General features: G+C 42.1%; 2 protein-coding genes and 2 pseudogenes across 2 annotated transcripts; all 4 read left to right on the top strand.

Annotated features, from left to right (window-relative positions):
• Window positions 1-29,424: 29,424 nt before the first annotated feature.
• On the top strand, window positions 29,425-132,521 carry LOC149227234 (WD repeat-containing protein ATCSA-1-like). Its single transcript, XM_089380436.1, has 3 exons — window positions 29,425-29,647; window positions 29,734-29,931; window positions 131,827-132,521. The coding sequence occupies exons 1-3, from the start codon at window positions 29,425-29,427 to the stop codon at window positions 132,519-132,521; spliced, it is 1,116 nt and encodes a 371-aa protein (XP_089236562.1).
• Window positions 132,522-132,617: 96 nt separating this feature from the next.
• On the top strand, window positions 132,618-133,550 carry LOC149227233 (uncharacterized; annotated as a pseudogene).
• Window positions 133,551-133,889: 339 nt separating this feature from the next.
• LOC149227232 (WD repeat-containing protein ATCSA-1 pseudogene) lies at window positions 133,890-136,812 on the top strand (annotated as a pseudogene).
• Window positions 136,813-136,816: 4 nt separating this feature from the next.
• Window positions 136,817-137,842, top strand: LOC149227231 (uncharacterized). Its single transcript, XM_089380435.1, has one exon. It carries the CDS (start codon window positions 136,817-136,819, stop codon window positions 137,840-137,842), a length of 1,026 nt encoding a protein of 341 aa, XP_089236561.1.
• Window positions 137,843-144,179: the final 6,337 nt, after the last annotated feature.

The following is a 144,179-nucleotide window of genomic DNA, read 5'->3' as shown; positions in this document are numbered from 1 at the left end:
GTAAATGCTGATGAAATCAAGACTTCCTAGTTGAGCTCAAGAGGAGAGATCACACATCTTTTTGGCTTCATTGGGGAGTGAGTGAAACTTGTCAAAGTAGAGGAGACTTCTTGTTGGACCCTGGGAGGAGCTTGTATAGCGTCAAGGCAAAGGTTGTAAAGTTCTTCCTCTTTTGAATTAATACAATCAAAATCATTTTTCTCAACAAGTATCTTATGTTATTTGTTTCATGGACTCCTTGACTTTCATGTTAAATATGTTTTATGCAATTGGCTTTTCAGGTGCTATTTAATTTGTTTGCCTTGTTTGTGTTTGCAGATTCGAGAAAAGGAGCTCATTTGGATCAAAGGAGCGAGGGCATCCACAAACTTGCGTTGGACCTAAGGTAGGCCCTAAAAACACTTGTTTGCTATTGTTTATTAAAGCATATTTAGAGAAAGATAGTGTCTGGTTGGTTTGCTTGTCATTAGGTCTTCTTTAGATTCTAGGAAGGTCTATCTTGTCCGCAAGATCGACTTATTCCGTGTGACAGTTCATATCAAGCTGGTTCATCTGGTTACCATCCTATATATCTGCTCAACACTGGAATACCCCCATACCGAGAACAATATGCATATTCTCCTTATCCTCCAATTTCTGGGGGCCAACCATATGTCGGTATGTTGTCATCTTTAGGTCAGCCTTGAATGACTGTTTGTTAGTGGCAGCCAACCATGCTCATTCAACCTAGGCTTGTGTATCCATCACAACCTATGAAATCTGTCTCATCTATACCTACAACGCCTATTGTTATAGCTATACCATAGTCACAAGCTCAAATTGTTATATCTCAACTTGTGCAAGCTGGCCCTTCAACCTCAGACCCCCAAGTTTTAGGTATACAGATCCAACCTTCTCAGGCAATTTTACAACAACCACTTGTGTCTGAAGTCCAAAAACTTCTGGCTAGTTTACCTTTTATTGGAATTACTCAGACTTACATTGGTTTAGTGTATTCACAACCTAGTCAACCTTACATTGGTGGGCAACAACAATTGTTAAATCAGCAACCGTTGTATCAAAAACAACAACTGTTGATTCAACAGCCTTGGCAGCCCCAATATCAATAGCAACAATTCCAGCAATACCAACCTCAACATGGACTTGGAAAACAAGCTTATGCTGGATTTGGTCAGCAACAAGTTTATCCAGGTCCTGGTCAGCAAGCCTATGCTAGGTTTGGACAACAACAAATGTATCCCAGTGCTCAACAACAACCTTATGCTGGATTTTCTCAACAAACTTACCCTTATCAAGGTTACTAGCAGTAGATGCCTTATTGTTGGCTTGTTGGGGCATATCCCAGGATTAGAAGTGTTTTAGCTAAAAAAATCCCACACTATCGGCCCTTTCAGCAATAATCCACAGAGAGCGGACTGAAGTCTCACCCGAAGTGTTATGGGAGGATGTTGGAACTAGGTTTCCGCACACTAGGGATGTCTTGATGTGACTTGGAAGGATCACAAACCATCTGCGCACTTGCGCTACTCTGCACAATTACTTGTCCTTCGCGTAGATCCATGCTAGTTACTTCCCAAATCTTATTATTTATATGAATTTATTATATATCTGATCTTCTTCTTACAATCTTTAACCAAACATTTAATAATAAAACCCAATGCGCACATTCATAATTCTTAAAGACAGTGCATAAATTTAGAACATAAGAAACAAATAGATTCGTGATAAAGCACACAATGATTTAGAAATTCTTATCTTTATTTATCATCTGTCAATACAACCAGATCCACCTTGCGCATTCAGCTGCAGGGGTCTGTGCACATAGCTGCGGACCCTACCAGGCCTCTATGCACACAGCTGCAGAACCTCTATCTATCTACCAACACCCTTGACTCGGACTTATAGATGTAGAGAGAATTTCGCCTTCATAAACCCATAACCTTCAAGATCAAAACTAAAAACTAACTTATAACCATAGAGCCTTGCTCTATTTATACATTTCCATGGTTTGCAGACCATGGGTAGGCCGACACACTTTCTATTTTCTTACATTATTTTCGAATAGACAACCCTTTGACTTGATTCATTACAATTTGCGCTCCGTGCACCTCGAGGAGCCTTTACCATACTTTTACCCAAAATTGTGGGCTCTAAGCCCCAAAACTGTTACGCGGGGCCTCCGCTACCCAACAGGCCCCTAACACAATCATCGTGACTCATCCCGAGTCACTTTGCTAGTGCAGAAATCTTCGCGCGGAGGTCATTTAGCAACTTCTACGCTTTGCTTACACTTGCGACAAAATCTTTCCCCATATGTTGTACCTGTTCTACGCGAGCCGTCGATGCATGAATATCAGTGTCAGTTGCTTGTCCAGGTTCATATATTTCCTGCAAGTGTGCCATCTTTCACTCAATGGTGGTGGAAACCATGAATGCCTCATCAAGCCAAGGCTGGATACGTTCTTTAATCACTGCTTCCTTTTATCGAGCGGTGTCAGCTTGTATCTTAAGAGCCTAAGCCTCCCTCATCTTGGCCAAGCGCTATGTAATAGCAACCATCTGTGCGGTCCCCCTGACATTATCATAGGCTTGTTGTAACTCCCTTGCCTCTGTTTCCAACTGTTGTAAGGTTGGGTCTTCCTGTAGTGAAGTGAGCATAATAAGTGACTGATCCAACAAGTTGGCACACTCCTACATGGCACATGCTATTGTTTCCTGCCTAGATTGAATGATGCCTCTCCGCTGCTTTGTGACCTCTGGTGGTGTAGAGGGCTGTGATTTTAGTTTCAGTTCTGCGATCTGCAAGTTGAGGGCCAACTGGATCCTTGTGGCTTCTTCCTTTGCTTCACGGAACCCACTGGCCAACTTGTGGATTTGTATGCCGACAGGTAAATCTGCCACAATCTCAAGCTCAGGGGCACGACAACATGCTTCCCCCACAATTTTCTCCAACTACCGATTTTGTGCTACTGCTTCATCACGTTGGAGGCTCAACTATTCTATGTTAATTCATTGCTCACTAAGTACCTATACCACACATCCTTCCCTAGCATGGAGCTCCATCGTTGCGCTGTCCTGGAGCTGGTATAAGCTCTCGCATGGGAGGGCAGCCAAATTTAATCCAAGCCCCGTAAGCCAGCCTACCATAGCTCTATGCAATGCATTCTTTGTTGTCAATGCTCCTGCCAGGAATGTGATAGTATTAGCCATTTTGGCCTATAGTATCCACTCAGTTGCTGACATACCCGTAGCTCCATGGGTAGTGACGATTCCCAGTTGTGAGGCCTGTGCTCTAAATTCCTACAGTTGTGCACAAAGTGCCCCCAAAATAGCTTGCTGCTCCATCATGGCCTCATCGAACACCTCCTGGGTGACTTCATGAACTGTATCCCCAATGTCGCCCAGGTCTCCTTCGGTCAATGTGAGAAGTTCAACGTCCAACTTAGATGCCTTGGTCTTCTTCCGAGACTTTGACCATTTTGTCGGCTGTAGTCATTTTAAGGGCGAACCAATTTTGGTTGGCACCACACCTTCCATCCCTATATCCATGTCTGACTCTATGGTCACCTTCAGGTAGTTTTCACCCTCTGTCGTGGTAGCCCCTCCTGCTGTCGCCTTGCTTGTAGAATCTTGTGCTACCTCTCGGGACGCCCGTACTTCCACAACGTGCTATTCATTCTACTTTTGTTGTGCTAAGCACTTGGCCTCAACCTTTTGTTTTTGGATGGTGGTCTCATCACACCCTATCGCATCTGCTCCATGCCACTCCGGTGGCCATGTAACCAGTACCAAAAAAATAGCCTTGTTGATGGCAATGAAGGGAAGTGTGGTCCACGTCTGCTCTAGATCCTTGCACGCCCAGATGTATACATGGTGCATATCCACCCTAAAGTCAGCTACGTTCTTCACACTATCATATACCTCGGTAGATAGATGGAGTTGTTGGTTGATCCACTAGCGGATGTTCGCGTCCATCAATATCTAGAAAATCTTGACTTTGCAGATTCTTGTAGCATCCTTCATCGCCCATAGCGATGCGTATTTTGCGGCCTCTAGCCAATCCTATTCTAGGGAAGGAACCTAACTATCTTCATTTAATTCACTCGTAACCAATAGGATGGATAATAGTGACCATGCATAGTGAAAGATCTTACCCTCCTCCTGGGCCTCCCTGTAGTTGGTCAGGAATTTGTCATAGAGGAACTGCACCCAATTGAACCGTTCCCCTTCTGCACATTGCTCAGCTAATACGATGACTATTGTTAGGACTTCATTGCCTTGACATTTTCTCATCACTTTTCCTACCAGCAACTAGGTAGCAATGTGGACCCCTTTGTCCAGAATACTATCAATAGCATACCCTCTTTGCTTTTTCTCCAATTTGTATTTCTTTTCTAGGGCTTCTGTCATCGTCACATCACCACTCATATCAACAATTTTCGCAGGGTCTCGACCTTCACAGGGAAACTGAGAGATCTTATGAATGATCTCCGCCGTGATGGGGACTGGTTTGTCTATCCATAAGTACCCATTTTGTACTAGGCAGAGCAGTTTCTTGATGAGCAGTATTGTAATGCGGGGCCATTGAAAATGTGGAATTGACAGGAGATAGAGTAGCACAGCCTCTTCTACCTTTCGCAACCATTCCTATGGCTGTAGTGTCATAACAGCCCCCTCCAAGCTTTGCTCCATCAGTTCCCTAGTTTTCAAATGGGGAAGCTTCTCAGTATCCGCAAGGTCCCAGTCTTCAGATTTCATAGTAGGGATGCGGATGATCATCGTGCCTTCGAACGAAACCCCTTTAGGGAGAGACGGGGTGATGAGTATGCTGTCAACGACATCCAAATATTTAGGTACCTTGGCCTTCGTTGTCCTTGGGGCAACATACTTGGGTCGCTTTACTGGATGGATATCTTCTTCCGTTTCTTCTTCTAGTTCTATTTCTTCGACAAAGGTAAGAGGATCCTCTTCCTCTTCATTGCTCTCAATAGTAATGGTTTTTCCTTTTTCCTCCATTGACAATTTTATTAATTGTGTATTTTGCGGAGACATCTGGACCGGTCCTGCTACCTGTGGATTCTTCTTGTTCTGTGGTGTTCTGGGTGATTTAGGGACCTAGGTTTAGAAGTGTTTTAGCCGAACAAATCCCACACTACCAGCCCTTTCGGCAACAATCCACGGAGCGTGGATTGAATTCTCACCCGAGGTAGTATGGGAGGTGCTAGAACCAGGTTTCTGCAACCTAGGGATGTCTTGATGCAACCTGGAAGGATTGCGAATCGTCCGCGCACCTGCACTATTCTTCATAGTTACCTGTCCTTCGCGTAGATCCACGCTAGTTACTTCCCAAATCTTATTATTTATATGAATTTATTACAGATTTGATCTTCTTCTTACAGTCTTTAAGAAAACATTTAATAATAAAACCCAGTGTGTGCATTCATAATTCTTAAAGACAGTGCATAAATTTAGAACATAAGCAACAGATAGATTCACGATAAAGCACACAATGATTTAGAAATTCTTATCTTTATTTATCTTCTATCAATACAACTAGATCCGCCCTGCGCACTCAGCTGCAAGGGTCTGCGCACACAGCTGCGGACTCTACCAAGCCTCTGTGTACATAGTTGCAGAGCCTCTATCTATCTACCAACACCCTTGACTCAGAGCTACAGATTCAAAGAGAATTTTTCCTTCATAAACCCCTAACCATCAAGATCAAAACTAAAAACTGACTTCTAACCATAGAGCCTTGCTCTATTTATACATTTCCATGGTCTGCGGACCATGGGCAGGTCGACTCACTTTCTATTTTCTTACATTATTTTCGGGCGGACAACCCTTTGACTTGACTCATTACAATTTGTGCTCCACGCACCTCGTGGAGCCTTTACCATACTTTTACCCAAAATTGTGGGCTTTGAGCCCCAAAACCATTACGTGGGGCCTTCGCTACCCAACACTTATGTTGGTCTGCGAATGCCTATTGCCCAAGCAATCTGATCTTACCCGAGATATGCTTAACCTGACCTCAATAGATAGTTTCCTTTCGTTGCAACACTTGAATTATCAGATCTAAACTATCTCACCAATGACACAATTCATTATGCACCTTGGTGGCTGGTGATTCCTCATAAGTTACCTTCCGATATTCTGAAATTCAATGGAAACCTTGGAGAAGATCCGTCCAACCATGTCATGACTTTTCATTTATGGTGTTCATCAAACTCCTTGAATGGTGATTATGTTAGACTACATCTTTTCCAGATAATGCTGACTGGTCCGGCTACGAAATGGTACATAGAGTTACCACAAACTTCTTTTGATAACTTCACTACCTTATCTACCACGTTTTAAGCCCACTTCTAGTTACCAATATGATATGAGACTGGAATGAAACTATTAACCAACTTTAAAGAGACTACTACTACTCATATCTCTGATCATATTCATGAGTGGTGTCGTCGTCATCGAATGGTTAAAACTTATGTACCTGATCAGCTTTTGGCTTAGCGGTTTATAAAATTCTTGCTACCATCTATCACTAAGGATGTGGCGAAAGGTGGATTTGTCACATACGATCAAGTAATTGCTCATGCCCAATATTTGGACTTGATTTATACACAGTCTGGAACACTCTACGACAGGATCTCGACTGTACCCCAACCATCTTTCACTATTCCTCCTCCACCATCGAGTAAGGAATCTCATGCTGGCGACAGTGTGATTGGTTCTTCGAGCACAAAGATGGAAGGTAGATCATCTCGTCAAACACTTTCCATTTCCAATCAAACTACAAATGCACCTGATAAAACTCTTACTCCTGAAATCAATGTCGTGTCATCTAACAATGGCAAGAATGAAAAGCAACTAGGAAGTAAGAAGAAGGGGAAGAACAAGAAGAGACAAAATAATTCCCCTAAAGAGAAATCATCTGATTCCTCTCCTTCGACTAGGAAACCTCGTTACCTGTGTTTGATCTGTAACGATGAGAATTTTATGCGAGAATGTCCTCACTGCTCTGAAGTCTCAAATCTTTTGAAGACTTCTAATACATTTGTAGTATTGATTGATCCCTTTCCATAACTGGAGACAAATATGGTTGCTACAAACCATGCTTCCACTTCCCAAGTGCTTATGCTATCCACCTCTAAACCGAAAGATGATATTTTGATGTCAACATGAAGTAAATATTATGGAAATCAACCGTCATCATCGAATAATTAGGCTGATCAACCTAACCCTTTGACTTCAACTTCGAATGATCCTATTCCACCACCTATTGCACTAGAGTTAACAATAAAACCGCCTAAGGGAGTTGTACATAAATCGACATTTAACCCTCGAGCTCGAGTTGCACAGAATTATAATATAGTAGAATATTTGGCTCAGTCATCTCTTGCTATGTCTACGATTGAGGTACTTCAGAATTGTCCCTTTGAAAAGTAGGTTTTTTTGTCAGCAATTGGTGGAATTGATCAAACTGATTCCAATATTGTGGTTTTCAACCATGCGGGTTATACGCCATAGTTACTAGTGCAATTAGCATTCTTGATTCAAGTAAATGCCTTGAATAAACTTGTTCATCGAACCATTATTGACGAGGGGGCATATACTTGTATAATGTCTATGAGTTGCTGGAAAACACTTGGCTCACCACCTTTGTCACGTTCACCAACAACATTAAAAGCTTTAGACTGTCCCACATATACGCCTTGTGGGATATTGAGCAATCTGCAAATCGAACTAGGAGGAAAAATAGTAATTGTTGAAGTTGAGGTTGTTGACGAAACCCTTGACTACAACATTTTACTAGGAAGACTGTGGGTTTATGCTATGGCTGCTGTGGTTTCAACATACTTTCGTATGATTGCATTCCCTCATAAGGGTGGAATCATAGTTATCGACCAACTCACCTTCTTCGCCTCTAGTTCATAGGCTACTGGAAGCATTCCGTTGGTACACAAACCCCCACTATCTCTTCAAAGCATTCGTGTAGGTCTCTTTAAAGATTCTTCCTTAATGGGTACTTTTTCACTACCACCACCATCAAATTTGGTGGAAGTGGCAAAAGTTGAGACTTGTAACATGATATCTTCCACTTCATCTGACTTAAGGAAGATTACCAATAGTTTTGAAGTTGATAATAGTAATGAAATCATGTCGCTAAGCCCTATTGAGCTAGCATAGCAATCAATATTTCTTGCTTGTGCGACAAATCCAAATCCATTTTTCTTAATTGTATGGGTAGATCGTTCATTAGAATATGGTACTTCCTCTGATCCTTTTTCACGTATATTTTCTACTGATGAAGGAATCGTCCAATCAATGATGATGGAAGGAGAACCATGGGAATATTATCATCATCATTCCCATATTCTAGATCACACATAATATTATTCAAACGAACTTAATCACCCTTCAGTTGTCAATTTCCTTTCGAATTCTGTTTTCAATGATACAGTAGATTCCAAGTGAAACCTGTCAAATATCGAAGAAACTATTTCTATCAATATTTTGACCAAACCTAACATTGTAGAAAAATTCATATTGGCAAATCCTGTTCTCCATTAGAACTTGATATTTACCATGCTCTCTTTCATGAATTTCGAGATATATTTGCATGGTCATATGAGGAGATGCTAAGAATTGACTCTAGTGTAGTTGAATATGAAATCAAAATGTATCCTGATGTCAAACCAGTGCGACAATGCCTCCGTCCTGTTCATCCGAAGAAGGCCGTTGCTATTAAAATAGAATTTGAAAAACTTTTGCATGCTGGTTTCATTTACCCTGTTCCTCTTACTAATTGGGTTTCCAATATTGTTCCTATCATGAAGAAACAAGGGATAATACAAGTGTATGTCAATTATAGGGATGTTAATTAGGCTTGTCCAAAAGACAATTATCATACTCCCTTTATCGACCAGATTATTGATGAATGTGCCAGATGTGAAATATTCTCATTTATGGATGGTTTTTCTGGCTATAATCAGATCAATATCCACCCAGAGGACCAATCTAAAACTGTATTTATTTATCCATGGGGCACATTCACTTATAGAAAACACTTGTTTGGTTTGAAGAATGCAGGGGCAACATTTCAGAGTCCAATGAATTATGCCTTACATGACATCAAACATATTGTTCAACCATACCTTGACGATTTACATGCTCATTCACAAAAGCGGTCTGATCACCCACAACATTTGAGAGCTATATTTTTACGGTGTTGACACTACAAAATATGACTCAATCCACACAAATGTGTGTTTTGTGTTGGTTTTGGTCTTGCTTGGATTCATAGTGCCTAAGGAGGGAATTTGAATCAATCCACTTAAGGTTCAGGAAATCCTTTATTTGCCTCCACCTTCCAATCTACTACAGTTACAGAGACTCCAGGGGAAGGCTAACTTTCTGAGGAGGTTCATTCCCAATTATGCTAAAATGGCTAAAGGATTTACTCATTTATTGAAAAAGGGGATACCCATCCATTAGGATCAGGTTGCGCAAGCTTCCTTTGATGCTCTTAAAGATACCTTGATTAGAGCCTCATTAATGTATTCCTCGAATTATCAAAACGACTACTTCTTGTTTCTCACCACTATAGACACAACCATTGGAATTGTTTTAGGACAAGAAGAATATGGGATTGAACATCCGATATATTATTTGAGTCACAATCTCAATGATACAGAAGTTAAGTACTCTTATGTTGAAAAGTTAGCTCTGGCTTATGTTCAAGATGTACAGATATTTTGCCACTATATCCTGCTCCAAAAGGCCACTGTAATTTCGCATTGCAACCCTATGACATATATTTTGTCACATCAATTGTTGGGGGAAAAATACTAAAAATTGATCATCATTTTGTAGGAGTTTGATTTGGAATTCATCAAATCCAAATCAAAGAAATCTTTAGTCTTCGCCGAGCTTCTTTGTGGCTGATGAGCCCCAAATTTGGTAACATTTTGGGCTCATTTGGCCTAACTACCCTTGCTTAATCCTTCATTTTTCATAACTTATGCATCATTTTTTAGTATGTTTATGTCATTTGTACGAATAAGGGCAGTCACTATTCCTAGGTGGCTAACACGTGCTCATTTCAGGTTTTTTGACACATGTTGGAGCAAAACCAAGCAGATAAGGGCTAGGAGACAGCCAATATGGGGTTGAGGATTCGTAGGAGGGTTGTCCACGGCAATGGCCTTCCTCGGGATCTTCACCCCCAACTCCGAGCTCCAACAGCCACCACAACCAGATCTAGAAGGCAGCCAAACGGATTTTGAGGAAGCAGTTGTTCACTCCCAGTTTGGTCAGCCAAGTCCCATAGATTTAGGAGGCCAGCTTGGGGCCTCGTGATGTATAAATGATAAGGCTTCAGCCTTCGAAAAGGACTTTTGGAACACTGTTGCACATTCTGCACTATGAGCTGCCAGCTCTGTTTTTGCTCTTTTGTAGCCATCATTGGCAGACCTTTTGACTTATGATTATTATTTTTTAATGGGAAGCAGTCATATTTGATCTCAGTTTTGAGTTTCTAAAGGAGCCATAGCTCTCGGGGTTGGGCCCAACCTGAGAGCCTAGGGCCTCCTTCTTTTGTATTGATATCTTTTCTTTCAGCAGTATGGTTTTCTTTACATGCATTTGAAACGCAGTTTGTTGAGTTAGATTTCATGGTGTGGTTAAGTAGGTCATTGTTAGAAGATAGAGTTGCTCCATATGTTTAGAATAGAGTAAAGAGATTAGAATTGATAAAAGTTCCAGAAAAGGGTTGCCTGCACTCTCATTTTCACCTCTTTCTAGGGGCTGGAATTGCAGACAGTGCTTCCCAACCAAAAACATTGGTTTGCGTATTCATGCAGTCTTTGGTGCAATATTTTCATTTGTAGAAGTTATCCATGCGCTCAGACCTCTTTGAATGTTTCTTTGCTTCAGTACCATACATGGTTCTCTTTAGAAATAACGTTGTTGTTCATTGGTTTCATTAAACAGTTAGGATAGATTAGTAATATTTTGATATTGTGCAGGACGTGGATGATTTGGTTCAGTTTATATTGTGCAGTGCATCTCCAGCATTCTCTTGTCCTCCTAAGCTTCGTCCAGGCCAACTGCTCATCTCCAAATTAGACCCCTCGTCTCACAACTACTCTACTGCCCACGTCATCCTACCTTTTTGGCCTTCCATTTCCTCTGCCCTCTTTAAGACAAACTAGCTTTACACACCCTCTCATCACCTCATCTCTCTGTCACTAAGCCATTACAAACCCCTCTCCTACCTCCCTATCCATCCATGCAGCCTCTTCCACTCACCCATCACCCAAAATCCAATCGTAGAACATCCTGTAGAAATTACTGAACATCCTGTAGAAATTCTGAAACATCCTGTAGAACCCCTGCAGACTTCCTGTAGAAGCTCATAAACGCGGTCTCTTGGCAGCCAAACTTTGTGAAACTCTCTGGGAGGATGTTAGGGACTCCTTAGACCCTCTCTGAGCCTTCCCGACTTCTTCCAAGCATTTCTCCTCCATGATCCGCCTCTGCACAGTAAGAAGCCAGTTAAAAGCACATGCATGATAATTATACATAACTTATTCAAAAATACAAAAAGATGTTTTCTTCAGGTAGAAGTAGTCTAGACACATGCATCTTACCTTCATAGAAGTAATGGCATCTCTTTCAGTAGTTTTCATTCCCATCTTTGCATCAGTAGGACTAGCTGGTAGAATTAGGGTTTGCTAGGGTTTGCGTTTCTTGTTGGCTTTCAGTTCCTTTCTGCAAGTAGATTAGCTTCCTTTGAGTTAGCTTTCATCCATCAGTTAAAAAGCTTCTTCTAAGAGCTCATAGAAGTTGGCTTAAGCCCCTAGCGGACTTGTGCCAGCTAACCAAGTGACAGTTGCGGCAAGAGCTAGTACTTGTGCATACAGCACCGTCGCTTCCAAGTTTGTTACGAACTACCGGGTTGATAAAATTAAAGAAGGAAGCTCCAGGAGTTGTAGCATTATTGCTACAATACTGGAGCCCACCAGTGACCTTCCCTTGAATACCATTAATTCAAAATTAGAACCATGATTTGGATGAGTCTTTGTTCCTGATTTCGTCATCTGATGCGTGGTATGGAGATATACTGACTTATATCCAGACCAATACTTTCTGGATTGATACCTCTCGCTCGTAGTAGTGACATATCTAATACCAAGCCAAAGATTATCTAATCATTGGTGACACTCTTTATCGTTGTGATATCGATACGATTTTACCAAGGTGCCTCACTCATGAGGAAGCCGAGAAAGTTTTGAATGATTGCCATTCAGGTGCTTGTGGTGGACACTTATCTAGTTATGCTACCACGTAGAGAATTCTCCGTGCTGGTTACTGATGGCCTTCCATATTAAAATATTGCATAATTTCTGTCAGAATCTATCATGCATGCCATATCTATGACTGTAAAGCTAGATTACCACCTACACCATTTGTTATGCTCTTAACCTGCAAAATGATACCCAAATACAGAATATGCAAAGAAAAGATACCCAGAACACAGAATAGCAATGATTTTATTATTCAGAGAGTAATGTTCACTTCCCTCTTTGAGGGGGCAACCTCCAATAGAGCAGAGCTCGACTACAAAATAAGACACAATGCTCCTCGCAGGGAGTCTCTATCCTTTATATATGACTCATACATGCAATACCACAGGCCAATACCGTGGGTTTTATTAATACCATCTATCTAATACTACGGCCCATTTGCAACTAACTATGGTCCCGTCATTAATTGCGGGTTAACCACTTACAAATATTAATATGGGCTTTATTGACTCTTGACTATGACGTGATCCCATGACATAAATAAGGGGGTTAGGGTGGGACCCTAACATGCCCTCCCCCTTAAGACTAGCCTTGTCCTCAAGGCTGAAGCTGCGGAAACTGCTGAAGAATAGTGGCTGGTTCCCAAGTTGCATCTTTCGGAGAGGTGTCTTTCCATTTGACGAGGACTTCCTTAATCATGCGGCCGCGCAGGTGCTTGTCTCGTGTGTCTAGAACCTGTTCGGGTTGAAGCCAGATTGACCCTTCTTCGTCCAATTCCGATAGACTGGTTTGAACTCAGCAATTGTTCCCAATCACTTTCTTGAGGCACGATACATGGAAAACTGGATGAATTTTTTCCGTAGGTGGCAAAGCCAACTTGTAAGCCACTTCTCCAATGCGCTGAAGTACTTGGTATGGTCCGTAGAATTTTGGAGAGAGCTTTTGACAACCCTTGTCTTTGAGTGATGTTTGCTTATATGGTTGCAGCCTCAAAAAGACCTAATCCCCTTCTTGAAATTGGCGCTCTGAGCGATGCTGGTCGACCTGTTGCTTCATGCGATTCTGAGCTTGATGAAGATTTTCTCTAAGATGGGTGAGCATGGTTGCACGGTGTTGTAGGAATTGATCCACTGCTTGTACTTTGGAGCACCCCTTGAGATAAGAAGTAGGGGAAGGCGGAAGTTGACCGTATACTGCTTCATAGGGAGTCATTTTGGTGGTGGCATGATAGTTGGTGTTATACCACCATTCAGCCAGAGGTAACCACTGTACCCAAAGGTGTTGCTTTTCTGAAGTGAAACACCTAAGGTAGGTTTCTAGACATTTGTTGACTGCTTCGGTTTGACCATCTGTTTGCGGATGATATGAAGTACTGAGTTTGAGTTGAGTGCCTTGTATTCTGAAGAGTTCCTGCCAAAAATTACTGGTGAAGATCGGGTCGCGGTCGGACACAATAGAAGTGGGCATGCCATGCAATTTGAAGATCTGATCCATGAAAGATTGAGCAACCAAAGTTGGTGTAAACGGGTGGGGTAGGGCGCAGAAATGAGCATACTTCGACAGTCGGTCCACCACCACCATGATGACTGACTTTTTCCCTGACTTTGGAAGACCTGTAATGAAATCCATAGAAACCTCCATCCAAATTGATGTCGGAATGGGCAATGGTTGTAATGTGCCTGGTGTGTTGACAGTTTCCCCTTTGTGGCATTGACAGACATCACATTCTGCTACGAAGGTGAGGATGTCCTTTTTCATGCCTGTCCAAAAAAATGATCTCCTGGTGCGAGCATACGTCTTCTGAAAGCCCGAATGTCCTGCAATGGGAAATGAGTGCAATTCTGCCAAAATGCGACTTTTGAGGGTGGATGTTGGTGAGATTACTACTCTGTCCTTGTAGCGAAGAATATCATTCTGCCACGAGTAGCCCTTGGTGGAATTAGGATATACCTGCAATTGAGAAATGAGTTGGGAGAGCCCTGGGTGTGAAAACCATTCCCTGCGAGCCTCTTCAATCCAGTCTGGAATGGGGAGGGAAATTGCGAGCAGAGTCTCCTCAAATTGGCGAGATAATGCATCTGCTACACTATTGTCTTTCCATTTCTTGTAAATGATCTCATAATCATATCCCAGCATTTTGGTTAACCATTTATTTTGTTGTGGGGAGGATAGGCGTTGCTCCAAAAAATATTTAAGACTGTGATGATCTGTGCGGATTTGGAAACGTCGCCCCAATAAGTAAGGTCGCCAGGTCTCGACTGCATGTAATATGGCCATCATTTCCTTCTCGTAGGTAGATTGGCCCAGATTCCTCCCACTGAGTTGTTGGCTTGTGAAGGCCAACGGTTGCCCTTCCTGCATTAAGACTGCCCCAATACCTGTACCTGAAGCATCACATTCAATGACAAAGGATTTGGTGAAGTCAGGTAGTGCTAATACTGGAGTGGAACACATGGCGTTTTTGAGAGCGGTAAATGCCTGTTGTGCTTCCTTGTTCTAGAAGAAGGAATTTTTCTTTAGGAGTTGAGTGAGGGGTTTCGCTATGCAGCCATAGTTGCGGACAAATATACGATAATAGCCTGTGAGACCCAAAAATCCTCTCAAGCTCTTCAAGGTCTTAGGTTGAGGCCATTCTTGCATTGCCTAGATATTTTTGGGGTCCACCTTGACACCTTCACGCCCAACAATGTGGCCCAAATACTCAACTTCTTCCATGCCAAACGAACACTTGGACATCTTGACAAATAATTTATGCTTGCGGAGCAGTTGCAAGAGTAGATCTACATGCTGAAGATGTGCAGCCCAAGTGCCACTATAAATGAGGATGTCATCGAAGAAGAGAAGGACAAATTTTCTGAGATATGGTTTGAGAATGTGATTCATAAGGCTCTGAAAAGTAGAGGGGGCATTACAAAGACCAAATGGCATGACCAGGAACTCATAATGGCCTTCATGAGTTCTGAAAGCCGTCTTGGGAATGTTAACTTCCTTCATGCGAATTTGGTGGTAGCCTGAGTGAAGATCCAACTTAGTGAAGAATTGAGCCCCATTGAGTTCGTCCAGCAAATCGTCAACCACCGGGATGGGAAATTTATCTTTGACTGTCAACTTATTGAGGGCCCTGAAGTCGAGACAAATCTGCCACTCCCCATCTTTCTTGAGCACCATGACCACTGGGGATGAATAAGGACTAATGCTGGCACGAATGACACCTGCTTCCAATAGTTCCTTGATGATTTTTTCTATTTCATTATTTTGGGTGAACAGATATCTGTATGGCCGCACATTTGGGGGTTGGGCCCCTGGAACCAAGGTGATGCTATGATCATGTTCCCCTCGCGAGGGTGGAAGCTCATTAGGCTTGTCAAAGACCGTCCGATGGTTATTTAAAATCTATTGCATCTCATGATGAATTGGCAGAGACATGGTTTCGACTACCTGGATGGAATTAAATTGAGCTACTACTCCATGATGGCCCTTTTTTAACAATTTTTCTATCCTATGCGAGCTGATGATAGAGGGAGCTCCCGCCTGGAGTCCACGGAGGGTATGTGTGGAGTTGTTCTGCTTAAAACTCATATATAACTCTTGGAAATCCATTGTGATTGGCCCAAGAGTGCGGAGCCATTCAGCGCCGAGGACAATGTCGCAACCCCCCATGTGTATGGAAAACATGTGGGTTTTCAACTGATAATCCCCCATTTGAAGTTTGACATTTTCACAGTGGCCTTCACGTTTCATTGTGCCCCCATCCGCAATTTGGACTTGGAAGTTAGAAACTGCTCGTACAAAACAATGCGCTACTTCTGCGATTTTTTGATGGATGAAATTATGGGTACTTCCACTATCAATCAAGACTACTACTGGGCGATGTTTAAGAAAACCCCAGATTTTGAGAGTTTGAGGGGAAGAAATCCCTTCCAACGCATGCAGCGAAATAACTAGTTCGTCAGAGACATTCTCCTTTGGGTTGTCTTCTTCGAGCGCCTCATGTTCCTCAAGTGATGGATCTTCCTCTGTTGAGCTGTAGTCAATGGCATCTATTTGAAAAAATTTGGGCTCCTTGCATTTATGACCTGGGGAGTATTTTTCATCACAGTAGTAACATAGTCCTTGCTTCCTTCTTTCGGCCATTTCCGCAGGTGACACCTTTTGGACCTTAAGTGTTTGAGTCATGTTGTGAGCTTGTGGGGGACGACCTTTAGCGGGGAAATTTGGGCGACTGTATTGGGCTGCTAATGCACGTTCCACCTTACGAGCTACCTGGAAAGCCTCTGTCCACGTGGGAGGGTGGTGAAGTAGAACTTGAGCTTTGATGGCTTCTTTAAGACCACTGATAAAACATTCCGTGTAGAACTCATCTGTGAGACCCCTAGTGCGGAAGGGTAAGGCTTCAAAAGCGGTAATATATTCATCCACTGTACCAGTCTGTCGGAGCTTAGTGAGACGACCCAAAAAAGAGTCCTCCTGTTCAAAGCGATCTCGAAGAGCTTTGGTAAATTGGGTCCAGGTCTTAAAAGGTCCATTGCAACGCTGATGCCATTCCAACCATTGCCACCGTTCATTGTCCAAGTACATGCTCCCCAACATAATCTTATTCGCATCATCTGGGATATGATTCAATTTGAAATACTGCTCCAATTGTGCTAGCCATGCGGACGGGTGAGAACCGTCAAATTTATGCACATCCAACTTGGGAGGTCGCTGACTGGGTGGTGGATGGGTGTGCCAGACGTGAGGAGAGTGGCTAGACTCACCCTCATGGTATTCATGGCCATTATACGCCTCCTCGTGGGCTTGCTTCTTGCCGTTCAGGAGGAATTGCTGTATCTAGAGACTTAGTCCGCGAATCTCAGTTTGGAGGGAGTTCATCTCAGTTTGGATGGAGTTCACAGAGTCTTCAAGTTTGTCCATCCTTTCATTGGCCATCGCTTGAGCTCTAGTTTCTACCATACACCAACCTGATGAAAAATTGGGACCGCCTAAAATTTTTTTTACTAATAAATTGAATGGTACCACCTTGCTCAGCTCGTCGTCCTGATTCTGATGGGCTAGATCACCAATAAGCGCCCCAGAAGATCTCAGACTTTTTTTTTTTTTTTGGAAAACTCCTAATGGAGTTTTACTCCTTCTTGATCAATACTGCAGTCGCCAAATCCTCAAAATGTCAATGTTGCCAAAAGTCCTGCGAAAAGTATACCCCGGTATAGGAACCCTTCACAGCAACTCCGATCTGGTTGGTCTGAGAGATCTGAATGGCAGAACAACTGCTGCGGCAGATCTGATGGATTTGCGGGACTGATGTCTGCTGCTGCTGCACCTCTTTGCACACGCGGATCGGGAATAGATGATGTGTTATCCCCTGATAGAAAAGGAAACTATGGTCGTGAGGAGTGTCAGGTGCTACAGATCGCAATATACATAAGGGTCTGGCAGTAGTACTCAGCCCAATGTTTCATGGCTCTAACTAAGGAGGATCGACCGTACCCTTAGCCGTACAACCCGACTTCCCTATCGTACGGGCAAGTAATCTCTCCGAGTGTTGTTCTCGGTGTACTGTAGCCACAAGACGGCCGACGGTTTATCTATGGCGAGGTTTCAAGGGAGCCTAGGGGGCTTCCGATATACCCAGAGGGTACGTGGAAGACAGTCCATGCGCGGTTCTGTCTAATGCGCTACTACTCGAAGGGGTACCCATAGGGGTTACAAGGGAGTCCAACAGACATGACCACCTCTTGCATCTCCTGTGTGCATGCCTCCCCAAATCCGTAGGTTTATGTGCTTAACGACAGATCACGTGGTATAAAGACGTCGGAACACGTCTCTAGCCGAATTTTTTTTTTTTTGCTAAGAATTGGAGATCCCACCGGCCCTGGAAAGTGCTCTGATACCACTTGTTATGCTCTTAACCTGCAAAATGATACCCAAATACAGAAAATGCGAAGAAAAGATACCCAGAACACAGAATAGCAATGATTTTATTATTCAGAGAGTAATGTTCACTTGCCTCTTCGAGGGGGCAACCTCCAATAGAGCAGAGCTCGACTACAAAATAAGACACAATGCTCCTCGCAGGGAGTCTCTATCCTTTATATATGACTCATACATGCAATACCACGGGCCAATACTGTGGGTTTTATTAATACCATCTATCTAATACTACGGCCCATTTGCAACTAACTGTGGTCCCATCATTAATTGCGGGTTAACCACTTACAAATATTAATATGGGCTTTATTGACTCTTGACTATGACGTGATCCCATGACATAAATAAGGGGGTTAGGGTGGGACCCTAACACCATTGCATCATGTCATCGCTGTTGGACCATTCGCCAAATGGGGCATTGACTTCATGACATGTAACCCCACCTCAGCTGGGGGCATGGGTACATTATAGTCACCATTGACTATTTTACCAAATGGGTCAAGGCGATGCCAACATCAAACAACAGTGGCAAAACAGCTGCTCTTTTCTTTTTCAACCACGTGGTTACCTGGTTTGGTGTACCACAGGCTATAGTCACAAATCATGGATCGCATTTTTGCAATCAAATGATGGCTGAGTTAACTGTTAAGTAGGACTTTCACATGATAGTTCTACTCCTTATTATCTCCAAGAAAATGGACAAGTTGAAGCCATCAACAAAGTCCTGAAGCAAATGCTTCAAATAATGATAGGGGTTCATAAACAAAACTGGCATTTAATCCTATACTCTGCCTTGTGGGCATATCGAACCTCGGTGAGAAATGCAACTGGATTCACACCCTTTCAATTGGTGTATGGTCTGGAGGCAATCTTGCTGATACAATGCGAAATTTCATCTCTCAAACTCATGATTGACCTATTACCCGACACTTCTGAAGAAGAAGTGCATTTCTTGGAACTTATCCATCTGGATGAAACCCGTCGTAAAGACACATTGGCTAACAAAGCACATAAGAAACGAATGAAGGCGCAATATGACAAAAATGTCAAGCCTCGTATTTTCTCAGAAGGAGACCTAGTATTGCTTTATGATCAGGAGGTTGATAAATTAGGAGCAGGAAAATTTGAACCGCTTTGGATGGGTCCTTATATTGTCAAGCGTGTTTTTCTAAAAGGTGCCTATGAATTGGTGGATTATGATGGAGTTCCATTGTCACAGCCTTGAAATGGGCTATATCTCAAACGTTACTATGCTTAATTGAGTGTAGTAAAAAACACTGTATATGCTTTAATTGCATGTGTGTGTCAGTGTGTCTTTTAAAAGTTTTATGTGGTTAAGTAATCCACTTTGCATTTGTTGCAGATGTCAGAACCTTTGGAACCATTTGTTGGTTACGTCAATGGTACTAGTTGTAGTACTCAGAACTTATCTTCTGCAACATGGGCCATTTTCGCTCCAAGTGGTGAGTTAGTGAGTTTTCAAGGGATTTGTATCAGTCGATTGATGAACAATATCACTGAGTATAGCGCGTTGGTCAAACTTCTATCTGATGCCATTTCACTTGGCATTCGTCGAATCATCGTTAGGCTGGACTCACAACTCATCGTACTACAACTAACAAACATTTATACCATCTGAAATCAACAATTCTTCATATGTTCCTTAGAGTTAGTATTTTGGAAAGACATTTTGAGTACATTTAATATCAACGCATTTCCAGAAACTTTAACACATTAACTGACTCATTAGCAAACTGTGTTAAATAGACATTTACGACGCATGTAAAAGTAAATTTTTAGTTCACATCATTAGTTGAATATGATAGATGTTTTAAATTTTTTTACAAAATTTGTGTCCAAGACATGTTTGGTCATCTGACCTAAAAACTTGAAATGCATGCAAAAACATCCTAAGTAGACCCAGTGATGCTCATGATAATAGGTCATAGCCTAAGCTATTATGCGTAAAAGATGCATTCAACAGCCTGGAACACCAATAGTATGGCACTACAGCCTCATAGGTAACTCCTCAATCCAGACATCCAGAATACCGAGGGTTAATCCCTCTACATGATCCTGCAACTCAACCAGTGTCTCAGCCAAATCCAAATCCTGGAGAACTGCTTTCCCAATGTTTCTTCATGTTGACGCACTTGCCTCCTGTTGGTGCCTTATAGGTTGAAGAGTGCCCACATCTGCATGCATGAGAACAATTTTAGTTTAGTCTTGGAACATCAAAACACAAAACACGTAGAAACTTAAAAATCAAAAAATATTTTGGTCAAAAACAATTTACTTATAGCACCCCATTGAGCACCCATTGGTAGACTCAACTCTGGATCTCCATGAAAATCCATCTCTGAATATGGATGCTCCTCAATGACAATGTGTTGTCAATCGAGCCAACTGAATAATGTAGTGGTAAATGTAATTAATGACTGTCCAGCATGCCTAGCCATCAATTCAACCCACCATTGCATCCATGGATCTCTAGGACTAGCTACACCTAGTGTTACATGCTAGGGTTGCATCAATGGAATTTTTTCTAAGGTAAAAGCAATTAAGAGTGATCCATAGCTAAAGTTCTTTGTCTTACCACTCTCTACCTTTGTCAGTTATTCGTTCAGTGAAGAAAGTAATGCCTCACACCAGTTGAATAAAGTTGGCTCAAGACACACAAGGGCATACTGAACATATGATTTGTTCGCTAGATGAAGTGTTTGTTGGAAATAATACTGAGAGGGGAGGTGAATCAGTATTATCAAATTCTTTTCAATATATTTATACTTTGAATTGTTCTTTAGATATTGTATGTCATAAAATAATGAGCATAAACAAGAAAAATAGATAGTCACACCAAAGAACACCATATATAAGGTGGAAACCCAATGTGGGTGAAAACCACTTGCTGCAATATGTCTCTATCTTATTTCAATTAGAAACTCTTTTTACAATGATTTTTACTGGTACAGTCCTTTACCAGTACGCAGGCTGCAACCTGTAGAGAGCTACAACTCTCTCTCATTTTCCAGTCTCTCCTGGAAGGGAGCTACAACCCCCTACTTCTTTTCTTTCGAGGACCACTTCTTATTAATTTTCAGACTGGATCCAAGAACATCAAATAAACATCAAGTACATGTGAATCAACCAATCCCCTTATGCAATCAAACCAATGAGCCACCCCAAACTTCTCAGAATGCTGTAAACAAAAAATCAACACCAGTAACCTAAATCCAAAACACAGTAGCAAATAGATAACAGGCAGCCAACAAATATTTCAAAACAAGTCTGCAACTTCACCAGAAATAAGCCTGCGGATACCCGCACTTCACCTTCAGCTACGCTGCGTATACGCGCACTTCATCTTCTTCTATACTGTGTACCCCGCACTGTGCCTTCAGCTACGCTGCGTATACCCGCACTGCGCCCTTTTCTGAACGGGTAACCTGCGAGTATGACTGCACTTCATGGATGACGAACCTGCGGGTCTGCACCTTTTGAACCATTCACCTGTGAACCTCGTAATTTTCATCATTTTGAGAGCCTGAACAGAGTTTTGCCACTTGAGTGAGTTGCCATCAAGTACAACACTTGTACCATAGAGCCAAACCAGAATCATAATGCCAACAGTGTCACAATTCTTGCCAACTTTGCGATGGTGAAAAGGATTGTTCTCAAAGGAAAATCATAGATATCCTTGATGATTACTTTTCCCTCCTTGCTAGGCTGTGTACCTGGCTGACAAAATTGTCGAACATAGTCCCTCACTAACTCCCCTCCACAGGAAGCACCTGAAAGAGATATGGGGGCACCACATCTTGACAAGCCTGTAAGGAAGTAAAATCATCGATCACAATAGGGACAACTTTGTCTCTTATGTGAAAATCCTGATCTCTCGGATCCCATGCATGAACTAGGAACTACAATAGTTCTGATTCTTGCCTAATTCCAGACAACTTAAAGTATTTGAGCAACCCATAGTCTTTTAGGGCCTCTACTGTACCTGCATCATTTAGGGAAACCATGTCTTGTTCTTCATGCTCTCTTTCTCACCAAGTAATAGACATTGTGATCCAATGAAAGCCTGAATTCAAACCATAAGCTTAGTTAGGATCCTTTTCATGCAAAAAATTGAAGAAATTTTGGGCCAATATGGTGAAACAAGTTTGGGAAACTCACCCAGCGCAACCCAGGCAAAGAGACACTACATTGCAGTGCAGAATCTCTTTTATCTAGGTGCTCCCCAATGTAGTTTTTGACATGCAAGCCTGCACTGGTCCCAGGGTGAAAAATTCAAACCCTAGGGCCCTAAAAACCCTAAAAACTTGCATGAAATATCAAAATAATGACATGAAAAGAAAGAGGAGGGGTAGATCTCCTACCTGGTCCAGACGGCATGGGAAATTATCCGCAGAATCGCTCGTAATCAGCTGATGAAGATCAAGGTAAAAAACAGGGTCAGAGCACAAACTAAATGGTAAATATCAAATGGTGAAAATATCATGGTAAATTCTTGTTTCTATGTTTATTTCATGAGAATTAAATGAATAAAATTTATTATTTACCTATTTTTACCAATGAAATAGGTATGTTTGATCCATTTGGTGTTTCTTTGAACAAATTTACAGCTGACTTATAGAATTTGACGTGCATGATCATGAATTGTACTTTGACTACAAAGCATAATTTTATCTCTTTTTTGAGCTCTGTTAAACATCAAAAAAGGAATCCCCTTGGAGTCCTCTTTAAGCTCTTTTTAGACTCTCAAAATATGAAAAGATTGTCGAGTGCTTGACCTTTTTAGCTTGTTAACGGATTGGAAATGACATCTACTCATATAATTTTAACCCTTTTTCAAGTCGAGATAGATTATTTACGAAAAAGGAATATGTTGATTGAACATGGTCAATAGGTTCTCCCTTGTATTGTTTTACGCTTTTTCAAACTTGAGAGACAAATCTACAAAGAAGAACTTGTGGAGTTTTCTTTTTTTCCCTTTTCAAACTCTCTAAACATTAAAAGGACTGAGTTATCATTGTCGTGAAACTCATTAAAACATCAAATAGTGACAAACTTGTCCATCATGACAAGACCAAGTTTCACCTTCGCTAGACTCGTTAAAACATCACATAGTGATGGATTCACCTGAAGGGTGGAATTATACAACAAGCATATGTTGTCCTCCTCAAGCTTGATAAAAATAAAGAAGTACTAGTCAACAATGACTACGAAAAATGGGAAAAGGGGTAAACCACTTTATGGCAGCAGGTCACTCTTGAACATGACACTTTCACTTCATCATTGTGACTATTTGGGTTGGGTTATCTGCGTGATGGTCATCATACTTTGGTCTATCATACCATCCATTACTTTTTTTTTGGGTCAATGCTGCCAATCCATTTAGTGTCACCTACATGTTCAAGAGAAGTCACTCAGTTTAAAATTCATCCTTTGCAATACTCATAAACCTTCATTTTCATAACCATCATTCCTGAACCTTGTGTCGTTAGTCAAATTCCATCTCCAAAATATTTACACTCATTTCATGTCATTGATGTGGGATACATCAAGGCCCTCCTGCAACGAGTTGCTTCTTGTCGACATCAAGACATTATCCAAGAAGTTGACTTAGAAACACCCCTCCAGTACCTTGAGGCTTGCATACATCACTGGCTAGTTTCTCACTTCTGACGATAGGTTGACATCATTGGCCTTCAACCAAAAGACTTTGTATGCTGTTCAACATCAAAACATCCATTCACACCATGCAGAATGTATTGAAGTACCTTGAGGATCATTATCATTATCGATGATTTCTCTCGCATCCGTTAATGACTTACATCATTGGCTGGTAATCAGATGGTGTCTTCCCATGTTTGACTTTAGATCACATATTCGCATGGTTAGACTCATACTTGAGTGAATGATTGAATGAGATAGAAGACCCTAGATCTAGTTTTGTCCATCCGGGCTGCGATTTCAAAAAAGTAACAAATCATCCATACAATGGCTTTACATTGATGGTCATCCTATCATGGGTCTATATCTATAGACGACTGTCTATGTACTTGTAATGAACATTTATATGCTGAGCATGGGTATGCCTTCCCTCAGAAATTCATGAGAAAAAATCAAAATATCATGATATTATGTATTGTAATCGATGCAAGTCACCGACCACTTCAGAACCTCCACATCACATCGTAAAGCATATCACTCGACATCATTATTTTTGAATTCATGCTTTTGGGGGCAGTTGTTACATATCCATTTGGGCACATCACTCCCATCATTCAAATCAGTACCATTAGGTCTCATCAAACCCTAATTTAGTTGCTACATGCCCTAAACAAGTCATCATTTTGAATGCCTCCTTCCCTTAGAGTTATTTGGCCTAAAACCCCCCAGAATTGCCTCCTTGAGGGACCAGCATAGCCTTAGATAGGGGTAGGTGCACTTCAGTGCAGGTAGGCCCATGTCAGGGTGTTCTGCAAAGCACCTAGGCCCACTTTGACCTACGCTGGGTGAGATTGAATGAAATTCACATAGGGTTTTGGGAAAATTCTTATCTTTTGGATCCATCTAGAAGATTCCCACACTTACCATCTCCTATGAGCTCGAAATTGGATATGGAATGAGTTAAGTAACCTCTTATCCTCTCATCCCTTCCTCCAAGGAAACTAATTCTAAGTTTGGAAGGCCATTCAATACCCTTGTTTATGAATAAACCTCCTCCATTTGCCTATAAATTGAGCACTCATCTAAGTGATAAAGAGCTGGAATTTGAGAATTTGTAAGGAGATATTGTCGATGTGAGAATTGAGAGTATAAGAAAGTGTTGTTATGCTACCGGAGTGTTGTGCTATTGATGTGATGTTGGTTGGAACCGATGTTGGAAGAGTGACAATGGATTGGACTTCATGGTTGTAATTATTCCTTCTAATTAATAAAGTTGTTTACACCTTTTTCCATATGCTTATCTTGATATATGATGTTTATATGTGTGAATGTATCTAATTACATTTACTTGTATTCGATATATATCTTGCTTTGATTGGTTCTCTGTCTTCTTTTTATGCTTGTAGGTACTTTTTGAGTGAGTTAAGTTCGAGAAGGAGTGACGTGAGTCAAACAAAGGAGACAAGAGGAAAGAGAAAGAATAAGTAGGTCCTTTGAATCCCTTTCTCTTTGTTGGAGAGGTAAATCCCCTCTACGGATAGAGGCGATCCCTACTAGCCCAATAGGGGTCTAGCAACAATCACACAATGCTGCCACGCATGTTCCTAGTTACACTTAAACAAGAAGTAAAGAGCACCTACTTGGATTCCTGCGCTGTCGTTGGACGAAGAGATGTCTCCTTCGCCTCTTCGCTTCGGCTGGTCACAGTCCTCCGCGATCCCCGCGAACGGACACCTGCACACACGAAGAGAAGGCAAACGCAAGCGTGAAATCTAGTAAAAGTAACTATATGCCAGTCAGAAAAGACATAATTCACATTTATCCATTGCATAAACAAACGAGAATGGAACAATAATAGCAGTCATCTATTATTAATCAGAATAGAGGAGAGTACAACCAAATGTTTTGACGTCGATAAACTTCTCAGGAGGGATCAGTCAGCATGTATCTCAAGCATTCACCTTTGAGGATGGTTCTCCCAAGACAAACAACTCTCTCTCTCTCACACAAATGTCACAAACAAACTTCCCCAAGCAATGAATCACTTCCACTCCTAACACACCAAACCTATAGCAGCAATCTGAGCACTACAAGCTCTGTACAATCCAAGCTAAGTCTAGCTAGTTCCCACTAGTTTCTAACTAGCTGCTCATGGTAATGGTGGAAGTTTATATAGGAGAAGGAGTCTCCTAAAAAGGTGGAAGGATGAGCTTATCTTCAAGGGGAGTAGTTGCAAAGGGTCGAACAGACATGCCATAGAAGGGAGTCGATATTCACAAAGCTAACAACCAAGCCTGGAGAGATCTGGAAGGCTGGTTGTTTGAACAAATTCGCCCAAACTGGATCAGCGCGGATTATATGGAGACTGCCGCGCTGTCAGCACATAACAATAACTGAACAAGTCATGTCAGCACGGAAGAACACGGGAAAGCCGCGCTGTGTGTCATCGCGGGAAAGTGATGTTCTTCCGCGATGGCAGCGCACGAAATACACTGTGAGGCGCTGGTCATCGCGGTTATTTTAGGAACAGACGCGCTGATGCACAAAACTTTGGAAAAATGGGTTTTTAAGCCAGTTCAGGGATCAAACACTTAGTGATTGTGACTTCTGGACACAGCAGGGTGACTGACAGGAAGGCAGTGATAAATTACTGTGTAACAGATGCCCCCTAAAGCATGAAGACCGAGAGAGTGGGAGGGGTGAAATGCTTTACAACACACGCCGAACTGAAATACCGCCAGGAAGTACCGAAAAATCTTTGACAATCATATACATGCAGTCTAGGCATGGGCGCAGCCATCCAAAAGACATGCGAGATTGGTCTATGGTATGGACGCAGCCACCCAGCTAAAGAGACCATAATAATGATAAGGTATGGTCGCAGCCATCCATGAAGACTCAGGTATGGGCGCAGCCATCCATCAATGAGTCATGTAATGATTATCCACAAAATCGCAACCTGGACCACAGTGAGCAAGGATCCAGGGTCTTGCGCTCCATCTCGACCCGAACAGAGTACAAGTCCACACATGTGAATACAGGGGTTGGAGTCGAACATGCATGAACATCGTCTGATTACCGGCCAATGATGAGAACCGTTAACAGACGCGAGAGGTACCACCAATAATGACAATGGCCCTCAAGGTACTATAGGTACAATCCGTGGCGTGTGAATCAATGAGCTGGTGTCGAACACCCACGGAATCATTCGATCGTAGGTCAATGATGTAAACCTTGCGTCGAACACGAGGAACCTGCCATTGAGGCATGCAGGCTCCAAGGCACCTGGAAGGAGTCTCTAAGTCACTTTCTCGGATAATGAGTTGAAGTCGACGAGAAGTGGCCTTGATCGAAGGTGGGCCATGATGATTCCCACATCATCGACATGAGACAGAGGTATAATAATTTGTGATGAGATAGCGAACAAGGTTGCATTGTGGCAGAGGACAACTTCTCTTGAACATATAACGGCACTGTAACGGATTTGGCAGTACTTGACATCAAATGAGAAGCGGATAGGATGATGACGGCAATGACAGATGAGAGGTCAAATAGGATATCCCAAACCCATGGAGGCTAGTGAAAACGAGATGAGATGACCCCACCCAGACACGAAACAGCGGAGTGCCATGTTCAAGAGTGACGTACTGCCGAGACGACTGTAATCAAAGTTCCATTTTCCCCACCTTTGCAGGCAGGTACCCCGATTATTTTTGGACGACAAGCTTGACGGGGGTAACATATGCTTGATGTGTGTCATGTTGACAATATCCGATGTCATTGAGTGTTTAACGAGCCTGACAAAGGAAAAACTCGGCTTCTTTTCTTGTTTCGAGAGTCTGAAAAGAATGCGGAAAAGGAGACTCCAGGGGGGTCCTTTTTCGTACAGTTGTGTCTCTCGAGCCCGAAAAAGTATAAAACTGTGCTCGAAAGAACCGCCCGGTCATTACAACCGAGGAGTACTTTTCATGAATAGTGTCTCCGACCGGAAAAAGTAAAAAAGTGGTCGAAGACACGTCGTTTTAGAGCCAATATCGAGTGCGAAACGACAAACACCCGGCGATCTTTTTGGTTTAACGGTCGGAAAAAGATCTTAAAAACGACCGCCTTTCGTTCCCTTCAACGAGCTGAAAGGGAGCTCGGCCATCTTCTCTTGTTTAACGTCGGAAAAGAGCTTAGAGACGACACTTTGGGAATCACATGAATCGTGGACTGTCATGACCAAGCTGCGATACCTGTACCTGCACAAGGGCACTACCCGCATAAATCCATTCGATATACGTAAAAAACATATTGAAACATGCTTGAAAACAGAACCAAGGTTAGTTTTATGGCTAAAAATGGTAAAAACCCAAAAAATATGGTAATTTAGGAGTTTTTACTATAAATAGGGGGGGTAATAAGTCATTTTTACCATTTTACTATTTGGAGTGCGAAGAACGTGGAGAAGCCAAAAAGTTGACGGAGCGATTTCCAGCCCATCCGGAGACCATTTTCAGATCTGCTTCTTCCAGGTAGGTTCTCATTCTTTTGCCCTGCATTCTGGTTCATTTTAGGAGTTTTTTAACGGTTGAATTGGCCCAATCGGGCATTTTTTATTTGCATGGGTGCGCCCTCGGTCAGCGCGGAAATTGCCCACGGGGTCGCGCTGACCGAAAAATAGCCAATGTAACCAACTTCGGGTCAGCGCGGAAAAGGCGTGTTCTTCCGCGCTGACCTCGCATTTTTTACACAGAGCCGCCATTGTCATCGCGGCTGTCCCTAAAACAGCCGCGATGGCGCGGAAAAGTTTTGTTTTTTAATAAATGAACGTAAATTTCTCCATGAAAACAATTCTGATTGGTTTTGATTGTTCATGCAGGACATCATGGCCTTTCAATGGCAAGAGAGAGTTCACGATGTAGAGGATGTGGCTGCTTGGGGAGACGTGAATTGCTGCAACGCCATGCGGGCGTGCGGATTCATGAAATTCTTCCTTACGCCGCGTCTGAGGGCCCAACATGATCTGCTGGAGCTGCTGATTAGGGCATGGAACCCGGTGGACCAAAAATTCACCATCCGTGGTCACGACATTGAGTTTGACCACATGGATATCTTTTTCTTGACTGGGTTGTCGCGCCGAGGTGCGAGGCCCATCTTGGAGGGGCAACGACCTAGCGGCGGTACTCCGGATGACCTGATGGCTGAGGCTTGCCCGGGGGCGGTGAAAACGCGGAGTGGGAAGTGCTCGATCCCCACAGTGAGAGACATAGTGCTGCGCACCATCCTGTTCATGGTGACCCGGGCGGCAGGTAGCATGGCGAATCACGAGGCGTCCAAGACCCATCTCCTACTAGCTCTCGAGTGCCTCGAGCCTACCGTGTTTGATTGGTGCACGGCAGTGGCCAACAACATGAAGAGGCAATTGAGCAACTGCCGTCGTGGGGAGACGAAGCAGTTCGGCTATGGATCGATCCTGGTCCCGCTCATTCTGGAGCGAGTACCAGCCATGCGACTGCAGTCTATGGCTGTGGATGCCCCCAGAGATCCTCGAGAGACGAGGGCCTCACGATGGGCTCGGATTATGCCACGTAGGGGTGGCGGCCGACCACATAGCTGGGGGGCATTTTTCAGAGACTGGTTGGACCAGCAGGAGATCTTCGTACAGGATTGGCCATATGCGGGGATGGATTTCCGCAATGATCCTGACTTGGTGCTGCCTCCGGGTGAACAGTGGGATGATGCAGGTATGACACTTTTTGTCTTTTGAGTTTTGTATTGTTTTTATTTTTATTTTTTATGTACATGTCCTAATAAATGTCTTGTCATGCAGATGTGGGGCCTACTAGACCGATTGGCCTGGCTGCCACGGCACGGAGAGAGGGCCCGGGAGCCGGAGCTTTGGCCTTAGCCCCTCCAGGGGCCAACACACCAGAGATTGTGGCTCGCAACCTTGAGGGGTTGCTGGAGGGGGTGCCGGACTTCCAGGGGGTTGAGGAGGTTCCCGTGGAGCATCAGATCCACACAGTGGGTGTGGAACCCAGAGTGCACCGCCTTCTGAGGCGGGTGGCACGAGCGGCTGTGTACTACAGAGAGCACCATCCAGCTGATTAGTCACCTAGGTTTTATTTCCACTGTTTATTTTGAGACATTATGACTCAGATGTATTGAGATTTTGGGACATGTACTTCTATTTTTGAGCGCCTCAGTGCGCCGCACGATATATATATATATATACATACCGATTTTTGGATGAGTCGTTGTTACATGTGATGATGTGTTATCTTGTGTTATGCGTTTGTTCAGTACAATTTGTGATCTTATGTATGAATTTGCACGACACTCGACTCATGGATTTTATATGTTTAATGCAAGCTTAAAAACACACACGTGCAAACTATGCTTGAAATGATTTATGTATGCTTATTCTTAGATGGATCTTTTACATATGATGATGTGTTTCATATGTTACGCGACTGTTCGACACACATGTTATCTGATGTATCTACTTGCATAACAAACGACCCATCGTGAAATATGCACATATTTTATTTTTATGAAAGCTTGAAAACACACATGATAATCACGTATGCAAACTATGCTTTGAACAATGGATTTTATTTTTGATGCAAGCTTAAAGGCACGTATATACATGCAAACTATGCTTGATAGGAAAGGAACGGGCATGCCCCCAGCATCGTGTCTCAATTCGAGGTACATGCCCCCCAAGCTTCAAGCCATTGAAAATGGGTTGAAGGTTGACAAAATGGTTATTGCGCTCGAATTGCACGAGCTTATGTTTCATTTTTTTAACGAGGTTGACACAGGTAAAAACTATCCTTGGGCCGGCGTGTTTCATTTTTTAGCGAGCTTGACACAAGACAAGGAACTGTGCTCCAAACGCCGTGTTTCATTTTTTTAGCGAGCTTGACACAAGACAAGGAACTGTGCTCAGAACGGACTTCATCATAATGAACGGGAAGTGGAGGCCCCCAAGAAAGTGGCTCCGGAGGGGAGTCCAACATCTTGGAAATCAGGACCTAATGCCCCCAGGACACTATGTACGATGGTGTCGTCACTGGGTACGGGCACGGGTTGGGTGGCCACGTAGTTGATTTGCGGTGAGGCAGATGCAACTTGTGGATGAAAACCAGGAGGGAAGGAGGAGTGCACCGGAGGGGCTTGTGGACGAACGAACGATAATTGATCGAATGTCACGATTCTTCCATCGTGTGGAAAACAAACCACACGGAAAAGTGAAGAAACAAGGGCTCCCATGGCATACACATAATCACGACCAAGGAGAAGACTGAAGTCTAAAGAACCTTGGGTAACTGAGACGTCTATATAGACGGTGTTGCCTCCCAAAGTAATAGGAAACTTCGGGAGGATCCCTAATGGCTGACTCGTTCCTCCATCAAACGCGGTGAGATACGGCGCGACAGGTACGAGCGATGGGGAACCCAAAGCTCGCCAAGTAGTAACGGGCATGAGACTAACCGATGCTCCTTCGTCTAACACAGTGCCGGGCAGCGCTTTACTGCAAGCATAGGCGGTGACCCAGAAAGGCACATGGGACGGAAGGGGAGGGGCAGTCAAACGACTCCAGTCAAAGGAGATGACCGAACTACTTGGTGGGGGAACCATATGGTTGCCCCCCTGCTCCGAAAGAACCGAATCTAAATTCTCCGGAGAGGTTTCAGGAGAACCTTTATCAAGCTCAGGAGAATCTGAGGAGACGAGAAGAACATGAGAATTTTGCTCTTCCGGAACAGAGTGAGCGAGTGGCGAACTCGATTCAATGCTCTGTCCGACCGATGACGGGTCTGGGATGGGCTGGGAACAGCCGGTTTCGGGAAGAGGGGGCTGGACAAGAGAGGAATCTGAAGTGATCTCTTTGTCAACAGGGGCGCGATTTATAGCTGTAGAAAGACGCTGATAACCAGCGGGAAGTGGATTCGGAGGAGCAGCAAGACTTTCCAACACAGCAGAGGCTTTATCCATGAGTGGACAAAGGTGAAGGGGATGTTTGCCTTCACAAAGTCGACAGGGGATTCGAAACTTCCCTTTCTCCTTACCATTCCTAGCTGATGAGGTAGCATCGCCATGAGCTTCAGCGGATGATGTGGGGCGGGCCGGATCGCGAGACCATACTTCTAGTACCCTGGGAATGCCAGGACAATCACGAAGTAGATGGTCCTCCTTGCATAATCGACAAGGAAACTTAACCTTCCGCGGAGGAGCAGAAGGTGACCCGACTTCAGGTGCACTGGAGTGGATAGCTGGACTTGAGAGGGGGACTGTGTGTGTAGGCTCTCCCTTAGGGGACTTCTTCTTCTTGGTCTTCCTCTTCTTCTTCTTAGCCACCTGGTTACTCACATCGAGAATTTCACCAGGCGAAGTACAAGAGGACGACGTAGAAGTAGGCGTCGAAGGGGAGAGATCCACCTTTGGATCAACATGACGTTGTTCAGGTGGAGGGACTGATGGACTAACAGCCGATACGGTAGAGACCAAAGAGGTGGAAAACAACCACACAGGCAACCCGACAGTCAACCCTGGTAGGGACAACGTCGCCATATACGGAGCACCAACATTCCCAAGAGGAGGGAATTGTCCTGGATTCCCATCAGAGGGGGAACCTGGGTTAGTGAATCCCGGAAAAGTTGCCATAGCAAACGAAAACGAAACCTACTCAAGCTAACGCTTCACAAGATCTAACTGGGTAATGTTATCGTGGCCAAATTAATTTTTAAGACGCAAGGACCAAACTTGACCTTTTCATATTTCAGGAGTCGAGAAAAGGACAAAGATGACTCCAGTCTCCTTCGAATGTTTAATGAGCACGAAGTGACAAGAGGCTCACAGGCACCTTTTCGTTTAGGGAGTCCGAAAAGGATCAAAAGCGACTGCTCTGGAATTCTAGGTAGAGGGTGTGCCAAACTCTTCGCAAAACCACAGAATACTTTTTAGGGTACGGGTGGTCAATCTTCGTGAATGATGTGTTCACTGCATTGCGAATCGTAGGGCGGCCGACTCGGCTTCCTATGGATAAAGGATAAAAGCCTAGTGGGGTCTCCCTATATACTCGACGGTACGTGGGAGCGCAGTCCGTGTTAGACCACTATCGAGTCACAGAAGGAGGAATCACCCAACCTAATGTGAAACAACAGTGACTATGTTTTAAGACGCCGGAACACGTCTCTAACCTAGACCTCTAAATATTTGCGTTTAGTTCCCATGCGTTTTTAGATTCATTTGGTTCATTTTACAGTTGATCTTGAGGTTAAGTTTCGATTTCAAGCTCTATCGTATGTTCGCTCACAATTACTTAGATGCAATCTATATGCAAAAGAGATTCGTTTTGTTCGATGAACTCTAGCTACGAGAGAGCAAAGAATTTTCCAAACCAAATCAAACGAATACAATCAAACAAGTAGTTAAGTGCAACTAAAGCGAGGAAAGGAAACTTTTCTTTTGAAAAAATGCAAGTCAACGAAATGTTCTTTTCCTTTTCGAAATTTTGAAAGCAAGGCCACTAGTTTGATTTTCTTTTAGTGACACAAAGCATCTAAAATAATTTGGAGGAACTAGAACACCAAGCAAAATGCAATTGCCTAATGAAAGCACACAAAGTTCCCAAAACACTCAACAAAGATTTCCAAATAAAAAGGAAGCAAAGCAATGCGCGAGCTATGTAATCTAAGCTCTGCAAAGCAAGCAAGGATCGCAAGCAAGGAGGAAGTGAGAAAGACCGCTTGGAAGCTGGATCCAAAACACTCTAAACAATCACTGAACAAATGCAAAAACAAGTCAAGAATGAGCTGGCCAATCAAACAAACAGAGATCCTGACGGGAGGCTTGACACACGCACGGCCACTAGATGCCCTAGGGTTCAGAGCGCGAAATCAATAGAGAAAAGCAAACATCCGATGGACCAGAGTCATAACCAGTCGATTAGAGACTCAACACAATCCAGCAATTGCAAAAGCAAGGATGAAAACACGAACCAAGCAGCGAGAAGGGAAGGTGTTTGCAAACTCAAAACCGAGCAAAACGAAACCCTATGAAGCTAAGCTCCGTAATCAAACAGTTCAAAGTTCAGACAGTGAAAAACAAGTCATTGGACAAGTGGAGAGAAGAAGGGAAAGTCACAGCAAGAGGTTCAGGAGATAAAGTTATAAAAACAACTTTTTAGGAATCAGCGCAAGTTTTACACTGAGAACCCGAGATGATCAAGGGTCAGCGCAACTTTTACACAGGCCACCCGAGCTGTCAGCGCGACTTTTGCCCAAAAAACCGAGCTGATCTCAGAAAAACGAGGTCAGCGCGGATATAAAGCACACAGACGCGATGACAAAAATCACAAAGAAGAGGGGGCGCGATGTCAGCGTGGAAGAACACGAATAAAGTGCGCTGCCCTTGAAAACGAGGTCAGCGCGGCTGTTAGACGTACATGCGCGATGAAGGAAAAACCAAAGAACAGGGTCGCGATGTCAGCGCGACTGTTCTTAAATAAAACGCGCTGAGAGGAAAAAACAAGGAAAGCCAAAATAAAAACTTCCCAAACCAAAGGCAGGAGCTTTTCAATAATAAAAACGCTTCCCAGGAGCACCCAGAAAGTTTACAAGCAACACAGACAATCCCAAAAACTCAAAGAGAGGTCGATCAAAACCAAACACAAAAATGGACTCAAGAGACAATAAGGCTGATCCCCAGCGGAGTCGCCAAATTGTTGGAGAGGTAAATCCCCTCTACGGATAGAGGCGATCCCTACTAGCCCAATAGGGGTCTAGCAACAATCACACAATGCTGCCATGCATGTTCCTAGTTACACTTAAACAAGAAGTAAAGAGCACCTACTTGGATTCCTGCGCTGTCGTTGGACGAAGAGATGTCTCCTTCGCCTCTTCGCTTCGGCTGGTCACAGTCCTCCGCGATCCCCGCGAACGGACACCTGCACACACGAAGAGAAGGCAAACGCAAGCGTGAAATCTAGTAAAAGTAACTATATGCCAGTCAGAAAAGACATAATTCACATTTATCCATTGCATAAACAAACGAGAATGGAACAATAATAGCAGTCATCTATTATTAATAAGAATAGAGAAGAGTACAACCAAATGTTTTGACGTCGATAAACTTCTCAGGAGGGATCAGTCAGCATGTATCTCAAGCATTCACCTTTGAGGATGGTTCTCCCAAGACAAACAACTCTCTCTCTCTCACACAAATGTCACAAACAAACTTCCCCAAGCAATGAATCACTTCCACTCCTAACACACCAAACCTATAGCAGCAATCTGAGCACTACAAGCTCTGTACAATCCAAGCTAAGTCTAGCTAGTTCCCACTAGTTTCTAACTAGCTGCTCATGGTAATGGTGGAAGTTTATATAGGAGAAGGAGTCTCCTAAAAAGGTGGAAGGATGAGCTTATCTTCAAGGGGAGTAGTTGCAAAGGGTCGAACAGACATGCCATAGAAGGGAGTCGATATTCACAAAGCTAACAACCAAGCCTGGAGAGATCTGGAAGGCTGGTTGTTTGAACAAATTCGCCCAAACTGGATCAGCGCGGATTATATGGAGACTGCCGCGCTGTCAGCACATAACAATAACTGAACAAGTCATGTCAGCGCGGAAGAACACGGGAAAGCCGCGCTGTGTGTCATCGCGGGAAAGTGATGTTCTTCCGCGATGGCAGTGCACGAAATACACTGTGAGGCGCTGGTCATCGCGGTTATTTTAGGAACAGACGCGCTGATGCACAAAACTTTGGAAAAATGGGTTTTTAAGCCAGTTTAGGGATCAAACACTTAGTGATTGTGACTTCTGGACACAGCAGGGTGACTGACAGGAAGGCAGTGATAAATTACTGTGTAACAGTCTTATTTATAGTTTATAGAAAAAGGATAAGCCTTTAAATCTGTTGTTCTAGGCATAAATACCTACCTAGGGAATTAGTATTTATCCGTAGATACCAAATTCATCATAACAATGACGATCCAAGGAATCTTAATATCGTAGAAGTGGAAGGGTATCGCAAAGTCGAAGGTCCGGAAATAGAAAACTTGGACATCACCAATCCTTTGAAAACAAAGCAAGTAAACATTGGCACTAAAGCATAACCAAAGTTTGCAAAGATTGGGGATACTAGGACGATGCCACTATGGATAAAGTTGTTGAGCTTCTACGTGAGTACCAGGATCTCTTTCCTAGCAAGTTTTCAGACCTAAAGGGCATAATAGGTGACTTGGGCATCATGAATATTACGCTGAAGCCATACGCAAATCCTATTAAGCAGAGGTTGTATCATCTCCATACCAAATACAAGGAAAAGGTTCGTCAAGACTTGGATCATATATTTGAGGTGGCAATCATAGAACCTATGGAGGAATTTGATTAGGTGAGCCCAATGGTGGTTTAGGAGAAGAAACCAAAGGGTGAAATAAGGGTTTGGTAGATCTGAGGAAGCTTAATGATGCCTGTTTCCATGATCCATTCCTGACACCATTTACCGATGAAGTACTAGAAAATGTTAGAGGGCAACATGCCTACTCATTCACTAACGGTTTTTCAACGTATCATCAGATCAAGATCACACTAGAGGATAGTAGAAAAACAACCTTCGCAATGGAATGGGTTTGTTTCTAGTATATTGTGATTCCATTTGGATTCAAGAATGCACCTGCAATATTCTCTTGCATAGTTATAGCAACATTTAAAGAGTTCATCCATAAGTTCTTGGAAGTATACTTTGATGATTGGACGATGTTCGATTTAGTGAAGTGCCATGTAGAAGTATGCGACTAATGTTGGATATGTGTAACAGATATTAGATTGCACTAAATTTGAAGAAATGCCTATTCTGTGTTCCCTTTGGAAATTTGCAGGGTCATGTGTTGTGGAAGCAAGGGGTGATGGTGGACCCTGCAAAATTGCGGTGATAGTGAATCTAGAGGCCACAAGGAGCATTAAACGCCTCCGCACGATGCTAGGAAATATGCGATATTATAGAAAATTTATCAAACCATATGCTCAGATTACCGCGCCCATGGAGAAGTTGTTGAAAAAGGACGTGAAATTTTGTTGGGATGAAGAATGTCAGTGTAGCCTAGATGCCATGAAAGAAAAGATGGTCACTGCACCAATCCCAATATTCCTTGATTGGAAGAAGGAATTTCACGTACATGTCAATGCCTCTTGCATTGCATTGGGAGAAGTGTTAACGCAAGATGGTGAAGGAGAAATGGACCACCCTATAACCTTTGCAAGTAGGAAATTATCAAAGGTTCATAAGTATTATTCAACGACTAAGCACGAAGGATTGGCCATGGTGTACCTGCTATAGAAGTTCAGGCACTACCTGTTAGGAGGGCATCTCAAGATGTACACAGATCATTCTGCCTTGAAATACCTAGTCAATAAGCCTATGTTGGGGGGAAGATCTGCAGATGGTTGCTACTATTCCAGGAGTATGACTTTGAAGTAATTGTGAAACTAGGGAGGTTGAATACAGGACCTGACCATCTATCATGGATCAAAACAGGAGAGGATCCTAATAATTTGGAGGAAGGGTTACCAAATGAACAAATCTTCATGGTGCACGTAGTAGATAACCATTTTACAAATATCATTCATTTCTTGACTACGGGGGTGGCATCGGAAGGACATACAAGTCAGCAAAAGAAGAATCTAGTGAAGGACATATGTATAAGATAGGTGATGATGAAATATTGCGAAGACATGTGCTCAATTTTGAGTGCATAACATTCTCGTGGAAGCTCATGGAGGGGTTGTGGGAGGACATTATGCAGGAAAGGCGACTGCGCAGAAGATTTTGCGCACAGGTCTTTGGTGGCCAAGGCTACATAAGCATTCCAAATCGTATTGTAAGGCATGTGATGCATGTTAGAGAACGGGCAGACCATCGCAAAGGGATGAGTTTCCATTACAGCCTCAAGTGTCAATGCAACCATTTGAAAAATGGGAAATTGATTTTTTTGGGCCAATTTAGCACCCAGGGAAGAAAACTGGTGCATGCTATATCATCACCGCGACTGAATATCTAACCAGATGGGCAGAGGCATAACCGATTAAGGATTGTACATGGGCTACAACAACAAATTTTTTGTTTGAGTATGTCTTAACTAGATTTGGCTGCCTGAAAGTGTTGATGAGCGATAGAGGTATGCACTTTTTGAATGAAACAATCAACGCATTAATAGAGTAATTCTAGATCTACCATTAGAAGAGTACACCATATCACCCTCAGGACAATGGAACTGTTGAAGCCTTCAAAAATATTTTGGAGAACATGTTGATGAAGATTTTCAACGCACAGTGAAATGACTGGGATGTGTGTGTACTTGCAATACTATGGGCATATAGGACTACTTGCAAGAAGCTAATAGGACAGACACCATTCAGATTGGTTTATGGGGTAGAAGCTATAATGCCAATGGAGTATATTGTGCCTAGTCTACGCATAACAACTCTCACAGGTATGGAAGATCATGAAGACTTGGAAGAACGGCTCACGTAGCTCATGGAGCTTGAAGAGGACCGATTCTTGGCTGGATTCTATCAGCAAGTACAAAAGTAACGTGAAAAATCATGTCACGATCAACACATCAAGCTTCCCATGTTCAAGGTAAACGATCTTGTCTTGTTATACTATAGTAATTTCACTAAATTTCCAGGTAAATTTTAGATGCATTGGCTAGGGCCATATATTATCAAAGAGATTATAGATGGAGGCACAATTTAGCTCATGAAGCTGAATGGAGAACCTTTTCTGGGAAGAGTGAATGGGAGCCGATTGAAGTTGTATGCAGGCTATAATACGCAATGACTATATGATGATAGGACAACCTTATTGCTCTAGGTAGTTGCAAGGGAGCGTGGGATTATAAACTACACTTCTAGGATTGGAGGACTACACAGTAGGAAAGCTGCACAGAAGATAATGAAGATACAATATATGAAGTTGTGCATAGGAAGTTGTGCTACGGAGGGAGGTACCATGTAGAATGACATAAAAGTGATCACTGGAGTCACTATTCATGATTTGAGAGCCAGATGATGGTTAAGAGGAGCGAGTTGGTGGCATTTAAGGAAAAATTATTTCAATATATGTCACCAAAACAACATTAATTGTCAGAATTTGGGGGGAACAGACGGATTTGAACTCAAAAACCCCAATAAATTACATGTGTTGGTCCAACAGAGAACAATTTGTGCCCTTAGATTTTTTGTTGAGCTTTGTTTTTTTTCACCTATGAACCGATCATATTGGGAGGATTTAGTTACAAGCCCTGCATTTACTAAGTTGTCAAAGTTGAATCAGAAGTTCATTCTTGAAAAAATGCTTAGAGCAAGCCCTACAGAAACCGTGAGCACTGGTGGCGATGTTGCCAATGAGGGAGCCACCTTGGAAATGGTGAGTATGGAAGCTCCAACTCCTATGCCTACAACATTGAGGTTGCCTAGGCCGAAGCCTACCCCTGCAAGAGAAACCTAGACAGCTAAAACAAATAAGTATAAGCATAAAAATCTTGTACTAGTGCGTGAATCCCCCATGAAGCATTCTGCAGCATAGAAACAGATGAAAGACAAGTAGCCCCAGAAGGTAGTTGATCTGGATGTGGAGGAAGGACAAGGTACTGAAGACATAGATGTTGAGGGAGTAGAGCCTAGTACAAATCTACCTGACTATATCCATCTGCGCAAGGGGAAGGAGAAGGTCACAAAAGACCCAGACTCAGACAAATTTTCCATTTCTACACCCCTACTGCTTGAACAGGATCCCTTTGAAGGTTCGCAGCTGGTGGGCTCCAGTATTGTGGCAATAATGCTACAACTCCTGGAGCTTCCTATCTCTAATTTTATCAACCCGGTAGTTCATAACAAACTTGGAAGCGATGGTGCTGTATGCACAAGTACTAGCTCTTGTCGCAGCTGTCACTTGGTCAGCTGGCACAAGTCCGCTAGGGCTCAAGCCAACTTCTATATGCTCTCAGAAGAAGCTTTCTCAATGATGGACGAAGACTATCTCAAAGGAAATTGACCTACTGTGCAATAATGAACTGAAAGCCAACAAAATAGGGAAACCCTGTAAACCCTAATCTGACTAGTCTAATCTCTATGATGCAATGGTGGGAGTGCAAACTTCTAGAAATGATGCCATTACTTCTAGTGATATGAGATGCATGAAACTAAGCTACTTCTACTGAAAAGAACATTGCTTTTGTCTTTTTTGCTTAAGTGGTTTGGAGTTATTATGATTTTGTTTCTTATTAGGGTTTGACTGCGCAGGGGTAGTTCGAGGGGAAAGAAAGCTTGGGAAAGGTCAGGAGGGCTAGGAGAGGTTCCAGAGGATCCAAAACATCATTCCATAGAAGTCCACAATGTTCAGGTGCTCGGCAACCAAGGTTACAGGTTTCTACAGGATGTCTGCAGGGGATCCTACAGGAAGCTTGGGATTTCTACAGGAAGTCTGCTAACTTCTACAGGATGTTCTGTGGTTGGAGTTTTGGGTGATGGAGGAGTGGAGGAGTTGTATGGGTGGATAGGTAGAATGGAGAGGGAGCCTATGATGGCTCAGGGACAGAGATATGAGATGGGGAAAGAGTGCTTGCAGCTAGTTGGAGAATGGAAGGGTGGAAGCAATGAAAAGTCCAAAAAGATGGAGCTACGTGAACAGTGGAAGTGTTGGAAGGAAAACGATCTGAACAGAGGTTGGGTAGGTGGCTTTAGACGCGGTTGAGAAGAAGAATAAGATAACAGAGTGATGCAACGCAGTGTAAAGGAAACAAATCTACACAAAACCGAGAATTCATCAATTTATCCTAACTGTGCTATTAAATCAACGAACAACAATGTATACTTCAGAGAAAAATCGTGCATGGAGTTGGAATGAGGAAATATTGCTCAAGTTCAGAATGCATGGATGGATCTACAATTGAAATGACTGTGTTGCAGCTCGAATGGAAGTGTATGACTGCGTTTTTTTGGTGGCTGGTACGGTCTACACCCCCAGCCTCTAAACAGAGATGGCAGTGAGTGCACTGTCAGCCTTTTCTTGGAGCTCTAATGAATGCTAATCCTCCTCCTCTAATCTAAGCAACTAAAAGCACTTGAACCATAAACTAATCCTACTCAATCACATAAAAGAAATCAAATCAGCAGACTGTAATTTCTAAATGCATGTCAAAACAGAGGAATAAAGTGCTGAAAAGAAAGACAAGTAACAATACAAGGAAGAGGAGGTCTATTGCTCTCAGATTGGGCCCTAACCTAAGAGCTATAGCTCCCTTAAAAACTCAGAATTGAATCAAAAGCTACCTGTCTTTATTGAATAATCATGAGTTTAATGACATGCCAAAACTGGCTTACAAAGAGCAAAAACCGAGCTATAGCTCGTACTTAGAAATTGCAACAGTAGTTCAAAAGTTCAAAAAGCTCCTATCAAAGGCTACGGCCTTAATATTTATACATGATGAGGATCAAGCTGGCTTCCTCAATTAATGGAGCTCGGCTGTCCAACTAAAAGTTAAACTGTTGTAAACTGTTGTTCCTATAGAACCCGTTGGCTGCCTTTAAGCTCAGTGGGGAGAGATGTTGGAGCTCGGAGTTAGGGTGGAGATCACGAGGGAGGTTATTTAAGGCTGTAGACAACCTCCCTATAAACCTGCAATGCCACCTTTGATGTCTCCTCGTCTCCTTCTGCGTGGTCTTTGCTCCCTTTAATGCCAAAAAACCTGAAATCATCATGTATTAGCCACATAGATATAATGTCTGCCCTTCTTCCTACAAATAACACGAATATACCAAGAAATGAATGCATAAGTGATAAAAGATTAAGGGTTGAGCAAGGTAAGTAGGCCAAATGAGCCCAATTTGTTACCAAAAATTGGGGCTCATCATCACCCCCCAACTAAAATATTTGCTCATCCTTGAGCAATTTTGCCCCAGCTCCTTGTCCTTGGCCGAGAACTAGGCTCCGGAATATGCTCTTTCTTCCCTACTCTTGGTGGCTCTGCCTGTTCTGCCCTTGGTGGCGATGAGGGTGCCACTTCTTCCCTCTTCTCTGTTTCCTTGACCTTGAGCTGGGCTTTTGAAGGTGATTGGTCTATCCTTCTTTTCCAAGTAGTTGCTTTTGGGCTCCCCTTCTCGTAGGTGACCGATATCTTCGAGGGGGACCTCTCACTGGGTGAAGTAGGGGCATCCCCTGTAGTGACTTGGCTGCTGGATGGGGGCTGTGGCTTGCCCGTCTTTATTCTCGAACTTCTTCGAACTTCAGAGTATAGAGGGGTCTCCCTCTTTCTCTTTTCTTTTGGCTTAGGTGGCGTGCTGAGGGCGGCCAGCACAACTGCTGCCTCCCTTTCACGAATATCAGCTTTCTTCTCCTTGGGTTTCTCCTTTCCAGGGCTTCCTGTAGAAGACCCTGTTTTAGCCAATTTCGGGCTTCCTGTAGAAGACCCTGTTTTGGTAATTTTCGGGCTTCCTGTAGAAGACCCTTTTTCTGTTTTCGGGCTTCCTGTAGAAGCCTGTTTCTGCTTTCCTGTAGACACAGGTGTCGCCACCTTGGCTTGCTTTGCTGCATGGGTTTTGCTTTTTGGTTTGGTTGCGGGTGCTGATGAGGTACTTGTGCTGATGTGGACCTTCTCAGCCTTGTCCGTTCTGCTCTGCAACCTTCTCTCTCTTGCTGACAAGATGGGTGTGTCACCTTTTTCCTCAGCATCCTTTTTCTCGTGCTTCCTCCTTTGTTCTTTCTTCTGCACTGTGGTTGGGGTCTTCTGGCCTGTTTCTTTCTTTTCCGCGGCCACTGCTTCTTTTTCCTCACTACTGGAGGAACCACTTCCCTTGGTCAGCATCCTTATGTCTCCATATCTTGTCAAATTTCTGAATGATTCCCATGAGAGGGGAACCTTATATGAATGAAGCGCATCCTCCACAACAAGTTTGATCAATCCATGGTGGGCTACCTGATCTGGTATGCCTTCTTTCAACTTTGTGGCACACTCAATTAGAGACTGTAGCAAGAAATAAGGAATGCTCAGTTTGTTTTCTACAGGAAGATCAATCTGGTGTCTCAATTCAGTGAGCAACCTGAAGTGATACGCGTACACGATGCTAAAATGGCCTTCACAGGTTATATACTTCATGATTTGCAGGCTAACTTCATTCCATGGTGGCAGCAAGCTGGTTCTTCGCACCCCATTTTTGTCCTCTGTGAATTCCTCCTCAGGTGGGAAGAATTCTTTCTTTGCCTGCTGGCTCAACTTTCTTTCTTCCTTATCCCATGGCAAACCCATTGGAAGTTCAGTAATTCGACTGATATATTGCGGGGTGAGCTTGAGGCTTAGGCCCCTGAAGTTCACAGTGGCTAGGGTTTTGGATTTCGGCCTCAAGGCTTGTAAAAATTCTTCTGCCACTTCGTTGTCATGACCCTGCAACTTGTCACAAAAGGATATCCATTGTGCCCGTGTGAAAAGCTCCACCACCTCCTGGTTTTCTCTTAATTTTGATGAATCAGTGGGTTCCCGTCTAATAAACCCACCCGGCATGATAAAAGCTGTTGCTAGAGGTGGCGAATGCGGAAGAAGTTTAGCTTATTAGGACAGAGCGTAGAATTATGCTACCGTCATGCAAATAATCCACAAAACTTATCCCTGAGGACCTTAACACAGTTTAATTCACTGACATCCTGTAGAACGACAGTCTATGCACAACAGACAACACTTTCAACCATTTCCTACAACCAGACTATAGACGATGATTCTGCCACCTTTAAAAACCAATTGCATGGAGAGTTCAAGGTTACCTTTTTTATCTGCCACCTTTTTACATGAGGAACCCGCCTTCCTGTAGAAACAGCTTTCCTGTAGGAGCAGCTTTCCTGTACAAGCAGCGCGTGATTCCTGGGGAAGACTGCAGTTGGTCTGCACTCTCGGTGTTGCTCCACAGCCATTTTGATAGCCAAAGGCTCAGAGTTTCGAACTGCAGAGAGATCTGAATGTTCACTCAAGGTTCAAATGACGAATGATAAATGCATGCGGCCAATCTAGCCGATTATATTTGAATCGGCGGAATCCGTGGTGCGGGGGTGAGCTGTCCCTGCTGGACCATTGGATGACGTCGTTCCATCATTTGACTGCGCGTTCACTTACTACCGCATCATCCCTCCAGCAGATCCGCCGCCGTTTCTTCTGCTAAATCCGTTTTTTCCGACGGGGATTGTTCTCACGTGTGTGCTGATCATTCCTTTTGTCACGGCCGCCACCCAAACATCTGACTGGACCATTAACCGGTTGACGTGGCCAGTCAACTGGCCATACAGCCCGCTCAACCCATTCACTTTACACTTTGCAAACAATTCAAAGTAAAATTCATGTGATCTAACGGAAGAGAGGGTCGAGACACTTACCTGCGCGGCTGCAACACGATTTTTCGGGTTTTGGACGATGATGAATGGATCTATCTGCTGCTGGTGAATTTGCACAGGCCCGGAGGTTCGCGTTTACAGGCTGTTGACGATGGAGTCGATGCTTGGCTGCATGCGTCCGCGTTCATTTCATATGGCCAGCGCTATGAATAGTATACACTCTAGTGGGCTTAACTGTTACAGGACTCCCGCGGGATGTCTTGTAACAGTTCTTCCTCCTTGGGTGCATGTTGCACAACGAAGGATTTGGCCTCCCGATCACACTCCCAGGGCTTCTGGATGACTGGGCTGGATATGGTATGAGATCTCAGAGTTTTTTCATTTAAAAATTGCTTTTCTTGAGAACTCATCGATCTGCTTTGCTGGTGCAGGTAACTTCGTTGCATGTCGACAAGGATGGCAGGACGAGGTGACAACAATGTGCAAGGGAGATAACAATAGCTTACATGCGTCCAAACCGATCCTTAGTCATTAGATCTCCTCATAAAATGGATTCTGGGCCATCCTGAACTTCTACAGGAAGTTTCCTGTAGAAATATAGAGCTTCCTGTAGAAAGGTTGCATTTCCTGTAGAGAGTTTGCACCTTCCTGTAGAAAATCTGCATCTTCCTGTAGAAAATCTGCGTCTTCCTGTAGAAGACTCAAGCTGTAATAAAATTGCACATACCTTGGAGAAAATGAGTATTCTTGGAGGAGGTGCTGGTGAGGTCTCCTAACTGCATGATAAGGATCCTTGGCTTTGAGTTGAGAGGCTTCCTCTCCTCCATAGAACACCTGCAACTTGCATGCAATTTTACATTATGAATTTGCTAACCTTGTTTTTTTCTTTTTTCTTTTTCTTTCCTTTTTTGTTTTTTTTTTTTTAAAGATAACAGGGGCGCCTCAATGAGGTTTTCACCCTTTGCCATCTGCCCTGAGCGCCTCAATGAGGTTTTCACCCCTACCACCTGCCTTGGGCGCCCCAGAGAGGTTTTCACCCAAGGATCTTTATTATTATTATTATTATTATTATTATTTAGATCTTTCAGGGTATGTCCAAAGGAGAGGCAGAACCCTTCTCTATGACCAGCACTGATTTCTCCATAGTTTTGATGAATTCTTGTCTTGAGAGAGGCTTCCTGTAGATCTTCAGTTGATGCCCATTGACAAGCATGGGGATGGCTTCCTCATCAATGGTCCGAATAAGAACAGATCCATTGTCATGACATGTTTCCATTGCATATGGTCCTAGCCATCTGGTTCTCAGCTTTCCCTTGAAATCTTTGTATCTGGAGTCATACAACAAAGCCCAATCTCCCAGATGGAATTGCTTGTCATGGAGATGTTGGTCATGCCACACCTTTCTCTGAAGTTGAACCACTTCTGAGTGAAGGAGGGCCTGCATTCGGTGCTCATCCAGTCCATTCAGCTGCAATAACCTTTCTTGTTGTGCATGGCTGAGATCTAGATCTAGCTGAGCTGCCATCCTCAAAGTGTTGTATTCAAACTCAATGGACAACAAAGCTTTCTTCCCATAGACTAGCTCATAAGGTGTGAAGCTGGTGGTGGTCTTCCAGGTGGTGTTGTAAGCCCATGTGGCCTCAACCAGGCGATCTTCCCATTCCTTTCTGCTGCTGCTCACCACCTTAGTCAAGATCCCTTCTAATGCTCTATTGGTGACTTCCACCTACCCATTTGATTGAGGGTGATAGGGGGTGGAAGTCCTATGCTTGATCTTGTGATGAGCTAGTAGATCTTCAACTAAGTTGGATGTGAACTGGCTCCCTTGATCGGTGACTAGTTCTCTTGGGTAGCCAAACTTGTAGAAGATGTTTTCTCTTAAGAATTCAGCCACTTTTTCTTCTGTTGCTGCTTTGATTGCTTTAGTCTCTGCCCACTTTGTTAGGTAGTCAGTACACACAATGATGTAGGACCTTTGCCTCGAAGGAGGGTTGATTGGACCCACAAAGTCAATGCCCCACTTCTCAAATGGCTCAAGAGTCACTTGAGGTTGGAGAGGCATCTCATCCCTTTGAGTCGGTTTCCCCATTCTTTGGCATTGGTCACATTGGCTAATATATCTTCTGACATCTTGATGAAGTGTGGGCCAATAGTAGCCTGCCTGCAGGATCTTGAAGGCATTCCTCTTTGATGCAAAATGTCCTCCACAAGGCCCATCATGACAGGTGAGGAGGATGTCAAGGACTTCCTCCTCCCTTACACAATGCCTTAAGATCTGATCGGGGCCAAGCTTGAATAGATTGCCCCCAATCCAAGTAAATGAGGCACTTTTTCTGATGATTCTGCTCTTCTCTCTTAAAGATAGGTGTGGAGGGAACTCTGCTGAAACAAGGTAGTTTGCTATATCAGCAAACCATGGAGAGAGTGCTGAGATAGCAAACAGATGTTCATCGGGCATCTGGTCATCCACTGTTCCATCCTCATCTGCAGACAAATCCAATCTAGATAAAAAGTCAGCAACAACATTTTCTTTACCTTGTTTGTCAACAATGGTCAAATCAAACTGCTGCAACAAAAGTAACCATCTAATAATACGAGCATTCACATCTGGTTTATTCATTAAATATCTAATTGCAGCATGGTCTATATGTACAAATGTTTGATAGCCAGTGATATAGTGTCGGAACTTGTTCAGTGCATGGACCACAGCCAAAAACTCTTTCTTAGTTACAGTGTAATTCAGCTCAGCTTTGGACAAGTTTTTACTAACAAAGTAAATGGCATATGGAAGTTTTTGTTCGACTTGTCCTAAAGCTGCACCTATGGCTTTGTTCGAGGCATCAGTGTGGATGTGGAAAGGTAGGGCCCAGTTTGGACCTCTCAAGATTGGGGCTGACACCAACTTGTCCTTTAATTCATTCAAAGCCCTTTGACAATCATCAGTCCACTTAAACTCAACATCTTTTGCCAACAGGCCAAACAATGGCGAGGCTAGCTTGCTGAAGTCCTTAATGAATCTCCTGTAATACCCTGCTAATCCTAAGAAACTCCGAACATCCCTTACCTTTTGAGGAGGTGGAACCTTCTTGATGAGAGCAATTTTGTTAGGATCCACCTGTAACCCTTGGAAAGAAATGGTATGGCCTAGCACGATCCCTTCAGTCATTAGGAATTCACATTTTTCAGGACTAAGGGACAGGTTCATCTCAATGCATTTGGTTAGGACTTTTCCCAGATTGGACAATGCTTCCTAGAAATTGGCCCCATAAGGAGTGAAGTCATCCATATAGATTTCCACTGCATCATGGACCAGCTCCGAGAAGATGCTCAAGACAGCTCTCTGGAAGGTAGCAGGAGCATTGCATAGCCCAAAGGGAAGAACTTGGTAGGCAAAGGTACCCCAAGGGCAAGTGAAGGTGGTCTTATCTTGGTCTTTCGGGCTGATTTGAATCTGGTTGTACTCGCTAAACCCATCTAGGAAAGAGAAGAACTTCTTTCCTGCCAGTCCATCGAACACTTGATCTATGAAAGGTAGAGGGAAGTGGTCTTTCTTGGTAGCTTTGTTAAGTTCTTGGTAGTCCACACAGATTCTCCACTTCCCATTCTTCTTGGGAACCAACACCAGAGGGGACACCCATTCACTATCTGAGATGGGGTAAATGAATCCAGCATCCAACAGTTTTTGCAATTCTTCCTTGACAATGTCCTTAAGGGTTGGATTCATTCTCCTCTGAGGTTGCCTAACCGGTTTACAACCCTCTTTGGTGTATATGTGATGGGTATAGACCGAGGGATGGACTCCTTTCATCTCCTTATAGCTCCAAGCAAAAGCATCTAGGTGACTGGCCAACAGGCTACACAGCTCCTTTTCCTGGGAAGGAGATAGGGAGGAGCTAATCTTTAACGTTCTCTCAGGGCCGAACTCCACATTCTTGACTCTTGGAGTGACAGGGTTGGTCGTACAAAGATCCACTAAGGTGCTGGCTTGGGCATCCTCCACCAATTTCTCTAAGGATAGTGCACTGGAAGGTGGATTCTGGATCAAGGTCTCAATCAAGTCATCCTCGGTTGGGGGGTCTCTTCTGGTGGTATCTAGGGTGCACAAAGGTGTTGAGTATACTTCATCCTCTTCTCCTTCCTCCAACCAAAGTGGTAAGTCATGCTCTAAGGAAGGTTGGGCAGGAGGATATAGGACTAGCTGCTTGGACATAGGACCATTTTTGATGGTCATATTTCCTGCACGACAACTTATGTAAGCATCTGCAGTGGCTAACCAAGGCCTTCCCAAAATAAGAGGATATCCAGTAAGCTTTGCCTTGGGTTGCAGAACTAAGAAATCTGCAGGGTATTCCCAAGAGTCGACATAAACCAAGACATCCTCCAAAATCCCTTCGGGAGTCACAGTGGAGCGATCTGCCAGTTGCAGAACTGTCGAGGTCTTCCTCAAGGAACCCTGAAGATTGAGTTTGAGCATGGTATCCCTGGTCATCACATTAATGGCAGCCCCCAAATCAATCAAAGTGTGGGGTATGATGATGCCATTGATGTGGACATCTACTACAGGACTCCCAGGATCTAGATACTTTGGGCAGATGACTTGTCCTAACATAAGGTCAGACAGTTGTCCTAAGACATTGATGGTTGAAGCATCTCTCTTTCGCCTGCCTGGGTGTTTGAAACACTTTTCCTTAACCAGTTTGTTGTATATTGGCACATCCTTGATGGCTTGGAGAAGTGGTATTTTTACACACAACTGCTTGAGCTCACCCAGAAGCTCATCCTCCTCTGGGTTGGGTTGTGTGGTGGCTATTAGTCTCTCAGGAAAGGGTGGAATAGCCTTTGGTTCACTTTCCTGTTTATCTTCCTCATCCTCTGGGGGAGGAGGTTGGCGATCTGGAAGAGTCTTGCCAGATCGAAGATTGATCTCCTGGATCTCCACAGCATAAGTAGGGCATGATGTTTCCCCAGTGTATACCTGTTGGGCCTGTCTATTGTTGGGGTTCGGGTGCGGTTGGGCAGGTATTTGAGGTTGCCTTGGAGGAGCAGGAGGTAATGGTTGAGGTTGAACTGGTGGTGGAGGCAAAATGGCAGAAGGAGTGTTGTATTGGGGCCTCCACCCCGACTGAGGTGCATTCCACTGAGGCTGTGGCTGGGCCTATGAGTGATAAGAATGAGTAGTGGGTTGAGTAGGGTACTGAGGTGGATAAGACCATGGAGGAGGCATAGACCAGGAAGGATGAGCAGGGGGACCCCAAGAGGGCATAGGAGTCAATTGGTTGGGGCTGTAATAAGCTTGAGGTGCCCCTTGCATCCTCTGCTGGTAAGGTCTAGGTCCTTGTGGCCTCCTTTGGTTGAGGTAATAGAGAGGTTCAGTGGGAGCTTCTGTCCCTTGGTACATGGCTTTAAATCCAGGTAAGGTTGGACATTGGTTTGTGGGATGGTCCTCCTCAAAAACGAAACACACCTCAACGGAATGCAATGGACATTCGTTCTTAGGGTGTCTCCTGGTACATCTAGGGCAGAAGATAGCCAAGGCTCTCTCAGCTTCTTCCTTCTTCTGCTGGATCCTGAATGTGTCCAGCTGCATGGCAATGGTCTATCTCACCTCACTCTTAAGATCTTCCAATTGATTTGCAAACTCATGTTTGGAGAAAGGGACACCAGTTGAGAGGAGGTTTCCTCTACCTCGTTTCCGAGCTGCCCTGGAGTGGTTTCTAAACACAGTCTTGATGTCCTCATAAGGCAGTTGGTAAATGTCCCCCCCAGCTAACATGTGAAGGTTATCTAAGAGGTCTTCAGGGACTTCTCGAAGCAGGACCAACTTGAGGGATTCAGGGTCAAGTGTGCACCTGGCCCGCTTATAGCTAAGTTGGAACCTCTCCTCATAATCCTCTAAGGACTCATCATTTCCCATGGTCATCCGAAAGATTTCTCCCTTGGTTTCCTTGGACCTACAGTAGTCCCAGTACTTGGTATTGAAAGCTTGCTGCATCTGAGCCCAAGTGGTGATACTATTCCCAGGTAAGCCCATAAACCAGCGTAATGCTGCATCCTTAAGAGTTGAAGGGAAGAGTTTCAGCTTCTGCTCATCTTCAGTATAGTCATAGGTTCTACAAAGGACAGCAAACTCAAACAGGAAGGTATCAGGATCTTCAGTAGTCAGTCCATGGAAGTGAGGTAAAGCGGAGGGGCTAATGTTCTTCATTTTCATCTCTCCATTGGTCTCTCAGATGGGGAAGGCACCTTCTATTCTCTCATCTTCTCTTCTATTGTCAGCCATAGCTTCAGATGGGATGGTCTCTAATTCTTCTTCTACTATAGGATCTTCGTATATCTCAGGAGGTTCACCTATAGGTTCTTCTAGATCACTGTCACCGAAGAAGAGAGAAGGGTGACTCAGTGATGTGGTGGGGGTGTTGGGTAAGAATTTGCCTGTTTTATCTCGGTTCCTACGAGGCATGAAATGGAAAGACTTTTTTGATTGCTTTTGTTTTTTCTGTGGTACCTGCAAAACGGAAACAGATTGATCTAAAACTAACTATAGAGATGCAGAATTAAGCTGAAAGCAAGAAAGAACTATTCTACTTTGCTCAAATGAAATTGCAAGAATGGAAATGCTAGTCTACGCTTGCAGAAATGAAACACTAATCTACGCTTGCAGAAATGAAATGCTAATCTACGCCTGCAGAAATGAAATGCTAATCTACGCTTGCAGAAATGAAATTGCAGAATTGAAATGCTAATATATGAAATCAGGAAATGCTAATCTATGAAAGCAGGAAATGCTAATCTATGAAAGCAGGAAATGTCTATGCTACTTTTGCAGAATGGAAATGAAATAAACTACTTAGCAGAAGGCAAGAGTAAGAAAATAGAAGAAAAGCAAAAATTACTAATACTCTGACGCTTCCCCGGCAATGGCGCCAAAAAGATGGTGGGCTCCAGTATTGTGGCAATAATGCTACAACTCCTGGAGCTTCCTATCTCTAATTTTATCAACCCGGTAGTTCGTAACAAACTTGGAAGCGACGGTGATGTATGCACAAGTACTAGCTCTTGTCGCAGCTGTCACTTGGTCAGCTGGCACAAGTCCGCTAGGGCTCAAGCCAACTTCTATATGCTCTCAGAAGAAGCTTTCTAAATGATGGACGAAGACTATCTCAAAGGAAATTGACCTACTTTGCAATAATGAACTGAAAGCCAACAAAACAGGGAAACCCTAGTAAACCCTAATCTGACTAGTCTAATCTCTATGATGCAATGGTGGGAGTGAAAACTTCTAGAAATGATGCCATTACTTCTAGTGATATGAGATGCATGAAACTAAGCTACTTCTACTGAAAAGAACATTGTTTTTGTATTTTTGCTTAAGTGGTTTGGAGTTATTATGATTTTGTTTCTTATTAGGGTTTGACTGCGCAGGGGTAGTTCGAGGGGAAAGAAAGCTTGGGAAAGGTCAGGAGGGCTAGGAGAGGTTCCAGAGGATCCAAAACATCATTCCATAGAAGTCCACAACGTTCAGGTGCTCGGCAACCGAGGTTACAGGTTTCTACAGGATGTCTGCAGGGGATCCTACAGGAAGCTTGGGATTTCTACAGGAAGTCTGCTAACTTCTACAGGATGTTCTATGGTTGGAGTTTTGAGTGATGGAGGAGTGGAGGAGTTGTATGGGTGGATAGGTAGAATGGAAAGGGAGCCTATGACGGCTCAGGGACAGAGATATGAGATGGGGAAAGAGTGCTTGCAGCTAGTTGGAGAATGGAAGGGTGGAAGCAATGAAAAGTCCAAAAAGATGGAGCTACGTGAACAGTGGAAGTGTTGGAAGGCAAACGATCTGAACAGAGGTTGGGTAGGTGGCTTTAGACACGGTTGAGAAGAAGAAGAAGATAACAGAGTGATGCAACGCAGTGTAAAGGAAACAAATCTGCACAAAACCTAGAATTCATCAATTTATCCTAACTGTGTTATTAAATCAACGAACAGTAATGTATACTTCAGAGAAAAATCGTGCATGGAGTTGGAATGAGGAAATATTGCTCAAGTTCAGAATGCATGGATGGATCTACAATTGAAATGACTGTGTTGCAGCTCGAATGGAAGTGTATGACTGCGTTTTTTGGGTGGCTGGTATGGTCTACACCCCCAGTCTCTAAACAGAGATGGCAGTGAGTGCACTGTCAGCCTTTTCTTGGAGCTCTAATGAATGCTGATGCTCCTACTCTAATCTAAGCAACTAAAAGCACTTGAACCATAAACTAATCCTACTCAATCACATAAAAGAAATCAAATCAGCAGACTGTAATTTCTAAATGCATGTCAAAACATAGGAATAAAGTGCTGAAAAGAAAGACAAATAACAATACAAGGAAGAGGAGGTCTATTTCTCTCAGGTTGGGCCCTAACCTGAGAGCTATAGCTCCCTTAAAAACTCAGAATTGAATCAAAATCTGCTTGTCTTTATTGAATAATCATGAGTCTAATGACATGCCAAAAGTGGCTTACAAAGAGCAAAAACCAAGCTGTAGCTCATGCTTAGAAATTGCAACAGTAGTTCAAAATTTCAAAAAGCTCCTATCAAAGGCTACAGCCTTAATATTTATACATGATGAGGATCAAGCTGGCTTCCTCAATTAATGGAGCTCGGCTGTCCAACTAAAAGTTAAACTGTTGTAAACTGTTGTTCCTGTAGAACCCGTTGGCTGCCTTTAAGCTCGGTGGGGAGAGCTGTTGGAGCTCGGAGTTAGGGTGGAGATCACGAGGGAGGTTATTTAAGGCTGTAGAAAACCTCCCTATAAACCTGCAATTCCACCTTTGTTGTCTCCTCATCTCCTTCTGTGTGGTCTTTTCTCCCTTTAATGCCAAAAAACCTGAAATCATCATGTATTAGCCACATAGATATAATGCCTGCCCTTCTTCCTACAAATAACACGAATATACCAAGAAATGAATGCATAAGTGATAAAAGATGAATGGTTGAGCAAGGTAACTAGGCCAAATGAGCCCAATTTGTTACCAAAAATTGGGGCTCATCAGCAGCTTGCGCGGATCCCATTGCTGAAGATGGAAGATCGAAACCTCATAGATCATGCTAGGTTCACTCACTCAGCAATAGATAAATATATGAAGCATGTCTACTATGCGGCGTCGGGTGTTACTGCGCTAGAGATGATGGAATGAATCCATGGTACGAAGAATTGAGGATTACTAAATCTGTCGTGGGTGCCCCATTATCACTGCACCCCTATCAACACAATTTGTGTGCGCCAACTGCTCACTCTAGTGCATGATGGGTGCTTATGGCTAGGAGGGCCTATCCCCATCATTGACATGCTCATTCACAAGATCATGCACTTGCCATACAAGGGATTGAATCCGGCCAAGGATTTTGGCATAAATATAGGAGAAAATGATTTGGCAGAAAGAATGAAGAAGGAATTTGACCTCGTGAAGACGGCATGAGGATATTCAATCACCTCCATAATGATCCTACAGTGAAAATTTCAACGTAGATCTTAGCATGAAAGGTAATGAGAAGGTGCCACACGGATGATGTTTTGGCATCCATGGTCTCCCTAGCTACACAATGCATGAAGGGCAACTAGTCCAGGTACCTGTGCCAGGAATTCCTCGCGAATTTCCATGAGGCCCAAGATGAAACCAGGTCATTTCATTATGCTTATTTTTTGTTGTCTATTGTGTTGGTTTTGTGGGAACTTCCAGAGGATAACCAATTTCCTCCACTAGAAGAAGGATTAGTACTAGAGGTAGTGCAATTCGCCTCGTTGTGGGCTACAAAGGAACTCGTGCGGATCACAAAGACAAAGATATTTTGGGTCCTGATGGAAATCGGTCTCCGCATGGCCATCAATTAGTGGTCAAGGTTGTCCCCAACCTTGTATACACAGTTTTCAACCTATGCAACATTCAAAGATGACTTCCACAAAGTTTACATTCAAGCATGGAAGGATCCACAACAAAAATGGCATGACTTTCCATATTTGGTGATGGAGACAGATGTACAAGAGGTGATTACATGATGGCTAGCAAAGTGGTGCACCCCCTTAGACTTAGATGTTGGAACCAGTAAGGGCACGGGCAGTTCAGCAGCACAGAAGAGAAAGGAAGCAAATAAGTAGGCTGCACAGAACTTGGCCACACAAAGAAAGAAAGAAGATGCAGAAATGGCTCGAATGGAGAAAGAGCGCATTGCTAAGGAGAACGCAGAATAGGAGGAGCACAAGTCAGAAAGAAGTGGCAAATCACCTTCACCAAAGACCAAGGAGGAAGAACTACCTGAAAATGGTGCCGGAGGAGATGAGGGGTAGAGCACCCCCTTCATTTTTAAGAAGTGCAAAAAGGGGCAACAAGAAGGTCCCCCAAAAAAATAAAAAAATCAGACAAGTCATAGGGTGATCACATGGTCTTGACGGAGGGCGATCTCGATGAGATTGGGATAAATTAAGGGACACTATGAGTGAAGTGCTACAACAGTTCGAGCAACAGTATATGCAGATGCTGGGGAGCATCCAAAAGGATCTACACGAGCTACAAATCCAGGCCAGCAAAATACATGTGGGTGTCGGTCAAGCGAGTATAGAATAGGAAAGCCTGGCACCTGGGATGAGTCAAGAAGTGAAATTGGTAAGGACCCTAGACCTTAGAAAAATTGGATCACCATATGGGTCCCTTCGCTCAACATCAACTGATGATCAAATCATCTTAAGCACACTCGAGAACGTTGGGCTGAACATTGTAGTACTCCCCAATGAGATTCTTCACGCATTTCATGCAGGAGTCATAGAGGAGTTGAGACCTTTGGAGTAGCACCAACCAAGTGACTCGAGGGTGAGTCAAGATATTTGTGTTGGGGGCATGTTGGGATGGGGTCATGTGGGTCAGTTTTGGGGTTAAGATAACCCAAGTTTTGATGTAACTTTTGTAAAAATATGTAATGTCTCTGCGATTTGTGGATGCAGAGCGCATAGAGGATTAGGAGTCAAGGAGGTTTTAACCCCTTATTTATGAAAACTTGAGTCGGTTTTGAGATCCACCCATGGTCCGCAAACAATGGGATTGTTTGTAAAAGGCTATAAATAGGTGTGTCTTAGATAGTCTAAGCCATAATCTATGTGGAGGACGAATGAAGTCTTAGAAGTGTTAGTACAAGTGGGTCAGATAGGAGAAGAAAGGCTCTACAAATAAGTGCAGAGAGGCCTAGGTAGAGTCCGCAGCTGAGTGTGTAGACCCCTGCAGCATAGTGCGCAAGGTATTTTTGAGTCTGTAAAGTTGAACTAAAGATCAATAAAGAAGATTACCAAAGAAACACTGTGTATATCTATTTATATCTATTTACTTATGTTTACGATATATGTTATGGATGATAAATGTGTTTATAAAATATTGATCTAATGATGTGTGATTCAATTAAATAAGTCTTAATAGATGAATGCAATGCATGTTAAGTAATTTCGTGAATATTCTGTTGAATTCTATTATGTTTTCTAAATAACTTAAGTAGATCTCCGCAAAAACTAATCTAGGATTTTTCTCTGATGCGCTTAAGTGGATAAATCAACTGATAAAGGTCCTCAAAAGCCAATCGTAGACCCTCGTGAATGTTTGAAGACTGTTTGAATAGAGTTGCAGTACCGAGCCCTAGGGATTATAGATCTGTGTGAAGGCAGATCTAGGGCACTAAAATACATCACATTCCTCTCTGGATGCATAAACTTGGTTCTAGCATCCCCATATACTGCTTCAGGTGAGACTGCAGCCTATGCTACATAGGTTGTTGTCAAAAGGGCCAATAGTGTAGGGTTTTGTTGGTTGGCGCAACTAACTCTGAACTTGGGTTAGGACCCCCTAAGCCAACAATACTTCCTCTTAATGAATTAACCACAACAAATATATCCTTATAAAATTCCAATAAATCTATTTCAAGACAATGAATTCTATTTAATGAATCGATAGCGAGAAATTAAAACCATTGCACATATGGAAATAGATGGAACAGAGAAATCAAATTCTACTTTTATTGGTACAAAAGAAGAAAACATTATCCTGAGACTGGGCCCAAATCCGGAATCAAAATACCTTAAATGTAAATCAACACAGTAGATTAATTCTGAATAATGAATACTTCCATTCAAATTGCAAAGGAACGAGTTGCAAAATAATCACAGGTTTGAGTTTGTATCAAAAAAAATAATATTACAATTTGAGGAGCCTCTTTTGAGGTTCAACACTAGTTTTATTATCATAAAAACAGAGGATAAAGACTGAAAAGTCTATTTTTAATAATGAGTGATCCTAAGAATCTTCATATTCTCAGGATTGCTCTTTTAAGTTACAATGATCTTGATACATCCGAGAAGCTAGGACGAGAAGTCATCCTCAATTAACTCATTCCAAACAAGGTGTAACAATTTGAGGCTTGCATGGTATTCTTCGACTGTTCTAGGAAACAAGAAGTATCAATGAGCCAATAGATTCCTATCAATATCAATGATCTTTTGTTAGGAATAGTGTTTTATTACTCAAATTCGTTCAAAAAATAATAAGATAATAAATATGCATAGAATACTACTAAAGTCCCTATTCTACTCATTTACATGATTTAAATTCACAAAAGCCTTTAGAAAATTATATGAAAATTGAGAGATAAGGCAAGAAAAATGTGACAAATATAAGTCCCAACATCACCCCCCAACTGACCTTTTTGCATGACCTCATGAAAATAAATGGTTAACATGCAAGACAATCAAGGAGTAAGCTTCAGAAGCTTCTTCTCCTCTATTCCTGAACCCGTTTGTTTCTCGAAGCTCTTCAAAATATACCAACTTACCTAGTTCTGATAAGTTATGATCAAGTTTATAAAATGATTGGTTACACCAAATCATGGGGAATTGATACCTGCATCCTATCTAGTGGCTACCTCTTTCCAACACCAAGCTCGAACACAGTATTCTATTCTAGCCATAACATACCAAAAGTTATGATAACCAAAAGGTTCTTTATTCTTGAATTCGTTTGGTGATGCCTTCCATCTTTCCATGACTCCACGAAGGGACTCCTCTTTGATGTCTTCCAGATAATCCATTCCTAGTCACAAGACATCATATTGGGTTTGTACAAGTGTGGGGGAAACACTAGGCTTATGTATGAAAATGGTATGATGAATCTGTGTACAAAAGGGGTTTTGAGGTTCCCCTCTAACCCAAAGGTCAAGGCCATGTTCTCGTCTCTAGAAAGTATGTTAAGACTTTGACCATTTAAATTGGTTTCTAGAAAAATGTATAAAAGCTTGAAATTGAACATATTCGATGAAAGGGGCATGATTTTCTTATACCTGATATTCTAAAAAGAAGTTATGCATATACATCTCACACATAAAGTAGTATGTATACTCGTCCTGTTTTCGAAAAATAGAAATAAAATCTAGTACATTATTGAGCTTGTATGGTTGTCTAGATTGTATAGCTTTTACTTAAAGAAAAAACTATCACTCGAGCAAGTATAAAGCATATTTTAGGGCTGGGAACCTACATGCCAAGGAATCTGAGTAAATAGAGAAAATTTCCTTTGTTTGCTCTTCATCTTTCTTGAGGTGGTCCTTTAAATTATGGACCTTCATTTTAGATGCTCTTAGTTGTGCATAGGTCTCATCTTCCATTGTTGTCAATGCTTTAAATCGTTGGAGTAGCTCTTGATGTTCCCACTAGGGCACTACTTCTCCCTGATATATTGCTATGGTCCATTTTTGTTCATCCATAGTTTTACGCATAATTCTAATGGAGGCTTCTATAATCAGGGGAGTATAGGGAGGCACCTCTTCTGTTTGTATCCCTCTGTCATAGAATGTAAATGGTGGATCGATATGAATTCCTACTTCAATAAATGTAGGAGGAATGTCCATTGCTTGCAAGTTGGGATCAATTTGTGTTGCTTCTTTAAAAATAGGAACAAGGTGTGTCTAAATGTTGGCTTTGTTAAGGAAAAATATAACATCAGTTTCAACTCCCAATTCCTGACTTTCCTACTTCTTTTTAGGTCCCTTAACATGGTCTCTATGAAACTTCTTGCTACCTCATAACCAATACTTTAGTTGTTGTACTTTCCTCCGTAGTTTCTTTTTTCCTCCTTTTAATTTGTAAATTTTCCTCTAAATTTTTCCTTTTCCTTTCTTTCTCCCAACTTCAGTGTTGATCATTGGTTGTCATTGATGTCAACGCAAGTAGCACCAGGGACTACCCCAATCTTGCATGGGAATTTTAACTTGACAACTTACTCTATTCTGAGTCAAGGATCTTCTAGATGGATTCTTCTTGTCCATATTTTTCTGTTGATATATGGAACACCATGTAATTATTCATGGTTTGAGAGATATTTGTGTTTGAAGTTAGTAACCCCAGTTAGTGGGCTAAAACCCCATGGGGTTGTGGCATGGCACTCATGATTGGTTGTGGTCATTTAATAGTTAATAATTAATAATGTTTTACGCTCCTAAAATCTGATGGGCCTCTAAATTAGACATAAATTAAGGCTCATGCCTACGAATTAAACATAAATTAAGTGTTACATAGTAATTTGTCATTGCCTTCACCCCAGTCCTTCTACTATGTCATGTGTCCCAGTGAAACATGATCATACTGAACAAATGCTCTCTTATGTTTCCAAGTGACCCACTTTTCTTAAGTTTTCTGCCTCATCACGACTATGGACTTAATATACAAGATGTATAGCGGTTGTAAATAGTCCAGCCGCACTTCCAGCATGGAAGTACATCTGTTTCCCACGATGGTCTGATTTCATGCTCCGGCGTGAGGTTACTTGCTATCTTTAGTGATAGTTTGACTGGCTACATTGCCTACTAGCGATGTCAGCGCTAAAGCTTAGTTATAAACTCGCGATGATCTGGATTGGGAAAATTCGTTCCAACAGTCGACCTTCTGGATGTCTCCAGACCTGGTTGTTGGAATAGTTTGTGTTGCCCTTCCTCCTCTGGTATGGCAGTTCCGTCATTTGTGCTACCTTCCTTGGGGATAAGCTCTCTCTTCCACCTTTCATGGAGACTCCTTATCCTATTTAAACACTCACCATTGCTATGATTAGCTAGTTGGTAAATTCTTGGATTGGGCAATGTTTTTAGTGCTTTTGAGTTTGATAGATAGCTGGTGTGGGTGTGACAAGTGTTGGATGGTTGATAGCTTGTGGAAGGTTGTGAAGTGCCCTTAACTTTGTGCTAAAACTTATGAGTGAGAGAGAAACTTTGTATGTTAGGAGATTCATCTTCAAAGAGTGAATGCTTGAGAAATACACTAGTTGGACCCTCTAAGAAGGCTTGTGACGTCAAAACTTTGGTTGTAAGCTTTCTCTTAATTCTTTATTAATACAATCGATGATGTTTTCCTATGTCTTGTATGTAATTTACTTGATAGCTCATGACTTCTTGACTTTGTGAGTAAATAGATCATTGTTGTTTTCCAGTTACATGCTTTGTTGTATTTCCTTTGCATTGTTTCAGGCTGATCACTCATTGAGGAGAAGGAAGCGAAAGCTGGAGCAGCGCAACGGAACTTCATCAACCATCGGTTGAGGTAGGCCTCCAACTGTGACTGTTTAAGGAAATCTATTGTTGATCTGTCCTTGGTGTGACTAGACCCACTCTAGGGCTAGAGGGGTTGCCTCTGTCCGCAGAGGGAACACTTTCTTGCATTCACATTAAGGTCCATCTAACCATCCTTCAGCATATTAAACCTCTCTTCTTGCATTAGATAATTTATTTTTAACTTTAATATATTCATTAGGAAGGTTTATGAATAATTGGATATTTGTGCCTTGTTACACAGTAATTTGTCACTATCTTCATCCCAGTCTTCCTACTGTGCCATGTGTCAAAAATAATTCATGCTCATGTTAGACAAATGCTCTTTGATGTTGCCAAATGACCCACTTTTCCTAAGTTCTCTACCTCATTGCGTCTGTTCGCTAAATAAATGCGCTGAAGGGCAGTCCTAAACAGTCCAGAAGCGTTGCCATCGCGGAAGTACACCCGATTCCCGTGATGGTCCGATATTATGTGCCAGCGCAAGGTTGCTTGTAATCTTCAGCGATGACCTGACTAGCTACGTTATTCAATAGCGACGTCAGCGCAGAAGATCAGTTATGTACCCGTGATGATCTAGATTGGGTGAATTTGTTCCAACAGTCGGCCTTCCAGATGACTCCATACCTGGTTGTTGGCATAGTTTATGTCGCCCTCCTTTCTCTGGCATGGTTGTTCCATCATTTGTGCTACCTTCCTTGGAGATAAGCTCACTCTTCCACCTTTCATGGAGACTCCTTCTCCTATTTAAACTCTCACCATTGCTATGTGCTGCTAGTTTTTTGGAATGGTTGTTGATAGTTGACTAGTGGAGAAGTGTTGTTAGTGTTTGTGAGTTTGCTAGATAGCTAGTGTGAGTGTGACAAGTGTGGGATTGTTGATAGCTTGAGGAAGGTTGTGAAGTGCCCTTAATCTTGTGTAAAACTTGTGAGTGAGAGAGACTTGTATGTTGGGAGATCCATCTTCAAAGAGTGAATGCTTGAGGAACATGCTGGTTGGACCCTTCTGAGAAGGCTTGTGACGTCAAGACTTTGGTTGTAAGCTTACTCTTATTTCATTATTAATGCAATCAATGATGTTTTCCTATTTCTTGTATGTAATGTACTTGATAGCTCATGACTTTTTGACTTTGTGAGTAAATATATCATTGTTATTCTGGTTACGTGCTTTGTTGTATTTCCTTAGCATTGTTTCAGGTTGATTACTCATTAGGAGAAGGAAGCGGAAGCTGGAGTAGCGCAACGGAACTCCATCGACCACCGGTTGAGGCAGGCCTCCAAATATGACTGTTTAAGGAAAACTATTGTTGATCTATCCTTGTTTGTGACTGGACCCACTCTAGGGCTAGGGGGGTTGCCTCTATCTGTGGAGGGAACACTTTCCTGCATCACAAATTGGTGACACCGCTGGGGAGATTTGGCCTTTGTTCTTTTCTTGTTTACTCTTGTCTTGATTTTTTGTTTTGGTCTCTTTTGAAGTTTTGGGGATTAGTTACCAGTCTTCTGAGTTTCCTAGCCTGATCTAGGAACACCCCTGATTTGATTGAAGATTTGACTATTTTTGATTTGGGAGTTTTTGGTTTGCCTGTTACTATTTTGAACATCATCGCGGCTTTAAATTTAACAATCGCGTTGTCATTGCATCCACCCTTCTGTAATATCCTACTCATCGCGTGATTACGCCTAACAATCATGACAGTTCTGTAAATCAGACCATTGTGGTAAAGTCGTGTACTTCTACGCTGACATCGCAATCGGCGGGAGAAGGAGGGAGATGGATGGATCTCCAAATGTCATTGTAAAGGGAAAAGGGACGGGGATTGGATCCCCCCTGCGACGTGTTCTTTATCAGCGCTTGTTTCTCGTGTATCGCCCTTCCTGATTGCTGTAGAATTGATTTTTTCAATTCTGCCTCCTGAGTCCATCAGTCCTGCTAGTCCCTTGTTGTTATCACTCATTTGGTAACTTGTTTTTCATTGTTTATAGGTTGAGGCACTCTCTTGTGAGCTTTGTTGAATGAATCTTGTTTTCTTGCTTCTGTGACCTAGTTTAATTGTTTCAAGCCTTTTGGATCAGTTTCACTTGGTTGCTTGGTTGCTCAAAGATTCATTTGCAACTTGCTATTGGTTTGATTGAGCCTTCCCCTTTCCTTACTTTTGGTTGATTGTTTAGTGATTGTTATTGGACCAATCTTTGGCATTGATTCGATTTATCTTCACTACCTAGACATATATTACAATTGTTTGGATCAACCGTTTTTCCACCTTTGCTTGTTGCTTATTTGTTTCTTTTAGATTTAAGAGACATAAAAATCAAAAGGATTGCATTCATTTAGTATACGAAAGTGAAAGTGAATTTGCATTTCAAGTTTACATATTGGAAAGCGAATGTTTGAATCTCTCATTAGTAGTATCCGTGCACTTTAGGAATTGATGTTTGCTTGCATTGAGTGACTGCTTTGTTGTCATGATTTTCTTGGTTTGGGAATGATCTCTCTACCCTCCCATAGGTAGGTGTTCATCAAAGAAAAAGGATATTCTATTCATTCTAGCTACATCCTAGGTTTGTTATATACATACGGTAAGGCCTGAAAACTGAAACATAATCCAAGATCAACTCTAAAATGAACTGAATAAATCTAACAACGCATTGGAACATAACGCACACTATTTAGAGGTCTAGGCTAGAGATGTGCTCCGGCGTCATTAAACCTAGTCACTTTTGTTTCCACTCAAGGTTGGGTGATTCCTCCTTCTGTGACTCAATAGTGGTCTAGCACGGAATTGTGCTCCCATGTACCGTCGAGTATATGCTGGGAGACCCCACTAGGTTATCATCCTTTATCCATAGGAAGCCATGTTTGCCTCCTTGCAAGCCGTAGCACACCGAACACAGCATTTGAGAAGATTGACTGCCATAAGGAAAGTCCTTGGTTTTCATATGACTGCCAAGGCATATATGTAGTTTTATGGATTTGTCTGGTAAACCTTTTTGCCTAGTTCTCCAGAGTAGTCACTTTCGTTCCTTTTCGAACTCCCTAAAAGAAAAGGTCCATCTGAGCACTTGTCACTTCAGGCTCATTAAATATTCGAAGGCGACTAGAGTCATCTTTTTGTCCTTTTCTTGAATCTTTAAAAATGAAAAGGTCAAGTTTTGTTCCTGTGTCTTAAAATTTATTCGGCCATGATTCACATTTACCCTGTTAGATCTTGTTTGCGTTAGCTTGAGTAGGGTCCTTTCTCATTAGTTTTCCTAGTTTTTTTTGAATCATCATCCTGGTGGAATCACTGATCCCATCTCCCATTCGAAGTGACCAAGGGTATCCTTCTTCTGTTTCTCTTAGGGTATCGGTTGTCAGTGATAATTTCCCTATTATTCTGAGTATCCAACCGATTAACTCTCACGCTCCAGAGGACGAGACTTACGATATTCACTGGGACCCCATTTGGGAGCCTTCCGAAGAAGATATTCCCGGTACTCCTCCTAGCGTTTCAGTTCCAATGTATTCTTCTGATATGGAGGACACATCCCCTGTCACAAGTGAAGAATCTGTTGCGACGAGCGGTGAAATTCCCACCTCAACGGAAACTACACCTTTTCGTATCACCCCTCTTGGTGTTACATTGCCTTTACGCTATAAGGCTTTGAGGGATGTTATGGGTTCTAGGACCCCCCTTACGAGTTCTATGTGGTCTCACACCATCACTCCGACCTCAGAGTCTTTTATTCCTCAAATTCACAATGTGTCTGTCACCTCAGTCCCGACTATTCTAACTGTCTGTGTGGCTTCTTCAACCCCTGTTGTTGGTGCCGTTACTGCATCCTCCATTGTGACCTCTGTTGCTGGACCTTCTTCCGGGTCGGCAAATAGTGGCCCATCGGCATCTGTATCCGGAGTTGTTGATCCTACACTAAGTGCCCCACCTTCTTCTGGTTTCATTCCAGTAGGGGGGGCATACGATCAATATCTACATGCTCTTCAGAATCCGGATCCTCAAAATCTGTTTCATTATTATGATTCTAGAGGGGCTCATCTCTATCACCATGGACCTTTGCCACCTCAGCCTACGGTTGAGGTCACGGTCCTGTTATCCGTTGCTTGGACCACCACTGGTTATGGCGGTGGCCAAGTATCACCTGCACATCTTCAAGGACCACCTTATCAAGGCCAGCCGTCTTACGCGCAACCCTCTTATGGGCAACAGTATTATGGACAGTCTTATCCAGGGCAACCTGGAGGCCCACAAGGACAACCCTTCCAGGGACAACCTTCGGCCTCTGGTGTTCCGTCTTTTACCTATTTCGCACAACCTTCTGGTAATCCGGGACAACCTTACATGCAACAAGGCTAACCTGCTGTCCAACAAGGCTACTCATCTGGGCAAGTCGGTCAAGCTTACATTTAGCAAGGCCAACCCACTATCTAGTCTGGTCAACCATCTGGACAAGTCGGTCAACGTCAAATCCAATCAGGTCAACCAACTATCCAGTCTGCATAGCCATCCAGTCTATTAGGACAACCCTTAGTTGTGCAAGGACAACCCAATACCCAGCAAGTTCAACCTTCTGGGAAAATGGGTCAATCTCAATCTCAACTAGGTCAACCTTTTGGCCAGATGGATCAGCCTCAATTCTCTCAAGGACATCCATCTAGGCTTGCTCAACCGGGCACTCAAATGATTGTTGCTTCTCAAGCTCAACCCGATTTTCAGTCCTAGTCTGGGCTTCAGACCCAATCCGGTCTTCAAATGCAGGTTGGATCTCAATCCCAACCGGCTTATCAAACGTAGCCTACCTCCCAGGCTCAGTTTGGAGCCCAACTGCCTTATGGTTTCTAGCAATCCCAAGGGCAAACTCAATTTGCCCCGTATCAAAATTATCAACAACTACAGGTGAGTCCTTATCAGAATTACCAGCAACCTTATGTTGCTCCTACAGGTCAAGTTGGTAATCAATGGAATGTTGGGGGGAAAATCTAGGGTCAACCATCCTATAACCCCTATGGACAAAATCCCTACGGACAAAACCCTCCTGGGCCAAATCCGTCCAGACAAAATCAATGGGGGCAACCAGTAGCTGGCTGGAACTCTAGTACTACCTCCTACCCGCGGCCTCAGATGTCCTTTAACCCTCAATTACCATTTTTAGTAACGTTGGAATTACCGGATGTGTCCAAACTGACAAATGATCCTATCCTTCATAATCCGTATTGGCCCCCGGTTCCAACTAAGATTCTAGGTGATTGTCCCAAATTCGATGGTAAAGCTAGAGAAGATCCCCAAGCTCATGTCATGACTTATCATTTGTGGTGTTTGTCAAATTTGTGGCTTGATGATTCTATCCGGCGCCGCTTTTTTCAAAGGACCCTCACTGGCTCTGGTGCTAAATGGCATATTGAGTTAACTTGCAGATCTTTCTAGGATTTTAACTCGTTGGCTATGGCATTTTTAACTCATTTTCAGTTGCCGATTCGATATGAAACTGGCACACACCTCCTGACATCCTTAAAACAAACAAAGGCTACACATATCTCCGATCATATCCACGAATGGAGATGGCATCGCCATTTGATTAAGTTTTGGATTCCCAATCAACTTCTCACCAACTGGTTCACGACCTCATTCATCGGTCCGATAGCGTAGAAAATTGCTATGGGGGCATGTGTAACTGAAGAGCAGGCTATTGCCCGTGCTCAATACCTTGACTTGGTTTACTCCCAGTCCAGTACGCTATATGATTATTTGCCTGATGCCCCGAGACCGAGAACTTCCAAAGCCCTGCCAACACCATCCGTTGACAGTGTCAATGGTTCTGTTAATCCGCCTTATAAGAAATCTTCTGCTAACCCTAGGAAGCAAAAGTCAAATGCTCTGAATGAAAATACTTCTCAGGTTGTATCCAATTTTGGTAGTACTTCCGAAGTTAACGTCATCCAGTCCACCACAGCGCACAAAGCCCCAAAAGGAAAGAAGAAGGGAAAAGGAAAGAATAAAGTGGATCAACTTAAGCAGGATTCCCCTAAACCTCCACCCGAGGACGGTGCCAAACACAAGCCCAAGTATCCTTGTCTTATCTGTGACAAGGATCACTATACCAAAGACTGCCCGAGGTGGTTCGAAGTTAGTCGTTTGTTGAAAGGTACTCCTGGGACTCCTGTTGTGCTTAAAGAGCCTTTTCCCTCGCAGCAAACTCAAATGGTGGCTGATCCATCCCAATCCTCTTCTCCCTTTGGTTCTCAAGTATTTATGGCTGGGACGATTCCTGTCCACATTAGTATTTGGGCAAAAGAGTATTTGTTGCTTGCTGGGAAAGAGCTTGAGTTTCCCTCTAGCACTCCTCCGCCCAGTTCTGGTCCACTCCATATCGAGAGACCTAGCACTGAGGCACCCGTCTGACCCCCTCCCAAAGGTGTACTCCAGAAATCTTCTTACAACCCTAATGCTCGTGCTACTCAGCACTATAGCATCATTGAGGACTTAGCCCAGGCTCCGTTAGCTATGTCCGCCTTAGAATTTCTCCAGAGATGCTGCTCTCAGAGGAAGTCCTTGCTATCGGCCATCGGTGGAATAGACCCGGCTGACTCAGATTTGATTGCTTTTGACCTAGAAAGCCATATACCGAGACTGGCTCACTAGATTGCCTTCCTGATTCAGGTCATCATCAATTCCAAAATGATTCATCATATAGTCATTGATGAAGGCACTTTGACTTGTATCATGTCTGTTTCCTGTTTGAAGGCTATTGGTTCTCCGACTCTAAGCTAGTCTCCTACAACTTTGGAAGACTTTGATGGGAGAGAGTCTTGCCCTTATGTATACTCCAAGGTTTGCCCATTCCTTTAGAAGGGAAGATGGTCGAAGTGGAAGTTGAAGTTGTTGATGCTAATCTTACTTACAACCTCCTTCTGGGACACAGCTGGACATACGCCATGCACGCCGTGGCTTCATCTATATTTCGTGTCATTTGTTTCCCTCTTCAGGGGTAGATTGTCATAGTAGACTAGCTGTCTTTTTTCACCTCCTCTTCTGAAGGCAACGTGCCCTTTGTGGAGCATACCTCTATCCCATATGAGAGTGTGGGAGTTGGACTCTTTAAAGATCCTGCCCTTATGGGTGTTTTTTCACACCCACCTCGGAACATCGCTCCTATTAATATGATTTTTGTTTGCTCTGATCCTTGGGTTCTTCCTCCCGCTGATCAGATATACTCATGGGGTGATGAGATGCCATTGAGTCCTGCCGAGCTCAACTACATCGAAATTGTTATTGCATCGGCTCCAACTTCTAAACCTGCTCCTTCGAGCAGGGCTCTTGACTTGTACGCTCATTCCCCTTAGCTTGGAAATGATGCTTCTTTAGACCCTTTAAAGGAAATATTTCCTTCTGATGAAGCTATTATCGAGACCATGTCTCTCGAGGAACCCCCTTGGTCTGATCATCACCATCGTTCCTCGTTTCTCCCTTGCCACCAGGAAATGCTTACCTGTCTCGAGTATTTTGCTCATTGTCCCCCATCCCAACCCCTCCAGACACCCGTTCAACTCTATCAAGTGTCTTCTGAAGGGAACATGGGGAACATCATGCAAACTCGACCGATCGACATCTCTGTTAAACTAGGGATTGTCGAGCATATCCATGTCAGAGTAACTTGTACTCCGGAGGAAATTCAGCTCTATACTGATCTTTTTTGTGAATTTCGTGATGTCTTTACTTGGTCTTATGAAGAAATGCCCGACATCAATCCCACCATCATGGTGCATGAGATTCCTACGTATCTAGGTGCTAAGCCTGTCTGCCAGCGTCTACGCCCCGTACACTCCCGAAAGGCAGCAACTATTAAAGCAGAAGTTGATAAGCTTCTTAAGGCTTGTTTTATTTACCCCATCCCACCTACAGATTGGGTCTCCAATATCGTCCCTGTGACTAAAAAACAGGGTACTATCTGAGTCTATGTTGATTATCGTGATATTAACCGGCCCTGTCCCAAGGATAACCTCCCCACACCCTTCATTGACTAGCTCATTGATGAGTGTGCTAGGAGTGAAATGTATTCATTTATGGACAATTTTTCAGGATATAACCAGATCAATCTTGCGGCCGCAGATCAGCACAAGACTACCTTTATCTATCCATGGGGCACTTTCGCCTACAAAAAGCTTCCTATCGGTTTGAGAAACGTCGGTGCTACCTTTCAACGTGCAATGTCTTATTCCTTCCATGATATTTGACACATTGTGCAACCGTACTTGGATGATCTACCAGCTCATTCAGCTAAACGTCAGGACCACCCCGCTCATCTTCACGAAATATTTCTCCGCTTTTGACACTACTACATCAAGCTTAATCCTCATCAGTGTGTCTTCTGCGTTGAATCACGCCAACTTCTCGGGTTTATCGTCTCCTGGGAGGGCATCCGTTTGGATCCCCTTAAAGTTGAGGCTATTCTAAATCTTCCTCCCCCTGCCTCTTTGCAACAATTGTAGAGCTTGCCGGGCAAAGTGAATTTTTTAAGACGATTCATTCCAAACTATGCTGAAGTGGCTAAAGGTTTCACGCAGTTGTTAAAGTGGGATACCCCTTTTCATTGGGATGCCACTACTCAAGAGTCCTTCGAGCATCTGAAGGTTCTCCTTACTTCGGCTCCATTGTTGCATCCTCTGAATTATCACCGCGACTACACTCTGTATTTGGCTACTGTCGATACCAATATTGGCATGGTTCTTGTTCAAGATGATGATGATGACACTGAGCATGTCATATATTATCTCACCCACAATCTTCTAGATAAGGAAACTCGATATGATTACATCGAGAAGTTGGTATTGGCTGCCGTTTGTGTCATCCAATGTTTCCACCATTATATCATGTTGCGTACTATGACAGTGGTTTCTGATTGCAACCCTATGACGTACACCCTATCGCGTCAGCTGCTGGGGGGCAAGTACTCGAAGTGGATCATTATCCCCCAAGAGTTTGACTTGGAATTCACCACCGCCAAGTCTAAGAAATCCATCATTTTTGCTGAGTTGCTTTGCTCTTTTCCATCTTCTACCGTGCCCTCTCAATCAGAGGACCATATCCTGGACGAAAATCTGTTCCTAATTAGCACCCTCAATCCCTGGTACGGGGATATCATTGTCTATCTGCAGATGTCCTCTTTTCGTCCCGATGTGTATAAGGATGCTCGGCCATGAATTCGTCATCAGTCTCAACCCTACCATATTATTGGGGACACCCTGTACCGCCTCAGTGCTGACTCTGTTCTCCGCTGATGCTTAACATTCGAGGAAGTCGAGCGAGTTTTAAACGACTGCCATTCTGGTGCCTATGGTGGTCACATGTCTGGATGTGCAACTACTCAAAAGGTCCTCCGCGCAGGTTATTTCTGGCCCTCCATCTTCAAGGATTGCATTCTTGTCGTCCACTCCTGTCACGAGTGCCAGATCTACCAGCGGAAGATGTGTGCGCCTCCCACTCCATTGCACCCTGTTGTTACCGTCGACCCTTTTGCAAAATGGGGCATTGATTATATGACCTGTAACCGTCGCTCAGCTAGGGGGCATGGATATATCATCATTGCCGTTAATTACTTCACAAAATGGGCCGAGGCGATGCCCACATTATCTAAAGATGGTCACACAATAGCGCAATTTTTGTTTAATCATGTTATTTCACAGTTCGGAGTCCCTCAAGCTATCGTCATTGATCATGGGAAGCATTTTCGTAATCACATGATGACTGAGCTAACAACCTAGCTAGGCTTGCGGCATGATAGCTCGACTCCATACTATCGTCAGGCCAATGGCCAAGTAGAAGCTGTCAACAAGGTTCTAGTTACAATGCTTCAACGTACTGTTGGCACACACAAGTCTAACTAGCACGTGATGTTGTTCTCTGCCTTATGGGCCTACCGAAATTCTGCGAAGGACGCCACCGGTTTCACTCCATTTCAATTAGTTTATGGACTGTAGGCTACCCTTCCCATCGAGTGCGAGATCCATTCTTTGAAATTAGCCATCGAATTACTCCCCAACACTACTCTGGTAGAAGAATGCCTTCTTTACCTAGAATGGCTGGACGAGACTCATTGGCTAGCCTCTCTAGCTATCGAAGCATAGAAGAAGAGAGTGAAAACTCACTTAGATCATACTATCCACCCTCGTTCTTTTGTTGAAGGAGATTTAGTCCTACTCTATGATCAAGCAAATGATAAGCTGGGGGTAGGCAAATTCGAGCCCATGTGGCACACACCTTATATTGTAAAGAGAGTTTTGCAGAAAGGGGCCTACGAGCTAATTGACTATGAAGGGAATCCTTTGGATAAGCCCTGAAATGGGCTTTACTTGAAAAAGTATTATGCGTGAATTTGATGCACTTTGGGTTGTACATACGTGTGTTTTTAGCAGGTGTGTTGTGTGTGTGTTTTCATGTATTAGCTTGGTGTGTAGGCATGATTGCCGCCTATTGTGTCTTTTGCTTCTTGTGCAGATGTCTGGTGCACCTTACGTTGGTTTTGCTGATGGTGCCTGCCGCACTACTCGCAATTTGTCTTCTGCGGCATGGGTGATCTACAATCCTCATGGTGAGTTGATAGACCTTAAAGGTGTTTGTCTAGGTTGTACCAGGAACAATGTCACTGAATATAGTGTTGTTATTGAGTTATTTGCCGAGGCGATTAATCTCAGTATTCGTACATTGGTTGTGAACATGGACTCTCAGCTTGTTGTCCACTAGCTCAATGGGCGATATTCTGTCAGAGACCATCAGATTTTAAGGTTGTATTTACGTGTTAAATTGTTAGAAAGGAATTTTAATTTCATTACATATCAACATATTCCACGATGATTAAACACGCTAACTGATGCATTGGCTAATCATGTATTAGACAGACATTTACGTAGCATGTAATCAAAACAGCATACAAGGAGCATGTAAAACACAATAATAAACCATAGGAATATGTATATATATATATATATATATATATATATGTATATATATGTGTATATATATATATGTATACATATATATACATATATACATATACATATATACATATATACATATACATATATACATATATATATATATACATATATATATATATATATATATATATATATATATATATATACATATATATATATATATATATATGTGTATATCTCGTGTGGCGCACCGAGGCACTCAAAAAATAAGTGTACATGTCCAAATAGAGTCTGTGTTCTCCATACATCTGAGACACATGTCTCTCAAAAAATCACCAGCAGGAAATAAAAAACCTAGGTGTCTACTGCAGTGGGTTATGTTCCCTATAGCATACCACTGCCCGTGCCACTCGCCTCAACAGGCGGTGCACCCTGAGTTCCACTCCTAGTGTGTGGATCTAGAATGTTATGGGGACCTCCTCGATCCCCATGTAATCTGGAATCCCTGCTGTCAAGCCCTCAAGGTTTCAGGCCACTGTCTCCACCGTATCATCAGTTGGAGGGGCCAAGGCTAGTGCCGCGATGCCCTACGCATCCCTCTGCGCCTCTAGAGCCAGCCCAATGGGTCTCACTGGTCCTACATCTGCAAACCATAGCGTTCGTCATTAGGACATATAGATGACAAATTCAAAAACATCATGCAAAATATGTGATCAAGTGTCTTACCACCATCATCCCGTTGCTCTCCAACGGGCAGCTGCATGTCAAGATCTCCGCGGAAGTCCATGTCGACATATGGCCAGTCCTCCACAAAGATCATCTGGCACTCCAGCCACTCTCGGAACAACATCCCCCACGCCACTGGTCATCCGCCACCTCCTCGTGGCATGACATGTGCCCATCGTGTGGCCCTAGTCTCACGTGGTCTGGGAAAATCCAAATCCATGTCCTGTAACTGCAGTGCCGGCACCAACTCCAGCATGAGCGGCACTAAGATGGATCCATAACCAAACTGCTTTGTCTCTCCTCGACGACAGTTGGTGAGTTGCCTCTTTAGGTTCGCTATCACCGTTTCTGCCCAGTTAAGCATGGTTGGATTGAGACATTCGAGAGCGAGCCAGAGATGGGTCTTCGAAGCATCGTGTTGGGCTTGGTAGCCCACTACCCATGTCACCATGAAAAGCATAGCACAAAGGACTCCATCGTCCACTATTTATGTTTGACGTGCTTTGTGCAGGGCTTTAGGTAGTGGAATTATGTCAGTTTCGTGAGCACTTGTTCCGAAAAAGTCGTCTTTAATCTCTTTTCTGACATGAAAAATGAAAAGATAGCTGAGTTGTTCCTCTTGACTCGTTAAAAGAAGTAAGAGGCGGATGCCATTAAGCTCTTTTTCCGACCATGTAAAAGCGAAAAGATTGTTGAGCCTTTGTTGTTTCAAGCTCGTTATCGGTTCTGAAACGACGTGATTCCGACAGCTTTTCTACTTTTTGGGGTCGAAGTCACTAGTTACGAAAAGTACTCCTCGATCGTAATGGTCGGGCGGTTATTTCGAGTATCGTTTTATACTTTTTCAGGCTCGAGAGATACAAATCTATGAAAAAGGACCCCCCTGGAGTTTTCTTTTCCATGTCTTTTTCAAACTCTCTAAACATGAAAAAGACTCTGAGTTCCACCTATGTCAGACTCATTAAACCCTGACGACATTGGACTCATCACCATGATGAGATTCTAGCTTCTCCTTCCTAGGGATCGTTAAATTATTACTAGGTTGGACTCAACAACAGGTTTATCATTGATTGTCTATGGCAGCTAGTCACTCTTGAACATCAACACTTTTGCCTCTTGTCGAGTTGGGACATCCATACATCATCATTTGGCCTTCCGCGGGTTTGGGTTGTCATTTAGCCTCATTTCATCTGATTCATGCCATCTCCATCAAGCCTCTAATCCCTTGGTATCTGAATGCTGCCACCCTCCGGAGTCGTGTCGCCGACATGTTCAAGAGTATAATCCTTCTGCAGTTTACACCCTTGCGTTCTCCTCTGATACTCTGTTTCGCCATCTACCACTTGTTCCTTCTCTCGTGTCATTGATGGGGGAAACATTATGGCCCTCCTGCGATAGGTCGTCTCTTGTCGACATCAGCTCATTATCTAGGAGATTGATCTAGAGATCCCCTTTGGTACCTTAGAGCTTGCATGTCTCAATGGCAAGTTCTTCACACCTGACGGTTGACTTTCATCATTGTTCGTTGATTGGTTGATTCCACGAGTGTTCAACTTTAGCTCCTTTTTCACACTTTGTGGACTGTGCTAGACAGTACCTTGAGAACCATTGGCATCATTGGTGGTTTCTCTCACGCTTGTTAATGGTTTTCATCATTGACCAGTAATCAAGTGACTTTCTATCATGCTCGACCTCAGCACATCTATTTGCATGCTAGAATCTGTACTATGATCGGATGGGTTCAAGACCCCGAACTCGGCTTCCATATGTTCGGGCTGCATGGATTGGTTTATGCTTACATGACTCATTAATGGATGGCTGCGACCATACCTGAGTCTTCATGGATGCCTGCGACCATACCTTTATCATCATCATGGTCTCATTAGCTGGATGGATGCATCCATACCACAGACCTATTTCGCATGTCTTTTGGATGGTTGCACCCATGCCTAGACTACATGTACTTCATCATCAAAGATATCAGTTGTACTTGCGCGAAGGTTCTTCCAAGATGGTGTTCCAGCTCAGTCAGTTTCGTAAAGCATTCCACCCCTCCCACTCTCTCAGGCTTCATACTTTAGGGGGAATCTGTTACATAGTAATTTGTCACTGTCTTCATCCCAATATTCCTATTGTGTCATGTGTCCAAAATAGTTCATGCTCATGTTAGAAAAATGCTCTCTGATGTTTCCAAATGACCCACTTTTCCTAAGTTATCTGCCTCATCGCATCTGTTGGCTAAATAAACGCGCTGAAGGGCGCTCCTAAATAGTCCAGAAGCGCTGCCATCATGGAAGTACACCTGATTCCCGCGATGGTCCGATTTTATGTGCCAGCGCGAGGTTGCTTGTAATCTTCAGCGATGACCTGACTAGCTATGTTATTCAATAGTGATGTCAGCGCAGAAGATCAGTTATGTACCCACGATGATCCATATTGGGTGAATTTGTTCCAACAGTCGGCCTTCCAGATGACTCCAGACCTAGTTGTTGGCATAGTTTATGTCACCCTCCTTTCTCTGGCATGGTTGTTCCGTCATTTGTGCTATATTCCTTGGAGATAAGCTCACTCTTCAACCTTTCATGGAGACTCCTCCTATTTAAACTCTCACCATTTGTTACAGGGAAAAGTGTCTATTTAGAACTGCTCTATCCCACTAAGGTGTGACAGTTGCCTTAGAAACAAACAGAGAAAAACTACTTTTGTTTTTTCTTTTATGAATTATAGATAGAGAGGAACAGAAAGACCAACCTCTGTCTTGCGCTAATCCTTCGATTCGATCCCTCTCTTCTTTGATAGTCCCCAGCTACCTTCTCCCTTGCACGCCCAGCTTCACAAAGTACCTATAAGATCACAGAAGCATAGCACTATACAAATACATGGATCTATAATCATAAACAATCTAGGATCAGATGTAAATTGACCATACAAATGTAACAAGCATCAATGATACAAAAGCATGGAGAAAACTCAAATAGTTTTTATTGATAAACAAGAAAAGATCCAGGAGGAGTTACAACCAGTGGTTCCGACCCAGCATCAACCTCCCAGCAAAGAAGCCCCTCTTCACCTCAAACAAAGCTTAGATCAGCCAACAATCTGATATTTGTCTCTAGAAACCAACAACAATTCATTACAATATGCAAAATTCCAGCCTCAGGATCTCTGGGATGAGGGATCCATATATAGATATCTGTAAGGGGGATGAGTCAGCTTGTGATTTGATTAGTGTCTTCTCTCTGACAGTTCTTGCTTCCACTTGGAGACTGAGGGCCTCTTACTCATCCTTGGTCGAATTCAGTGAGGCAAGTGTCACAGGAGAAGATTCTGGAAACTTCCATTGCCTCTCCACCTCGCGGAATGACACTGCCATTTGTCACTTCTCACCCATCGTACCCCACAGAAGGGACTTTTGAAATGCAACACACCCTCATAGTGTATTTAGGTGAGTTGTAACGCACTTAGCCAGTGGAGCAGCTGCAATGATCCTGTTTTAACCAATTCTGAGTAGTTTCTCATGGAGAACTTCTGGGAGAAGTTGTAATCTGTTGACCTTGTTCCTTTAGGGGTTAGAACAACACTTTTATGGACTTAGGAGCCCTTGGTTTATGGATATTTCATGCTTGGGGTTGTAGGGCACAAAAATGTCTATAACACAATTGCTATGTGCTGCTAGTTTTTTGGAATGGTTTCTGATAGTTGACTAGTGGAGTAGTGCTGTTAGTGTTTGTGAGTTTGCTAGATAGCTGGTGTGAGTGTGAAAAGTGTGGGATTGTCGATAGCTTGAGAAAGGTTGTGAAGTGCCCTTAATCTTTTGTAAAACTTGTGAGTGAGAGAGACTTGTATGTTGGGAGATCCATCTTCAAAGAGTGAATGCTTGAGGAACATGCTGGCTGGACCCTTCTGAGAAGGCTTGTGACGTCAAGACTTTGGTTGTAAGCTTACTCTTATTTCATTATTAATGCAATCAATGATGTTTTCCTATGTCTTGTATGTAATGTACCTGATAGCTCATGACTTCTTGGCTTTGTGAGTAAATAGATAATTATTGTTCCGGTTACGTGCTTTGTTGGATTTCCTTAGCATTGTTTCAGGTTGATTACTCATTAGGAGAAGGAAGCGGAAGCTAGAGCAGCGCAACGGAACTCCATCGACCACCGATTGAGGTAGGCCTCCAACTATGACTGTTTAAGGAAAGCTATTGTTGATTTTTCCTTGTTTGTGACTAGACCCACTCTAGGGCTAGAGGGGTTGCCTCTGTCCGCATAGGGAACACTTTCCTGCATCACATGCCTAATATTATTTATTTTTGTGGAATATTATGAGAATATTGGGCAAATTATGAAGTTTTGGAGGAGGAGATAATTTAGGGGCTTGTTCCATACTACAAGAGGATCAATAATAAATAATAAATCAACAAGATATTATGGAATTATGCCACAGATTGTGGAACTCCAATGATTGAGAAAATCTAGGAATGTGTTCCACTAAGCAAGGGACCAAATCCACTAATCAAAGGACCAGATCCACTAATCAAGGTATTTTGGTGGGGAAAGCTTCCTCCATTCATGGGGAATGACTTCTGATCATTTTTTACAAGTACCAAGTCAAATTTCCCTCTAGGTATAGATTTTCATTAGTGTTCTTCTGAAGAGAACTCATATTTTTGCAGCTCCATTATATTTTCTTGCAGGGACGTAATCGTATTGATGGAATGATGAAGATTGGTTTCATGTTCAGCTTCTAAATATTGTTCTCCTCCATAGGTCTCTGATTTTCCTTGGGCTTGGCCATCCCAGGAACCTCAGAGCCCTTTTGTATCATTCTCTTTCCTTCTTTTCACTGCTTATTCACATGCATCTCTAGTTTTCATTTCTTTCTACTTCTGCATTTAGTATTAATTATTTCTTGTTTTAGGATTGAATTAAATGGTTAATGTAAGTTATTTTGCAGGATAAAAATGATTATCTCATCCTTGTGAAACCTTTGGAAGGTCATATTAATCGTTGAGCTGCTTGGATTAGTCTTCTTATTCCCAAATCTAGATTGTTGGACCTCATTTTTAACAAAGAACAGTAAATTTCTGTTATTTTTTAGAGAATTCTAACAAGCTTCAATCGAGTTGGTTCCACTTGAATTAGATCACAAAAGCATTCCAGTTCATAAAAAAAATTACCCCATTACATTTTCACTTGATTTGGTTAGGCATTTTTTGGATTTACTAGGTCACTAGTTCTTGAATTTCTAGATTTTGGACTAGTAATGTTTTTTTATTTTTTTTGCATGGGTTAACAGAGGCCTTTTTGAGTGATTCCACTTGGAATATATACCTAAGACATTATGGTTAATAAAAAAATTTGTCCCATCCAATTTGGGTTTGATTTTCTTGGTCATTAAATCCTCACCAATTTCATAATTTCACAAGGAAACTTCTCCAAGCCTTTTGAGCAAATCCATCCATCTCCCAACTTTGGTTTTGAGTTCTAAAGTGGTCCTAGGCACTCCCTTTCCTCATTCCATCCACCAACCACCTTCCCTAAGCTTTCCATCACCCTCAACATCCATCCTTTTTCTCTTGACTGTATCTTGTAGGCTTTCAAGGGATCCTATAGGTTTTCCTATAGTGGCCTGTTTTGAGGCCAAATTGATGGAAAACCTCCAGGAAGCCACACAAGGTCACCTAAGGGTCTCCCAAACCTTCCAACCATCCTCCATCATCCCTAAGACACGTTCCACATCACCAAAAGAGATTAGCTTTCCCACTTGTTTTTCCATAAAAATATAAAAAGAAAAAAACAGATTTATTTCAGTCCTTTACATGCACAGTAGTGATGTTTGATGTTTTGAATCTGCATGCTTAGGACAATAGGATTGCATACATGTTATCTTATCATTATTTTGAGGCAAAGCCTCTTAGCGGTTAGTTAGAAAATGGTGTGTTTTAACATTTGATTTCAGTCTCTTTCCTTGTACTTTCTTTCTTGCACTAGGTTAAGCTTCTATTTCAAACATTTCATTCTATGCAATTAGTTTAGGATTTGGCTTCAGTACATGAAATCCATTACATCATGACAGAAAAGGAAGGACATATTGTGTGCCACACATATAGTTCTGATACCTCTTAAGTTTGTATGAACCCTGGGTTGATAATTAAAGATGGTAGCCTTGGGAGTTGCAGCATTCTTGTTGCAATACCAAGGCTCATCACTTTTTGGTGCCATTGCCGGGGAGGTGTCATAGTATGAATTGCTTTCTTCCCTAGTTGATTCATTTCTTTTTACTTTTTGAAAAAACAAAAAAAATAATTGCATTAGGCATATTTCATTTCAAAAATAGGAAAAGTGCATTTCATTAGTGTTTTTGTTCAATCATAAAAACAAAAAATTCTCCAACACCAACCCACCCCCCCATTTGATCACATGATGCAGTAAGAGCCACATCACCATTCACTTTTGCAGGTAGAAGAAGAAGATGGCAAAGAATGTAGAAGAAATGGATGGAGATGAGGATGAAGATCCTATCGGATTTCCCATTCAAGACACTGATGGTAGCATGCACATGAAGAACATCCCTTCATCTTTTCTTCCAAACTTTCATGGTCTAAGGTGAGAGGATCTAGAAGCCTTTTTCTTTGAATTTGAAATTGTTTGTAGACCTTATGGTTACTTATTAAAAACTCAAACAATGAGATTGTTTCGGCAACATTGAAGGATAGAGCTCTTAAATGGTTCATGAGTTTAGGGACTAATTCAATAAGATCATGGAATGATATGCAAAAGATATTTCTAGAAAAATAAACATCATGATCTTAAAGAAGAAATCTTTAGAATGAATCAAAGAGAAAATGAGGGTCTTGAGGATCTAATTGAGAAGTTCATGTATAATGTTAAGCGGGGAAAACTACATCATTTAGGATCCGACACACTAAAAACCCTCTTACTTAGAACAATTAGGGATGAGTGGATTGATCTCCTTAATATCATGAGTAGATCTGATGTATACCAATTATCATTTGATGAAATTTGTGAAACATGCAAACACATATCAAGAGGGAAAGAAAGAGTAGGTAAATCAACATCAATATCGGTAAGTCAAGCTAAACTTGGAAATTTTTTTGATGATTTTAAAACAGAAATTCTTAGCAATCTAACAAAACAAGTAGAAATGTTAAGAATGAAAGATGAAGGAAAAGAAAATGTTGATATTTGTGTTGCAGAATCATGGGATGTTAAACATTGTCCATCACTACCAAGATTGAAGGATGTTTACCAAGAGGACAATGGAGAAAGTCAATCACCAATGCAGCTATGTTATGTAGCTCCAAGAGGACCATGGCAGCGTATTCAGCCTCATATGATCCAAGATCCTAATTCACAATTTCAAGATTATGCACATCCACATCAAAGTAATTGGAACACACCCTTTCCTAGGCAACATTGGTCATCTCAACCCCAAAACCAAGCTTGGCAACAAGGTTGGCAAGAAACTTATTGGAGCCATCTATAATATCCTCAGTATCTTCCTCAATATCCTCCATACCAAACTCCATGTTATCCTTACCATTCACCTCCACCATAACCACAACCCCATTCACATCCATCTCAAATTTAGACTCCTACTCAACTACCTGTACCACCATTTCCAAACCCACACATTGAAGCAGCTCAGCCCACTTGCAATGCTGAGATACAACACTTCCAAACATCTCCTCTTGAGCTCAATGGTACTCACCATAGCTCAGGAAGTGTATTGTAAAAAAACGATTCTCTTAATATCACTGAATGACTACATCCAGAAGAAGAAGATTCAAAATACAAGATCAAAGAACCATGGGCTACACTTGATGAAGAGAAGACATCAAAATTAGAGATCGAGAGAGCTCCCTCATAGTTACCATCAAATCCTCCATGTATTCAAGAGAAAAATCAGCAAAAAAAGGAAGATTTGAAGATCATGGAAGAAGAAAACATCCAAGATGATCCAAATCAGTAAGTGGAAAAGGGGCATCACAACTATATTGAAATATGGTTCCAGACAGTCATTAAGTTGCAACAATACCCTCTTCTTCAAATGTGTTTGATATCATCAAAGTCAAATCATTTGATCTCTCAAATCGAGGTACATTTCAAAGCATACATTTCAAACCTCCACATCATTTTGTTTGTCATATTGATGTGCACATGGCTCCATTGGAAGTATTCTTATACTTGAAAGTGATTTTGTTTTTCAAGTAGAGTAGGGTACAAGAAAATAAATAAATAATTGAAAAATAAGAGAAAAGAATAAAAATCTGAGGTGAAAATCTCCTTAGAGGTTCCTAAGATTGGCTCATTGATTGAAAAGCTCCATGAGGAAGTCAATGGGTAGGGAAAAAAGAAAAAAGAGGAAAAAAAAGAAAAAGATCCTAGGTGAAAGCCTCCTTTAAGGCACCTAAGAAGAACTACTAGTTGAAAACCTCCTTGAGGCGGATAGTAGGCCTAGAAAAAAAAATAAAAAAAATCCTTGCTCCATGCATCTCTTTGATGAATGCATGTACTCTCCAACATCTGCAAACAACAAAAACAAGTTGGTACCAAAAGGAAAAATGGTCAAGCCTAGTCAAAAGAAGTCAAATTTTGACTTTCTCCTCCTTTGCTCAAATGCTCCAACAAGGCCAAGGCCATGCCAATCAATCACCCTCATCTATTTTCACCATCCACCCATCATTATCAAGCTTCTACCATTTAGCTTGCTTGTTGTCCCAAAAAACTACAGGATGCTTTGTTTTACTACACGATACAAAAATACACAGAGCATAAATTTGTTTTTGCCATAACTTGAAAACCATGCATCCGACACACTAAAAACCCTCTTACTTAGAACAATTAGAGATGAGTGGATTGATCTCCTTAATCTCATGAGTAGAAATGATGTATACCAATTATCATTTGATGAAATTTGTGAAACATGCAAACACATATCAAGAGGGAAAGCAAGAGTAGGTAAATCAACATCAATATCGATAAGTCAAGCTAAACTTGGAAATTTTTTTGATGATTTTAAAACATAAATTCTTAGCAATCTAACAAAATAAGTATAAATGTTAAGAATGAAAGATGAAGGAAAAGAAAATGCTGATATTTGTGTTGCAGAATCATGGGATGTTAAACATTTTCCATCACTACCAAGGTTGAAGGATGTTTACGAAGAGGACAATGGAGAAAGTCAATCACCAATGCAGCTAGGTTATGTAGCTCCAAGAGGACCATGGCAGCGTATTCAGCCTCATATGATGCAAGATCCTAATTCACAATTTCAAGCTTATGCACATCCACCTCAAAGTAATTGGAACACACCCTTTCCTAGGCAACATTGGTCATCTCAACCCCAAAACCAATCTTGGCAACAAGGTTGGCAAGAAACTTATTGGAGCCATCTATAATATCCTTAGTATCTTCCTCAATATCCTCCATACCAAACTCCATGTTATCCTTACCATTCACCTCCACTACAACCACAACCCCATCCACATCCATCTCAAATTTAGACTCCTACTCAACTACCTGTACCACCATTTCCAAACCCACACATTGAAGTAGCTCAACCCACTCGCAATGCTGAGATACAACACTTCCAAACATCTCCTCATGAGCTCAATGGTATTCACCATAGCTCAGGAAGTGTATTGTAAAAAAGCGATTCTCTTATTATCATTGAATGACTACATCTAGAAGAAGAAGATTCAAAAGAGAAGATCAAAGAATCATGGGCTGCACTTGATGAATAGAAGACATCAAAATTAGAGATTGAGAGAGCTCCCTCATAGTTACCATCAAATCCTCCATGTATTCAAGAGAAAAATCAGCAAAAAAAGGAAGATTTGAAGATCATGGAAGAAGAAAACATCCAAGATGATCCAAATCAGTAAGTGGACAAGGGGCATCACAACTATATTGAAATATGGTTCCAGACAATCATTAAGTTGCAACAATACCCTATTCTTCAAATTTGTTTGATATCATCAAAGTCAAACCATTTGATCTCTCAAATCGAGGTACATTTCAAGCCTCCACATCATTTTGTTTGTCATCTCGATGTGCACATGGATCCATTGGAAGTATTCTTATACTTGAAAGTGATTTTGTTTTTCAAGTAGAGTAGGGTACAAGAAAATAAATAAATAATTGAAAAATGAGAGAAAAAAATAAAAATCTGGGTTGAAAAGCTCCTTGGAGGTTCCAAAGATTGGCTCATTGATTGAAAACCTCCATGAGGAAGTCAATGGGTAGGGAAAAAAGAAAAAAGGGGAAAAAAAGAAAAAGATTCTAGGTGAAAGCATCCTTTAAGGCACCTAAGAAGACCTACTAGTTGAAAACCTCCTTGAGGCGGCTAGTAGCCCTAGAAAAATAAAAAATAAAAAAATCCTTGCTCCATGCATCTCTTTGATGAATGCATGTACTCTCCAACATCTTCAAACAACAAGAAAAAGTTGGTACCAAAAGGAAAAATGGTCAAGCCTAGTCAAAAGAAGTCAAATTTTGACTTTCTCCTCCTTTGCTCAAATTCTCCAACAAGGCCAAGGCCATGCCAATCCATCACCCTCATCTATTTTCACCATCCACCCATCATTATCAAGCTTCTACCATTTAGTTTGCTTGTTGTCCTAAAAAACTACAGGATGCTTTGTTTTACTACACGATACAAAAATACATAGAGCATAAATTTGTTTTTGCCATAACTTGAAAACCATGCATCCATTTGCCAATCTGTTTTAGGAGGAGATCCATATGGATGATGGTGACATGCTCAAGAAATTTCAGCAAATTCTAGTGCACAGTTTTCGAGAAATAAACCTCCATCACCTACAACCATTTTTCCATTTTCTCAATATCCATGCATCCATTTAAAAAGTTGTTTCATGGGGAGATGCATATGGATGATGGTGACATGCTCAAGAAATTTCAGCAAATTCCACTGCACATTTTTTGAGAAATCAACCTCCATCACCTACAACCATTTTTTCATTTTCTCAAGATCCGTGCATCCATTGACCAATTTGTTTTTTTTATGGTGAGGTGCATAATGATGATGGAAACATGCTTAGAAAGTTTTAGGCCAATCCATTCTACTGTTTGGGAGATATGGACAAAAGAAGTCATTGTCCTCGAAACCTAGAGGATTCCCTGAGATCCTACAAGATATAGAACACCACCTACAGGATTGGTAGTGAACAGTTTTAAAAGGGAAAAATAGAGGTTGGCTTCATTAAGCAGTGATAAGGAGGGGGAACCCATCAACACAGTGAAGATTCATCAACACCGTCCTGTACTAGAGATATTCACAAGGCACAATTGGATGGGTTTCTTTGAAAAATTGAGGGGATATGAAGATGAAGTAGCCAGAGATTTGCAGTTAGCTTCAACATGGAGATCCAGAGGTCAAACAAGCTCCTCCAGAGCTTAGAAGCAGCATCAATATCACCAACATCACCATCCAACACATGCACATCAACATCAACTCAGCAGCATCATGCAGGTCTCTCCAACAACCATCAGGTAGGTACAGGTATGCAATATTCTTGACCTCTTCTCTTAGGCATATTATAGTTGGAAATTTGTTGTCAATGCATGAGAGATGGGATTTTATAAGCTAAGGATGGGTCAGCAATCTCAGTTGCCTTCAACTAGTTAATTGCAGCTCACTCCTTCACTCATGAAATGTTGAAGAGTCAAATTATGAAGGGTGATGATTTCAAGGAATGAGGACAACAATTAAAAGAAGAAATTTTTACAAAGACCAAGTCACCACAGCACTCTAAGCCCTCCATCCACTTCATATTCACTATCTATTAATCATTCATCCATCCCACTTCATTCTTGAAAAAAAAAATAGAGCATCCTCACCATTTTCACAAACCTACACTACTCCCTTTGAGACCTAGCATCATTATCCAATCCCTCTACACCATTTCTCATCACTCCCATATAGTTAGAAGACATTTAAGGAATGATGAATGACTACTACAGGAAGGAATAATGCTTCTACAACAAGGAAGAGAGGAACAAGTTGTGTTAAAACCCAAAATGGCAGTGCCTAAGAGAGACCTAACCAAAACAAAGAACTCCAAGGCCATTAGGCAATAACCTAGGCCACAGAAGAGAAGAAGAAGGAAACAAAAAGAAATAAGGTGTTCACCATCAAAATAGAACTCAAACTACAGTGATGAAAATAGGTGTTCCAACACATCTCCAATCTCTTTCTAGCTTTTGTCCAGGGCCTAAAAATGGGAGATATGCATGGGAGTCAAGTTGAGGGCCTGCCCTAACCTCAGACTATCATTTATGCTCAAAATTGTTATCTTGTAGTTTTAACAGGGTTTCCTGTAGGTTTCTTGTAGTTTTGACATGAATTACTACAAGATATCCTTGTTCTCATCTCAATGCAGTTTGAAGGTTTTAGAGTCCAAATGGTGGAACAAGGTAGCAGAATGTTGATAAGAATGTGGAAGACCTTACCAAATTGAAAAATATCCAAAAACCCATCTTGAATAAGGGGAAGGAAGCAAGCTAATGGTCTCTAGAAACAATGATTTTTCTTTGCACAAATATTTTCTTAGGCTTGTCCTTGGAGAACTTACAACCAAGATTATTAATGCACAAGAGAGAGGCCACCAGGGCCATGGATGAGGCACAATTAGGTAACTAAGTTTCTCAGAGGATGAGCAACACTTTTAGCAAGGGTGTATGATAGGCCTCTAAATTAGACATAAATTAAGGCCCATTCCTATAAATTAAACATAAATTAAGGTCCATCTAACCATCCTTCAGCATACTAAACCTCTCTTCTTGGATTAGATAATTTATTTTTAACTTTAATACATTCATTAGGAAGGTTTATGAATAATTGGATATTTGTGCCTAATATTATTTATTTTTGTGGAATATTATGAAAATATTGGGAAAATTATGAAGCTTTGGAGGAGGAGATAATTTAGGGGCTTGTTCCCTACTACAGGAGGACCAATAATAAATAATAAATCAACAAGATATTATGGAATTATGGCACAGATTGTGGAACTCCAATGATTGAGAAAATCTGGGAATGTGTTCCAGTAATCAAGGGATTTTAGTGGGGAAATCTTCTTCCATTCATGGGGAATCATTCCTAATCATTTTGTATAAGTACCAAGTCAAATTTTCCTCTAGGGATAGATTTTCATTAGTGTTCTTGTGGAGAGAACTTGTATTTTTGCAGCTCCATTGTATTTTCTTATAGGGATGTAATCGTATTGATGGAACAATGAAGATTGGTTTCATGTTCAGCTTCTAAATCTTATTCTCCTCTATAGGTCTCTGAGTTTCCTTGGGCTTGGCCATCCTAGGAACCTCAGAGCCCTTTTGTATCATTCCCTTTCCTTCTTTTCATTGCTTATTCACATGGATCTCTAGTTTTCATTTCTTTCTACTTCTGCATTTAGTATTAATGATTTCTTAATGTAGGATTGAGTTAAATGGTTAATGTAAGTTATTTTGTAAGATCAAAAGCATTATTTCATCCTTGGAAAAGCTTTGGAAGTTCATAGTAATCATTGAGCTACTTGGATTAGTCCTCTTATTCCCAAATCTAGATTGATGTCCCTCCTTTTTAGCAAAGAACAGTAAATTTCTGCTATTTTTTAGAGCATGCTAACAAGCTTCAATTGAGTTGGTTCCACTTGCATTAGATCACAAAAACATTCTAGCTCATAACAAAAATTACTCCATTGCATTTGCACTTGATTTGGTGTTGGCTTATCGGGGCCTGACCCAGGTTAAACGTTAATTAGCCAAACAAATCCCTACACTACTGGCCCTTTCGGCATTAGCCCGCGGAGCGCAGACCGAAGTCTCACCCGAAGCAATATGGGGTGATGTTGGAACCAATTTTTCACACCCTGAGATGGCCATGATGTCGGTTTATTCCTTCTATTCCTGCCTTCACACAGGTCACTTAGTCCTGGGGCTTGCCAGACTAGCCCTTTATTCCAGCTGTTAGTACCTCCGCGAAATGGTACGATCGATCTTCGCACAACCCTAACCTATGGCTCAGGTACTTTCACACTACTAGGGTAGCGTACCGTGCAGATTCCCAAACTAGTCTAAGCGTCTTGCTTATCTTATTAAACAATCATAGTTAGCACCACGTAAATAGATGTTATTACTTGCATTCACTTGACCAACATAATTACATACATTCGCGCATCATATAAGCATTATAAATGAAATTCATACACAATATGACAAGATGCATTAGTCAGAACAAAGACACAGAATTTGCAGAATACTTCTCTTTATTGATATCTTCAAGAGATTACAAACTCTATCTGCCCTATGCACACAGTTATAGGAGTCCGCGTACTCAGTTTCGTACTTCCACCCTAGGCCTCTGCACACTCAGCTACAGAGCCTCTACCTACGCTATGACTTGAACTTAGACTTCTTACTTCAGAGCTATGACTATCTTTTCGACTATTCAACTACCTAGAGCTTACTTACTTAGCTCTTTTTATACAATCCCGTGGTCCATAGACCATGGTTAGATCTTTTACAACTAACTTTACTTTACAAAACTAAGGGTGGACAAACCTTTATGACTCATGACACCTTCATGCTCCGTGACCACAAAATGTGGAGACTTTTACTATTTTAGTACAAAATTTGACCCAAAACATGGGCTTTTAGCCCCCAAAGCTGTCCTTGGGGGATCCCGTTCCCAACAGGCCCCCAACACAAACATCATGACTCACCCTTGAGTCACTCAGAAAGCATGGAGATCTTTGCACGAAGCCCTTCCAGCTCAACTCGTATGACCACAACCTCAGCCATGGACTGTGTGGGTGCCTGCTTCGCATCTTCGACCATATGCTCTGTCACTGCGCCTAAACTATCGGCCTAAAGCTTTTTCTGAGTGGCTTATAGAGTCACAAGCTTTCCTTCAATAGAACCTGTCATTGTGTAAGACTCATCCAGCCAGGGCTTCAGTCTTGCCTTCAGCACTGCTTCCTTGTGCAGTGCTACATCCACTTATTCCTTTAGTTTCTTGGCCTCTTGCAGCTTTGCTAGTCTATGTCAGTGCGAGAATTCGCATTGTGGCCTTAACCTCATCATAGTGTTGTTTTATCTCATGTGCTTTCATCTCTAGTCACTATACATTGGGGTCCTCCTGCAAGCTTGTCTGGACATCAAACGACTGCTCAAAAAGTTGCATGCAGTCTGCTACTGCACTATCCACCACCGCTAATGCTTCTGTGACAGCGGTTGCCCACTGCTCCTTCACTTCTGGCAGAGTTGAAGGCTAGGCCTTCAACTATAACTCTATGATTTGTAGGTTCAACTCCAAGCGAACCCTCACCATCTTAGTAAGAGTGTCGCGCACTCCCATAGCCTGCTTGCAAATGCACATCTCGACTAGCTCCTCCTCAAGAATGGCCAACTCCAGGACCATTCAACATGCCTCCTCGACGACCTACATAATGCGTTTGTTTTGATTAGTCGCCTAGGTCACAACGGTGATGGCAGAGTCTCGTTGTAGTTCCATCTGCTCATTGTTGATCCGCTATTCACTGATCACCTAGAGGGCCCAGTGCTCACGGTCCCTAAATTATGCAATCACTCCATCCTACAAGAGTTGGAGTGCTTCTCCCAAGAGCATTTCCATATTCAACCCTACTCCCTTTAGGGCACTCATAGTGGGCCTCTCAGCTCTGTTCTCAGTGGTTATTTCTCCATCAAGTAGCACTATCGCACTGGAGGCCTTTGCGCATAGCATCTCGGCAGCCCTTGAAGCGCCAATAGCTAGGCTGGTGGACATCGTGATAGCCTGAGACTCACGGGTCAGTAGCTCCTATAAACCTATCTGTATAGCCCCCAAGATTATCTGCTGCTGCTGCTCTAACTGTTGCAGGGAATCCGTGGTGACATCCCTCACCGTGTCACCAATATCATGCAAATCGCCCTCTGTTAGTGTGATGGGGTCCAGTGATGTCTTGGTAGCCTTTGATTTCTTCCTAGACCCTACTTTTTGTTGTTCCCTTGGGTGCTTTATGTGGGCAGACGTCTTCTGAGGGTCCGCGTCGTGCTGCTCGTTTGTCTACTCCTCTATCTCAGGTGAAGGCGACAATATGCCTTTGTTAGAGCCTCGCTAACAAAGGCACAAGGTCTCGCGCTCTGCCTGGGCCTTGTTAGTAGCCTCCTACTTTATCTTTTCATCCAGCTGAGTCATCTTTAGCTTGGCCTCCTCCTTCTTTCTCTATGCAACGTACTTGTTCCCTCCCACGGCCAAGTCTGTATTAGCACACCACTCTGCTAACCATTGATCAAGTACTGCATCAATGGCAATATCTGTTGTCAGGTAAGGCAAGTCATACCATTTCTGCAGCAGGTTCCTTCCATGCCTTGATGGACACATGGTGGAAGTCTGTTTTAAACTCTGCATGGCCTTGCAAGTTGGCATACACCGTAGGCGGCAATTATGGTTTGCGATTGATGGTCATGTGGATGTTCATCTCCATCAAGATCCAGAATATCTTGCTGTCCTTGACTCATTGCACATCCTTGGTCACCCATAACAAAGCGTACTTCACTGCTTCTGGGAGGTTTGGTACAATCGAAGGGAATTGGCTGTCTTGTAGCAGCTCCCATGCGACCAGCATGATTGACAACAAGAGCCACATGTAGTGGAACATCGTGTTGAGCTCCTACGCTTCATGGAAGTTTGCTAGGAACTCTCTGTGAAGGTAGTACGACCAGTTGAACTAGACTCCTTCGGCACACTGGCCTGCTAGCGCAATGACAGGCATTGGCACCTCATCGGCGCGACACTTCCTCATCACTTTCCTTGCTAAGATCTATGTAGCTACCTTTACAGCAGGGTTACAGATGCTAGATATAGCATATCTATGTGGCTTCTTCACCAGTTTAAACTTTTCTTTCATAGACTCCGCGAGGGCCTACTCACCACCTTTTCCACCAAATATCATGGCCGGATTCTCTCTTGTATACGACAATCGCGTTATCCAGTGAATCAATCTATCTGTGATGGGTATTGGCTCCTCCAGCCATAGACACCCATCATGCACCAAGCACAATAGCTGCTTGATGACCAATACTATCACCGGGGTGTAGTTGTAGTGTGGCACCCAAAGTAGGTTGAGCAACCCTGCCTTGTCTACTCCTCTAAGCCACCTCCACAGCTCCAATGTGGTCATTTCAGTGTTTATATCAATGATGTAGTGCATTAGCTGCTCGGCGCTAGGTGTGGGAACTTCTTGTGATCATCCAAGTCCCAGTCATTAAGTTTTAGGAGTGACACCTATGCCAAGTGTGGTCTGTCAAAAACAATCTTATCCGATAGTAGAGGGGTTTGCAAGGGGGTCTTTCTCTCATCGATGTCGTTCGGCACCTTGGTTTTGGCCTTGTGGAGAGGGGCATACTTAGGTAATTGAGTGATAGGGTCAGCACCCTGGGCTTCAGCCTCCTCTACTTCAACTCCCACATCCTCATCATCCATCGGGATGTCTTCAATTTCTTCCTCCTCCAGCTCCAAATTTATGGCTTTTCCCTTCTCCTGTGCAGTGGGCTTTGGTGGCTTTCTTCTTGGTGATGCGCACACCAGTACGGGAGGCTGCTTTCCCCTTTTATCTTTCGCAGTCTTATTGGTTAGGGTTGGCTTTGGTCTCAGCATCCTCAGTGATTTAGGGACTTCGGCTAGCACTTCAGTGACCTCTGGAGCATATATTTATGCTTCCATCTCAACTTCTGGTACCGACTCCTATATTTTGGTATTTAGAGCTTCTATGGGTGCTGACATAATTCTTTCCAACAGTGCTCGCGACGTCTCTGGTAAGTTTGCAAATGTAGGAGTCTCTTTCAAAGCCTCGAAGAATTCTCAGTTCATGGGTGCCTAAGAGCTCAACAACTCAATTCTCAAAATTCCAAGTGTTTTTCGTTGGACAACCACTTGTAATTTATAGGGAATTTTGAATTCAAATCCGACCATTCCCCACAAATTTGGTTCATTAATGCCAAATTGGTGGCAGATATTCAAGGATCTGACCCGTAAATTTCTTCTTAAATGTTGGCAGCCCGCTCCATTTGGCCGCATTTCTACCGTCAAATCATGAACCATTAACAGTCACTTTTTGGTTGACCTACGCAATTTCTCCATGGGTAGCGTAGCTCCCTTCGCACTGCATCAAACCCTATGACACTTCCTTGCTTCGCATAGTGCTCAAATCTTGTAGCTCCCCAACCCGGGCAGTGTAGTTTATAGTCCCGCGCCTCCTTTCAGCTACCTAGAGCGCTAAGACTATGCTACCTTCATCTATTCACATGGCCGGACCACCAATATATGGCTTCAACCGACTACCATTCACCTTTTTGGGGAAGGGTTCTCCATTCAGTTTGACCAACTGAGCCACTCCCCCATCAGTAATCTCCTTAATGACATAAGGCCCTAACTAGTGCATTTTGAATTTCCCTGGAAATTTATCAAACTTACTGTCATATAAAAAAACTAGGTCATTTACCTTAAAGGTGCACAACTTAATGTGCCAATCATGCCATGTTTTTTTGCACTGCTTTTGGACCTGTTGGTAAAATCCTGCTAGAAATATATCTTCCTTAAGCTCATCCAGCTGTGCGAGCCTTTCCTCTAGTGCTCCACGATTCATCATACCTGTGACCGCTGCTATACATAGAATAGGAACAATATATTCCATAGGAATTACCACTTAAACACCATGGACAAGCCTAAAGGGAGTTTATCTAGTCAACTTCTTGCATGTCGTCCAATAAGCCCATAGTACTACAGGTATGCATAGGTCCCAATCACTTTGTTGAGTGTTGCAAACCTTGGTCAGCGCATTCTCCAACACTTTATTGAATGCTTCCAGCATCCCATTATCCTCTGGGTGATAAGGCATGCTCTTCTGGTGATATACTTTAAATTCTTCCATGAGCATGTTGATCGTCTCGTTAAGAAAGTGCGTACCACGATCACACATCAAGATCTTTGGACAACCAAATCACGTTAGTACATACTCAAAGAGGAAGTTTGCAACAGCCGCGTCTGTGCAGTCCTTCACATGTCGTGCCTCCGCCCAACAAGTCAAATACTCCTTCACGGTGATAATGTACCTCGCTCTTGTCTTTCCTTAGGGCTGGATGGGTCCCACAAAATATATCTCCCATTTCTCAAAGGGTTGTACTGTCATCTATGGATTCAGAGGCATCTCGTCCCTTTGTGATGGCCTGCTAGTCCTTTGACACACATCACATGCTTTGGAGTAAGCTTTTGAATCCTGATGGAGGGTTGGCCACCACAACCCTGTGCATAGAATCTTTTGTGTAGTCACTCTTCCTACATAATGTCCTCCTGCGTTGCCCCCATGAGAGTCCGCGAGGATGCTGCTTCTTTCAAAATCAGGTACATATCGTCACAATATCTCATCAGACCCCATTTTGTACATATGCCCAGTAATGACAGAAAAATCTACCGTGCACACCACTAATTCCTTCTTCTGCTAGATGGTATATCCTTTCGAGGTAGTTCCTATCATTAGGAAGTGTATGATATCCTCAAAATGACCGTCCATGACGTGCAATGCAAATAGTTGCGCGTCAAGCAATCTCTCCTCCAAATTAGTAGGATCTTTCCCTTGTTTTGATGCGGGAGAGATGGTATCATCCCGCATTTAGTAGTCCAGGCTTCACAATAACTTCAAAATCATATTCCTCGAACGATAACAACCACCCGCAGATTCTCCCCCACAACACAGGTTTATTGACCAGGTATTTCAGTGCGGAGTGATTTGTATACATTTTAAAATGGTCACCCTGTTATCACACAGGTTGTCCCTCAGGTTGTAGTAAAGGGATACGGCCGAGGTAACCATAGACCAACTTTGGACTGAAGGTTCTAGCCCACCTGCAATCAGAGAGGGCTCTCTCTTTATGATTTAACTTTGTTTGAAAAGGTTTTAGGCTAGCTATTGAATTCAGGGGTTTTTGTTTTGATTTTTGGTGGGAAGTTTGATGTTTCCAAATAGAGAGGCAAGTATAGCATGAAGGTTTCAAACCATTGGGCATGGAGTCGAGGAGGATGACTGCTGATGCGTTTGCTTGGTCACAAGAGAGGTATGGAGCAAGGTAACTGCGCATGAAACAATTTTTCAGGTTTAAAGGATGGAGTGAATGTTAAGTAATGAGAGGCAGTTAAGAATCCCTCAGTCAGCTTAACAGAGGGAAGCAGCGGAGCTCTATCTAGGGGCAGTAAAGAATCCCTAGATAATAGGCAAACACAGGTGAATTAGGGTAAATAGGAGCCAGAAGGAATTCATATTCATTACCAATTCATTCAAATGAAAACATAAAGAAACAGCAGAAATTGAACATAGAGTGTATTTAAATAAGTTCTAAGCTAATATTTCTTTCTGCTACTTAGATAATAATAAACAATAAATAGAGATAAGATGCACTTATTGTTTCAGGCTGCAGCGCAGGAATTCCATCTTTCAGTCTTTGGAAATCATTAATAACACATCAGACAGTGTCTTCTCCAAGCTTTCAGCAATCTTTGATTAAAGAAAACAACTCAGATATACAGTGCGAGTCTCTAGTCAAAAATACCAATCGACCAACCCTTGAAGCAATACAGTGGGTGGTATATATAGGAAAAACCCTTCAAAATTTCTTATTTACAGTTTGACCTAAATAGGTCTGAAAGAAAGATGATTACTTTAACCTAATCCTATCCAGAAATAAATGCATAAAATATTTTGAGCTGCACTGAGGGCCGCCATATGGGGATTGAGTAAATGTGTTGTCCTCGGTGGCTTGGTGGTGAGCTCCAGTATTGTAGCAATAATGCTACAACTCCTGGGGCTTCCTGTCTCTTAATTTTATCAACCCGATAGTTCGTACAAACTTGGAAGCGGCGGTGCTATATGCACAAGTACTAGCTCTTGTCGCAGCTGTCACTTGGTCAGCTGGCACAAGTCCGCTAGGGCTCAAGCCAACTTCTATAGGCTCTCAGAAGAAGCTTGCTAATTGATGGACGAAAGCTAATCTCAAAGGAAAGCTACTCTACTTGACAAAAATGACTGAAAGCAAATCAAAGCATGTAAACCTAGGAAACCCTAATTTAACTAGTCTAACCTCTACAATGCAAAGAATGTGAATGAAACTTCTACCAATGCTGCTGTTACCTCTAATAAGTGCAAATGCATTGATCTAAACTACTTGCATCATGAAAGATATGTTTTTGTATTTTTCCTTTAAGTGTGTGGAATGATTGTGATTTTGTGCTAACTAGGGTTTGGTTGTGCAGATGGGATGAAGAAGGAAGGAAAGCGTGGGAAAGGTTGGGGAGGCTAGGAGAGGTCCCTAGTGATCCTTAGCATCCATCCACAGAGGTTCCTCACGTTCAGAATCTCAGCAACCGAGTGAGTGGCCTCCTACAGGATGGCTGTGGAGGATCCTACAGGATACTCTGTTTTCTACAGGATGTTTACAAATGGCTACAGGATGACCTACCGTGAGTGTTTGGAGTGATGGAGGAGTAATGGAATGGTAGGGGGAGATGTGTAAGGTATGAATAAGGCTGGTGATGGCTTTAGAAGTGAAGGAATAGGATGGGAAATGAGTGTAGGGAGTAGGTTGGAAGATAAAGGGCTATGTCAACGAAAGTTGAAGGAGATGGAGCTAGGTGGGAAATGAGAGGTTTGGAGGGTAAATGAGTGAGACAGAGGTTAAATAGAACTTGAGGAGGTGATGAAGATGATAGAGATGCCCTGCACAATGCTCATTTAAACGAATCAATGAATTCTTGCAAACAACCCAAGTCCTAGCTAACTTAATCTAATTGTCAATGAAATAAATGAACAGCAGCTTTGTTTGGAAAGAGAACCATGTACTTCACGTGAGAAAGAGCATTCCAAAAGATCTAGATGCATAACAAACTCCTACCAATCGATTCTAAGCATAAAAAACTACGTTACCCATCAAAACCAACTACCATAACAAAGCAAGATCTAAAGAGCAGATTTTATTATGAGAATGCAGCAAAGACACATAAATATAAAGAAGGGAGGTACTGGGCGCTTGAGATGGGCCCAACCCCAAGAGCTACAGCCTCCCATGAATGATTTAGAGCTGGTGCAAAGCTGGATCCATCTTTATTAATCAAGAAATGAAAAGTACATCAAAACTGTCCATAAGGAGAGCTTGAGAATGAGCTGAAAGCAAAGCTAGTCCATGGCCTAAGAATCGAACTACAAGCTAGCTAACTAATGGCTAAAACAAAATGACTAACTAGCTAAACAAATTGACTACCAACTAGCTAACCAAAAATGACCAACCACTAGCTAACCAAAATGAGGCCCCAAGCCTTCTTATTTATACAATTTGAGGACCCAACAATCCTCCTAAAAGTTAGGGACTTGGCTGCCCAAGACTTGGAGTTAACAGCAATCCAACTTGACTTGCTTGGCTGCCCTTGAGCTGATTGATTCAGTGGCCCTTGAACTCCGAGCTGATGGTGGAGAATTCGAGGTAAGGGTCCATAAATGAGGGGGACACCTTCCTACAAATCCTCTAGCTTGTTCTCCCACGAATTGGGCTGCCAAGTGCTCATTAAGACCTTCAATTTTGTCTCCAAGTTGACCAACAAGGCTACACAAAGCACCCATTAGACTTGTTGGCATAATGACTAACCAAATTCACTCTATTAACATAAAAATAATCAAAAACATGCAATAAACAAATGAGAATGGTGGACTAAGCCAAATTAGGAGGTTGAATGAGCCCAAATAATTGTACATTTTTGGGGCTCATCATCACCCCCCTACTGAAAGTGTTGCTCATCCTCTGAGCAACCAAATCTCTCCCCTTGTCTTCGATGGCCTTGGTGACTTCCTTGGCTAGCATTTCGGCCGATTTCTCCTTTGGCTTCCCTCTTTTCAAACTTTCCTGTAGAAACTGTTCTGTCTTCCTGTAGAAACAGTCTGCTAACTTTCTGCTTGTTCATTCATATCATTCTGTTTTTGCAAGATGTCGTCTTCATAGCTCTCATGGTGATCAGAATCATTCCATGGCTCATCATCACTTGAGGTAGCTTTCCTCCAGTATTGATCAGGTACAGGTCATCTTCCGCTTTCTTAAATGGTTTGCTTGATCCTTTGGAGGTTTCTCAACCTTGTTGGATTCTTGAATATTGACAGGCCTTCTAGGCCTTCAGAATTCATGTGTGGGAGGATTCAGTTTAGGTAAATCTCCTGCATCAAGCAACTTTGTTGAATGTCGAGCTATTGAGAGTGCAGACAATGATCTGGAAGCTTTTGAGACAGAATGTAAAGAAAATTTGTCCCCATCATCCTCTGTTTTGGTAGCTTGGTTTAATGCCAATGTTCCAATCACTGATGTTGTTGGATACATCTGTAGGGTTGTGCTTTCCTGGCTTGTCACCAACTTGTCATCATTTTCCTTGCCCCAAAAATATCTACACCGAATGCTTTAGCCCTGCTTGCAAAATAATCGAATGAAGTAGTTGCAGCACCTGCCTTGACTTGGGCAGCGAGTTCAGTGGCTTCAGCTTCTTTTTCTGCAAGCCTTTTTGCTTCTGCTTCAAGTTGTTCAGCGAGCTCCTATTTTTTTTTTTGCGTGAATTTTCTGCAGCTATGCGCTCTTCTTCTTCAGCTTTGGCTTTCACTTGGGCCTCGGCAAAAAAAATTCCTTTCTTCCATCTGTTGTAATGGCACTTAAAAGCTCATAAACTGGCAGAGAAGGTGCAGAAGGGCTGGCTGCAACATCAACAGTCTTGTTCTCTGAGATGGAAGTGGCTGCGAAAACCTCAGCTACCACAGATGCAACTTATGTCTTTGAAACCTTAAACCATGGAATGTAATGCTGAATTTGCACTGATTACTTTGTTGCTTACGTCTGCACTTCCTTCCGCCTTAAGAACAAGGTCGCAGTCTTTCTCTGAAATAAAATCATCTGTGGAACTGGCCTTCAGGATAGTGTAACTTAATCCCATTTCCACAATTCTTTCAGTAAGCTCTGATAATGATATTTCTGATTTTCCAAACAAGTTGCTGAAGAATGAAGAGACTCCATCAAGAACATTTGAAGACCCTCCATCAGATTCGTAAACACAACAATATGATTCACATTTGCTGGCTTGGCTTCTTCAATAACGCTCAAAGCATCAGTTGTAGTAACTTTGGAACTAGGTCCATCCTCTGTGGGTCCTATTGATACCACTGCTTTACTGGCATTTCTGATGGCTTTAGCTGTGGATTCAATATCCTCAAAACTGAATTCTACTGCATTAAGATGCTTGGCATCCTCTGCAGCAATTATCTTTCTCGAGACTCCAAATTTGTCGAAGAAAAATCCAAGATTTTCTGCTCTGGAAGGCTTTGCTGTACTTTCCTGTAGAACGTCTTCCTGTAGACTACGTCCCTGTAGAAACGCCTGTAGAGTCTCTGCGCCTTTGAGCGAGCTTGATACGTGGGATAATTTGAAAACAGGTAGAAACCAGTGGAGGATGACTAGTTCATCACTTTTGGAATCGGAGGATGCATACTCCAGTCAAGTGCAAATGGACAACAGCCTTTGAATTTCAGCTGAGCGCTCAGGTTACATGCGTGATTTTTGGGGTGAGGTGGCACATACGTGTGCTAGCCCATGCAATTGCTATGCCATCATGAACTGCAGTTGTCGACTGTGTGTTCTCTGCCTGTGATCTCATCCACCCATTGCACTGGAGTTTAAACAACCAACACTGTCCGTTTTTTCCTTCATGTGCATGGCTGAGCGCACGTGTCTCATTCACCCACCAAGTGCTGTTGAACTAGATGTGGGTGGCTAGTTAGCTGGCCACCGATTTTTTTTAATCCTAACCATCTCATTCATTCATGCAATGTTCAGATTAGATTCATGCAAACAGAGGAATCGGTTTTGTCACGTACCTGAAAGTCAGTTGGCTGCTGTGAAGCTTTGCTGCATGCATGTGTTGATGTGGTTGCATGATGGCTTGGCTGCTAATCTTTGATTGTGTTTTTCATGTGCAGGTGTCCTCTGGCCGGATCCAAGCTCCAGACAATTGTTTCCACGTTCAAATCTGCACATTCAAGCTGCTGTTGCTGCATCTTCCCCGAACCAGAACTTCTTTTTGCCATTTCTCCCAAACGGTAGATCGGATTGAGCTGAAACTTGGTGGGCATGTTCCTACCATCATGATGCATCTCCCATAGCAAATTCGTGATCACTGGATGCACGGATTTCGAGAAAATTGGAAAATGGCTGAAGATTTCAGAGCTCGATTTCTCGGAAACCGTGCATCGGATTTGGCTGAAACTGCTTGGGTGGGCTACTATCACCCACGTGCATCTCCCCATGAAACAAGTTTTGAAACGGATGCATGGTTATGGAGAAAATGCAAAAATGGCTGATGGTGATGGAGGCTGATTTCTTGGAAACCGTGCACCGGAATTGCATGAAACTGCTCAGGCATGTTGTCATCGACCTTGTACAATCACCTATAAAATGGTTTGTCAAATGGATGCATGGTTCTCAAGTTATGGCAAAAACAAATTCTGCTCTATGTGTTTTTGGCTTCAAGGCATTTTGCATGTGTTTGCATGGTATGACAAAATGAATTTTTGCTGTGATGCAGGTATGGAGATGATGGAGGATGAGTTGGAAGACTGCAGGAGGACTCTTGAACCTTTGAGGAAGCTACCATGCTTGCAAAACCACTTTTTGAAATGCATGCCTAGTTTCCCACAATTTCTACAGGAAGATCATGTAGAAGCACAATGAGAGGCACAAGGAGGTGGAAAAAATGATGGATGAAGGCAAGGGATGGACACACAAGTGCTTGTAGGCCTAATCAACAGATTCCCACCATCAGGTTCATTTTTGAGATTGAATTTGGCTCGTCCAAAGGTTCTACAGGATGTTTCTTGTAGAAATATAGAGCATCCTGTAGAAAACACAGTTTTGAGGAAAGAAGCATAATGACATGAAAAGAATGATGGAGAAGGGGTGAGGAGTGGAAACATAGATGAGTGTAGGCCTCATGGACATATTTCAAGCCTTCAGGTCCTCTTTGGAGATCAATTTGGCTTTTTTGTAAGCTTCCTGTAGAAGATACGAAACTTCCTGTAGAAGGCACAAAAACTCCTTTGTCTTTGATTTGAGTGCTCCTCCTATCATGAAACGTCCTCCTTTAACCTGCAATGTCATTGCTGCAACATGAAATGGCGATTAGCTTTTTATTTTTTCTTTTTTTCTCTTTTTTTTGAAAAACAACTAGGGCGCCTCATGGAGGTTTTCACCCTAATTGCCTGCCTTGGGCGCCTCCAAGGGAGGTTTTCACCCAAAGATCTTTTCCTTTTTTCTCTTTTTTTTTCAACCCATTGACCGCCTCATGGAGGTTTTCAATCAATGAGCCAACCTAAGGCGCCTCCGAGGAGGTTTTCACCTTAGATTTCTATTTTCCTTTTTTCATTTTTTCTCTTTTTCTTTTTTTTCATTTTTTTCTCTTTTTTTCTTTTTTCTACCCTACCCTACTTGAAAAACAAAATCATTTTCAAGTATAAGAATACTTCCAATGGAGCCATGTGCACATCGAGATTAGAGAAAAAATGATGTGAAGGCTCGAAATGCATGCTCTGACAGGCATCCAGATCTCAGAGACCAAATGATCTGACTCTGAAGGGATCAAACATAGTTGAGGAAGAGAGTACTGCTGCAACTTAGTGACTGTCTGGAACCATGTCTCAATATAGCTTTGATATCCTTGGTCCCTTTGCTGATCTGGATCATTCTTCATGTCACTTTCTATCATGACTTTCTCATCTTCCTCCTTTTGATGATCTTTCTCTTGAATACATGGAAGATTTGATGGTAACCATGAGGAAGCTTTCTTGATCTCTGATTCTGATCTCTTCACTTCATCAAGTGCAGCCCATGGTTCTTTGATCTTTTCTTTTGGATCTTCTTTTGCCTTTGGTCCTTCAATGCTTTCAAGATGATCTCTTTTTTGCAATGCTTTTCTTGAGCTTTGGTGAACATCATTGAGCTCACGAGGAATCATTTGCACATGTTGTGCCTCAGCTTTGCAATTGGGTTGAGCTACTCCATTGCATGGTTTTGGAAATGGTGGCACGGGTAGCTGAGTGGGGGTGTGAAATTGAGATGGAGATGGATGGCATTATGGTTGGGTAGGAATTTGGGGTTGCCTTGGTGGAGGAGGAGGCGATGGTTGTGGATGAGCAGGTGGTGGAGGAAAATGAGCGGGATGAGAGTTGTACTGGGGCCTCCACTCCTGATAAGGTGCATTCCACTGAGGCTGTGGCTGAGCATAAGAGTGAAATGAATGGGCAACTGGTTGGGCATAATATGGATCTGTGAAGGAACAAGGAGAATAGGACCAAGGAGGAGGTGTAGACCAGGAAGGATGAGCAGGGGGATCCCAAGAAGGCATGAAAGTGGCTTGATAAGGGTCATAATAGGTCTCGGGTATCCCTTGCAGTTCCTGCTGGTAGGGTATGGGTCCATGTGGCCTCCTTTGGTTCATATAACAGAGTGATTCAGTGGCTCTCTTGGCTATTTGATATGTAGCTTTGATTCTGGGCAAGGAAGGGCACTGATCTGTAGGATGGTATTCCTCACAGATGAAACACACTTCTAAGGAGTGCATTGGACATTCGTTCCTAGGATGCTTTTTAAGGCACCTAGGACAAAAAATGACCAAAGCCCTCTTGGCTTCCTCTTGCTTCTTCTGGATCCGCAAGGTATCCAGTTGCATGGCAAGAAACTGCCTCATATCACTCTTGAAATCTTTGATCTGATTTTCAAATTCATCTTTGGACAAGATGTTGCTCCCAACATCTCTACTTGTAGCCATTTGCCTCAGAGGAATGTTTCTTCTTCTTCTCCCCTAGAGATTCTTCAGATATGTCTTGATGTCCACCCAGGGGTTCTTTCATCACAGCCATCGAAGAAGCACGTTGGCTGTGTGAAGCAGTGGGGGGGTCGTGCAATCATTTTTCTAACTTATCTCTACTCCTACAAAGCATGAAATGAAATGCTAATCTACGCTTGCAGAAATGAAATTGCGGAATTGAAATGCTAATCTAGGAAAGCAAGAAATGCTAATCTAGGAAAGCAGGAAATGCTAATCTATGAAAGCAGGAAATGCTAATCTAGGAAAGCAAGAAAGGCTAATCTACTTTTGCATAAATGAAATTGCATAATGGAAATGAAGTAAACTACTTAGAAGAAGGTTGTAGTAGAAAATAGAAGAATAGCAACAATCACCAATACTCTGCCGCTTCCCCAGCAACGGCGCCAAAAAGATGGTGAGCTCCAGTATTGTAGCAATAATGCTACAACTCCTGGGGCTTCCTGTCTCTTAATTTTATCAACCCGGTAGTTCGTACAAACTTGGAAGCGGCGGTGCTATATGCACAAGTACTAGCTCTTGTCGCAGCTGTCACTTGGTCAGCTGGCACAAGTCCGCTAGGGCTCAAGCCAACTTCTATAGGCTCTCAGAAGAAGCTTGCTAATTGATGGACGAAAGCTAATCTCAAAGGAAAGCTACTCTACTTGACAAAAATGACTGAAAGCAAATCAAAGCATGTAAACCTAGGAAACCCTAATTTAACTAGTCTAACCTCTACAATGCAAAGAATGTGAATGAAACTTCTACCAATGCTGTTGTTACCTCTAATAAGTGCAAATGCATGGATCTAAACTACTTGCATCATGAAAGATATGTTTTTGTATTTTTCCTTTAAGTGTGTGGAATGATTGTGATTTTGTGCTAACTAGGGTTTGGTTGTGCAGATGGGATGAAGAAGGAAGGAAAGCGTGGGAAAGGTTGGGGAGGCTAGGAGAGGTCCCTAGTGATCCTTAGCATCCATCCACAGAGGTTCCTCACGTTCAAAAGCTCAGCAACCGAGTGAGTGGCCTCCTACAGGATGGCTGTGGAGGATCCTACAGGATACTCTGTTTTCTACAGGATGTTTACAAATGGCTACAGGATTACCTACCATGAGTGTTTGGAGTGATGGAGGAGTAATGGAATGGTAGGGGGAGATGTGTAAGGTAGGAATAAGGCTGGTGATGGCTTTAGAAGTGAAGGAATAGGATGGGAAATGAGTGTAGGGAGTAGGTTGGAAGATAAAGGGCTATGTCAACGAAAGTTGAAGGAGATGGAGCTAGGTGGGAAATGAGAGGTTTGGAGGGTAAATGAGTGAGACAGAGGTTAAATAGAACTTGAGGAGGTGATGAAGATGATAGAGATGCCCTGCACAATGCTCATTTAAACGAATCAATGAATTCTTGCAAACAACCCAAGTCCTAGCTAACTTAATCTAATTGTCAATGAAATAAATGAACAGCAGCTTTGTTTGGAAAGAGAACCATGTACTTCACGTGAGAAAGAGCATTCCAAAAGATCTAGATGCATAACAAACTCCTACCAATCGATTCTAAGCATAAAAAACTACGTTACCCATCAAAACCAACTACCATAACAAAGCAAGATCTAAAGAGCAGATTTTATTATGAGAATGCAACAAAGACACATAAATATAAACAAGGGAGGTACTGGGCGCTTGAGATGGGCCCAACCCCAAGAGCTACAGCCTCCCATGAATGATTTAGAGCTGGTGCAAAGCTGGATCCATCTTTATTAATCAAGAAATGAAAAGTACATCAAAACTGTCCATAAGGAGAGCTTGAGAATGAGCTGAAAGCAAAGCTAATCCATGGCCTTAGAATCGAACTACAAGCTAGCTAACTAATGGCTAAAACAAAATGACTAACTAGCTAAACGAATTGACTACCAACTAGCTAACCAAAAATGACCAACCACTAGCTAACCAAAATGAGGCCCCAAGCCTTCTTATTTATACAATTTGAGGACCCAACAGTCCTCCTAAAAGTTAGGGACTTGGCTGCCCAAGACTTGGAGTTAACAGCAGTCCAACTTGACTTGCTTGGCTGCCCTTGAGCTGATTGATTCGGTGGCCCTTGAACTCCGAGCTGATGGTGGAGAATTCGAGGTAAGGGTCCATAAATGAGGGGGACACCTTCCTACAAATCCTCTAGCTTGTTCTCCCACGAATTGGGCTGCCAAGTGCTCATTAAGACCTTCAATTTTGTCTCCAAGTTGACCAACAAGGCTACACAAAGCACCCATTAGACTTGTTGGCATAATGACTAACCAAATTCAATCTATTAACATAAAAATAATCAAAAACATGCAATAAACAAATGAGAATGGTGGACTAAGCCAAATTAGGAGGTTGAATGAGCCCAAATAATTGTACATTTTTGGGGCTCATCACTTGGTGCAGTTGTCTCTGCAATAATTGTGCATGGGTCTCTCTCCATTGTAGTTCGGTGGCCTTAAATGCTTCAACTGTGATTTGAGAGCTGGGATGGGTTTTCACCACCTGATTTGACTTTGTTGGTGGCCATTCAATGTTAACCTGCTTTGGGAACTGAAGGTTTCTATTAAACAATTTAACTGGTACACTTTGTTGCTTCTCTTTCCTCTGATACTCTCTGACAAATGAATTGGGTCGCTTCTCTCCTTTGCTGTGGGTCTAATCACAAGTTAATGGCCGCTGTTCGGCCTTTGTTTCCTCTAGAACTGTCTTCTGCTCCTTTCTGCATGCTTCGCGAAGAAAAACGGGTCATTCGGCGCCTTTCGGGCTTGCTGGGGGCTGCGCGATGAGAAGATTTCCATTTTGGCTCATTTCCCGTAGCCATGCGCGATTAGCGCTAGGCGTTAATCACGCATGAAAAACTGCCTCAGAAACTGATTCCGGGCTTCCTAAGCACGATTTTCGCCTTTCGCTCCAAAAACTGATGATGACGTCAGCATGACGTCAGCGGGTGGGACCTCGTACGGCGGGTGACGTCAGCGATGACGTCAGCATGATGACGTGGCGGGATGACGTCAGCATGTACGGTGGATGACGTGGCAGTACGGTAAAGGGACACGGTGGCAGGGTGACTTGGCGGTGCGGTGGCAGGAGGCCACGCAGGCAGGTGACGTGGCAAATGACGTGGGGCTTACGTCACAGGGGGGAGGGCGGTAAGTGGTTTTTGGGCGCACTGCCTTTGGGCATGAGTGGTTTTGTCAGAGGGGGCTCCGCCACAGCCCAGGAGGCGATGCGTGGCGGGAGTACGGCGGGAATACCGCCCATCTCCCGGACGCTAACCTTCGGGCGGCTCGGAGATGGGAAGGACCCGCCCACCATTGATCTGCGGGGCGGGTGATCGGACGGTTGGCGGCGACTGTGAAGCGGCGGAGGTATAAGGGCGGGGATCCGGGGAATATTCCCATTTTAATGTTGCATGGCGGGGGTTAAAAACAATGGTTTACGTGGGTTTTTTGGGGTTAAAATGAGTGCGGGTTAATGTTTTATGAACAAACTTTTTAGAATAAGGGCATAAAAGTGGGTTTTTTGAGGGTTTTAGGGTTAGGGGAGAGGTTGTTAGCATGACCAGGTGTCATCTAACTCCTGCTATGACACAGATGGGCTAAAAATAAGCCCCAGATAGACTGCTTTTTCCCTGACTTAGGAGAAATATGGCTATATTGCCAGGGAGGGGATATTTACATAGGGGAGTATTATATACATAGTTTAGTAGGGGAAGGGGAAAACTGATAGGGAGTTATATACTAGAGTTAGTAGTTAATATGGAGATGATAAGTAGGCACTAAGGTAGGGGACCTTAGGCTACTTTTCGAGGAAAAGTGACTCATAGATGAGAAATAAAGGATCCTTGAGTGAAGCAGATCTTCACCAAGACAAATGACATGGAAAATGATGAAACCAAGAGGAATCAAGCAGATCTTGACCTCTATGGGGAAATTAGTAAGTGACTTGAGGAATAAGAGGAAGGGGGAGTTAGTGATGTCCAGCTTGAGCTCCTCCAAATGAAAATTGCCTGATAACTGTGATCTGGAAAGATATACACTTAGAAACACAAAAATTGATCATGAATCATTCTGCAACCTCAAAAAACTACCTACCCATCCTACTTTCCTAACATTTTTTCTTCTTTTTGGTTTGGGTGCACTTAGACTTGCAGACCCAGCTTTACAATTTTTCTTTTTTCTATTCTCCTATCTAAGTCTACACTTATTTCTGCCAGGGACCCAGATTAGGCAGTTGGGCTCCTTTGATTCTCTACCTATCTACAGATCTGCCAAGATTAAACTGTTTGGATAGATATCTTTCTCTATATTCTAAAACAGGAAATTGAAACCTAGGGAGGCCAATTTAGCCTTCCCTTAACTGAATGAACTCTTTAAAAATGGAACGACTCATCAAAATTGAAATACAGCAGTGGCATTTGGACTAGCACACTTCATGGCATCTTGTGGAAATATGGAACACTGCAGCCTGCAAAGTATGACATATTTGGCATGTAAAAATGTCAATCATGAAAAATGAACACCTGTTGCAACAGGAGGCTAACAGTGGCTCCACTTGGGGAAGGCTTTTCCTTGTGAAAAGCCAAGAACAACAGGTCAGACTGCCTTGATCTTCTGTTTGTTGCTGTAGACTGGAAAACTTCTTTGTGATGCCTGTTTAGGTAATTGAAACTTCGGAAACCTGAACAACATCTCTCAACCACTGGGGTACTGTGAATTGTGCAGCATTGCCTGCTTTGCTGCAATTAGTATAGAGACAAAGCCTTTAAAACTGGAACACTTGCTTTGGCTTTGTCTTCTCAAAATTTATTGTTGCTTCTTAAACAATCAGCCTGCTTATACAAAATAAAAATAGAGTGCTGATATATACAAATAAGACTGTACATAAATATATACAAAGCTGCATTGTATCCCTTTAAAAGGGATCATGGTAATGTTTCAGCATACGGCCATTCACAGGGCCTTCTTCAGCAGAAGTATCCTCTACAGATTTAAGAAAATATGTGTTGTTTCACTGAACAGCAGAAATAACGAATGGTCATTTCCATAAAAAATCAAACTTGGAATGTTTGCCCTTGTCTTCCCTTCTTGAGTCCCACCTTAGAACTTTGTCACCAATATTGAAATCCTCAGCCTTGGCTCTCTTGTCAAACATCTTTTTGAGCTTTTCTTGCAGAATTTGAGCTCTGTCATAAACTTGTTCTCTAGTTTGCTGAAGATGAATGGTCTGATTAATCATTCTTTGAATGTCATTTGGTTCAGCCTGAATTTCCTGTAACAACTTGATAGTAGGAATGCCCAGGGATGAAGGAAATCTGGCCTCCATGCCATATACTAGCTCATGAGGACTCATCCCAATGGATCTCTTGCTCGAAAGTCTATCTGCCCATAGGGCATTCACCAACTTTTTATGCCAGTTCTTCTTATTCTCTTCTAGCACTTTCTTTATGATGTTGATGAGGCTTTTGTTAGATGATTCAGCCAAGCCATTACCTTGAGGGTAATAGGCTGTAGAGTGGCCCAAGGTAATATGAAATCTGTGGCAGAAATTGATCATCTTTTTGGACTTAAAGGCAGCGGCATTGTCAGTGATGATTTTCTCAGGGCAGCCAAATCTGGAAAGGATATTGCACTCAAGGAATTGGATAACGATGGTGTCATTGGCTTGTCTACAGGGAATGGCTTCAACCCACTTAGTGAAATAGTCGGTGGCTGTTACAATCCATTTGTGCTGGCCTGAGGAAGAGGGATGGATTTCTCCAATGAAGTCAAGACCCCATTGTTGAAAAGGTTTTTCGGTTGAGATGGGTTTCAGGGGTAGGGGTAACAGCTTTCTCTTGCCCTCAAAGATTTGGCATTTGTGACATGACATGGCAAAATTCTTTACATCTGCAAAAAGAAAGGGCCAATAGAAACCTGCCCTTAAAATTTTATCAGCAGTGGACTTCCAGTATAGATGTCCTCCACAGTCACCTGCATGGAATTCTTTCATGACATTGTTAGTTTCATTCATGGTTAAACAATTAAGCAATATACCTTCATGATTTCTCCAAAATAATGCACTATCTATAACACAAAACTTTAAAGCCTTCATTTTCAAAAATCTTTTCTTGGTCCTGGACAATCCTGGGGGAGCACACAGGTTTAACAATACAAAACATATATCAGCGTACCATGGGGATTGCAAAAAGATTTCACTGATCTGTGGAGTCGCCAGCTCCGGTTCATCGTCCAGTTGGTTAATGTCTAAGGCTTGAAAATTTGTTTCGGACATCAGTTTAGCTAAACCTTGTCCCTTTATCAGCTTGGTTGGTTTTATTTATATGTCATATTCAAGGATGTTTGAAATCCACTTGCCTCTTTTACCTTCTAATCCCTCTTGGGTTAATATGTCTTTTACAGCAGCGTGTGGGACATAGGCAATCACGTGTGAATATAAAATGTACACTCTGAAATCCTTGATGGCCTTAACTAGTGCGTAGGCCTGCTTTTCCATGATTGGGTATTTCAAAGGGGCCTCTCTTAGAGCTCGGCTGAAAAATGCAATCAGTTTTTCAGCTCCTTGTTCATCCTTTTGTAAAAGGACAACTGCTATCATGTGATCAGATGCAAACGAAAATATGATAAAATCTTTGTCAAACTGTGGGCTGGTGAGGATAGGGGTCTGGGTTAAGGCTAATTTTATACTCTCAAATGCTTGTTTGGTTTCAAGAGACCATTTTACCTTGGCATCCTTCTTTAACATGTTGCTTAACAATCTTATCAGCTCAGCTAGATTTGGAATAAATCTTCTTAGGAAGTTGATTTTCCCAAGGAATGCTTGCAGCTCTTTTATGTTTCTTGGATATGGAATTTGGAGGATGGCTTGGATTCTTTTAGGGTCAATTCTGATCCCATCTTTTGATATGATGTGGCCAAGTAATTTGCCTTCTTCAAGGCCAAAGAGAAAATTTTTGGGATTCAAGGAAATGCCATATTTCCTACATGTCATGAATATTTACCTAAGGTGCTTGAGGTGCTCTTCATTAGATTTGGAAAATGGGGTCAAGTCATCAAGGTAGACAACTAGGAAGTCATGTATTTCTTTGGAAAAAGTGATATCCATTGCTCTTTGAAAGGTTGCACTAGCGTTTTTAAGTCTGAATGGCATCTTGACATACTTAAATGTTCCCCACGGTGTGGTAAAGGCTGTTTTGTCTTGGTCATCTGGGTGAACAAGTATTTGGTTGAAACCTGAAAAGCCATCTAGTAAGGAGATTCTAGATGACCCCACTACCCTTTGTAGGATGTGGTCCATTTTGGGCAAGGGATAGTGGTCTTTTAAGGAGACTTGGTTTAAATTTCTGAGATCTACACAAAGTCTGATTTCACCTGTCTTTTTTCTTGTAGGAACAAGATTGGACACCCATTCAGAAAATTTGATGGGTGCTATTATGCCTGCTTCAAACATCCTCTTTAATTCCTTCTCAATTGAGGGAAGAAGCATAGGGTTAATTCTTCTAAGTTTCTGTTTTAAGGGTTTCTGGTTTGGTTTTAAGGGAATTGTGTGTTGGATCACCGAGGTGTCATAGGATTTCAAATCCTCATAACTCCAAGCAAATACATCTTGGAACTCTTTGAACAAATCAATGTACTTGGGCTTTTGATCAGGTGGTAAATTTTTGGACAATTTGATCATTTTCAGGTTCTCTGTTGTTCCAATGTTGTGTTCTTCTATATCAGTGTTTATGGGCTGCAATTTTGGCTTTCTGGGCACGTCATTAGCGTCAAACATGTCTTCTAATGGGGTTAGGCCAGCAGGCAGAAAGTTATCCTTTAAGTCAATGATCTCTGCCTCTGTTTTGACTGTCTCTTCCAAGCGCATTTGTTTCAGCTGTTCAATGTTTTCGTTGTCAAAAATAGTTGATTTCAGGATTTGTTTGGCTGTTGCAGCTGTTACTGCTGGCTGATTTTCATTTGTTTGCTGTTGGGAGTCGTTCATAGCATCCATGTCGATGTTAATATTTGAAAACTCATGCTCAAGGGTAAGGAAATTATTAATCTAGGCATCATTTTCGAATACTTGCTAATCTTTAATGTTATTTGGGACAGCGGGCCTATGTTTTATTTCAGCCGTGAAGTGATGGTTTGGGTCAAAAGGAAGCTTGCATGTACTAGCAAAGGTGGCTAGGCTGTGTGCATGAATATTATGTTCTCTTGAAATTTTGGCCAGCTTGAATTCAGTGAATGCATTGAGTATATTAGTGGTAGCAGTCCTATATGCTCTCATTCTATTGTCATTGGTTACAAAATTACCTTTTATCTATTGTATTATTAAATTAGAGTCTCCTAGGACAGACACTTTCGCAGCTTCTATAACTTTGAGCAGTTTAAGGCCTAGCAGCAGAGCCTCATACTCCGCCATGTTATTTGTGCATTTAAAGTTCAGTCTATAGGCATGACCTTCCACATGATTGTTATGTGTATTGTGAATCCAGACACCTGCCCCTGCTCCTAACTTGTTAACAGAGCCATCAAACTCTACATACCATGTGATTTCCTGCTTGTGGTTGATGCCTAAAGTGTCAGTCAACTTAGGATTGGGCATATTTGAAATTTCTGTTTGGGAAAGTTCTTTTGGTATGCTGGTTGCATTAGCTGTTCTGATAGTTTCATCAGTGTGTGCAACTGATTCTTCATTGATGTGTGCTTGTTGCTCTAGAGTGAAGGGCTCATTATCAATTGGAGAATTTGTATCATCATTAAACAAAATAAAGGAATCCATATGAGAGTGGATTGAGTAAATGGGAAAATTTTCAGGCTTTCTCTCACTACTTACCACATATTTCATGAGCGTTTCTCTATACAGTCTCTTTGGTTGCCCAAAGACTGAAATGGTGGCATAGGAAAGGTCTAATTGAAGGGATCCTTGGAGCTTTGCTCCCCATGACCTTGACAGGAGCATACCGTATTTTGGTGGAATGTCAGCAACCACTACATCCATGAGGATGGTCTTATTTGGATATTGAACTAAGGAGACACACAAGTCTTTGATGAGGCCTAGACATTTCACTTGACTTGAGTCAAATGAGTACAAGTCTTTGTAAGGTCTTGTAACATCAAGGTTGAGATTTTCCATAACTGCTTTGGGCATAACATTGTGCGATGCCCCTGAGTCAAACATAACATTGTGCAAAATCTGGTCATGTATATGCAAACTGACATAAAAGGGTGGGACAGGTCCATGTGTTGATTTTCCATTAACTTCTGGACCAAACAGCAGTTCAGGGGAATCATCCAAAACATTTACGTCATCTTTGTTTTCTAGGATATGAAGTGACCTTTGAATTTCTTGCCTATATACATCGTGTTTGGCAAGTTCTGAGAGGGGAATGGATATCTTCAACTTAGCTATTTCTGCCTCTAAATTAAATGGCTTTTCCAATGGAGTCTTGGTGTTGATAATGGCAGTTTTTTCTTTTTTATCTGAACTATCTGCGATTTTCTCTTGTTTATCAGCGTTATGAGGACTGATTGCTTGCGGTTTTTCAATTTCAGGAAAGTTTTTTGGAACACTGTTCGAGCTTTCTTTCGAGGAAGAAGGTGGCAAAGGCTGATCTTTGGAAGGCTGCAGGTCTGTTATGTCTTCTACAGTCACTTGATGCGGGTTTGGGACAGGTATATCAGCTGGTTCTGTCATGACAGCCTTGCCTTTAATCTTGTTGGGTTGTTTGCCATCCTTTGTTTTGCTAGGTTCGGAAATGTCAATGGTCCTAGTTCTCAGCTTATATTGTTTGTGTACTTCATACACAGCAGTATCGTAACCTTGTTTAAAATCAAAAGACTCGCCAGACTTAGTCTGAAACTGATTGTAATCGAGTTCATTTTGGTCTTCTTGGCTCAGAAATGTTTTATGCTCACCCTTTAGATCCATCAAGTTCATGTGAGTGTCCTCTATGGGTTCACTAGAAGTAGATCCTTCAACATAGTTATCTTGAAAAGGGGGTCTTATATCATGGTCTTGGTTAGATCTACCAGCATTTTTGTTCTGCGTTTTCCTAAAATTTGGGTTCCTTATGGTATTAGACTGTTGTCCTTCCCATGATGCTTTCCTTTCGACATTTTCTACTCTTTCTCCCAGCCTTTGCAGGCCACTGATGATAGCATCAAGCTTTTGATCAAAAGCTGAGGGTTCTTCCTTAAAGGTGGTTCTTCTTTCCATTCTAGCTCTATTTCTTTTGGCAATTAAGTTGGCTTCTACGCTAACAGCAACATTTTGCATGTCTGCAAGGGTCTGAGGAGCTCTTTCTTTTAACTAGTATGCCATATCCGGGTCGAATCCATCAGGGAATTTATACAAGGCCAGATCAGGGGGAGGCCTTAGGTTCTGTGGTATTGCGTTATATACATTATTGAATCTTGCACAGTACTTCAAAACAGTCTCTTGAGGACCTCTTTTAATTGTATCATATTCGGCTAGTATGTGCAATGGGTCTTTCTTTTTCTCCCATCTGTTGGTAAAGGATTGGTAAAGCTCATCTGGGGTGGTCATGGAATTTGTAGCAAGTGATCTTAACCAAGTTCTTACATCACCTGTTAAACTCTGAACAAAAGTTCTCATTCTCACGCTATCATCGTCTATCTCGTAGTTTTCAAAATAGTCTTGCATCTTTTTAGTGTGCTAAAGGGCAGTAAAAGGACCAGTACTATCAAAATATGTGATTTTAGATTGGTACTCTTGAGGTAAAGCCCCAGGATTAGCAGGCAGTTGCAGGGGTGCATATCTATTGGCCATATTAGCGGGGATAAATGGAACAACTGGGACGACATGGATAACTGGGATAACAGGAATAGTAGTAGTGGTAGTTGTAGTATGTGCAGTGAATGGAGGTGTGGGAGGAGTGCTATGGGATGTGGATGATGAACCTGGGGAAGCAGGAGTTGAACGGAATAAAACTTTGACAGGAGTTGGAACACAGCTTGGGTAAGCTGTTTCAGGAGTTTTATGAGTGAAATCTTCTTGTCTTTCTTGCTTCCTAAGGATCTTCAGGATTAGGTTCGGATTTTCAAAAACAACTGGGGGATTCGGGTCTGGATTTGACCTTGTGTATTGTGGATTTTTCTTAGGAGCCAGCTTCCGAATTTGTTTTTTGGTATTTTTCTGGGAATATTTTTGTAATTAGCAAGGAACTGATCAGATTTTGGAATAACTATGTATAGCTTAAAACTAGCATGAAGATTGACTGAAGTAGCTTTTATCTACTCCTGTAAATGTAAAACAAGAACAGTTTCAAAGGCTTCCTGGCTGACATTCAGGCTTCATCTGTAGTTTTAAGGGATATACAGCAATTAGAAAATCGACTTTTCCTGTGGATTTTTACAACCTTCTTCGTGAAATTAACTGAAGAGATTCCCCAGTGGAGTCACCATTATGTTATCACTCAGGTTGTCCCTCAGGTTGTAGTAAAGGGACACGGCCGAGGTAACCACGAACCAACTTTGGACTGCAGGTTCTAGCCCACCTGCAATCAGAGAGGGCTCTCTATTTATGATTTAACTTTGTTTGAAAAGGTTTTAGTCTAGCTATTGAATTCAGGGGCTTTTGTTTTGATTTTTGGTGGGAAGTTTGATGTTTTCAAATAGAGAGGCAAGTATAGCATGAAGGTTTCAAACCATTGGGCATGGAGTCGAGGAGGATGACTGCTGATGCATTTTCTTGGTCACAAGAGAGGTATGGAGCAAGGTAACTGCGCATGAAACAATTTTTCAGGTTTAAAGGATGGAGTGAATGCTAAGTAATGAGAGGCAGTTAAGAATCTCTCAGTCAGCTTAACAGAGGGAAGCAACGGAGCTCTATCTAGGGGCAGTAAAGAATCCCTAGATAATAGGCAAACACAGGTGAATTAGGGTAAATATGAGCCAGAAGGAATTCATATTCATTACCAATTCATTCAGATGAAAACATAAAGAAACAGCAAAAATTGAACATAGAGTGTATTTAAACAAGTTCTAAGCTAATCTTTCTTTCTGCTACTTAGATAATGGTAAACAATAAACAGAGATAAGATGCACTTATTGTTTCAGGCTACAGTACAGGAATTCCATCTTTCAGTCTCTGGAAATCATTAATAACACATCAGACAATGTCTTCTCCAAGCTTTCAGCAATCTTTGATAAAGAAAACAACTCAGATATAGAGTGCGAATCTCTAGTCAAAAATACCAATCGACCAACCCTTGAAGCAATACAGTGGGTGGTATATATAGGAAAAACTCTTCAAAATTGATTATTTACAGTTTGACCTAAACAGGTCTGAAAGAAAGATGATTACTTTAACCTAATCCTATCCAGAAATAAATGCATAAAATATTTTGAGCTGCGCTGAGGGCCGTCGTATGGGGATTGAGTAAATGTGTTGTCCTCGGTGGCTTGATGCAGTTGTCTTTGCAATAACTATGCATGGGTCTCTGCTCCATTGTAGTTCGGTGGCCTTAAATGCTTCAACTATGATTTGAGAGCTGGGATGGGCTTTCACCACCTGATTTGACTTTGTTGGCGGCCATCCAATGTTAACCTGCTTTAGGAACTGAAGGTTTCTATTAAACAATTTAACTGGTACACTTTGCTACTTCTCTTTCCTCTGATACTCTCTGACAAATGAATTGGGTTGCTTCTCTCCTTTGGTGTGGGTCTAATCACAAGTTAATGGCCGCTGTTCGGCCTCTGTTTCCTCTAGAACTATCTTTTGTTCCTTTCTGCATGCTTCGCGAAGAAAAATGGGTCATTCGGCACCTTTCGGGCTTGCTGGGGGCTGCGCGATGAGAAGATTTCCATTTTGGCTCATTTCCCGTAGCCATAGCGCGATGCCCTAATCGCGCATGAAAAACTGCCTCAGAAACTGATTCTAGGCTTCCTAAGCATGATTTTCGCCTTTCGCTCCAAAAACTGATGATGACGTCAGCATGACATTGGCGGGTGGGACCTCGTACGGCGGGTGACATCAGCATGATGACGTGGCAAGATGATGTTAGCATGCACGGTGGATGACGTGGCAATACGGTAAAGGGACACGGTGGCAGGGTGACTTGGCGGTTCGGTGGCAGGAGGCCACGCAAGCAGGTGACGTGGCAAATGACGTGGGGCTTACGTCACAGGGGGGAGGGCAGTAAGTGGTTTTTGGGCCCACCACATTTGGGCATGAGTGGTTTTGTCAGAGGGGGCTCCACCACAGCCTAGGAGACGACGCGTGGCAAGAGTACGGCGGGAATACCGCCCATCTCCCGGACGCTAACCTTCGGGCGGCTCGAAGATGGGAAGGACCCGCCCACCGTTGATCTGCGGGGCGGGTGATCAGACGGTTGGCGGCGACTGTGAAGCGGCGGAGGTATAAGGGCAGGGATCCAGGGAATATTCCCATTTTAATGTTGCGTGGCGGGGGTTAAAAAAATGGTTTACGTGGGTTTTTTGGGGTTAAAATGAGTGCGGGTTAATGTTTTATGAATGGACTTTTTAGAATAAGGGCATAAAAGTGGGTTTTTTGAGGGTTTTAGGGCTAGGGGAGAGGTTGTTAGCATGACCAGGTGTCATCTAACTCCTGCTATGACACGGATGGGATAAAAACAGTCGCAGATAGACTGCTTTTTCCCTGACTTAGGAGAAATATGGCTATATTGCCAGACTGCTTTTTCCCTGACTTAGGAGAAATATGGCTATATTGCCGGGGAGGGGATATTTACATAGGGGAGTATTATATACATAGTTTAGTAGGGGAAGGGGAAAACTGATAGGGAGTTATATACTAGAGTTAGTAGTTAATATGGAGATGATAAGCAGGCGCTAAGGTAGGGGACCTTAGGCTAATTTTCGAGGAAAAGTGACTCATAGATGAGAAATAAAGGATCCTTGAGTGAAGCAGATCTTCACCAAGACAAATGACATGGAAAATGATGAAACTAAGAGGAATCAAGCAGATCTTGACCTCTTTGGGGAAATTAGTAAGTGACTTGGGGAATAAGAGGAAGGGGGAGTTAGTGATGTCCAGCTTGAGCTCCTCCAGATGAAAATTGCCTGATAACTGTGATCTGGAAAGATATACACTTAGAAACACAAAAATTGATCATGAATCATTCTGCAACCTCAAAAAACTACCTACCCAGCCTACTTTCCTAACATTTTTTCTTCTTTTTGGTTTGGGTGCACTTAGACTTGCAGACCCAGCTTTACAATTTTTCTTTTTTCTATTCTCCTATCTAAGTCTACACTTATTTCTGCCAGGGACCTAGATTAGGCAGTTGGGCTCCTTTGATTCTCTACCTATCTACAGATCTGCCAAGATTAAACTGTTTGGACATATATCTTTCTCTATATTCTAAAACAGGAAATTGAAGCCTAGGGAGGCCAAGATTAAACTGTTTAGCCTTCCCTTAACTGAATGAACTCTTAAAAAATGGAACGACTCATCAAATTTGGAATACAGCAGTGGCATTTGGACTAGCACACTTCATGGCATCTTGTGGAAATATGGAACACTGCAGCCTGCAAAGTATGACATATTTGGCATGTAAAAATGTCAATCATGAAAAATGAACACCTGTTGCAACAGGAGGCTAACACACCCAACAGGTAGTGTCTAAACTTCTGGAGCGCATACACCATGGCTAACCCTTCGTGCTCAGTGGTGGAATAGTTCTTCTCTACCATGGATAACCTTTTTCTTGCAAATGTGATATGATGGTCCAAGTCTCCTCCGCCAGCGTGTGTCAGTACTGCTCCCAACACTATGCATGAAATTTTGAAATGTACATGAAACTCCTTCTTCCAATTCGGGAAGACTAGAATCGGCGTGGTGACCGTATTTTCTTTCAATACATCCAAGCTCTTCTTACAGTCCTTGTTCCAGTAGAATGTGACATTCTTCTTTAACAACTTCTCCATAGGCGCGGTGATCCGAGCATAGCCTTTGATGAAATTTTGGTAATAGCCTGTGTGTCCTAGGGTAGCACGCAGTTGTTTCACACTCCTTGGTGCTTCCAAATTTAGTATCATTGCGATCTTCATGGGATCTAACATCAGTCCCTATCTAGAAAACCACATTACCCGGGAGGGTCCTATTGTGGCCACCAACAACCCCCCTCCTTATTTAGTATTAGAAATAACACTAGGTAAGTGGGGACCCTTAATAAAAAATTCAAAAAATTTAATGTATTATACTCCTTAAAAAAATATTGTATCGCACGAAGAAGATAGGACATTTCCTTGTGAGTAGAATGATATATTGCGAGAATGCGACGCGAAATCCATCGCATCACATGCATTAAGAAACGCTCATAAACGAAAACTTTAAGAAATCGCCGATGGCCGATATGCGACATCGCATATCGCAACATCGCAAAAACAACACATAACTATTTAACAAATTGTAACGAATTGCGATCTTGCGATAATGCGATTGGCGATCTTGCGATTGCGCGAAATAGAAACCTACAATCCTGCGATCGGCATGATCGGCTAACCCTGTGATAACACATATTGATAAAATGCGATAACGTGATGATGCGATGCTCTGATGCGAATCACAGAAATCGTCCATCGCAGATTTTCCTTGGCTCAACATTCAAGAAAAATTGAATATGCGTGTTAATGAAAATTAATGAATGTACACCAAGTGTTAATGAAAGACAGTTTTGTGTTTTTCAAAGAATTAGTTCACGTCAGGTGGCATGTTTTTGTACATCCGTAGAGCTCAGAGCTTTCTTGTCAATTTTTATTATCATTATGCTCTCCTTATGTGTGAACTGCAGGAAGGAAAGACAGAAATAATATGAAGCAATGTGCAGGGAGCGATTAAGGAAGAAAGGTAAAGCTCCGATGCTCAGAAGCAGAGAAGAAATGCCCTCATGATCGGATACCGAGTGCAACAGAGCTGCGAATTCCAGAGCGTTGCTGAGCTATCCATTGGAGATCTATCAGTCAGAGCCATGGTTCAAAGAATGGTTGAACAATGTTGATATCAATAGGTGATTTAACGCTCAAGGGTAGAAGTTCACAAAAGCAGTATGTTTGCAAAATTTTAAAGCTTATACCCGATAAACGAAAGGCGCTAAAGGTGAAAAACGCACCAGAAAGGCCCAGATCAAAGAACAGAGGTAGTTTTCGATGCGCGATTAGCGCCTAGCGCTAATCACGCATCGCTGGAAAAATTGCTCAAAAAGCAAATTCCTTAATTGCTTAAGTCACTCGTTAGCTCGGAAACACAAGAAATCAAAGGCAGAGGCAATTTGAGGGTTAACCAAGCAGAATTTGGGTTATTACTGAGAATACACAGTAAATCCACATAGCCAGAAATGATTCTAAAGTGTATCTGCTATTTTGCTGGAAAAAATGGTGCCAGCGCTTGCCATTTCTGTTTGCTTAGCTCAACCAAAAGCGGAAGACAGTCAGCCGACTCTACCCAGGCAAATATTGAATGCTCGCAATATTAAGGAGCAAATACAGAAATAGTTAGATATTAGATTTAATTTTTAGAAATAATTTTTCTTAGAAAAAGGGCGGTCATTTAAACCGTATCCTAAATATGTGTAATTAAGTTATTTAGTTAGTAGTATTTAAACCCTTCTCATGCATTTAGAGAAGGGTCCAGAAATTTATCAAAAACTTGTCCTCAGAACATGCAATTTTGCACCCTCAGAGGAGGTTTTGGTGAATGAATGGATCAAGATTTGTTGATGTTTGCATTTGATATCTGCTACTGATGTTGCACTTCTGTACTCTTAGTAGATGTTAGAGCAAGGAGAAATAAATAATTATTGCTTGAAGCTTATGAGTAGGACCAGTCATAAATGGTACTTTTATCTCTTGACCATTTCTACTTATATGTTAAAGTGATATACAATTTTTAGTTGTTTATATGTTATTGCATGAATGCTTGAGTTACCATTTGGCACTTTTGTACGGTGGAACTATTTATTTATGTGTAATGTATGAATAGCTTATTATGCGTTATGCTGTTGACAACTGTTTTGCCTAACTTTTTATGCGAAATAGTTCATCTTAATTGATTTCCTTTCTTATAATCGATGAATGATCTTTATTACCAGTTGTTATATGAAATCTCTTTAGATCGCATAATAAAAGAGTTACATCCTGGGTTAGCATAGATTAGATGTGCTGTTTTTATTAGATTACCATAGCATAAAATTAGATTAAAGTTTGAATTAGGATAGCTTAGATAGTTACTATTAGATCAGCAACATCCAATTCTACACACACACACACACATAGATTGGGAAACTGGTCCCATTATCCCCAGTCAGACCCGCTATACCAAACAGATAAGGAGCTGCCAACCAAGGTCCAGACTGGGCGGGTATCCCCCTTGTTGTCGACCCGATTTTCGGGGCTTCAACATATTTGGCACTAGAAGGAGGGCCTGAACTATGAATGGAAAGTAAATCCAAATCTGAATACCATTCTGAGAGTAAATTACCCTCATCATCTCCCCCGACTTCCCCATTACATTTAAATCCAGAGTCAGAAGTCACTCGAGTATCAACCACTGCTACGCACCACGATATTTCAGACCAATCTACCATTGAACCTCCTAAAGTCGAATCCCTGATTCATAAACTTCAACGATTTTCCACCTCCCCTCAGAGGTCTGTTAAATTCCAAGGCAGTGTGACTTCGCAGTACAACCCTGCTCATCCCCTGACCAAGCTAAAGAGTGAAAATTTTGGCATTAAGCCAACCGAATTACCTCTTCCCACCAGGAAAAGAGCAAGGAAATCATCGCAAGAGTCTGACAGTGAGACTTTTTCGTCTGCATCATCCATCTCAAATACTTCACCGCAAAGTCAACCATCCACACCTCCACTCCAGATCATCGTTCATCCGTCCACTGGAACTCCCACAACCCCTCTTCAATCATCTATGATCATAGTATCCTCATCCTCCCAGCCACAGGCATCATCTTCTGCACTTTCCTCTATTAGCAGTTCAACGATGGCCCAGTCTCCATGGAACAACCCTGGGGCAGTCTTAATTCCTGCACCCTTGAGTCAAATACCGGCCCATCCTAAGAAATGGCTGCCCAAATTCAATCCCGAGGCAGGTATGCTAGCAAAAGAGCACATAAATAACTTCATGCTTTCCATTAATCTCAATGGGGTTACTAATGAAGATGTTGTTGTTCGACTTTTTCCTATACACTGCAAGGGACAGCCGGGTCATGGTACTTTTCATTACCCTCCAGATCAATTACAAGTTGGGATATCTTCTAGGACCAATTCCTAACCAAGTTTGGTGATGACAGATCAACGACAACGTTAATCAATGACCTATCCAATATTAAAGCCGAAGCTACAGAGCCTATTAAGGATTTCAATTTACGGTTCAACAAAATTTTCAACAAACTTCCTACTGCTTCTTAGCCCAGCGAAGAAGTACGATGTGAATGGTATATTATTACTCTGCCATCGAACATAGCCATGTTCGAGGACAGGGAAAATAAAACAACCTTAGCTAAAAACATGAAAGAGGCGATAGCAGTAGAAAAATGAATAATAGCCCTGGAAAAGAGATCCGTGATAGAGGAACGTAAGTCCAAAAAAGTCACCTTCAAGGAAGACTCCAAGAAGAAACAGCCAAAAGATCCTTTTGATTTAGAAGGATTGCAGAAAGTTCTAAAGACCATGTCCAATGAGATGGCCGACATAAAAAAGCAAGTAGCAGAAACCTCTTCGAAAATGCCCTACAAAGCTTTTAAAAGAGGTCCTTCAACGGATGCAAAGCCACCCAATGCCATATCAAATGCTGAATCCGAGGAAGAGGAAGAGGAAATTGCCACTGAAGGGCATACCGATGACGAAGAAGTTGTGGAATTACAAGGAATGTGGGACTTCATCCTCCCACAAGAGGAAGATCAAGAAGTATTTCCAGTTAGCACACGAAGTAAAAATCAGCTTGATCCTCCCCAAACTACCCCTAAGCAAAAGAGCACAAGCTCTCCAACAAAAGATAAAGTTGCAACAAAGAAAATGACATCCAAAGCAACTCAAACTAGCCCAGTCCAAGCAGATGAAATGACTCCACCAAAAACATTGATAGTGTCGGATGAAATGGAGTACAATATTATTTATGACATGAAAAAGACTAGGGCTAATATCACCCTTTATGAACTGAGCAAATTGAAACATCAACAGAAGATAATGATGAAAGAATTACATGCCGTGCCAGTTGCACCTTTGCCTGTTGCTATACTTTCTCAAGCTTCCCACAACATGGGAAGACCTCCAACGAACGCGATCAGTAAGATTGATCCAACTGACATCGCCTTGATTGGAGGAAGATCAAGATATCACACTCCCCCGTTTCTCCTTACTTATGAAATCTTCAATAAAAATGTGCACAATTGTTTAGTAGATTCCGGTGCTTCATCGAATATTTTACCCAAATCTATATGTGCCAAATTAAATGTTCAACAACAAAAATCCGTAGTGCGCATAGTTCAGGTTGATCGATCTCAAGTCGAAGTGATCGGTGAACTAAATCAAGTAACCATAAGATTGTCATCCAACCCGAAGGTATGTCAAGTTATTGACATTCTAGTTGCTGACATCCCAGAATTCTATGGCTTAATCCTTAGCAGGGATTGGTCAGAGAAACTAACTGGATACTTCGCAACTGATTGGTCGCACATGTGGCTGCCCTACAACGGTAAACCGAATCAAATAAAAGTTGAACGAGAGCTACACCAGAAGTGCATAGTAACGGAGTTAGAGGGAGAAAATGAATCGGTAGCGTATAACAGCAGTATCGTTGGCATTTACTCGGTAGATTCCTTCCTTAGCAATTTCAATGCTCATGCGTCACCTTATTTAGAAAATTCAGTTTTGTCCTAATTTGAGAAATTTTCTCGAACTGATAGTTGTGTATTACTTTTTTAGATAAAACTCTAAATACATCTTTGTTTTGGAAATTATTTTTCGATGGCTCCAGATCTAATGAAGGAGCAGGAGCAAGATGCGTTCTGATTAGTCCAGAAGGAGAAAAGATCATGCTCACATGCAGACTCGAATTTGATTGCACAAACATACAGCAGAATACGAGGCTTTTGTTCAAGGCCTGTACAAGGCAATCGGGTTAGATGTAAAGTATCTTCAAGTCTTTGGAGACTCTGAGATTGTGGTTAAGCAGGTAAGTAACACTATACATTGCTTATCAGGTCACTTAAAACACTATCAATCTTTAGTACAAGATCTGACTGAGCATTTCATAGCATTTAATATTTCTTCAATCCCTAGACTCCAAAACGCAAGTGCAGACCTTTTGGCTAACGTAGCCTCTAAGCTTATTCCCTCCGAAGATTTTAGTCCAGATAGATTCTCAATAGAATTAATCTTTAGACCATCCATTCCTGACAACATCACAAATTGGATAGTATTCAATGATGATCCAGATATCGTAAATTTCCTCACATCTGAAGGATCCTACTCCAATCAAATAATCGACGAAGAATAGCACGATCGACAATTGCAACAAAACAGCACTAATAATGCTATACCAAAGTCGGTGGTTAAGTTAGAAGACTTATACGACTTGAAAGATCGGTTTAAAAGGTTTACCAATTCAAAACTCTACAGTTCAACTTTGAACTACGAATTAGTAAACCTAAGGACCGATGCTAAACCACAAAACATTAATCTAGGCCTCGGCCTAGCCCCTGAAGAGAAAATAGCGTATATTTGTCTTTTGAGACAATATAAAAATGTTTTTGCCTGGAATTATGATGAGCTGAAAACATACGACACTTCTATCATCCAACATACTATTCCTATGATTGATAACGAAAAACCTGTCCAGCAAAAACTGAGAAAGATCCACCCCAATTTAGAAAATCAGATAAAAACTGAGCTCAACAAGTTACTGAAAGCCGGGATAATCTTCCCCGTGAGACATTCCAAAAGGGTCTCCAATATGGTACCCGTTAGAAAGAAAAACGGAGACATTAGGATTTGCATTGACTTTCAGAATCTTAACAAAGCCTATCAAAAAGACAATTTTCCTCTTCCACCTATGGAGCAAATACTGCAGGCGGTGGAAGGTTCAGAACTAATGTCTTTTTTTGATGGATTTTCGGGGTACAATCAAGTGTTGGTACATCCTGATGATCAGTTGAAAACCACATTCAGAACTAAATGGGGTACATATGCATATCAGAATATGCCATTTGGTTTGATTAATGCTGGTGCTACATTTCAGAGAGCCATGGACGTCGCATTCAAAGGTTTAGTCAATAAATCTGTAGTAATTTATTTGGATGATATAACAGTGTACTCCAAGAAGCGAAGCGACCATCTCAAAGACCTGAAACAAATATTTCAACGCTGTCTAAGGTATGGAATTTCACTTAACCCAAAGAAATCTTTTTTCGCATTAAGTGAAGGGAAACTTCTAGGATTCATAGTGTCAAAGTCCGGTATTCACATTGATCCTGACAGAATCAAAGAAATTTCTGAAATATCCCTACCCCATAACAAAAAAGCCATGCAATCTTTCCTTGGTCAAATCAATTTTGTAAAGAGATTTGTTCCAGATTTTTCGCGAATCGTGTCTCCTTTGCAGACCATGATTAAAAAGAATTCAAATTTTAAATGGGGTCAAGATGAACATGAAGCATTCAACCTGATTAAGCAAGCTATTATTAATGCTCCATCTTTAGCAACCCAAAATTTTTCATAATCTTTTATTTTATACACATTTGCCTCAGATAAGTCATATGCCGCAATACTAACTCAAGCGAATCAAGGAAAAGCGGAAGCTCCAATTGCGTTTTTTAGCTCAAATTTACAAGGTGTTGAACTCAATTATTCTGACGTGGAGAAACATGCTTATGCTGTTTTCAAAGCGGTCAAATACTTCAGACCTTTCTTACTAAAAACCCATACTAAGATCATAGTACCATTTCTGGTGGTAAGGAATCTTCTAGTACAGAAGGATGTGGGTGAGAAAAGGGCCAATTGGGTTACTGCCTTACAGGAATACGGCCTTGAGATAAAACCAGCAAACATTGTAAGAGGTCAAGGCTTCTGCAAAATGCTGGCCGGAGCATCACAAATTTCTGAAACTCCATCTGAAGAGATACAAATGGGTGAGGTAAGCCTAAACGAAGCAGAATCATTATATGCTGATATCATTTATTATCTTAAGCACAGGTATGCTCCTTCACACCTTGATCATACTAAGAAAAGAGCTCTAAGATTGAAAGCTAAACATTATCAACTCATAAATGATATTCTTTTCAAGAAAAATTATGATTATGTTCTTCTTAGGTGTCTTGAAAAAACTGAAGCTGAAAAAGTTTTGCAGGAACTCCATGATGGGCTAGCAGGTGGACACTATGATGGAGATGCTACTGCACATAAAATCTTACGCACGGGATATTACTGGCCCACGCTGTTCAAAGACTCACACGGTTACGTGAGAAGATGTCAAGTCTGCCAAACTACTGTTGGGAGACAAAAGAAGCCGTCCCTGCCACTACAGTCGGTAAACATCGAGCAACCTTTCAGTCAGTGGGGATTGTACATAATAGGAGAGATCGTTCCTCACTCTTCTAAGCAACATAGATACATCCTCACAGCAACAGATTATTTCACAAAATGGGTAGAAGCAGTTCCGCTCAAGACAACTAATTCTAAAAATATTATTGAATTCATAGATCAATTTATAATCACTAGGTTTGGATTTCCATCTGCTTTAATGTTTGACAATGCATCATACTTTTCTGGAAATGCAATGACTGATTTTGCACTTAAAAGAGGATTCAAACTTAAATATTCAGCCAATTACTATCCGCAAGGTAATGGGTTAGCTGAGTCAACAAATAAAAACCTAATTAGGATTATTAAAAGAACAGTTGACCAGAATCAAAAGAATTGGCACAAAGCTTTGGTATATGCTTTATGGGCAGATAGGATAACGCAAAAAGCTTCAATCGGCACTTCTCCCTTTAATTTAGTTTATGGGAAAGAAGTGGTTCTTCCAACTCACTTAGCCATTCCCTCTTTGTCTTTAGTACAATACATTGATGAAGTACCCACTTCCTCCTTACAGCTGAGACAGATGGAAATAATTAAATTAGAAGAACAACGAGAACAAGCTAGGAAAAGGCATGTTCATCATCAAGCGCTTGTAAAATCCTCTTTTTATTCAAACATAATGACCAGAAAATATTTTCAAATGGGAGATTTAGTTTTAAAGTGGGATAAGGTTCATGAAGAAAAGGGCAAACACACAAAATTTCAAAGGATGTGGCTTGGTCCTTTTCAAATTGTTGAAGTCATAGGTCCATCAACATTTGTGTTACAGGATTTAACAGGTAGGAGGGATCCTTTGCCTGTTAATGGACAAATTCTCAAGAAATATTTTCCATAGAAGATTATTCTTCTATTTTTTGTAGAATAGTTTTTCTTTTCATAATAAAACTAGTTGTGAGTGGTTACATTAGGTATTTACGAAAAAAAAAAAACACCTATTCTCTTTCAGATTTTGAGCTTTTCGCTTGTATAAATAGCAAATATTTTGGAAAATTGATCTTTATTATTGACAGATACAGTTAAAAAACTTTAGCCTAGATATGATACGAGTTTCAACTTCAAAGAATTTGATGAAAGCAACCTTTAGTGAAGAAATTGTTTTATATCAACATAATGAAAGGTATCAATAACAAAATGAAGATTCTTTGTAGAATAGCTGTTTCCAAAAACTCTATTATTGTCATCCAGAGCCATCTTAAGGAAACGATGACTTCCTCCCTGCTAAAGGAAAATCACAGCTTTCAGAGGGATAATCCAAGGATACACTATATCTTGAAGAATAAGAGGTCTCATCACGAGCCGGCTTATCATGATCACAGATATCATAACTTGCTGAATTTGCCAATATTGTCCACCACAACAGGGTAATGACTCAAGATTGTTGCAATCAAAAGACAAGGGGTCTCGTCACGAGCCAGCTTGTTCAGCAAAGTTATGAATTAAGTGAGTGACTGTGTCATAATTTGGCTACCAAACCAAGACATTGTTCTTTAAGAATAAAAAGAAAATCAAAGCAATAAGTGTAAATATGGATTTTTCTTTGAAAGTTGTAGGTCACCTTAAGTAGGATACATCATCATTGTTGGGTAACAGGTAACACTGTCGAGGCTATAAACGCCTGCTGGCAGCAGAGGTGTCATGCGGAAAGAGTCAATTTTGCGGACAAAACCAACCTCCCTAGAAGCTAAGGCTTTCTAGTGACAAACAAGACAATGAAACACTACCTTTCCCCAAATATGCATTTAGAATACAAGTAATCAGGTGTTTATAACATACCTTTAGTCCAACGCTTTGTAGCAGTCCAGCCTCGCCGATCCGGATGAGCTCCTCCTTCTCTTTGAAACCTGCATTCACTAACAAGCAAAAGATTACATAGCACCTGAATAACTCATAAAATAAAACATATTCATCATACAGACCAAGGAGTATATGAAACAAATCATGTATAACAACCTGTTGAGAAAAATGAGCTTAATTGTATTAAGTGGAAACAAAAGAAACCATTACAACCTGAGCCTTGGTGTTGTGCAGGTCCCTCCTAGGGTCCAGCAAGAATTCTCCTTTACTTTGATCAGTTCACCCACTTCCAAATGAGACCAAGAAAGGATGGGAATCTCTCCTCTCAAGCTCTATAAGGGAGTCCTAATTCCAGCAGCATCTACCCTTAGGAATGTTTAGCTTTCAACCTCCCCTCCCTCTGGCCCAATGCCTGTATTTATAGTGCTTTAGAGGAAGTTAATTAGGTCCACCATCAATGGGATAAGCCCCTATTTGAATGGGATAGCTCCCCTCTTGATGGGATAAGTTCCTCTTTCATAGGGATACATGAACCATCTGGAGGCGCTCAATACACGTCAAACGAACTTCTAGAATTCTCTAGAATCGACCACAAGTAACTTTTTTGAAGTAAAACTCGCGCCTTTTGACCTTTACAGGGGTACGCACCCACCCCTTTACAGACAGAGCGTACAAGTACGCATGGAATGTGAACTTGAGGTGCGTACACGCAGGTAAGGCTAAGAGAAACTGCGTACCCAGAGTTATATAGATTTTTAAAGACTTTCTCTCTTTCTTGGAGTTTGACATGAAGAGCAGAGGTATAAGAATTGCCAAGGAGGATAGTATGACAGTTGATGGAGCCATACTAACTGCAAATAGTCATGGTGACAAATTTTAGTGTAACAGATTGCCCCCTAAAGTGCGAAGCCTGTAGTAGATTAGGGTTTCATATCATCTAGGAAGGGTGAAGTACTTGATCATTTCAAGGATTATCTTGTGGAGAGCCCAGTCGGAACCTGCAAATATTCAACACAAAATACATATATAAGATCATATCATCGCTGAGGTAGGCATTCCCATACTCAGATTGAAAACTTTAACTAACAAACTAACTACTGCTTTGATATAGGAATGATTTCGTAGTACATCATAATCATAGACTCTTGTAGACACAGTATGGACGCAGCCATCTGTTTATGATCAGTCTACTGTATAATGAATACAAAACTCCTCGCAGCCTGGATGGTGGAAACTAGATCCAGGGTCTTCATTTTTGCTTCCGAAATGGTACGATTCTATCCATGCGAATAAATGAGTTGATGTCAAACATGGTAGAAACCACTTGATTACCAGTCGATGATGTAAACTGTTAACAAGTGTGAGAGAGACCACCAGTGATGTCAATGGTTCTCAAAGTACCTAGTACAATCCATGAGATGTGAATGAATGCGTTGATGTCAAACATTTCACGGAATCCTTCGATTGAAAGTCAATGATGTAAACTGTCATCAAAGGCGAGAAACCTGTCATTGATGCATGTAGATTTCAAGGTATTGACAATTTCTAGGTCATCTTTCTAGATAATGTGCTGATGTCGATAGAAAGCGACCCGTTGCAGGCAAGCCCACAACATGAAATCATAGATCAAGTTGAAGAAATGTAGCTGTAAGGACTGACTCAGGGATGGTCGAGATGGATGACGGGTATTTTGCAGATGAATGGTTTATTTGCACTGACCTCTTGAACACATAACAACACGATAGATGGTTTGGTGACAATTGACCCAAAGTTAATACCCGGAACCGGTTGAAGATTTTCAAAGTGGTTTGATCAACTGTTAGGCAAAGGATTTCCCAACCCAGGTGAATGAATAGTGTCATGTTCAAGAGTTGTGATAAGGCTTCTTCTGAGACAAAGGATAACAAATAGGCTCATTTTCCTCTCTTTCCCCCACCATTTCTAGCAAGTACCTCTTTATTTTTTACAAGCTTGAGGAGGATAACATATGCTTGATTATAAGCTCATCCTTTGGATGAGTCCAACTTAGTTTAGATTCGAACCCTAAGAAGGAGCGGTCCGTTCCTGTTTGTAATCGAACAGGTCCTTTACTGTGAAATTTTAACGAGTCCAATATATGAGAAACTCAGCGTTTTTCAATTTTAGAGAGTCTGAAAAAACTTAAGAAGACTCCAGGGTTGAACTTTTTCATAAATTTGTGTCTCCCAAGCCCGAAAAAGTATAAAATAATACTTGAGAGAACCGCTTGATCTTGCGACCAAGGAGTACTTTCATGATTAGTGCCTTTGACCTAAAAAGTAAAAAGCGATCAAGGACACGTCGTTTTATTTCCAGTATCGAATTTGAAACAACAAAAATCCGGCAATCTTTTCCTGTTTTTACGGTCAGAAAAGGGCTATAAGGGGACCGTCTTTTAATTCCGTTTTAATGAGTGTAAAAGAAATGCTCGGCAATCTTTTCATGTTTTAGGAGTCAGAAAAGGGCTTAAAAGATGACTCTGATGTTTTTGTTTGTGAAAAAATGACAATTTTCCCTGAAAATCCTTTTATCCTGCACAAAAACCAACACATTACTCATACCTGTTTAAGATAGATAAAAATACTTTGAAAAATACCTTTTCATGGTGAAAAATAAACAAATTCAGCATTTATTTACCCAAAAAACCTATAAAAAGGGCTTTTACCATTTCATTTTTACCATTTTACTGTTGAGGAGAGAAAAAGGGCTTTTGGCAAGAAACTTCCCGTGGACATTGCGGAGAATCTGACCGTCGAAATCGAACGCCGTCTCATCAGGTATTCTACAACATCCTCCTCTTCATTTCCATCCGTTTAGAATTTGCTTTTAGGCCCTAGTTTCATTTTTTGGAGGCTTTGGGGTTTCAAGGTCTGCTTTTCGGGGTACGCAGGTGCTCCACTGGTGACCTGCGTACCCCGACATTTTCTCAGTTGGGAAAATGTCGGGCGTACGCAGCTTGCCTTAAGAGAACCTGCGTACACACGCTCTGTCTCTAAAGGCGGGCTGCGTACACTGTGGAGAGGATTTTCAAACCCCCATTTCTCCAAAATGGACCAAAAAATTTTAATTTTATGGACTCTAACAGATGTTTTATGGTGTGTAGATTGCCCACCATGCTTGATTGGCGCGAGAGAGAACACGAAGATGTTGATTTGGCCGCCATTAATCACCAACCTTCCATTGATGCTTTGAAGGCATGCGGTCTTTACAAATACTGGGCCATACCTGGCATGAGGGCCCAGGTGCGCTTTCTAGAGTGGCTAGTTGAAAGGTGGAACATTCAGGATCAATGCTTTTACATTGGAGGGCACCAGCTCGAGATAGAGCCCTCAGACATTTATTTTCTCACTGGTTTGCCCAAGAGGGGTGAACAATTGACTCTGTCCGGGACTAGGCCGGGTGGCCAGTCCATTGCTAGTCTCCGACTAGAGTGGTGCAATAATTAGAACCAGGAGAAGGGGATAGAGATCAAAACTATATCCCGACCTGAACTTATGGTAATTGCCTTTACAGTTACCAGACTTTGCAGGGCTGCCGCTTTGCACATTGCCACTGGATCCCAGATGCGGATGGCGATTGATTGCTATTGGGGCACCATTTTCAACTGGTGCGATGCTGTGTTGGCCAACTTAAAGGGCCAACTGACTAGGACCAAAAACGGACAGCTTAAGACTTTTGGTTATGGGCCTTTAGTTGTGAGTTTTTCCCTAGAGAGGGTTCCGATGCTGATCCCACAGCAGCTCACTGTTGAGGTTGGGCCTCCCCGAGAGCCTAAGTTGACACAATGGGTTGCGGTTATGGCCCGTCATCCTGACGAGGGCACGAAGGTTGTCTGATTTAGACCGGAGTATTTTCACTGGTTGGAGGACCAGATCTTCTCGATATAGGATTTTCCTTATGCCGGAGTTGATTTTCGTGGAGATCCGGACATGGTTCTTCCACCGGGAGAACAATGGGACGACACAGGTACTTCATTTTTCACAAGTTTTAAATTACCTACTTTTTTGTTTTTTATATCGTCTCAAAACTGACAGTAATAATTTTCAAAATGCAGATGTAGGCCCACGTCGTCCAGCCAATCTCCGGCCTTTCGAGAGGAGACAACCAGTTGCACCGGCACTGGCCCCATAGGACGCGTCCGCAGAGACCTTAGCTGAGTTGGAACAAGACCTAGAGCGTCTTACGACAGATATACCAGAGACTACTATAGACGATATTCCTATCAGGCTTCAGCGCTATGTATTCGTAGTCCCAGGACCTTTTAGGAGGTTCTTGTGTAGGGTGGCTTGTGTAGTGGTGTCATATAGAGAGCATCACCAGTGATTGGATGGTCGTTTTTGTAGACACATGTGACATTTTGGTTTTTTGTACTTATCATTTTTGCCGATCATAAGGTGTTTTTCAACCTATGATCGAAGACGATGTATTTTTGACACACTCCTATCTATATATATCATTATTACCGACTTATCTTGTTAAACATGTGTGATGAAATGTTTTTAAATTTACATGTATGATTATCGCAGATGTCTGTCTAACATTCGAGAAGAAATTGCATCTGCTAATGTATTTAAAGACCTTGGAATATGCTGACGCACTCTCAAAAATAACCTTAATAACACTGGATTTATAATGGCATACACTCTATTAAGCTGTAATACAACGAGTTCAGAATCTAACCTCACTATCAAACTCCGAATCCCAAATGAAATAGATTCAGACAATAATTCAATCACTGCACTGTATTCTGCAATGTTGTTTGTTGTTTGACCGAGGCTTACCCCATGCATAGAAACTAACTCGTCAGAGGGTGAATAAATAACCCAAGCTGCGGAAGAGATATTCCATGTACTACGACAAGCACCATCAGCAAATCCGATGTATGTTTGGAGAGGCATCGACATCTGCAAACATCAAGCGTAAAACCAAGATAAGCAGAATAACGACGAAAAACACACTTTCTAAGCTAAGCACACTGTCTAAACTAACAAACACACCAGCTAGAAAGAAAAACCTAACCTAAAATCTCCATACCCATCATTTAAGCATAATACCTCTTTAGGTAAAGTCCATTTTTGGGTTTACCCAAAGAGTCTCCGTCAAAATCTACCAGCTCATAGGCCCCTTTTGCTAGCTTTCGCTTGACAATGTAGGGCCCATGCCACATAGGAACAAATTTTCCAGCACCTAATTTATCGTTAGCTTGATCATATAATAGCACTAGGTCTCCTTCCGAAAAATTTCGAGGGGTCACATTTCGATCATACTGAGCTTTCATACATTTTGCATGAGTCTCGATCGCTAATGTAGCATCACGTCGAGTCTCATCTAATTGAGCTAAGTATAATAAATGCTTCTCCTCTTTGGAAGTAGCTGGAAGCAATTCGACAACTATTTGAAGTGACGGGATTTCGCATTCAATGGGCAGCACAGCTTCCAAACCATAAACTAGTTGGAAAGGAGTGAACCTTGTTGATGTTTTCACTGAGGTTCGGTACGCCCAAAGCGCAGAAAATAACATGTTGTGCCAATTCGACCGATAAATACCAATGATTCGTCGGATCATGATAACTAAAACTTTGTTGATGGACTCAACCAGACCGTTTGCTTGTGGATAATAAGGAGTTGAGCTATCATGACGCAAACCAAGCTGGCCTGTAAGTTCTGTCATCATAACGTTTCGAAAATGGCACCCATGGTCAGTGATTATCACTTGTGGGACACCAAACCTAGCAATAATGTGATTGAATACGAAAATTGCAGCTGTCTTGCCGTCTGCCTCGAATGTAGGCATCGCCTTGGCCCACTTAGTAAAATAGTCAACCGCAAGGATGATATACGCATGCCCCCCGGCCGAGTGAGGGTTACATGTAATAAAATCGATACCCCATTTGGCAAAAGGACCAACGGCAATTATAGCCTGGTGGAGAGGAGCAGGTGGAGCGCGCATCTTGCGATCAAACACTTGACAGTTGTGGCATTTTCGGACCGCAATAATACAGTCTTTAAATAAGGACGGCCAGAAGTAGCCAGCGCGCAATATCTTTTGGGCTGTGGCATACCCAGACATATGACCACCACACACTCTAGAGTGACAGTCATTCAAAACCCTTTCAGCTTCCTCGTGAGTTAAGCAATGGCGAAAAGCCAAGTCTGCCCCCACAGCGATAAAGAGTATCGCCAATAATTTTGTACTGTTGGGACTGGAATCGAATTTTCCGACGTTCTGACTTTGAAACTTCGGGCCGAAAGGATTGGGTCTGGAGATAGACGAATATATCCCCATACCATGGATCTAAAGTGCTGATGAGAAACAAAGATTCATCCACAATGGGTTCCTTTGCCACAGTTTCTGTGTCAGCACGCGGGAAGTCACACATTAACTCGGCAAAAACTAAAGATTTCTTAGACTTAGATTTTTCAAATTCCAAGTCGAACTCCTGCAGGATAACAATCCATTTGGAGTACTTGCCCCCTAGAAATTGTTTAGTCAAAATGTAGATCATAGGGTTGCAATCCGAAATAACTGTAGTTTTACGGAGTAGAATGTAGTGACGAAAACGTTGGACAGCTTGAACGGCTGCCAATACCAATTTCTCCACATGTGAATATTTGAGCTCAGTTGGATTTAAGGTCCGACTAAGGTAATATATCACATGTTCTGTTCCGAATTCGTCTTCCTGTACTAAGACCATTCCAATGGAGGAATGAGCGGCGGCGAGGTACAAAAAGTAATCTTGGTTGTAGTTGGGAGGATGCAGCAACGGTGCATGGGTTAACGCGTGCTTGAGTGCATCAAAAGATTTCTGAGCTATCTCATCCCAAGAGAATTGAGCGTTCTGTTTCAAAAACCGGGTAAAACCCTTGGTAATCTCGGCGTAGTTAGGAATGAATCGACATAAAAAGTTTGCTTTCCCCTGCAAACTTTGGAGTTGGCGAAGACTCGAAGGAGGAGGCAATTTGATGATAGCTTCTACCATCGAGGGATCGACGTGGATGCCGGCTTTTGAAACTACAAATCCCAGCAATCGTCCCACTTCTATACAGAAGACACATTTGTGTGGGTTCAACCGAATCTGATAATGCCTACACCTCATGAAGATTGTTCGTAAATGGACAAGGTGATCAGCTTGATGTAAGGAGTGAGCGGGCAAATCATCGAGATACGGTTGCACAATGTGTTTGATGTCATGAAACGCATAAGACATCGCCCTTTGAAAAGTGGCTCCGGCATTCTTAAGTCCAAAAGGTAATTTGCAGTAAGCAAATGTCCCCCATGGACAAATGAAAGCCATTTTTGGTTGATCGGCAGGTAGAATATTGATTTGGTTGTAACCGGAAAAACCGTCCATAAAGGAAAATATTTCACTGTCGGCACAATCATCAATTATTTGATCGATATAGGGTGTTGGGTATGTTAGACTCCGTCTCATGTCAGAGATTTATTCTTCTTCAAAACAGGGTTTTGAAGAAGAAATCATTTAAATGTTGCTTTTTAGATTATGTAATTTGTTCTTCGGCTCTTCAACTGGCAGCGACTTCAAGCTCCTACCTCTGCAAAAGCACAAAGAAAACAAAGCATCATCAATAATCAAAGTCTGGCAATTTAATAATCAAATCAACAATGCCTTCCGCTCCTTCATCCATTACTCGTACACGACAAGCTTTGAATCTTTCCAAGATCAGTCTACTTCAAACAAAGATGATGAATCTAAAGTAAATCAAAATCCAGTTTTTCATGTAGCAGAGGCTGCCTTGAATGAGCAACCAAAAATCTCCAAGTGTGTTGGATGAACTTAGAGAGGGATCGCGCGGGAAAGAGAATTCTTCTGGAAAATTGATGCTGGAAAATTGATGTTGCAGGTCCAGATCTTGATCAAATATTCATAGCCTCATATACCCTTAAGGAGTTTGGGCTTTACAGTGGTCTGCTTCAAATGAATGGGTGGTAGTGACTGGTGGATGTGATGGTGCCATACGCTTTTGGGACATCAGACAAGCTGGATGTTTTCGAGTACTGGACCAGTTTCAGTCTCAAACTGGGAGGCGTCCACCTATACCCAAAGGCACTGCTACAAAAGCTAAATCTCTGGCTTCCGGTAATTTGAGTTCCACCAAAGTTAGGCCACCACAGAAAAAGGGGTCCATTGGGAATGGAACAAAGTCTTCCATGATGTTAGGCAAAGGAGTGGCAAGAGGCTCTGGAACACAAAGGCAGAATCCTGGTACAGATTCAAGATTAAGGTTGTGGGATGTTGAATCTGGTTGCAATACACTGGTAAACTATGATTCTACACGCATAAGGACAAACAAAGCCACCCAACTAGCTGTCACACCTAATTCATCATTAGTCTTTGTTCCATGTTTGACAGCTATTCAGGCATATGATGTGTGGAGTGGTCGCCTTTGCTCAACATTTCATGGCCACTATGACTTTATAAATTGCTGTTCATTCAATCCTCAGGATCAGGAGTTGTATAGTGGGGGTAATGATCGTCAAATACTAATATGGTCTCCACCAACCATAGTATCTCTTGAGGAGGATGAAAAGCATTTAAAAGGACCAGCATCCCTGTTAGATGAAGACAACTGGAGTGACTAAGCTAATGCATTTATTCAATGCGTCTAAGATTGAAATTGTAAATAGCTTACTTGTGAAATATTCATTGGTCCAGTTTACTATCAACGACTTCGTCATATGGTTTCAGATAAATTTCAGAGCATTGGTATTGGCAATGGCAGAAAATTATTGTTAGCTGGAAAAAATAACAGAGCTGTTATTGCTACTTTGAATGTTAATTACCCTCAGATTGGAGAATGTGGTGATGCTGGGCAGCACAATGAGATGATTGCAAAAGCTTTGGAAGGCGTTTCGATAAATTCTGCTTGGGAATTGCAGAAAGTACTCAGAATATATATTTTAACGTCTCCAACTGCTCTTTTGATTCGGCTTCAGGAAATGCTTCCCATTTTCCAAAGCCGCATGGGAGCATTGCTATTCCTCTTTTCGGCACTGCTTTCAAAAGGATTGGATTCAGTCCAAGCTGATTGGGATGATCTCGGTCCCTCATTAGTGACTGCTCCTTTTGGACATGCATCACAGGAGATTGTAAATTTACTACTTTGTGGAAAAGCAATTTCCAATGTATTTGATGGTCGTATGGATTTGGGTGAGGGCATGTTTCTAAAGGGGATACCTTCAACAGTGGAAGTAGGATTTCTTTCTCTTCTAGAATCACTCAACTTTTGCAAGGTTGGCCAATATCTTAAACGACCAAAGTGGCCAATTTGGGTAGTGGGAAGTGAGTCTCATTACACAGTGTTGTTCGCTTTTGACATCAGTGTGAAAAATGAAAATGAATTGGAATATCGAGAGGCAAGAATTAGGAAGGCTTTTGATGCTCATGATCAGAGTGGTGGATAGGGTTTTATCAGTTCAGATGCTCTGCAGCAATTTCTCAGGGATATGAATATTGCTATGCCTCGTGATAAACTAGAAAATCTTCGCAGTACTGACTTTGTTGTATGGAATGATTTTTGGCAAGTTTTGTTGCAGCTTGATACGAATTTGGGAGGACGTGATAGTTGGGCCCGTTTCCCTGCGTGTTCCCATTCAATATGGAAAGGCTAACTGACTCGAATTGCGATTTTGCAGATATGCATGAAATCACTGAAGATGACTCCAACAGATACAGAAATCAAATTGTGATATGCGCGCATTTGATTATGTGGATATTCGATTCATTTAAAGAGCACATGTGGCGGTTTAACCCATATTTTAGCATCAAATATTGGGACCTCTTCTGTAAAGCGGCATTCAAAAGATCGATTGCCTATTTTTGTCTTTAGCTAGTCTAGTCTACGCTCTAGGATTAGTTTTAGTTTTCACAGGTCATTAGAAGTCCTCGAGCGGAAATAATGGGAGGCTTTTTCTATCTTTAGAGCAGATCAAAGATTCTTTTCTATCTTCATGGCTGCAGGTGAAACAGCGCCCCTGTTTTGGGGTCGATTTGTTTTTCCCTTAGCAGCATTTTATTTATTGTATTAAAAACTTCATTTGTAGAGAGAGTAAGAAGAAAATTCTGAGCGCTGGAGGAGAACTGAGCTCCATTGTACAGTCTTTGACAGAGGGATTTTTTAATGAAATTTCACAGCTCTGACTTCTGAGATCCCTGTGGTATGATAATTTAGCATAAGTTTTCCCTTGTTTCATATGTAATCCGTAATGTTTCATTTCACTACATGATCATTTCTAACTGAACAAATGAAGTGTTTAGGTAAGAATTCATGCCTACCATGCTCTGCCTATAAGTTTGTTCATGTTTGATGTTTTCCTCTGTTTGACAAGGATTCATCTCCTATGCCCTTGTCAGCTCCTCACCAGTCTTGCCATCCCATTTAAAATCTAGATTTGATGCTAAATGTCTTGCCTACCTTGCCTCAGTCGATAACCTGTGTTGTTCATTATATTTCTCTGTTTCAAGCTGTGATTTTGCCCATGCAGCCCAGAAAAACCTCGTTATTTAATTAAAAACCCCAAATCAATCTTTCAAATCAGTTTACTAGCCTAATATTAGTGTTACCCATTTGGTCATCTCATCAATTGAAGATCTACCGAGATTGACCGGAGAGAGCCTTCTCCTGCCCCGTAGGGCTAGCTACGGGGCTGAATGGTTTGATGTTGCCTTGAGGTTTACCTTTCTCAGCCTGAGGTGAAATCTCAAGCGCTAACATACTGGCGACCATACTGGGGAGAACATTCAATTTGTTGATTATCTTGTCCCAGTACATGCGATCAAGGTGCAGATCTGATGCTGATGGTGGATAGCAGTCAGACACTTATGCAGGCTGAACCATTCACCTGGCGACTCCAACTCGATCCAGACATTCCAACGCATGCTGATCCATTCATGCAATGGAAGGGTATGTGGCAAACCCTACCCTGTGTGAAGCTGTAGAAGAAATAAGAAAGCTGTTAGCAGATACTGAATTTGATGAAGATGTTTTCAGCGCCTTGCTTCAATGCTTGAAATCTGTTAAGGTCCTCAAAACTAAAGTGTATGAGTTAATTGTTGAAAGAGTTGAAAAGGAGATTCAGTATCTCGATGAGCAGATTCAGTCATATGATTTCCAAGACCCTAAAAAGTTCTTGGAAATCCTTCCTCATTTGAAACAAGAAATAACAGACTTGCCTACAGATGTTTACATTGACAATGTGCAGCTGGAAGTATGTGTTGCAGAGTTGGGACAGCCAACAGAGTCTGGCTTCCGTGATCCTATTGCGGCATATATGGACATGTTTTTCAGTTTGATTGACAGATCAGGCTGTATTTTCCGCGACCAGGCTCAGTACGTGCATGAAGGGCTGCCAGCAATTACATTTGTGGCCTGGTGGAAGCATTCTCAAGCGGCGGCATCATTCTCAGGTTTACTTGAATGGTTAATTTGGCACTTTAGTATTACCTGATCTAGTGTTTGTACAGCAAAGTAGGGTAGCTTTGTAAATAAATAAGCAGCCATAAGGGCAGCATCTTGTTTTAGTTTGCTTGAAGATTGTTTGAGTTCAGTTTCAGTTTGAAAATAAGTCAAGAGTTGTGTTGATGATGACTCCATTGCCCAATGGGTGGAGGCACTGTCTGCTCTCCCAAAGTTCTGCGGTTCTTGGCACCTCCACGGAGCGGCAGCTGCCATCCCAAGTGGAGCCGATGTTAGACTCCGTCTCATGTCAGAGATTGATTCTTCTTCAAAACAGGGTTTTGAAGAAGAAATCATTTAAATGTTGCTTTTTAGATTATGTAATTTGTTCTTCAGCTCTTCAACTGGCAGCGACTTCAAGCTCCTACCTCTGCAAAAGCACAAAGAAAACAAAGCATCATCAGCAATCAAAGTCTGGCAATTTAATAATCAAATCAACAATGCCTTCCGCTCCTTCATCCATTACTCGTACACGACAAGCTTTGAATCTTTCCAAGATCAGTCTACTTCAAACAAAGATGACGAATCTAAAGTAAATCAAAATCCAGTTTTTCATGTAGCAGAGGCTGCCTTGAATGAGCAACCAAAAATCTCCAAGTGTGTTGGATGAAGTTAGAGAGGGATCGCGTGGGAAAGAGAATTCTTCTGGAAAATTGATGCTGGAAAATTGATGTTGCAGGTCCAGATCTTGATCAAATATTCATAGCCTCATATACCCTTAAGGAGTTTGGGCTTTACAGTGGTCTACTTCAAATGAATGGGTGGTAGTGACTGGTGGATGTGATGGTGCCATACGCTTTCGGGACATCAGACAAGATGGATGTTTTCGAGTACTGAACCAGTTTCAGTCTCAAACTGGGAGGCGTCCACCTATACCCAAAGGCACTGCTACAAAAGCTAAATCTCTGGCTTCCAGTAATTTGAGTTCCACCAATGTTAGGCCACCACAGAAAAAGGGGTCCATTGGGAATGGAACAAAGTCTTCCATGCTGTTAGGCAAAGGAGTGGCAAGAGGCTCTGGAACACAAAGGCAGCATCCTGGTACAGATTCAAGATTAAGGTTATGGGATGTTGAATCTGGTTGCAATACACTGGTAAACTATGAGTCTACATGCATAAGGACAAACAAAGCCACCCAACTAGCTGTCACACCTAATTCATCATTAGTCTTTGTTCCATGTTTGATAGCTATTCAGGCATATGATGTGTGGAGTGGTCACCTTTGCTCAACATTTCATGGCCACTATGACTTTATAAATTGCTGCTCATTCAATCCTCAGGATCAGGAGTTGTATAGTGGGGGTAATGATCGTCAAATACTAATATGGTCTCCACCAACCGTAGTATCTCTTGAGGAGGATGAAAAGAATTTAAAAGGACCAGCATCCTTGTTAGATGAAGACAACTGGAGTGACTAAGCTAATGCATTTATTCAATGCGTCTAAGATTGAAATTGTAAATAGCTTACTTGTGAAATATTCATTGGTCCAGTTTACTATCAACGACTTCGTCATATGGTTTCAGATAAATTTCAGAGCATTGGTATTGGCAATGGCAGAAATATTATTGTTAGCTGGAAAAAATCACAGAGCTGTTATTGCTACTTTGAATGTTAATTACCCTCAGATTGGAGAATGTGGTGATGCTGGGCAGCACAATGAGATGATTGCAAAAGCTTTGGAAGGCGTTTCGATAAATTCTGCTTGGGAACTGCAGAAAGTACTCAGAATATATATTTTAACGTCTCCAACTGCTCTTTTGATTCGGCTTCAGGAAATGCTTCCCATTTTCCAGAGCCGCATGGGAGCATTGCTATTCCTCTTTTCGGCACTGCTTTCAAAAGGATTGGATTCAGTCCAAGCTGATCGGGATGATCTCGGTCCCTCATTAGTGACTGCTCCTTTTGGACATGCATCACAGGAGATTGTAAATTTACTTCTTTGTGGACAAGCAGTTTCCAATGTATTTGATGGCCGTATGGATTTGGGTGAGGGCATGTTTCTAAAGGGGATACCTTCAACAGTGGAAGTAGGATTTATTTCTCTTCTAGAATCACTCAACTTTTGCAAGGTTGGCCAATATCTTAAACGACCAAAGTGGCCAATTTGGGTAGTGGGAAGTGAGTCTCATTACACAGTGTTGTTCGCTTTTGACATCAGTGTGCAAAATGAAAATGAATTGGAATATCGAGAGGCAAGAATTAGGAAGGCTTTTGATGCTCATGATCAGAGTGGTGGAGGGGGTTTTATCAGTTCAGATGCTCTGCAGCAGTTGCTCAGGGATATGAATATTGCTATGCCTCGTGATAAACTAGAAAATCTTTGCAGTACTGACTTTGTTGTATGGAATGAGTTTTGGCAAGTTTTGTTGCAGCTTGATACGAATTTGGGAGGACGTGATAGCTGGGCCCGATTCCCTGCGTGTTCCCATTCAATATGGAAAGGCTAACTGACTCGAATTGCGATTTCGCTGATATGCATGAAATCACCGAAGATGACTCCAACAGATACAGAAATCAAATTGTGATATGCGCGCATTTGATTATGTGGATATTCGATTCATTTAAAGAGCACATGTGGCAGTTTAACCCATATTTTAGCATCAAATATTGGGACCTCTTCTGTAAAGTGGCATTCAAAAGATCGATTGCCTATTTTTGTCTTTAGCTAGTCTAGTCTACGCTCTAGGATTAGTTTTAGTTTTCACAGGTCATTAGAAGTCCTCGAGCTGAAATAATGGGAGGCTTTTTCTATCTTTAGAGCAGATCAAAGATTCTTTTCTATCTTCATGGCTGCAGGTGAAACAGCGCCCCTGTTTTGGGGTCGATTTGTTTTTCCCTTAACATCATTTTATTTATTGTATTAAAAAATTCATTTGTAGAGAGAGTAAGAAGAAAATTCTGAGCGCTGGAGGAGAACTGAGCTCCATTGTACAGTCTTTGACAGAGGGATTTTTTAATGAAATTTCACAGCTCTGACTTCTGAGATCCCTGTGGTATGATAATTTAGCATAAGTTTTCCCTTGTTTCATATGTAATCTGTAATGTTTCATTTCACTACATGATCATTTCTAACTGAACAAATGAGTGTTTAGGTAAGCATTCATGCCTGCCATGCTCTGCCTATAAGTTTGTTCATGTTTGATGTTTTCCTCTGTTTGACAAGGATTCATCTCCTATGCCCTTGTCAGCTCCTCACCAGTCTTGCCATCCCATTTAAAATCTAGATTTGATGCTAAATGTCTTGCCTACCTTGCCTCAGTCAATAACCTGTGTTGTTCATTATATTTCTCTGTTTCAAGCTGTGATTTTGCCCATGCAGCCTAGAAAAACCCCGTTATTTAATTAAAAACCCCAAATCAATCTTTCAAATCAGTTTACTAGCCTAATATCAGTGTTACCCGTTTGGTCATCTCATCAATTGAAGATCTACCGAGATTGACTGGAGAGAGCCTTCTCCTGCCCCGTAGGGCTAGCTATGGGGCTGAATGGTTTGATGTTGCCTTGAGGTTTACCTTTCTCAGCCTGAGGTGAAATATCAAGCGTTAACAGGGTAGTTGTCCTTGGGACAAGCACGATTAATATCCCTATAGTCGATACATATTCTTATTGTTCCCTGTTTTTTGTTAACCGGAACAATATTCGATACCCAATCCGTTAACGGGATCGGATAAATGAAACCTGCTTTCAACAGCTTCTCAACTTCTGCTTTAATTGCAGCCGCTTTTCGTGGGTGAATCTGACGCAAACGTTGCCGGACGGGTTTAGCGTCCGGGTAAGTCTTGATCTCATGGACAACAATCGCGGATCAATTCCTGCCATTTCCTCATAGGACCAGGCAAACACGTCGCGGAATTCTTGAAATAGGGCCTTGTATGTCTGAATTTCGTCATCTGAACACGAGGCACCTATATGAATGTGCTCAACAATTCCGGGCTTAACTGAAATGTGAATGGGAATAGTGCGAGAAATGTTTCCGAAATTCAGCTCTGAATCAGGATGTTTCATTGGAATCTGAGCTTCTTTGACATATTCAGCTGTAAATATTGATGAGAAATCATTTTCAAAACGATCATCCTCAGGTAAAAACGAAGATCTATGCTGGAGATCTTCCCATGGTAAATCGTCTACGCACAGGACTTCGCAAAGTTGTTCGTCAGATGACACAACTTCGGGAAACGCTATTAATTTCGAGGTTGACGTGAAAAGTGATTCCTCATGGACCACATTCATTTGGTCGATTTTGGTTGAACTCAGGTCAGTAAAAGACTGCACGGCTTCATAGGCAATTTCATATGGACTCAAAGGCATTGCATCACCAAATGAGTCTATCTCAGATTCAGAAGGAACGATCCAAGGATCGTCATAAACAATGGTGTCTAAAGTAATCATATGAATAGATGCAAATGAAGATATGGCATTGATTGGAGGAAAAGGAAAAGTTCCCAGTAAACCTGCATCTTTAACTAATCCTACTCCAACATCCTTATAAGGGATAGTCGTTTTACTGACATGCTGGATACTCTCTGAAGAGGCTGGGTCGGATGAAAAGTAAGCCAGCTGGTCTATGGTTATGATCTTGCCATTATGTGGAAACTTTATTACTCTGAAGACCGACGAAACGACCGCTGTCATAGCTTAAGACCAACTTCGACCCAAAAGAAGGTTGTAGTCTAGAGGGGCATCAACCACCTCCACATCTAGACTAACGATTTTTCCTTCAACCCCTATAGGAAAATCCTGTAGAATGCCAAACGGATGGAACCCACGGCCATCAAAGGCCTTAAGAATGGTCGGGGATTGATTTAGTGAAGGAGAACCAAGCGATCTCCAGCACTGTATCGACATAATACACGTGGAAGCTCCCTCATCAATTACAGTCCGATGAATAGGCTTGTTTTTGACTATCACTGGAATCTGGAAAGCCATTTGATGAGGTAAACGCGGTGTACTATTTTCTAGATCAAAGATTATTAGGTTCGGGTCCTAAACATCAACAACTCCTATAGCCGACAAAAGTAATTTGCGTTGTGCTGGGCATGATTGTAGCACTTCCAAAGCCGACATTGCTTAGGGTGAAACAGCTAAATCCTCAACAATGTTGTAATTCTGGGCCGCTCTCGCATGTGGATTGAAAGCAGACCTTCAGAGTACACCCTTGGCGGGCGGTTTGATTACTAAGTCCGAGTTAGGCTTCTCGATCTGTAGTGGATCAGAACCGGGAGCTGAGGTTGATGGATTAGAATGAGAAGATTCTGCTTCTTTGCCATCAATAGGACTTTTGCTACCATAATCTTGTGATCAAGTCGCAATCCTTACATGAGACATCATTAATATGGGTTCTTCACTGGCACTCGAGGAAGAACCTATCATCTTACTCTCCTGCTTTGGAAATGGATCTTTCAAAACGGCAGGAGTTGGGGAATCCTTGACGATTTTCACAACCTCGGCCCGATGAGGGCAATCTCTTGTAAAATGATCCTCTTCACAAATAAGACAAGGATATCAAGGTTTGCACTTTTCATCATTGGTTTTTGACTTTTCAGTTTTCTCCTTTGGAGCTTTGTCTGCTTTATTCTTCTTCTTACCTTTCTTTTTCCCACCGGATTTTGATTTGGCCGTAGATGACTCGACAGCGTGAATATCAGCGGAAACTTCAGCAGAAGATTCTCCTGTCGGGGAGTCTGGTAAGGTTATAATAGGAGAAGAATTCTTTGATGATTTCTTCTTGCTTTTAGTATTTACCGTACCAATCATGCCATTAGTGGCATGAGACCCTGAAGGAGCAGCAGCGATTTGATTCGACTTAGGAAGATCTGGGATCTTTTCGTGTAATGTACCTGACTGAGTGTAAACTAAGTCAAGGTACTGCGCTTGAGCAATCACTTGCTCCTCAGTAACTACTCCGGCTTTAGCTACGTCTTCAGTAATCTTCGGTAACAATGATTTAACAAACCATTCAGCTAAGATTTGGTCCAGGATCAAAACTTTCACTAATCGCCTTCGACGTCTCCATTCATGAATATGATCAGAAATATAGGTGGACGTCGATTGTTTTAATGAATTTAGTAACTCTGTGCCATTATCATATCTGACCGGCAACTGAAAATGAGTTAAGAACGAGGTATTTAACTGGCTAAAATTATAAAAAGAGGCCCGTGGTAACTCAATGTACCACTTGGCCGCGAGACCAATGAGAGTATGCTGGAAAAGACGTAAGCGGATCGAATCATCCGAGATGGAATTAGAGGCACACCAGAGGTGGTAAGTCATCACATGATTCGACAGGTCCTCTCCAGACTTACCTTCGAACTTGGGTATGTCACTGGGCAACTTATTTGGCATTGACGGCCAAAACGGAAGATAATTTATTGGATCGTTCATTAGGCACGACAAGTCTGGTAAATCCAAAGTTGCGATAAACGGTAATTGCCGATTAGGATCCCTAAAACTCTGGGTCACAAGACCAGTACCAGGAGGAGGATATCCGGGATAACTTGGAATAGGAATCGCATTCGGGATATTGTATCCTCCCGGAAAAACAGGATTAACCGGACCGTACTGGGGTTGCTGAGGTTGTTGATAAGTGTACCCAGGATACGGTTGATACTGGTAAACTGGCTGCTGGACAGCAGGCCCGTATTGGTACTGTCCCTGGTACGGTTGATAAGTGAATTGTGGTTGACTAGTGACAACCATACTTAAACCAGGTTGTCCTACAGGCATCTGAACCGTAGTTTGAATCGTGGATCCAGACAATGGTAAAGATGTCTGAGGAGTAGTTGTAGAGACAGTAGAAACCAGAGTTGTCGATACACCAGAAGTAAGTGTGGTAGATTGAACAGATGTTGCGGTAGTCGCAGCAGTCGTTTGAGATGGAGTACTAGGGGCGATAGGCCCAGACTGAGAAACTACTGAAGGTACAGAAGTTTGAACATTAGACTGGACTGGTTGCTGGGGTGAACCAGAAACTAAGGGTTGTCCAGCTTGAGATTACAACTGTACACTTGACTGCAATACCTGTTGAACTTGTGATGGATCCCACACTATGTTCATTCCGGGGTATTGACCCATGCCAGGTTGAGGATATTGAGATCCATAACCGGATTGAGGGTAGGTTTGATAATTGAAAGGTACATTTCCCGTACCTTGAACATAAGATTGACCTTGGGGTGGTTGATAACCTTGACTCGAGTACTGACCTTGAGGTAGATACCCTTCAGGTAAGTACTGATACTAGGGTTGACCTTGAGGTATAAATTGATACTGAGGTTGACCTTGGGGTACATATTGAGGCTGGGGTTGACCTTGAGGAATGTATTGCACTATGGGTACATATTGTCCTTGAGGTTGCCCCCCAGACGCAATTTGTGTACCTTGAAGTTGCCCCCGAGGCGTTAATTGAGGCTGCCCCCCAGGCGGTAACTGGCCACCTTGAGGTTGAGAACCGGGAATTGAACCTGACATCATGTAAATGTCTCCTACACCCAATGGTTTATTACCATTGTTTCCAGTTAATAACCCATGTTCAATGGGTTGAGGAGATGCTCCCGCAAAAGTACCAGAAAGTGACTGATACCCAGAGGGAACAGAAGGACCGCCATACAAGAAAGATTCAGGAGATTGAGTAAACATAGACGACTGACCAGACATATTTACAGGAGTATAAATACCTCCAGGTGGATAAGGAGTACGAGGTGGAGAAAAACTTGACGCTGAGTTGTCCAAATAATTAGTTAACGAAAGATACCAAGTAGTACTTCTAGGAGGACTGTAAAAAATGGATTCACGCTCCCTTAGATCAATAGTAAGTTGATCTTCAGGGATAGGGACGCCTATTTCTTCCTCTGGAGCAAGTTCTTCAATAGCTATCAAACCAGAAGGAAGATTTTCGATGATGACTCTTTCTACCCTTGGTGAATCAGAAGCACTAGAAGTTGGAGTAATAGGTTCAGAGATTTCAGGTTCTTCGCCTATATCACTAGTAGATGAAAAATTACCAGCAAGCTTGGAAACTGCAATAGCTTCGGGATTATAACCTGTTTCTAGACCTTGGTAATCTGGATGGACTACCAACGACGACTCTCCTTCTTCAGGTGAACCTACTTTACTGCCACTAGGAGTTACAAGGACTTTCAAACCTTCGTAATGACCCGGAACGTCTTCAGGAGGTTGGCCCCGAAGTCTACGGGACTTCCTCAACAAATCGGCCACGGTTACAATCTCAGGTGACTGGCCCCGAAGTCTACGAGACTGTCTCGGTAATTCAGCCACAGTTAAAAACTTTTAACTACTGCACACGCAAACAAAGTAAAATCTCAAAGAAAACCGCCTAAAGTCTCTAAAGAACCAAACAAATTCGAATCACACGCCTAAAGAATCTAGGGCGTCAAACCATACACAAACAGTAGCCTTCCGGACCGAAAACACTAGTTGGTGATGAAGCCCAACATCGTCGAATTCAGTACAGAAGTGGCAGGTGGAACAGTTACCCCGGCAACCTGCTTAATGAATAGATCGGCACAAGTTCCTCCACTTTAACCGTCTCGAGTGAAGTGAACCCCCAGGAAAATCCAAGTGAGTCTAGCCGATGTCTGCTCCAGGTACAGTGGGATCTTCCCTCCACTGTCACCTTGGGTAGAACCCTAAAGATAATGGTCACTAAGGTCACCAATAGCAACAAATATACCTGGGGGAACAGTCTACAACCCGATAGCACGCAAGGGCAGAGTAACAAGCTCAATCCCCTTGCCGGCTCCTTGACAATAATCCAAGGTTTACCGACAA

Source organism: Pinus tabuliformis, chromosome J (assembly GCF_031772625.1).
Source record: "Pinus tabuliformis cultivar Carrire ecotype Pingquan chromosome J, CPIR1, whole genome shotgun sequence".
NCBI classification, from domain to species: Eukaryota; Viridiplantae; Streptophyta; class Pinopsida; order Pinales; family Pinaceae; genus Pinus; species Pinus tabuliformis.
Note: the sequence above shows the minus strand (reverse complement) of the source record. Positions and strands in the feature narration are given on the sequence as shown.

Bases quoted from the DNA above. Each gene is read 5' to 3' on its own strand.
- LOC149227234 (XM_089380436.1), top strand. From the start codon at position 29,425: ATGGCTGTGGATGCCCCCAGAGATCCTCGAGAGACGAGGGCCTCACGA. The intron at 29,648-29,733 runs GTATGACACTTT...CTTGTCATGCAG, and splicing joins TGAACAGTGGGATGATGCAG to ATGTGGGGCCTACTAGACCG. The intron at 29,932-131,826 runs GTGTGGAACCCA...TATACCCTTAAG, and splicing joins GCATCAGATCCACACAGTGG to GAGTTTGGGCTTTACAGTGG.
- LOC149227231 (XM_089380435.1), top strand. From the start codon at position 136,817: ATGCATTTATTCAATGCGTCTAAGATTGAAATTGTAAATAGCTTACTT.